This window comes from Aquarana catesbeiana, linkage group LG01, assembly GCF_042186555.1.
Source record: "Aquarana catesbeiana isolate 2022-GZ linkage group LG01, ASM4218655v1, whole genome shotgun sequence".
NCBI lineage: Eukaryota > Metazoa > Chordata > Amphibia > Anura > Ranidae > Aquarana > Aquarana catesbeiana.
In genome coordinates, this window is record NC_133324.1 from 967,773,126 (window position 1) to 967,917,304 (window position 144,179).

The following is a 144,179-nucleotide window of genomic DNA, read 5'->3' on the forward strand; positions in this document are numbered from 1 at the left end:
TGAATTCCAGGGGATCCGATAGGTGGTAGAAATGCCATGTAGCTATAGAGTATACATCTAATTTAAAGTATTATTAAAGGCAAAACTTTTTTTAATTTTTGGATAGAATGGAGAGGGATTAGAACACCAAGTGTTTATTGCTTTCTGCGCACCAGTTAAGGAGATATGCCCTTTCTATTTGTCACATTTACCATTATCAACAATAAAAGTGGGGACACTATTCATTTTAGACAACAGTTTTGGGAAGATGTTTTTCTGTTCCAGCATGACTGTACCCCTGTATAAAAAGCCAGCTCCATAAAGAAATGGTTTGAGGAGTTTGTTTGCGGAGAAACTTGCGTGTCCTGTACAGAGCCCTGACCTCATCCCTACTGAACCATTTTGGGATGAATTGGAATGGCATTTGTGAGCCAGTTCTTCTCGTCCAACATCAGTACCAGTCCTCAGAAATGAGCACCAATTCCCACAAACACCCCAAAATCTTATGGAAAGTGTTCCCAGAGGGGTAGAGGATGTTATAGCCACAAAGGGTTGGCAACTCTATTTTAATGGCCATGGTTTTGGAATAGGATGTCAATCAAACTCATATACGAGGTGTGTCTATTAAATAAGGAGACTGTGATTCCACCTAGTAAACAAAGCAGTCAGAACCGGTTCTAACTGCATGCGTTGGTGACCTTGAACATGTTTGAACCTGCATGACAAGCAGCAACACTCTATGAGTTGATTGTGAGTCGCCATTTAGTTTGGTTGTGTTTTCTGTAGTGTGCTGAAAAAAAATGCTAAGTTTAAAAGTTTGAACAACGTGTCAATTTGACATTTTTAGTAAAATTGCACAAAACACCAACAGAATGTTTTCAAATACTTACCACAGTTTATGGGAATGACGGCCTGTCTCGTGCACGTGTGTTTGAGTGGCACAAAAGCTTCAGCGAGGGATGTGAGAATGAATTCCCAAAATCAGTGCTTAATAGGGACACTTTTTGAGTCAGTTGATGCTGTAAAGAAGAAAACGGTGGCTGTGTTGAAATGTATTTTCTCTCTAGATTTGGCAGGAGGCGGAGCCTAGCGGAGCAGACATGCATTGTTAGAGCTCCACACCACTGAGGAGAGAAGGACAAAGCGGAGCCTGCAGACTCAAAAGGTATCCATTTGAACCTTTTTGCCCCTGGGAACAAACTGTGAAAGTTTGGGCAGGAAATATGGTACTGGGAGGAAACCGTGGCAGAAATAAAAATCACCTCACAAAGAGCTCACAGGCACTCACTGCAGCTGAAGCAGCTCCAGTCACCTCACAAGATACAGCATCAGGGCGCTCTCACAGGCAGAAAATGTCACAGCAAGACTCTCCATTTGAGTCAGATACAGAACAAATCCTCTCACAAACTTCTCCACAAGCCTCCTCAGTATCCCCAGTAATATTATTACAATTTGAAAAGATGCTTCATAAGGCTTTAAAACAAACCTCAGACCAAATAACAAAAAGCCTAACCAAAGAAATAAGAGAGCTGGGAAACCGCACCGCAGCCTTAGAAATAAAAATGGATGAAATTGAAATTACAACCCAAGAAAATATTACAGAATTGGAACAATTAAAAAAAGAGAATTTAATACTTCAAACTAAGCTCGAAGATTACGAAAATAGAGCCAGACGTTCAAACTTGCGCATAAGGGGAATACCTGAAACTGTGACAGACCTGCAATCTACTATTACTGCTCTATTACAAGAACTAAAGCCAGATATCCCTATTGAACGTTTAGAACTGGACAGAGTACACAGAGCCCTCACAGCCAAAAATAAAGATGGACCCCCACGTGATATAATCACAAAATTTCATTATTACAGAACGAAAGAACAAATACTAATTGCTGCAAGAGAAAAAAAGGAACTTAATTTTCATGGACACAATTATCAAATTTTTGCTGACCTATCCCAACTTACTATTACTAAAAGACGATCCATGAAACCCCAACTAATGGAACTGCAACGCCACAACATTATGTATCAATGGGGCTTCCCCTTTTCAGTCAGATTTAACTACCAAGGTACAATTTACAGAAGCAGATCAGCAGATGAACTACAACAAACCCTTTTAAAATTAAATCTGACAGAACCCACAAGCAGCAACACTTCCACACGCAGAAAAATGGCATCATCTTCACCTTCAGGCAGCACCCAGAAAATTTCAGAACAAAATGGGAATCATCATTCTCACAAAAGAGGCCGTTATGCCACATCATCCATGGACCAAGAAGATTCAATGGACTGACATCCTAATTCCTGATATCTCTTCATTTATTATACTAAGAGATGTTCTCTATAAAAAAACTGTATTTATAACTGAATGTAACTGCATTCTGATAGTCACACACTGTGTGGGATCATGTTACATTCCAGTTATATTTCTTATTACTTCTGATTCATATAGCCTTTGAATATATAAGTGAAATAAGGAAATTCTTGTTCAGTTATATATTATCAGGTAATAATAATAGATTTATTACTTTTTAGGACAAATATGTTCAATAATCCAGAAGTAATGGAAGCTTTTTCTTTCTTTTCTTAAAACAAATATATTATTACCTAACTAGTTCCTAGAATTATGTTTTTGTTTATTCTAATCTGAAGCAATACAACCTCAATTTTATGAGTTAACATATCTAAACAGTTACATATGAATAAAATATGTAATTATTTACTCTAAAAGGGTTAAAATCCCAAAATAATTCAAACTATCTTCATCAATACCAAAGTTATTAACAGTACCTTTCTAACTGAATTATTTAGCCTAGGGCAAGACTAACCATATACAACCACCCTGGAATAAATAATTTCAACAAAAACTATATTCTGCACTCCAATTAATGAAACATCATTTTGATGTCTTTTGACATAGCACTTCTCTCCTGTAAGCGGAAGATCCGTGTACCCCCATTAGCCCTCCTCATTCTCCCAACCATATTATGTGGGAGTGTGACGAAGGCACTTATTCCCCTGAGAGAGATATTTATTCTCTTTCACGGGTAAATTGTGATTACTTGCAAAAAATAATTTATACAATGTATCATCTAATCTCATATGTTTTTTGTTTACTCTTTACTCCAGAATTCACTGGTTTCTTTTCTATCTATTCATCTCTTCAGTCCACACAGGTTGATCTGGGCAGTCAGCTCTGCATAACAAAAAGTAAGTCAAAACTATTTGATCTATTGCCATGGCACCACTGAATATACTTTCCCTGAATGTTCAGGGAATAAATGTCCCTCAAAAAAGGACCAAAGCCTTCCGTACTTTCCATAACAAGAAGGCTCACATAGTATGCCTCCAAGAAACACACTTCACCAAAGATTCTACTCCAAAATATATTTCTCCTTTTTATCAACAAATTTACACGGCTTCTGCCTGTACCAAGCAAAGGGGAACTCTAATTGCATTTCACCGATCCACACCATTCACCTTATCATCAGAAATTAAAGACCCAGAAGGTAGATACCTGATACTCATGGGTTATATAATGGATACAGCAATCACGGTGATTTCCTACTACGCTCCTAACAAACAACCTACACCATTCCTCTCACATATATTACAAGTGATTAATACACACAAAATAGGAACAGTGATAATGTGTGGGGATTCGAACCAGGTCCTCCTCCCATTTCTAGATAAATCACCTTTTACACCATCCAAAATAACCTCTAGATTACCTTTTTCTCAACTTCTTTCCAAATACAATCTGGTAGATTCATGGAGAGAAAGTAACCCAATGAAAAAGAAATTCACTTATTTCTCGCACCCTCATCAAACCTTCACCAGAATAGATCATATTTTTCTAACAATAGGAATGATACCAGAAATTATTGCATCAGATATAATTCCGATTCCGTGGTCTGACCATAATGCAGTATACACTACTATAGCCTCAGCCATACCAAAAGCGCATGACCCAACGTGGTACTTACCGGACATAATGCTCAAACACCCACTACATCAGATGGCCATTGAACAAGCTTTAAAGGAATACATATCAATTAATAATACAACAGACATCTCCCCAATAACACTGTGGGAAGCTCATAAGCCTGTCTTGCGTGGTACAATACAAAGACAAATGGCACTATTTAAACGGGAACGCAAAAATCTAGCAAAAAAACTAGAACTCAATTTTAATGCAGCCTACATATCATTTCAAGATAATCCATCTCAGAGTACAAAATCTCATCTGGAAAAATCTAGATTGGAATACGATCTATTTCTCACTGAGTCAGTTGATAAATCCCTCAAACGCTCCAAACACAATTTCTACATGAATACAAACAAACCAGGTACATATTTGGCTCGGGCATTAAATTCAACTAACAAATCTTTCAAACCAATACGTTTGAAATTATCAAAAAATGTTTACACTTGTAATCCAGTTAAAATAGTCCATAAATTTCACTCACATCTCGCAACTTTATACAAGACAAACAATGAATTTAATCCTACAGAGGCTGAATCCTTCTTCTCAAAAATAACCTTACCTGAGTTATCTCAAAATCAAAAAAGCAGTTTGGATGAGCCTATAACTATAGATGAAGTTGCTAACGCCATAAAAGACCTAAAACTTAACAAAAGACCAGGCCCAGACGGCTACTCGGCTTTATACTATAAAACATTCTCAGAAATACTCTCTCCCATTCTCACTAAAACTTTTAACAAACTTCTAGATGGACATTCTTTTCGGCAAGAAACACTAATGGCAATTGTTTGTATGATCCCAAAACCCCTTTCTGATGATACTTCCTGTGTGAATTATCAGCCTATCTCTCTGTTAAACCTCGATATTAAATTATTAGCAAAAATAATAGCAAAACACCTCAATAGCATTATAGGAAAATTAATACATAGAGATCAAGTAGGCTTCATGCCAAATAGACAGGCAGGCGATAATATACGCAGGGCAGTGTTATTGGCACATATTGCTAAAAAACGGAAAATCCCTTTATGTTTTCTATCTCTCGATATTAAGAGGGCATTTGACACAGTATCCTGGCAATATATGCAATATTCATTACAAAAATGGGGTTTTGGACCCCACTTTTTAACATGGATCAAAGCATTATATAATAAACCCAAAGCCTATATAAAATATGCTGGATACAAATCTGAAGCCTTTAACATCGAAAGAGGTACCCGACAGGGTTGCCCATTATCTCCCTTATTATTTGCCCTTATACTCGAACCCATGGCCCAATACATCAGAACAAACCAAACTATAACTGGCATTGAAGTAGGAGGTATTACACACAAATTATGTATATTTGCAGACGATATATTACTTTTTCTATCATCACCACAGGTCTCTGGTCCTAACTTAATACCAGCTCTTGATGGATTTGCAGCCCTATCCGGCCTTATGATTAATCCTAAGAAATGCCTAGTGCTTAATATTTCACTCACAAACATGGAATTGATCCCGGCTAGGGCTGCACTCCCATTCACATGGGCAGAAAAATCAATCCCATATCTTGGAATTCATTTAACAGCATCTCATTCTGACTTATTCTCAACCAATTATCCTTCTGTATTAAGACAGATCACAAATCTAATAAAACAATGGTCGCAACTTCCTTTATCCTGGATGGGGAAGATTAATGCAATCAAAATGACTATTCTACCCAAATTGCTTTATCTATTCAGAGTCCTCCCTATTCCAATTCCTTCCTATTTTTTGAGAATAGTACAAAAAAGAGCAACTTCGTTTATATGGGGCTCTTCTAAACCACGTATACCTATACACACACTACATCTTCCCAAAAATAAAGGAGGCCTGGGATACCCTAATTTTACTAACTACTACAGAGCAGCACATTTGGCCAGTCTGTCCAAATACCATGCAAAACAGGAAATCCCATTATGGGTATTTATAGAGGCTTCAGAAAATGACCCTCTATTAATATCAAATTTATTATGGCTTGATCCTAAAGACCGCTTTAAAATTCATAATCCCATAACTAAACACTTCTTATCTCTCTGGGATAAACTAAAAACCAAATATCAGTTACAATCTTCACACAATCCTCTCCTTTCTTTTATCAGAAATCCGGCCTTTTATCCGGCATGGATCTACCCAAATTCTTTTAAAGCTTGGACAACATCTGGCATTCAGACACTAAATGACTTCATAGCATCTAAATCATTCCTTTCATTCCCATCGCTTAGAGAAAAATATGATCTACCAAACTCTGAGATATTTAGATATCTCCAAATCAAAAATTTCTATACACCATTCCTAAAGGGGGATACACCATTATCCCAATTATCCATTTTTGAATCAATCTGTACAAAAGATCCATTTGCTAAAGGTACAATTTCATCACTTTATAATCAATTATATGGAGTAGCAAATCTTAATAGACCCTCTTACGTTCAGAGGTGGGAGGAGGACCTGGGACGAACTTTAGAAGACACGGACTGGTCTAACATATGGCTCACATCTAAGTCATCTTCACCCAACATCTTAGCACTGGAGACAAATTATAAAGTCCTAACTCGCTGGTACCTTGTACCCGCTAGAGTGGCAAAATATTCACCTAATACCTCAGCTCTTTGTTTTCGAGGATGCTCAGAAATAGGCACATATTTACACATATGGTGGACGTGCCCAGTAATCCAAACCTTCTGGAAGGAAGTCTTCGTGATTGCATCTAAAATATTTCAAAAAATAATACAACCAGATCCATATTTAACTTTACTTAATCTAAAACCGGAATGGTTAACACTCTCTCAATTCAAACTTATGATCCAACTAATAACGGCTGCAAAACAAACAGTGGCCAAGGCATGGAAATCTCCTACATTGGTACTAGCAGAAACAATTCACAGAATGAATAATACAATGTCCCATGCTAAGATGGTAGCCATCGATCAAAATCAAATTCCAAAATTTGAAAAACTTTGGCATCCTTGGATAAAACAACAGTTCCTGTCAAACTTCAATGACTCTGTCCTGTTGCCATGGTAACAGATTAAATGACTTACAGAGACACCCATTCTAAGGCTTCAAAGAGAACTAAAAAGAATAATAAACTGACGACTGGGACAACCTTGTGGACCATACCTCTACCTTTCAACCCTTTTTCTTCTTTCTCTTTCCTTTTCTCCACCTTACGATTAAAGCTCATTATCAGAATTTATTTGACCTATATACACTCTACTTGTAAACAATATGTATAGTAGGTATAAATCATTTAAATACCTACAAAAGTAACTAAGGAAATTATATATATCTTTAATTTAGGTTTACGTGAACCCAATGTTTAATATTTGAAATTTCATGATATTTACCTATATAAACCCTACTGTAAAACAATGAGCTTACTTTATAGATCCTTGTAAACTTACTTTATGTATCTTTATAACATTGTATACTCAATAAACTTCTTTTGACAAGGAAATGTATTTTCTCCATGTCTTCAAACAGTGGAAAACAAGACTGCAGCAATGTATTAGTGCAAATGGGGAATATATTGAAGGGGACAAGAATTACATTTGTAATACATATTGTATAAATAAAGGCGAGTTATTTAAACAGTCTCATTATTTAATAGACACACCTCGTAGGTGTGATGGGTGGAGGAACTTGAGTATCCTACACAGGGCTCTGACCTCAACCTTACTGAAAGCCTTTAGGATGAACTGGAATGCTAATTGTTAATCAAATCTTATCATCCAACATCAGTACCCGACATTACAAATGGGCACAAATTCCCACAGACACCCCAAAATCTTGTGGTAATCCTTCCCAGAAGAGTGAAGGATGTTATAGCAACAAAGGGGGCAATTCCATATTAATGGTCATGGGGGGGGGGGGTTAAGTTCATATTTATGGCCATAGTTTTGCAATGGGATGTCAAGCAAACTCATATAAGTGTAATGGGTGGAGGAACTCGTGTGTCCTGAACAGAGCCCTGACCTCAACCCAACTGAATACTTTTAGGATGATTTGGAATGCCAATTGTGAGCCAGGTTATCTAGTCCAGCATCAGTACCTGACCTCACAAATGAGCACAAATTCCCACAGACGCCCCAAAATCTTGGGGAAGGTGTTCCTGGAAGAGTAGAGGATGTTATAGCCACAAAGGGTTGGTAGCTCCATAATAATGGCCAAGGTTTTGGAATAGAATGTCAAACAAATTCATATGATGGTGATGGGTGGAGGAACGTGAGTGTCCTGCATAGGGCCCTGACCTCAACCCTACTGAATACCTTTAGGATGAATTGGAAATGGCAATTGTGAGCCAGGTCTTCTCAACCGACATCAGTACCTGACCTCACAAATGAGCACAAATTTCCACAGACGCTCCAAAATTTTGTGGAAAGTGTTCCCAGAAGAATAGATAGTGTTATAGCCACAAAGGGTTGGTAGCTCCATATTAATGGCCAAGGTTTTGGAATAGGATGTCAAACAAACTCATATGATGGTGATGGGTGGAGGAACGCGAGTGTCCTGCAAAGAGCCCTGTCCTCAACCCTACTGAATACCTTTTAGATGAATTGGAATGCCAATTATGAGCCCGGTCTTCTCAACCGACATCAGTACCTGACCTCACAAATAAGCACAAATTCCCACAGACACCCCAAAATCTGGTGGAAGGTGTTCCCGGAAGAGTAGAGGATGTTAAAGCCACAAAGGGTTGGTAGCTCCATATTAATGGCCAATTTTTTGGAATAGGATGTCAAGCAAACTCATATGATGGTGATGGGTGGAGGATCTCAACCGACATCAGTACCTGACCTCACAAATGAGCACAAATTTCCACACACACCCCAAAATCTTGCAGAAAGTCAGCTCAATAATAATGGCCATTGATTTGGAATAAACAACAAGCTCATATAGGTATAATGTCCGGGTTTCTGCAAATGTTCATATTTTTTTCTTTGTTTTAGATAATTCCATGCAGAAAATTTCCCAATCTGCAAGGATGAGAGCTGTTCCAGCATGAAGAACACCATTTCCAGACTTTGAAAGATTACAGCCACAGAATCATCTATATGGACCTAAAGCCACCTCCGTTCACATGTCCTGCTCAGACTGTCTTTGTCCTTGGCCTACTCCAAATCACCCAGGTGGACATATGGACAATATTTGTCAATGTAACACCCCTAGACCCTATATTAATGCGGACGGCACAGTGGTAAAGGGGTAGCACTCTCGCCTAGCAGGGTTGCTGGTTCGAATCCCAACCATGACACTACCTGCCTGGAGTTTGCATGTTCTCCCTGTGCCTGCGTGGGTTTCCTCCAGGTACTCCGGTTTCCTCCTACACTCCAAAAGACATGGTAGGTTAATTGGCTTCTGTCTAAATTGGTCCTAGTATATGAATGTGAGTTAGGGACCTTAGATTGTAATCTCCTTGAGGGTAGGGACTGATGTGAATGTACAATGTATATGTAAAGAGCTGTGTAAAATTGACAGTGCTATATAAGCATAAATAAATAAACAATATACACAGTACTGTACCTTGAAATATCTAAATCCCAATTCCATGATTCAATTTTTATCTTTACTGAGGGAATCAAAGGTTTGGTTTACTTATTCCCAGCAGGATAAAATACTAATATTGGGGAGAGGCTTTTTTAAATGTATTCTTTTTTTATTGAGTAATATATCTTATAGAGTATTATTTAAAGATTTTACTGCTACTGATAAAAATAAAAGATATTACAACAATTAAAAAAAAAAAAAAAAAAAAAAAGGAAAAATGCACAAAGAAGATCATTACTGTATATAATCTGGAACAATGTGTTCAATCTGGAACAATGTGTTCCTTCCAATAGGAAGGGAGAGGAAGAAAAATACATTCTGGAACATTGGGGAAGTTATTACATAATATTGAGCAAATCTTTTGCATCGTCGACTAAATCGTCTCCAGAGGAATTGGGTAATACTGCGTAAAAAATGCAATGTGTCTGCTATTCTCATTTCTCCTGTGTGGTACATCTAGGTTTGTTTGTTCTCTAATCAGTGCAATTGGGGGGGTAACCCCTAGACTGCAGTTTATTTGACAATTCATCCAACCTTTTTTTGTAATAATATTAGAATTGTGTTCTTTTTTCATACATCATACTGGACACAGAGCATCATCCAATGCCTAATGAAAGGGTTATGCTGCCACCTCCAGATGGGACACTAGCAAAAATAGACAGGAAGCCCCGCCCCAGATATAACCTCTCGCCATTAGGTCATTTTTTTTTTTTTTTGGCTATTGTCTTAGGTGATGTCATTAAATATTTAGCTTCTCAAAGGTTCCAGCTGGGATTAGGAGACTGGCATTATCCAAATTCATGTCCTATGGCCTTTCTTGGCTCAGAGGAACGGTACTCAAATCCCATAGTGGACACATCGGGACAGCCTGCAATGTTGCCAGTCGGCTCTGGACCCTGTAAAATGGGACCTTGTGCAATGAGGACCGGTAGGGAGCTATACAGGTCCAGGGCAGTAGTCCTCTGTAGGGGAGGTGAGTCCCTGATGGCTCCGGTGGAAAAGTCCATGGTGATGAGTGAAGATTGAGCCCCCTTAGGGTGAGTCCTGCAGCAGGGAGGGTGAGTGCCTTTGAATTGCTGTCACGAGGGCCACATACCTGATGTGAGACCGAAGTAGTGGGGAGGCCTCCCTTGCACCTTGGGTCCTTAAAGCCTCTGGAGATGGAGACAGAGACTTGGTGGACACCGAGTGGCAGGGTTGCGGAGCACCGTGCAAGCCTTAGTCCAAGATCCGAGCCGAAGTCAAGTCCAGTTGGGCAACGAAGCATAAAAGGGTTAATCCGAAGAAGAATGGTCGAGATGCAGGCCGGGGTCGGTTCCAATCTGAGTACAAAAAAGGGCAAAGAAGTAGAATGGTCAAAGTACAAATCCGAGGTCAATGGCAAGCAGCAATCAAGAGTAGTCAAATAGGTTTCCAGGTCACAACAGGTTCAGACAGATCACACACTAGCACAAGAACAAGGGGGGACTGAAGATAATCCAGCAATTTGGCAGTGTCTGGGCTGGGCTTATATAGGGAAGTTTGAGGTCACTTCCTGTGTGCCTCCTGGGTATTTTCCCACCTTTTTCCATCTGGTTGAGGTCACTTCCTGTGCACGTCCTGGGCATTTTCCTGCCCTTTTCCATCAAGTGTTCTGTGCAAGTGCAGGTTGGCGCCCTGAGGGGGTCTTTAGCACATGCTCAGTTGATTTCCTCTTGCGGCAACGCACCATTGGTGCATGGGTAGTAAGCCCTGGGCTCTTACAATAGCCCTATAGTGGTACCTGTGCCTTGGCTAGTGTCCTTTTGTGGATGCTGGCAGTAGTGTTACTTACCGTTCTTGGGCTGCTCGGAGAGCTCCACTGGGTTGGTGGAGCTTAGACGCTACCCTGGTAATTTGGCTGCCATGTTGGAGGTAGAGAAGTTCTTTCCTGCTCCCTTTGCACCTCAGTGTTGAGACCTGTGCAGGGAGGGTGGAGCCAAAGCTGGATGTAGGGAGGAGTTTGGGAAAAAGTGGACGAAATCTAGAATAATGGAGCAAGTGAATCTGGTCTGTGGATTTAACATACAAATCACTCATTCGTTCTCCATTAAAGCGGAGTTCCACCCAAAAAAAAAAAAAACTTCTCTCTTCTTAATGCCCCCTTGGTGTACATTCCTAAATGGATAGGGATTTTTATTTTTATATTTTGGGGTGTGGTTCTAAATACCTTATTTTAGGAGATCTGGGTGGCACTTCCGGTCCAGGCCACCTAGGCGACGATGTCATTAGGCTTATCCCATGGGCTCCAGGCATATTGGCGTCATCTATCCCAGGAGTCCACAGGAAGCAGGGCTTGCTGCTTTCCCCGACCGCACTTGCCTATCCAGGTTGTTGTTTGATTGATTGCCATAACAACAGGGCGGGACTTTACTGGGCCATTCTAACACATAAATATGCTTTGATCTAAACCATTCCATTGTAGCTCTGGCTGTATGTTTAGGGTCGTTGTCCTGCTGGAAGGTGAACCTCCATCCCAGTCTCAAGTCTTTTGTAGACTCTAACAGGTTTTCTTCTAAGATTGTCCTGTATTTGGCTCCATCCATCTTCCCATCAACTCTGACCAGCTTCCCTGTCCCAGCTGAAGAAAAGCATCCCCACCACATGATGCTGCCACCACCATGTTTCACGGTGGGGATGGTGTGTTCAGGGTGATGTGCAAAAAGTAAATTTTTGGTCTCATCTGACCAGAGCACATTCTTCCACATGTTTGCTGTGTCCCTTACATGGCTTCTCACAAACTGTAAACGGGACTTCTTATGGCTTTCTTTCAACAATGGCTTTCTTCTTGCCACTCTTCCATAAAGGCCAGATTTGTGGAGAGCACGACTAATGCCCGTACACACGAGTGGAAATTCCGCCAGCAAAAGTCCGATGAGAGCTTTCGGTCCGAAAATTTGACCTTGTGTATGCTCCATCAGACTTTTTCTGGCAGAATTCCAGCCAGCAAAAGATTGCGAGCATATTCTCAATCTTTCGGTCGGAAAAAGTTTCGATCTGAAATTCCGATCGTCTGTACCAATTCTGCTGCGCAAAATTCCTACGCATGCTCGGAAACAATTTGACACATGCTCGGAAGCATTGAACTTCATTTTCTCGGCTCGTCGTAGTGTTCTACGTCACCGCGTTCTTGACGGTCGAAAGTTCACCGAACTTTTGTGTGACCGTGTGTGTGCAAGCCAAGCTTGAGCGGAATTCCGTCGGAAAAACCATCCAAGATTTTTCCGATGGAAATTCCGCTCTTGTGTACGCAGCAGGATAGTTGTCCTGTGGACAGATTCTCCCACCTGAGCTTTGGATCTCTGCAGCTCCTCCAGAGTTACCATGGGCCTCTTGGCTAACATGGATGAGTGAGTTTGGGGTGGAGGAACTTGACTGGCCTGCACAGAGTCCTGACCTCAACCCGATTGAACACCTTTGGGGTGAATTCGAGCGGAGACTGTGAGCCAGGCCTTCTCATCCAACATCAGTGCCTGACCTCACAAATGCACTTCTGGAAGAATGGTCAAACATTCCCATAGACACACTCCTAAACCTTGTGGACAGCCTTCCCAGAAGAGTTGAAGCTTTTATAGCTGCAAAGGGTGGGCCAACTCAATATTGAACCCTACGGACTAAGACTGGGATGCCATTAAAGTCTGTGTAAAGGCAGAGGTCCCAATACTTTTGGTAATATATTTTTTCACACAGCATATGAAGTGCGCCCATGTGTCCCGGATTGCGCAGGACAATCCCGCAACTAGCAGGTCTGTCCTGGGTACCTTCACCAACACTGTATTGTCCCAGAATCAAATTTACAGAGAGAGCAAACCCCGCCATAGTGCTGGCACTCACTCCGCCTCCAGGTCCACCTGAGACTCTGGCCACCGGTTGCTAGAGCCGCCTGGTGGCTAGCAACCAGTGACCTTTCAGCAGCGAATCTGCCCAGCATGCAAAGCGGAGAAGTTAACTTTCTCCTCCACCAGGCCTAACGATCTCCACCATGCCGGACGCGGCTGTCAGCGGGGGCAGCCACAAAGACACCAATCCACCGGCACTGCAGTCTGAGATAGGATCTCCGTGACTCTGCCCCTGGCTGTATCCCTGCCACTGTCATGAAAAGGTTCACCCGTTGGTGGCGCTATCGGTCTCCTGGATCGCAGTACCAGTGTCCACCAGGGGGTGTCTTCCAACACCTAAGACCTGTAATAAGGAGGACTCACCTGCTGGTGGCACTATTGCATCCTTGGGCCGTAGTACGGGTGTCCACTAGTGGGTGTATTCCGGCAGTGTGGAGCAGACAGCACCCTCTGCGCTCAGGTGTAACGTGAGGTCAAATCACTGCAGTCTGATAAATACCTGGCAAGCCCTCACATCCTTGCCTTGGTATCTCTCTCCCTGCATTCTGACCTTGCTGCCTGTTATTTTGACCTTGAGCCTGCATCTGCCCTGTCCTGACCTGACCTGATCTGATCTGATCCAATCCCTATCCTGAGCCCTTCCTGATCCTGTCCCTTCTGTTCCTGGTTACCTTGGATCCCTGCCCTGTATCCCATCCATCCTTCCTCTCCCTGTCCTGTTGGTTTTCTGCTGATCTCCCGGTGTATGACCTTGGCCTGGCTTCTGTTTACGCTTCCGGTATCTCCCATTTTATTGTATATACTGTTTTGTTGTTTGTGGGTCTTGTGGTTGGTTGTGCACTGTTATATTCACTTATCTGTCACTTATGTAAATAAACACCATTTTTTTTTGTGGAGGGGAGTCCGTACTGAGGGAGGGGGTCTATAGTTAGTGGAGAGGGATCCATACTGAGGGAGGGGTGTCTGTACATAGTGGAGAGGGGAGTCCGTACTGAGGGAAGGAGTCTATAGTTAGTGGAGTGGGATCCGTACTGAGGGAGGGGGTCTATAGTTAGTGGAGGGGGGTCCGTACTGAGGGAGGGGGTCTATACTTAGTGGAGAGGGGGGTCCGTACTGAGGGAGGGGGTCTATAGTTAGTGGAAGGGGGATCCGTACTGAGGGAGGGGGTCTATAGTTAGTGGAGGGGGATCTGTACTGAGGGAGGGGGTCTATAGTTAGGGGAGGGGGTCTATACTTAGTGGAGAGGGGGGTCCGTACTGAGGGAGGGGGTCTATAGTTAGTGGAGGGGGGGTCCGTACTGAGGGAGGGGGATCTGTACTAAGGAAGGGGGGTCTATAGTTCGTGAAGGGGAGATCCGTACTGAGGGAGGGGGGTCTATAGTTAGTCGAAGGGGGATTCGTACTGAGGGAGGGGGTCTATAGTTAGTGGAGAGGGGGGTCCGTACTTAGGGAGGGCGTCTATAGTTAGTGGAGGGGATATCCATATTGATGGAGGGGGGTCTGTACATAGTGGAGAGGGGGGTCCATACTGAGGGAGGGGGTCTATAGTTAATGGAGGGGAATCCGTACTGAGGGAGGGGGTCTATAGTTCGTGAAGGGGAGATCCGTACTGAGGGAGGGGGTCTATAGTTAGTCGAAGGGGGATCTGTACTGAGGGAGGGGGTCTATAGTTAGTGGAGAGGGGGGTCCGTACTTAGGGAGGGCGTCTATAGTTAGTGGAGGGGATATCTGTACTAATATAGGGGGGTCTGTACATAGTGGAGAGGGGGGTCCGTACTGAGGGAGGGGGTCTATAGTTAGTGGAGGGGAATCCGTACTGAGGGAGGGGGTCTATAGTTAGTGAAGGGGAATCTGTACTGAGGGAGGGGGTCTATAGTTAGTGGAGGGGGATCCGTACTGAGGGAGGGGGTCTAAAGTTAGTGGAGGGGGGATCCGTACTGAGGGAGGGGGTCTATAGTTAGTGGAGGGGGATCTGTACTGAGGTAGGGGGTCTTTAGTTAGTGGAGGGGGGTCCATACTGAGGGAGGGGGTCTATAGTTAGTGGAGGGGGGTCCGTACTGAGGGAGGGGGTCTATAGTTAGTGGAGGGGGGTCTGTACTGATGGAGGGGGGTCTGTATTGAGGGAGGGGGTCTTTACTTAGTGAGGGGGGTGCATACTGAGGGAGGGGGTCTTTAGTTAGTGGAGGTTGATCCGTACTGAGGGAGGGGGGTCTATAGTTAGTGGAGTGGGGGTCCATACTGAGTGAGGGGGGTCTGTACTAAGGGAGGGGTGTCTATTATTACAATGTAATAAAAAAAATACATTTCAAGTCTGGTGTTGGGATGATATACCGTAATTGAGGATATAAGCAGGGTGTTGGTGTTGGGATGATATAAGTGCTAAAACCAACAATTCACCCGACAAATCACTCGCCGCCGAAATCCCGTCAACCCCGAGATTACATTCAACACACCCCCCCTCCCCCCGGTCAAAATTGTCCCTGAATGGCAGTTTGGAAATGTGGTCACCCTAATATATGTATATCCTGTATGTCCACACAAATACAGTACATTCTGTACATTCTGTATGTCCCTTTGTTGGGAACTCTGAGGCAAGAGCTGACCAGAAGCCAGGACACTTCTGGTTTTACTACAAAACAGGAAGAATGGTTTCCTAAGATGTGCGGTTTAACGTAATCTCTGGGTTTCCTCTCTATTGGCCCTGCACAGGATATATAATCAGTGATAAGACTGAGCACTGAGCACACTGAGTGTAGCTGGAGGTCCGTCTGCCATGTCTGCACTGTGGTCCTATCTGCTGATCACCGCCTGTCTCCTCTATGGACTGGGGGCCGACGAAACCTCTGAAACTACTCGAGGTAGGATGATATTCTTACTATTATAGGTTGAGCTCCCAATTCTTTATATATTCAGGATGTTTTCTTGTTCATCTCATACATTTTATAGTAAGAAATGGCAGCTTTAATTACCGGGAGTGTGTCCTGGATGGCAGGCACATTTCCCTGATATTTGAGTTGTGGTCTCTTTAAGGAGCCCAGTTGTGGAGACATTGCTGTACTCAGGGGTTCCCACCCATGCAGGGTGTTCCAGGGGGGCGTTCGGCTAGAGAGAGAGGGCTGATTTCCAGCACTCTCTGGTTTGAAAGTCCATATTAGGGGGACCCAGAATTTCAGAGATTCTAATGCGGCGTTCACACGATGTTGGATGTGAGCTTGTTGGCTGAAAGTCCGACCGTGTGTACGCTCCATCGGACATTTGTTGTTGGACTTTCCGCCAACAAATATTGGCTAGCAGGTTCTCAAATTTTCCGCCAAGAAAACTTTGTTGTCAGAATTTCCGATCGTGTGTACACAAGACCGACCGCACAAAAGTTCACGCATGTTTGGAATCAAGCAGAAGGAGCCGCACTGGCTATTGAACTTCCTTTTTCTCGGCTCGACGTACGTCTTGTACGTCACCGCGTTCCCACGTTCGTAATTGTTGGCCAACATTTGTGTGGCCGTGTGTATGCAAGACAAGTTGGAGCCAACAACCTTCGAACAAAATTTTGCGGTTTTGTTGTCGGAAAGTCCGATCGTGTGTACGGGGCAGAGTTTTGGGTGGGAAGAACCTCCAAACCCTGACTACCAGGACTGGGTTAAAGCGGACCTTCACCCTCCCGAGGACGATCCCACCTCTCCACCCCTCCTCCTTTCCTCTGCTGGAATAGGGCATCATTTTTTTTCTTCTTTTGTTCAGGTCTTTTTTTTATGTTAAGTCCACCCCGTCTCCCCATGCGTGTCACTTGCCTTGGGGCGAAAGATGTGAACACTGCCCGCTATGCCTCCCGCAATATGTACATCACATATCTCAGGAGGCATAGCCTTCCATTCATGAACAGGAGAAGGGGCCAGCCTATCGGCACGTCATTTAGAGGCCCACCCGCTTTAACCCGGAAGAGCCGGCGGGTCTCTCAATAACGTCTGAGAAAACATGGTGGCGCGGGATGGAGCTGTAGCTGTGCATGAGATGATCGACATTAGATCCAGTGAATGGGTGAGTATCTGAAATGTCCAGATATCGCCATCAGGTAAGCAGGGCAAAAAAAATTAAAAAATGGGGAGGTCGGCCGGAGTTCCACTTTAAAACCACTTCCAGCCCAAGCCAATTCTGGCACTACTCTCCTACATACAAAAATCATAATTTTTTTTTTGTTAAAAAATTACTCAGAACCACAAACATTATATATGTTTTTTTAGTAGAGACCCTGGTGAATTAAATGGCAGTTGTTGAAATCTTTTATGTCACATTGTATTTGCGCAGCAATTTTTCAATTGCAATTTTTTTGAAAGAAAAAACTTTTTGTGCATAAAAAAAAAAAACGCACTGAAGTTAGCCCAATTTTTTGTATAATGTGAAAGATGATGTTACACCGAGTAAATAGATACCTCTAACATGTCAATGGAATGGAGCCACACTTCGATACTTAAACATCTCCATAGGCTACGCTTTAAAAATGTTTACAGGTTACCGGTTTAGAGTTACAGAATTATTGCTCTTACGATTGCAGCGACACCTCACATGTGTGGTTTGATGGCTGTTTACATATGCGGGCGCGTTCGCTTCAGCGTGAAAGCACGCGGGGATGGGGGGGGGCACTTTAAATTTTTATTTTATTTATTGTTTTTTTTAAATTTTTATCCTTCCACTTTCCCTTTAAACTTTTTTTTTGTCACCTTTATTCTTATTCCAAGGAATGTAAACATCCCTTGGAATAGGAATAGGGCATGACAGGTCCTCTTTAGGGAGAGATTGGGGGGCCTTACATCTCTCCTCTAGGCTGGAAAAAAAAACGATATCGGTCTCTCCAGCTAAAAAAAAAAACGAGTGTTTACATCTGCCGACGCTGGAAGTGATGTCATGACGTTGCTCCCGGCCTCCAAAGGTCATAGATATGGACCAACTGGTCCTCGGTCAGCTCTATGGTAAACGGCCGCCTGTAAAAACAATCAAGCCGCTATGATTGTTTTTATATTAAAGGGAATCGTCCAGGAAAAAAAAAAAATATCTGCATGATTCCTGCAGCTGCACCTGTTATTCAGATTTAACCACTTAAAGTCCAGGAAAAATGATGATGTCCACCTAAGGAGAAGTGGTTAAGCTCCAGGCAGGAGGAGGCTGGCAGGAGGCCAAGAGGTTTGAAGGGCAGCAGAGGGAAATCAGCACATGTATCACAGGAAGTAGAGTGGAGAGAGAGGCTGTGAGTAAAGAGGGATACACACTATAAGAATAATCGGAAGAAAATTCCATACGAGGTACGATCGTTCGATTTTGGTCTAGAGTGTACACAACTTTCCAAATCCGATTCAGACTTTCCAAACAAGAGATTTCCGAAGGGACAAACTCCATAGTTCTTCTCATACTAACGTTTTAATGTGTACTGTTTTTGTGCAAGAAAAATCAGAGACGAAAGGCTGTGCATGATCAGAAACAATAAACATCAACAAAAAAATAAATAAAGACTTTGTCGTATGAGAATTTTCGTATATTATTGCCATCCTCGGTTTTGACCTGCTGTGAAACATCGGGGGAAAACCAGACGACCAGCTAAGATGGTTGCTGGCCCCCTTGTGGTATGTCTAGCACCCCTGCCACAGAGGAGCCCTAACCCCAGTGTGGGACCAATAGATTGGCGGTGAGCCTGCTGTAGAGAGAGGTTGTTGTACCAGGACTTTGAACTATTCACTTGTTTTGGCTGAAGAAAGCTGTTTTTGGTTGCTTTTACCAATCTGGCTGGCTGTAATTCCAGAGCCACCTCAGATCAAACAGTGCAAGCAAGAAATCTGCGATGGATTGAGGGCCCATTCACACTTATCTGGTCTGCTGGGGTATGTTCATTAAAAATCAAATACACTCTAATTCAGTTGTTATCAACCAGGTTTCCGTGGAACCCTGGGGTTCTTCCATAAGTTGCTAGGGGTTCCTTGAGCTGTGGCTGACTACTATTGATGATGCCTACAGAGTTCAAGGTTCAGCACCACTTAGCAAAGCCAACAGCATGACACCAAATATCTTTTAGCTGTCTTTAAGGGTGGCAATCTGAACACCACTTTAAGGGGGACATTCTTCCTATTGACCACCAACAGGGCAGTTTTTTAAGGCAGGGCAAAAGGAGCAGCTGCCCTGGGCCCTGTCATTGTTGTGGGACCCAAAGAAGCTGCCTCATACTTGCCAAGTATCCCAGTTTAAATTCCCTTGCCCCTTGACGTTTTAGTTCCGTGCTGTGTCCTGATATCTCAGTGTGAAGTGCTGCTACTAGTGCTGCCCAGCTCTGCCCTATTGTTTTGTGCAAATGACTCACCTGCAGACCCTGTGTTTATATGTAAATAACTGGCAATCATACGTAAATAAAGACGGCATTCATATGTATATCATGCCCCCTACAGTGAGGAGATGATGTGCTGTAACCTCTAGCAACCAATCAGTGAGCAGTATTACTGTACAGTAATCTCTAGCAACCAATCAACAAGCAGAAATCATGTGCTGTAACATCTAGCAACTAATCAGTGAGCCGTAATGTGTACTGTAACCTGTAGCAAATAATCAGTGAGCCGTAATGTGTACTGTAACCTCTAGAAAATAATCAGTGAGCCGTAATGTGTACTGTAGCCTCTAGCAACCAGTCATTAAGCGGTAATGATACACTGTAACCTCTGGCAACCAAACGCAATCGCTGCCTAATCTGATACAGTAAACTGATTTTAAGTCTAGATGCTATTTATTGTATGTCTCAGAGCAGATGGAGAGCAAAATTGTATGGGGGGCCCAAGAAAACGTTTGCCCAGGGTCCAATCAATATTAAAGACAGCCCTGACCACCAATATAAGGAGCATTGTTCCTATTGAGCCCTGATGATTTAGTTTTAGGAAGGGTTCCTCGAGAAATGAAAATTATTTTTGGGGTTCCTCTAGGGTTTAAAGGTTGAGAAAGCCTGATCCAATTCCTCTAATGGGTGGTGGGACTTTGCAGAGTAAACAATGTATAGGCAACTACAATCTTGAAAATTAACTCATCCTTTATTCACATAATTAGTAAAATTTTTTAATAAAAACTTGACATAAATTAAGATACACTATATTATTAAAAGTATTGGGACCTCTGCCTTTACACAGACTTTAATGGCATCCCAGTCTTAGTCCGTAGGGTTCAATATTGAGTTGGCCCACCCTTTGCCGCTATAAAAGCTTCAACTCTTCTAGGAAGGCCATCCACAAGGTTTAGGAGTGTGTCTATGGGAATGTTTGACCATTCTTCCAGAAGCGCATTTGTGAGGCCAGGCACTGATGTTGGATGAGAAGGCCTGGCTCGCAGTCTCCACTGTAAATCATCCCAAAGGTGTTCTATTGGGTTGAGGTCAGGACTCTGTGCAGACCAGTCAAGTTCCTCCACCCCAAACTCGCTCATCCATGTCTTTATGGACCTTGCTGTGTGTACTGGTGCGCAGTCATGATGGAACAGGAATCCCCAAACTGTTCTTACAAAGTTGGGAGCATGAAATTGTCCAAAATGTCTTGGTATGCTGACGCCTTAAGAGTTCCCTTCACTGGAACTAAAGGGCCAAGCCCAACCCCTGAAAGACAACCCCCACATCATAATCCCCCCTCCACCAAATGATTAGGACCAGTACACAAAGCAAGGTCCATAAAGACATGGATGAGCGAGTTTGGGGTGGAGGAACTTGACTGGCCTGCACAGAGTCCTGACCTCAACCCGATAGAACACCTTTGGGATGAATTAGAGCAGAGACTGCAAGCCAGGCCCTTCCGTCCACATCAGTGCCTGACCTCACAAATGCTCTTCTGGAAAAATGGTCAAACATTCCCATAGACACACTCCTAAACCTTGTGGACAGCCTTCCCAGAAGAGGAGAAGCTGTTATAGCTGCAAAGGGTGGGCCAACTCAATATCGAACCCTACGGACTAAGACCGGGATGCCATTAAAGTTCATGTGCGTGTAAAGGCAGGCATCCCAATACTTTTGGTAATATATTGTATGTAGGAGAAAATATAAATCCCATCGGATTAATAATTTAAATCTTCCCCACACTTGATAACATCACAAATGATATGAAGAAAGAATGGGAAAGTAAACTAAATGAATGCTCTAATACTGATACTATTACAGGAGGAATATCAACGACAACTAAAAAAACCTTGATAAGGACATTGGTTCCCTATTTGTTCAACTGGACCCCATTGAAGGCCTGTAAAACAATATAATGAACTTGAAAAAAAAGGTGATGGACTGGCCAAGTATGTCTCCAGACCTAAACCCTATTGAGCATCTGTGGGGCATCCTCAAACGGAAGGTGGAGGAGCACAAGGTTTCTATCATCCACCAGCTCCGTGATGTCGTCAGGGAGGAGTGGAAGAGGACTCCGGTGACAACCTGTGAAGCTCTGGTGAACTCCATGCCCAAGAGGGTTAAGGCAGTGCTGGAAAATAATGGTGGCCACACAAAATATTGACACTTTGGGCCCAATTTGGAGATTTTCACTTAGGGGTGTACTCACTTTTGTTAGATACTGTATAAATAAAGCCCTTCCCTTCTATAAAGCCACATTTACTAGTATGGGAATACCCAATATATTTTGACTAAGTGTGGGGTGGGTGGACGAATAGTGTATCTACAGGGTCTGAAAACGTTGGTATTCTATAGTGGCTCCTAGTAGTCGCCATATTGTATATACTGTATGTAGAGTTTGATATTGATATTTTGGGACTCTTCCCTTAATTTGGGTTAGGTACTTATGTACTATCTCCAGGGTCTTTTGTTTATGCCTATAGATCCGTAGACTGTTATCAGAATTGGTAGTCAACATTATACAATTTTAATTTTGGGCTAAAGGTGTAGTGGAATTACTGATATCACAGCTGTATATTAGCCTTGGAGCTATACTGTTGGCCTCGTGGTGAGGTCTTCTTTGTAATGTGTCGCCTGGTTGTCAGGCTGTTCTTAAATGTGCATGTGTTTTATGTTTTTATATGGCTATGAAAACTCAAAAAACAAAAAAAAATACCGGTAATAATAATACGAATTACCTATCTGACTCACCCTCTATTTCCTCTTCATCATTTTCTTCGTGCATAGGGCGTCCATTTCGGAGGAGAAAGGGTCCTTTTCACAGACGCTATGGGGAAGGGGAAGAGGAACAAGCCGAGACGAAAGGTACAGTGGAGACCCATCAGAAAGAATCATCACTTGGTGGTAAAGGTGGTGGGCATAGCTCCCAACTGTCCCTGATTTGGAGCAATGTCCCTCTGTCCCTCATTCCTCCTCATTTGTCCCTCATTTTGGTCTGATCTATATAGTTGTATGTAAAATGCACTTTTTATCTATCAAAAAGTGTTTTCCAGCGCTAAACCTTTCATCTGATTTCTAAATTTGCTGCATTTGTAAATTCTATAAGCCAATATAAAGGAATAGTAGTGGTAAAAAAAAAGCACATATGGGTTTAACCAATCTTGTTTTTTGTACAATTCTCCTTTAAGGGGACGTGGCAAGGGGGTGTGTCCTATGCCTGCATACTTTTGCTGATAGGTGTCCCTCATTCCCATCTCAAAAGGTTGGAAGGTGTGGTGGTGGGGTCAAAATAATGGCACTAAAATGGGTGGTGCACAGGGTGGAGAAGACACAATAGTCACTAATGCCGCGTACACGCGAGCGTAATATGTCCGACAGAAAAAGTCAGACGGAAGCTTTTCATCGTCTATTCCAATCGTGTGTAGGCCTCATCAGACTTTTTTCTCAAATTCTGATGGACCTAGAAATGGAACATGTTCTAAATATTTCCGACGGGACCAATTCCTATCGGGAAACCCGCTCGTCTGTATGCTGTTCTGACGGACCAAAAAAGACGCATGCTCTGAAGCAAAGTACGAGATGGAAGCTATTGGCTACTGGCTATTGAACTTCCTTTTTCTAGAGGTCTGGACGGTCGGACTTTGGTGTGACCGTGTGTAGGCAAGACCGCTTGACCAGAATTCTGTTGGAGTTCCGCCGGAGAAACCTTCAAAGTTTATTCCGACGGCAAAATCGGTTGTGTGTACAGGGCATTAGAATCCAAATAGATCTAATGAGAAGAACTGAAAAAAAGATGTGGGCACCGCACCCAAAATACAGAAGGATACTTTTTTTTAGAGAAGAAGAACACAAACCAGCCACAAACACAAACACAAGGGAATAGAACCTTATATAGTGAAGACCGTACAGAAGGGGGACCAACCATCATCAACCTCTCATCCCACCAATTACCAGAGGAGGAGACACAAGTGCTCCCATTGGGGCTTTCATTTTCTCCAAGTAAAGAAGTATAGACAAATTTAAATTTGACATAAATTTATTCACCAGAAAATTTCATGAAAAAGTATGTATATTAACCACTTCTATACCGGACACTCCCCCCCCCCCCCCTTCCTGCCCAGGCCAATTTTCAGCTTTCAGAGCTGTCACACTTTGAATCACAACTGCTCGGTCGTGCTACACTGTACCCAAAATACATTTTTTTTCATTTTCTTCCCACAAATAGAGCTTTATTTTAGTGGTATTTGATCACCTCTGTGGTTTTCAACCACTTGCCAACCGCCGCACGCCGATATACGTCGGCACAATGGCAGCGGTGGGCAAATGGGCGTACCTGTACGTCCCCTTTAATCGGCAGGGCTAGCGGTCTAGTGGGCACGCGCGCCCGCCGCGTACAGCGTGAACTTGCCCGCGGTCTCCTGGCGGTCGTGTCACAGAGCCGCAGAACGGGGGGAAGTGCCCTTCCCTGTTCTGCCTTGTGATATGACAGAGATCACTGCTCCCTGTCATCGGGAGCAGTGATCGCTGTCATGTCAGTGGTAGCCCATCCCCCTCACAGTTAGAATCACTCCCTAGGACACGCTTAACCCCTTGATCGTCCCCTAGTGTTTAACCCCTTACCTGCCAGTGTCTTTTACACAGTAATCAGTGCTTTTTTATAGCACTGATCGCTGTATAAATGACCCAAAATGGTGTCAAAAGTGTTCGATGTGTCCGACATAAAGTAACGATAAAAATCGCAGATCGCCGCCATTACTAATAAAAAAAAAATTATAATAAAAATGCCATAAATCGTTCCCCTATTTTGTAGACGCTATAACTTTTGAGCAAACCAATAAGTGCTTATTGCAATTTTTTTTTTACCAAAATTATGTAGAAGAATACGTATCGGCCTAAACTGAGGAAAAAAAAAAAAATTTATATATTTTTTGGGGGATATTTATTATAGCAAAAAGTAAAAAAATATTGCTTTTTTTTTCAAAATTATCGCTCTTTTTTTGTTTATAGCGCAAAAAATAAAAACCGCAGAGGTGATCAAATACCACCAAAAGAAAGCTCTATTTGTGGGAAAAAAAGGACGTCAATTTTGTTTGGGTGCAATGTCACATGACTGCACAATTGTCAGTTAAAGCGATGCAGTGCCGAATCGCAAAAAGTGCTCTGGTCAGGAAGGGGGTAAAATCTTCCGGGGCTGAAGTGGTTAATTTTTGCACTATAAACGAAAAAAGACCGACAATTAAAAAGAAAAACTGATGGGCACTGATAAGTGGCACTGATAGGCAACACTGATGGCACTGATGGGCACTGATAGGCGGCACTGATGGGCGGCACTGATAGGCGGCACTGATGGGCACTGATAGGCGGCACTGATAGGCGGCACTGATGGGCACTGATAGGCGGCACTGATGGGCACTGATAGGCGGCACTGATGGGCGGCACTGATAGGCGGCACTAATGGGCACTGATAGGTGGCACTGATAGGCGGCACTGATGGGCACTGATAGGCGGCACTGATGGGCACTGATAGGCGGCACTGATGGGCAGCACTGATGAGGAGCTACTGACAGGCATTACTGAGTGTCACTTTGATGGGGCACTGACAGGCAATACTTTTTTTACCTTTCAATACTGATGGGGCACTGATGGGCACTTTTTGGGCACTGATCAGCACTGTTGTGGGCACTGACAGGCGTTTATTATGGGGACAGGCTGGCAGGTTTTGGGCACTGATTGGCAGCTGATGGGTACCTTTTGATGGGGGCTGTGCTGATAATCATTGTGCTGATTATCAGCACAGACCCCTCCTCTGACAGGGAGACCCAACGATCTGCTCTCCCTGTCAACGTGGACCGAGGAAAGCCGTTTACCGGCACTTCCTGGTTCACACGATGATCAGCTGTGATTGGTCACAGCTGATCACGTGGTAAGAAACCTCCGTCAGAGGCTCCATACCACGATCAGATTTGCGGTGTGTCAGACTGGTGGTTAAACTAGACATGTGCAGAACAAAAAAAAATTGTTTCGATTTGGTATTCACATAAATTTGTTTAGTTTAATTTGTTTCACTTATTTAATTCATTTTCTGATTCTGTTTTGTTGGGATCGATTCGAATTGCATTCAAATTCAAAACAAATACCATTCGAATCAAATTTAATTCAAAATCAATTTTATTCTATTCAAAATTCGAATTTTGGAGGATGGTTATTTTCTATTCTATTGTCTTTTTTCTATTCTATTCTTTTATTTCTTGTTCTTTTCTTTTCTATTATATTCTATTCTTTTCTATTATATTCAAATTAAATTTTCGTAAAACAGTTATATTGTTTCTTTCTAGTCTATTCTATTATTTTCTGTTTCTGTTTGTTCTATTCTATTTTATTTTCTGTTCTATTCAAATCTGAATTTATTCTATTTGAAATTCGAATTTCGAAAAAAGGTTATATTTTTTATTTTATTCTATTCTATTCTGTTCTTGTTTTTTCTATTTCCTTTTTTTTTCTATTCTATTCTTTTTTATTGCATTCACATTTATTCTAGTTCCACAGTGGACTGTAGATTACCATTCCCTCAGCATAGGGGACTTTGGAAAAGTAATCTACAGTAATCCTCTCTCTGCATATAATATCTCTTTTATCTTATTCTACAGCTCAGTGTAAAAAGCCGACCATAGAACACGTGGAGAGGTTCTCTGAAGACAAGGAGTTTTATGATTCATATGAAGGTATAAAAGTGCACTGTAAATCCGGATATTACCCGTCATCGGACACAATGATGTGTTACAGCCCCGGAGCCCCCCAGGAGTGGATGCCATCCACTGTTACCTGTCTGCGTGAGTACAACAGCACAACAACAACACCATGTTCACTTTTTTTGTTATGCTTGTAGGCAGGTGCAGTCTCTTTTCTCCAATGCAGGTGGCGCTCAACCACAGCGGCACTGCAGAGGGTAAAAGAAGTCAAGAGGAACATATTCCTCTATGGTTTCCTGGGTCACTGGGGAAGCGATCCGTTTGGATGTTGCCACTTCATCTGACTGGCGGCCATCTTGGGTCAGGCAGAGTCTATTTAAGACCCTGGCTCCCAGATTGGGTGCGCAAGTGGACAGGGTAGGGACAGGTTACCCGTCTGTCAGGGAAAGTAAATAGCGGTAGGTAAAGGTTCCGGACGAGTAGGGACAGGATAGTGACACACCATCCTTCCTAGGAATCCTTCCCCATTGGGCTCAGACTGGCCAGGCCACATTCCGCCCTCGGTGACAGATGCTGTCGGTGCATCAGAACCTGCTCCACTCTACATTTTGCACAGGACTGTGAGTGTTCCCAGCCAGGAGCCTTCCCGCTTAGCTGTTGTATCTTTGAGCCTTTCCTTCAAAAGAAGTTTCTTAAATTCCAACTGTACTTAGTATGTTTACGCTGCACCCAGCCACATCCTTGTGGGTGGGGCTTAACCAGTGTACTCCTACTCATTCACAAAAAAAAATAAAAATAACAGTAAATAAGGACACACAGACAAGACAGAATGAAAAATTCCCCAAAATTAATCTTGTTATCATAAATCACCTCATCCAGCGATGTAGATCCTTGTCAATGGCAATGAAAAAAGAAAACCCGATGGCCCGAACGTGATGATGACGACCACTTGTTGAATGACAGCTTCCGGAGCTGGCATTAGCAAAATAAAGGAAGGGGCGGGGTATTGGTGACACCATTGTCCAAATATGGCCATGTGACCATATTTAACTAATCCTGTCACCCCCCCTATCCCTGATCCTTTGCTTACGTGCTGGGGACTCCCAGCCATGTCGTCATGAGTCACAACCTCCAGCCACATAGATTCTTATCCATGACGATGAATGACATCCACCAAAAGAAAAAACCCAATGCCCCAAACTTGAGGACTCTCTAAGCGGTCATCATCAATATAATGGAAGGGGCAGGGGAGGTGGTGACATCATGGCCATATTTGGTTAATACTATTGCGAACCAATGAAAAGCAAGGCGCTAACACATATGTGATAATTGCATGTGAACAAAGGATAAAAAAACAATCCAAATATACTTGAGAGTCCAGAGGTGAAAAAAACGTTATAAGAATTATTAATAAATATTGCACAGTCCAAAAAAATCCTAAATATTGCTAAAGAAAGCTCCAATCACCGTGCTCCTGGTCTTAAAGGTGCCTCAGATACTCCTCATATAAGTGCTCCACCACAAAGTGTACAAAATGCGAGCTTACCAAAAGCATCTATGATGTGCGCCTTTGGTGTCATAGGGTACCACGTTTTTTGCACGTTGTTTTCACAATGTCCCACCTCAGGCCCCATTTACACCTGAGCGTTTTGTAGCTTGAAGCCTGAAGCTACAAAATGCTTGAGGGGAAAAAAAATCCATTATTCTCCATTGAGATGGTTCACATCTCCACTCCAAGTCGCCTGAAGCTCAAGCAAATTCTGGACCCTTTTTTGTTGCTTGAATCGGGCAGATTTGGGCGTTTTTGGAGCATATTCACCCAGGAAGCAGATGAAAAAATCTAAAAACATAGCAACAAATGATGAAACAGATGATCATTTTTCCTATTGGTTAATAAAAAAAAACCGGCAAAGCTTAAAAACACCGGAAAACGCTGCATGGAAACGCGCAAATACACGCGCGTCAAAGCACCTGAAAAATGCTGAAAACCGCTATGCTCAGGTGTGAATGGGGCCTAAGAATGGTATATTGGAAACTACTACCAGCTGATCTCCTCAAACATCAATAACCAACACCCAGGGAAAGATAATAATCCAGGATTGTGTGATATCTTTTTTTAATTAAAAGTCAAAACAAGGTGCGTTGGTGTGTCAGCACCAACTAGGCATGTGCAATTCGTTTCGTTCCGAATTAGTTTTTTAACGAATTTCGACAAATTCGTTAATTCGGGAATATCCGAATTAACGAAAACCCGTTTAACGAATTTTTTCCGAATATTCGTAAATTCGATAAAATTGGACATTTGTAAATTTGGGCATTAGTAAATTAATGAATTCGTAAATTTGTAAATTCGAAAATTCGGAAATCTGAAATAATAGTTAACTAATAATAACTTCACTATTAGTAATTACTAGTAACTTTTAAATTATAGGTATTGTAATTTCCTTTCAAATTTGTCTGTTAGTGAACGTAACACATACGAATTTATCCGAAGTTATGAATGATCCGAAAAAACGGAATGGAACGTAATGAATTAATAATAATAAATAACAATAATAATAATAACAACGTTTTATTATTATTATTATTATTTATTATTAATTTGTTCCGTTCCATTTGTTTAGATGCAGCATTCGTTTTGGATAATTCGTAACTTCGGATAAATTCGTATTTGTTACGTTCACTGACAGTCAAATTTGAAAGGAAATTACAATACCTATAATTTAATAGTTAGTTACTATTTCAGATTTTTGAATTTTCGGGTTTTTGGATTCTCAAACTTCGAATTTACAAATTTCCGAATTTGCTAATTTACAAATGTACGATTTTTCGAATTTACGAATGTACAAATGTAAAAATGTACGAATGTACGAATGAACGAATGTTCGAATTTACGAATGTACGAATGAACGCATTTACGAATTTACGAATTAATGAATTTACGAATCGCGATCATAACGAATGACCCGAAAAACGAAAAAAAAAAAAACTAATGAAACGAAAACAAAAATGAACGAATTTTTTGGCTGTGCACATGTCTAGCACCAACACAACCAGCCTGTTTGATATGTCCTGCACACAGCCGGCGTGCGTTCCAAACGGCCAAATGTTCAAATCAGATCAAAAAACGGAAAGTAAGGCGTAGAGGTAAAATGACCTGATTAGAGCTCTAAGTCTCAAAAATGATCCAAAGCTAGGACTTCTTCAAACACTTTTTGACTTTGCCCTGCACAATGTGTATAAATATGATAACGACGTTCTTCAATCATCTCATTCCACAGCTCAGTGTAGCAGGCCAGCCATTGAAAACATGGAACGTATCTCTGAAGATAAGGAGTATTATGAAAAATACGACTCGGCGGAAGTATGGTGTAAGCCGGGATTTGATCCGGAATCTTTCACAATGACGTGTATGAAACCACAAACCAGCAAGGAGTGGACGAACATTGGAACCTGTAAAGGTGAATATAGCAACCCAAATCTGGGTTACACCAGTCATTGGCTGGAGAACTGATTCCACCGTGAAATATCGCTAAGGCCCTATTCTTACTTGTGATGAGCAATCGATTACATGTGAGTGGCCACGATTAGCTGGAGGAGCTTTCAGCCTTCCATTTATTTCATTGGGACTGTCCCCTGCAGCCAATCACCAGGAACCAACACTAGGGTGGTCACACACAGCCCCATTCACAAGTGTGAATGGAGCCTTCAGCAGAAATTTTCAAAAATTTGCTTTAAATATAAATGTGCTTATTTTTTTATATGCATTTGATAGGTATTTGTGTTCTCTTTACATTCTCTATTTTTTTGCCATCTCTTTTTTTCAAACAATACAATAATTAAACTAATGAGGAACCATTTTTTTTAGCACAAGAAGAGGTCTAGGATAGCATAGAAGGATAGAAATTTCTCAGAAGTTTTGAGGGAAATATAAACCCTGAATTTGATTATTGAAAATTATATAAAACCCCCCCAAAAATTTTAGATTTTCTGAAAGCAGACACCCTAGAGAATATAATAATGGTAGTTCCAATTTTTTTTGAATATGAGGTTGTGCCGACTAAATAGATACCCAACATGTTCAACCGTAAAACTGCGCATGACCGTGAAATGGAGGCAAGCTTCAATACATACACTATACTTTCCATGGGTGATGCTTTAAAAGCCTCTACAGGTCATCAGTTTAGAGTTAACCATGAATTATGGGCCTAGAATTATTGCTCTCACTCGAGCGTGTGTGGTGATATGTAACATGTGTAGTGAAATTAACATTTTTGTGTGTAAGTGCCCCCAACACATGAATTTCCACTCGTATATGTGTGTGTGTGTGTAGGGGCTCATTAATTATAAGATTTTAAGTCCTTGGTTGGAACTTTATTTTTTTTCCCAATCCTTAAATGTTTTTTTTCATACTTAATTTTTTTTCATTACATAGGACAGCGGTTCCCAACATTTTTGACACCAGGAACCAGTTTCATGGCAGCCAATTTTTCCAGGGAGCGGGGAAAGGGATGATATTCATGGAGTCTGTCCTCAGCCCTCTTCACACCGTAACCCTTCCCCTGTACAGCACAGTCCCCCCTTTATATCAGTGTCCACCAGTGGCGGTGCGTCCATTAAGGGCGCACGGGCGCCACCCCCTCTGTCACGCCACCCCCTATATGACTAATGGATAGATTCATGCATAGCATGAATCTATCCATGGCCGCCGCTACCACCCCCTATTCAGGCGCCCCCTTTTTGGACGCCGGGCGTAGCGGGGGGTGTTTTTTTGAAGCACCTGATCAGAGCCATTGGCTCGTGGCGCAGAGCATTGTGCTAGGAGCCCACCCAGGTGTGTTAGAAAAGTGAATGAATATTTGCTTTTCTAACACTGAACCGCCTTCTCACAAATCAGGAAGCGCAGAGTCTAATACCTGTCACCTGATTGGCTGAAGGCACAGGCGCCCCTATTAGATGCCTAGCAGAATGAGAAGAGATGCATGGAGGACAGCATGCAGGACACAGGAGCCATCCCACAGCTCGCCGCTGTCACCCACTGCCTGACCCACCACCAAGATGGGTTAGTGCCAGGCAGACAGCGGGCGGGGGTCAAAGTGGTTGCATATGATGAGACAAGTGGCTGCATTTGATGGGGCACAGTGGCTGCATATGATGGGTACAAGTGGCTGCATTTGATGGGGCACAGCGGCTGCATATGATGGGCACAAGTGGCTGCAATTGATGGGGCACAGTGGCTGCATATGATGGGCACAAGTGGCTGCATTTGATGGGGCACAGTGGCTGCATTTGATGGGGCGCAGTGGCTGCATATGATGGGCACAAGTGGCTGCATTTGATGGGCACAAGTGGCTGCATTTGATGGGCACAAGTTTCTGCATTTGATGGGCACAAGTGGCTGCATATGATGGGCATGAGTGGCTGCATATGATGGGGCACAGTGGCTGCATATGATGGGGCACAGTGGCTGCATATGATGGGCACAGTGGCTGTATATGATGGGCATGAGTGGCTGCATATGATGGGCACAGTGGCTGTATTTGATGGGCACAAATGGCTGCATTTGATGGCACAAGTGGCTGCATATGATGGGGCACAGTGGCTGCATATGATGGGCATGAGTGGCTGCATATGATGGGCACAAGTGGCTGCATTTGATGGGGCACTGTGGCTGCATATGATGGGGCACAGTGGCTGAATTTGATGGGCACAAGTGGCTGCTTATGATGGGCACAAGTGGCTGCATATGATGGGGCACAAGTGGCTGCATATGATGGGGCACAGTGGCTGTATATGATGGGCATGAGTGGCTGCATATGATGGGCACAAGTGGCTGCATATGATAGGGCACAGTGGCTGCATTTGATGGGGCACAGTGGCTGCATTTGATGGGCACAAGTGGCTGCATTTGATGGGCACAAGTGGCTGCATATGATGGGGCACAGTGGCTGCATATGATGGGCATGAGTGGCTGCATTTGATGGGGCACTGTGTCTGCATATGATGGGGCACAGTGGCTGACTTTGATGGGCACAAGTGGCTGCATATGATGGGCATGAGTGGCTGCATATGATGGGGCACAGTGCCTGCATATGATGGGGCACAGTGGCTGAACTTGATGGGCACAAGTGGCTGCATTTGATGGGCACAAGTGGCTGCATATGATGGGCATGAGTGGCTGCATATGATGGGGCACAGTGCCTGCATATGATGGGGCACAGTGGCTGAATTTGATGGGCACAAGTGGCTGCATTTGATGGGCACAAGTGGCTGCATATGATGGGCATGATTGGCTGCATATGATGGGCACAAGTGGCTGCATTTGATAGCACAGTGTGGCTGCAATTGATGTTTTTTTTCAGTATTTTTCCGTTTGTTTTCACCCCTCGAAAAGATTTTGAGCACCACCCACCACTTGTGTCCACAGTCCCCCTTTACATCACATTTCCCCCTTTAAAGCAGTCGCACAGTGTCCTCAGTTCCCCTTACACATCACAGCCCCCCTTTACATCACAGTGCCCCTTTTGCATTGATGGGTCTGCACTGTAAAGGGGCACTGTGATGTAAAGGGGATTGCACTGTAACGGTGCACTGTAATGATTACATTGCCCCTTTACAGTGCAGTCTTCTTTACATCACAGTGCCCCTTTATATTACATTGCCCCTAGCAATCTCAGCCCCCCCCCCCTTCCATCACAGTACCCCCTTCAATCATGCCCCTTTCCCCTCTAACATCACACTCCCCCATTTCAATCTCTGCCTCCCCCGCACAGACCTACTTTTGGCGGGGTAGAGGCAGTTATCAGCCTGTGTGTCCTTTCCCGGGTCTCCCACCAAGCCCAACGATGTCATCCTATCAGCAGGGCAGGGGGTGGGAGGAGCTGCAGATTTGGACAGAGAGTGGGAGCTGCCCAACTTGTTAAGCTCCTCCTCCCCCTGCCCTGCTCATAGGATGACTTTTTTTTGGGAGATCCAGGAGAGGACACACAGGCTGCACACCAGGAGTTGTGCGGCAGTCACAGCTCACCTCCTACTGTGCAGGCTCGGTCATCAACAGGCTACAAGCCAGTAGGGATGGGCTCGGGCGTGTTTGCAGCTCCACGTGCACGAGCCCGCCAGGAAGCCGACACTGTGCAATGCTAATCACAGGCAGTGAGACATTTCCTAGCCTGTGCAGCTGCAGATATCGGGAAACGTCTCACTGCCTGTGATTAGCGCTGCGCAGTGTTGGCTTCCTGGCGGGCGCGGGCACGTGGAGCTGCAAACACGCCCAAGCTCATCCTTACAAGCCAGTACAAATAGTCCCTTATGTGGTGATTTCTTTTGGTGACAGGCGTTATTTAATGAGACAACAGGGGTCTAAAAGAGGCTTTTTGAAAACCTGACACTGCCTAATCCTTACGACGTTCACTATATTGTGAAAAGTATTGGGACGCCTGCCTTTACACGCACATGAACTTTAATAGCATCCCAGTCTTATTCCGGAGTGTTCAATATTGAGTTGGCCCACCCTTTGCAGCTATAACAGCTTCAACTCTTCTGGAAAGGCTGTCCATAATGTTTAGGAGTGTGTCTATGGGAATGTTTGACCATTCTTCCAGAAGCGCATTTGTGAGGTCAGGCACTGATGTTGGACGAGAAGGCCTGGCTCACATTCTCGCTCTAATTCATCCCAAAGATGTTCTATCGGGTTGAGGTCAGGACTGTGTGCAGGCCAGTCAAGTTCCGCCACACCAAACTTGCTCATCCATGTCTTTATGGACCTTGCTTTGTTCACTGGTGTGCAGTCAAGTTAGAACAGGAAGGGGCCATCCCCAAACTATTCCCACAAAGTTGGGAGCATGAAATTGTCCAAAATGTCTTGGTATGCTGACACCTTAAGAGTTCCCTTCACTGGAACTAAGGGGCCAAGCCCAACCCCTGAAAAACAACCCCACATCATAATCCCCCCCACCAAATGATTTAAACCAGAGCACAAAACAAGGTCCATAAAGACATGGATGAGTGATTTTGGGGAGGAGGAACTTGATTGACCTGCACAGAGTCCTGACCTCAACCAGACAGAACACCTTTGGGATGAATTATAGCGGAGACTACGGGCCAGGCCTTCTCGTCCAACATCAGTCCCTGACCTCACAAATGCACTTCTGGAAGAATGGTCAAACATTCCCATAGACACACTCCTAAACCTTGTGGACGGCCTTCCAGAAGAGTTGAAGCTGTAATAGCGGCAAAGGGTGGGCCAACTCGATACTGAACCCTACGGACTAAGACTGGGATGCCATTAAAGTTCATGTGCGTGTAAAGGCAGGGTGTCCCAATACTTTTGATAATAAAGTGTACTACATTGGCAGGATTAAAAGTTTGCAACATCTCAAGGCACCCCAGTCTAAAATTTAAAAAAAAAAAAAATACCAATGGTCTACTCCAGCCTGGGGCAATGCACACAACCACCTTGATGAAATTAACATCAGAAGTCCTCCACATAAGAGTCTCCCCATCTTATAAGAGACCTCCCTATTAGGGATGAGCCGAACACCCCCCTGTTCGGTTCGCACCAGAACATGCGAACAGGAAAAAAGTTCGTTCGAACACGCGAACACCGTTAAAGTCTATGGGACACATAGAAGAACATGAATAATCAAAAGTGCTAATTTTAAAGGCTTATATGCAAGTTATTGTCATAAAAAGTGTTTGGGGACCCGGGTCCTGCCCCAGGGGACATGGATCAATGCAAAAAAAAGTTTTAAAAATGGACGTTTTTTCAGGAGCAGTGATTTTAATAATGCTTAAAGTCAAACAATAAAAGTGTAATATCGCTTTAAATTTCGTAGCTGGGGGGGTGTCTATAGTATGCCTGTAAAGGGGCGCATGTTTCCCGTGTTTAGAACAGTCTGACAGCAAAATGACATTTCGAAGGAAAAAACCCATTTAAAACTACCTGCGGCTATTGCATTGCCGACAATACACATAGAAGTTCATTGATAAAAACGGCATGGGAATTCCCCACAGGGGAACCCCGAACCAAAATTTGAAAAAAAAAATGACGTGGGAGTCCCCCTAAATTCCATACCAGACCTGAAGGGTCTGGTATGGATTTTAAGGGGAACCCCGCTCCAAAAAAAAAAAAAAAAACGGTGTGGGGTCCCCCCATTAATCCATACCAGACCCTTATCCGAGCACGCAACCTGGCAGGCCGCAGGAAAAGAGGGGGGGGCGAGAGTGCGCCCCCCCTCCTGAACCGTACCAGGCCACATGCCCTCAACATTGGGAGGGTGCTTTGGGGTAGCCCCCCAAAACACCTTGTCCCCATGTTGATGAGGACAAGGGCCTCATCCCCACAACCCTGGCCGGTGGTTGTGGGGGTCTGCGGGCGGGGGGCTTATTGGAATCTGGAAGCCCCCTTTAACAAGGGAACCCCCAGATCCCGGCCCCCCCCTGTGTGAAATGGTAAAGGGTTGCTTACCCCTACCATTTCACTAAAAAACTGTCAAAAATGTTAAAAATGACAAGAGACAGTTTTTGACAATTCCTTTATTTAAATGCTTCTTCTTTCTTCTATCTTCCTTCATCTTCTTCTTCTGGTTCTTCTGGCTCTTCTGGTTCTTCCTCCGGCGTTCTCGTCCAGCATCTCCTCCGCGGCGTCTTCTATCTTCTTCTCCCCAGCTCGCTCCGCACCCATGGCATTGGGGGAGGCTCCCGCTCTTCTCTTCATCTTCATCTTCTTCTTCTCTTCTTCTTTTCTTCTCTTCTTCTCTTCTTCATTTTCTTCTCCGGGCTGCTCCGCATCCATGCTGGCATGGAGGGAGGCTCCCGCTGTGTGACGGCGTCTCCTCGTTTGACGGTTCTTAAAAAACGGGGGGATTTATTGTTTGACTTTAAGCATTATTAAAATCACTGCTCCTGAAAAAACGGCCGTTTTTAAAACTTTTTTTTGCATTGATCCATGTCCCCTGGGGCAGGACCCAGGTCCCCAAACACTTTTTATGACAATAACTTGCATATTAGCCTTTAAAATTAGCACTTTTGATTTCTCCCATAGACTTTTAAAGGGTGTTCCGCGGCATTCGAATTTGCCGCGAACACCCCAAATTGTTCGCTGTTGCGAACAGCCAATGTTCGAGTCGAACATGAGTTCGACTTGAACTCGAAGCTCATCCCTACTCCCTATACATTAAAGCCTTCCCTATACAAGAAAACCCCTCACTTCTCAATAAGAGTCCCCCTACCCTAGAGTTCTCTCATCACATCAGAGGCCCTCCAATTACAAAGCCCCCCCTAATTACACAGTCTCCCCATCACAGAGCCCCCCAAACACACAGCCCCTTCCCCCTAATCACACAGCCCCCTCTTCACATCAGAGCCCTTTCTGCTCCAGCAGTGCAGCAGAGGGTGGGAGGTGCAGAAGGTCTGGAGGAGGGTGACTTTCCATTCTCTCTTAAATGCCATGGTGCGGGAAGGCCAGCCACCAATACCACATCAATGAATGATGCATCACGGCTCTAGAGCAGGGGTCTCCAAAAGTTCTAACCAGAAGGCCAGTTTTCTGTGCCTCAGACTTTAGGAGGGCTGGACCATGGCCAGTGGGAGTAGAAAATGTCCTGACATCAGTGGAAGTAAACAATGTCCCATCTTTGGTATTAGGGGAATTATTATTGCCCCGTTGTTAGAGTCAGTGGAGGGGAATAGTGCTCCATCATTGGTGTCAGTGGGAGGAATAGTGCCCCATCATTGAAGTCAGTGGGGGAGTATAGTTCTACATCATTGGTGTCATTGGGAGGAATAGTGCCCCATCATTTGTGTCATTGGGAGGAATAGTGTCTCATTGTTGGTGCCAGTGGAAGGAATAGTGCCCTAAGGGCCAAACAAAGGCAACCAAAGCACCACATTAAGCCCCAAGGCCACAGTTTGGAGACTACTGCCCACAGAGTGTCACTGGCGGCTGGCCCACCATAGCAGCTCTTCGATGCTAATCCAAAGAGAACTGGGTCCCGTGGTCACAACACCCCTGGGGGAGCACAAACGGCTGAGAAACACTGTTCTATGGCAGGGTTTCTCAACCAGGGTTCCTCCAGAGGTTGCTAGGGGTTCCTTGAGAAATTAGAAATTTCTGCCTCTCAGATAGGTTCCCACCAACACCATTGCTCTTTTTAGCTATCTGTAAGGGGGTAATTCTTCTCAGTGACCGCAAGTGTAAGGAGCATTCTTCCCACTGACCATCACACTCAAGTATTATGAGTTGTAGATAAAATATTTTTTAGCAGGGGTTCCCTGAGACCGGAAAGTTATATCAAGGGTTCCTCCATGTTGAAAAGGTTGAGAAAGGCTGTTCTATGGTATAGCTCCAATTACATGCAGCCCCATCCTAACATACCGACAGAAATGGGCAAGAACACCACCTCCTACAAGATCGGCACACTTTTCTTGAAATACTTTGCACTGAGATTCAAATATGCAGTGCTCCAATCAACAATGCTGCTTAGGGAACATGAACATTGTTGAATGCAGCAATGTGCAGAGACGTGTTGGACTGCTGAAGACCCGGAACCCAGTGCTCTGTGTGAAAGCAGCGGCCGGCTCTTCAGTGTGTTGCCGACACACGATCGCTTAGTACAGAACCATGGTGCTGCACTCAACAATACTGCCCAGGGATCATGACCGTTGTTGATTTGAGCAGTGTAAGGGGGGGATGGACTGCAGGAGACCAAAAAAAGGCGCTCTGTGTGAATGCAGCGGTTCGGCTCTTGAGTGTGCTGCAGAAACAGGACCGCTTAGTACCGATGAACAGTGATTCAAACAACAATACTGCTCAGTACTGCTCAGTACTGCTCCAATCATTGTTGATTGGAGCAGTGGAGCAGTGTGCGGGGGGGGAAGTGGTGTTGGACGGCAGGAGACCCAGAATACAGCACTCTCTGTTAGAGTAGGCGTTCGTCTCTTCAGTGTGCTGCCGACACAGGACAGCTTAGTCCAGTTGAACACCAAAATATAGTAAAAATTAAGAAAAAAAAATGCTAATTCGCATTGATATTTCTGCGATTAGGTGACACATTTCGTACAAGTACAATGTAAGTTTGTACCGTTGACAAGAGGGGGTGGTTCCTTTGACTGTGCATCAAGGTTGGTCCTCGCATGTTCCTCATAGTATATAATGGCACATTACAGAAGAAGAGAGGGCAGAATTGGTGTCAAGTTAGCTCATCATAAACATTGGCCAGCCTGACATAGACCCCACCCCCTTCTCCTCCCCCAAGGTTACATTTCTCACCCCTTATCCACACTTCATAATGGGTTACAGGTGGTGGTGGCCATGGACTGACCCTCAGAATCATTTGGCCACCATTACTAGTACATATTATATTTATATGTATAACTTATCAGCATATCAGATGCCTTTTGAGCCAAGAGTATTCTGAAAAATGTACAGTTATGCTTCAATGGCCAGAAATGGACTAAATCACACACATCTATTGTATAACCACCAGTGACCATGTCTCATCACCTTATTCTGCAGCACAATGTAAACAACCAACCATCAAAAACGTGGGCAGACTTCTTCCACGCCAGGCATATTATAATGAGAAAGAAGTGCTTAGTATACTGTGTAAACCAGGATATTCTCCGACATCCGACACAATGAGATGTGAAAACCCCAACACCCCCCAAGAGTGGAAACCTCCCATCGTTTCCTGCAAAGGTGAGTAGAAGAACTCAACAACTTTGTATAAGTACTGCTCCTCTCCGCATATTAATAACTCCCCTCTCCTGAAATACTCTGCTCTGCTGGAGGACTCTGCTCCTTCCTCTATAACTCGCCTCTTCTCCTCTCCTGAAATACTCTGCTCTGCTGAAGGACTCTTCTTCCTTTATGTGTATGCATGAATAGGAGGGCGGTGGCATATGGAGGAACCAATCCCTCCATGTAGCCCCTGAATTCCTTCCCCTCCTCTCTCTCTAACAGATATTCAGCAGCTGCAGGAAGGATATGGAGGGCATAGGTTCCTCCACATGTCCCCCCCCCCCCCGTGGCCTCCCTATCCCTGTCCTGCTGCCCCAGGTACCTGTGTGCTTCCCTGACCCCCCTGCAGCACTGCCGGGTTTACCTCCCCTACCTCTCCCGGGCTGCTCTGGGGGAACTTTCAGCATGGAGAGCGGGGAAGGGCCCCTTCCTTGTCTTAATGACTAGAGTCAGCCATCGTTACCGATCACTGACTCTGTTTTCTTTTTTATAGTCATTCATAGCTGAGGCATAGTAAACTGTGTTTACTATGATTCAGTTTATGAATGAACGGGAAGCCTCTGTACATAGCTATTCCTGTTCATTCATTCTGTGCAGCTGAGGCTGCAGAGAAAAGGACTGATGAATGTCTCTTTCTCTGTCTCAAAAGTGAGACATCAGGATTCTGTTTAGACCCTTGATATTTCACTCCCATAGGGGTCCTAATAAAAATATGTAAAAAATAGTAAAAAAAAAAAATTGTAGAAAAAAAAAAAAAATAAGATGGTAAAAAATGAAAAAATAACGACTGATACCAGTGGCGGAACTACCAGGGTCCCAGTTGCGACTGGGCTCTGGCATTCTGCCACCATGGGGGGACCCCAAGAAGACAGGAAGGTGGCCCGCTGCAAGACTGTAATAAAGGGTTCCATGATGGGAGTAAAGGGCCCCAGAATCAGTGGGAAAGGCCCCGGTCGGGGGCCAGGGGGGCCCTTCATGGTTTCTTGCACTGGGGCCCTGAAGGTTCTAGTTATGCCTCTGCTCTAATAATATTGTTTTGTCATCTTACTTCACAGCACGATGTAAAAGGCCAGTTATAGAACACATGCTCAATCCTTACCCTTACAAGATGTCCTACGATGAGGAAGAGGAGGTGAGAGTGGACTGTAAATCTAGACATTATCCATCCTATGACACAACGAGGTGTGTCCACCCCCTGACCCCCCAGGAATGGATACCTGCTGTTACCTGTATAGGTGAGTGCAAGAAAGCACCAATTGTGCCTTTACCTCCATAACATTATTCATTGGTTAAACCAGCCTGCATCAACCAGGGTTCCATGGAAGCCCATGGTTCCTCCAGAGGTTTACCTACCTGTAAGACTGGGATTATTCCTACTGACCACAAATATAAGGGACATTCTCCTCCTTGACAATCTTATTAATGTACATTGACCTGCAGGTGAAGTCATTTTTAGCTACTGGAAAATTATTTCAAGGGTTCCTTCATATTAAAAAAGGTTAAACTTTGGACCCGCAAGGTGAACCCTGGAAAACTTCACCTGAGCACCAAGAGCAAAATTTGTATCCCCCACCACACCCATATTGGTTGCCATTATCAGGAACATGTCTTTTAATTTTCCAACCTGGCCACTGTGCAGTGGAGCTCTGGAAGTGACTCCTATTGGAATAGACTGTGGAACAGCCATTAGGGCTCTTTCACACGGACGGACTCCGCCAGCAGATCCTCCTGCTCAGCTGACTCTTGCTGGGCAAGATACAATTCATGAGGAGATCACCAATGCGCAAAAACCTCCCCCATGCAACACCCCATGTCCACAGATACAATCATTACTTCCCTCATTCAACCCTGTTACTATTACTGAGGTTGCTAAACTTTTATCTAGCACCCATCTAACCACTTGCCCCCTGGATCCTGTTCCCTCGCAAATGCTACGCTCACCCTCTGACTTGATTCTACACTCTCTAACTCACATTTTCAACCTCTCCCTCTCCTGTGGCATCTTCCCAAACTCTCTAAAACATGCGCTAGTCATCCCCATTCTAAAAAAGCCCTCACTGGATCCCACCAATCTCAACAACTTACGTCCAATCTCCTTACTCTCCTTCTCCAAACTTCTTGAAAGACTGGTCCACAACCGACTAAGCGACCATCTGACCATGAATAAACTTCTAGATCCCCTCCAGTCCGGTTTTCGCCCTCAACACTCCACTGAAACTGCTCTCCTTAAACTCTCAAATGACCTACTAATGGCTAAAGCCAATGGACACTATTCTGTACTACTTCTCCTGGATCTCTCTGCTGCCTTTGACACAGTGGACCACCCCCTCCTCCTCAAAAAACTCCACTCCTTTGGTCTCCGTGACTGTACTCTTCGCTGGTTCTCATCCTACCTATCACACCGCTCCTTCAGTGTCACTTACAACTCTACTTCCTCCTCTCCTCTTCCTTTTTCCGTTGGGGTCCCCCAAGGTTCTGTTCTTGGACCTCTCCTTTTCTCAATCAACACCACCTCCTTGGGTCAGTTGATTGCCTCCCATGGCTTTCAATATCTTCTCTACGCTGATGACACCCAAATCTATCTTTCCACCCCCCAGCTCTCTCCATCTGTCTCCTCATGCATTACCAACTTACTAGCAGACATATCAGCCTGGATGTCACAACACTTCCTCAAACTCAACCTATCCAAAACCAAGCTCATGATATTTCCTCCCTCAGGTGCCACTTCCCCTGCTTTCCCTATCAATATCAACGGCTCAACTATCAACCCGCCCCCCCACACCAGGGTCCTAGGTGTAATCCAGGACTCTGAACTAACCTTTCGACCCCACATTCTATCACTATCCAAAGCTTGCCGCCTCAATCTCCACAACATCTCCAAGATACGCCCCTTCCTAACCAATGTCACCACAAAGCTTCTAATCCACTCCCTGGTCATCTCCCGCCTCGACTACTGCAACTCCCTCCTCATTGGTTTACCTCTAAATAGGCTATCCCCACTTCAGTCCATCATGAACGCTGCTGCCAGGCTCATCCACCACACAAACCACTCAACGTCTGCTACACCCCTCTGCCAATCCCTCCATTGGCTGCCACTCAGTCACCAAATTAAATTCAAGATACTAACTATAACTTACAAAGCCATCCACAACCTGGCCCCCAGCTACATCTCTAACCTAGTCACAAAATACCAACCTAATCGTTCTCTTCGCTCCTCCCAAGACCTCCTGCTCTCAAACTCCCTTGTCACCTCGTCCCATGCTCGCCTTCAGGACTTCTCCAGAGCCTCCCCCATCCTCTGGAATGCTCTACCCCAATCCGTCCGATTTTCTCCTACTTTATCCACTTTCAGACGATCCCCGAAAACTCATCTCTTCAGAGAAGCCTATCTGGCCCCCACCTAACAACTGTACATTTATTTTCTCAATCAGCACATCACCCACAGTTATTACCTCTTGTATCTTTTGACCTTCCCTCTTAGATTGTAAGCTCTAAGGACCTGGGCCCTCTGATTCCTACTGTATCAAAGTTTATTGTATTTGTACTGTCTACCCTCAAGTTGTAAAGCGCTACGTAAACTGTTGGCGCTATATAAATCCTGTATAATAATAATAATAATAATAATAATGACAGCAGCCCGCTTTCCTCTACATGGGCGGCAGGATGTACACAGACTGCCTGTTCGTTTACATCTGACTGTCACCCGATCTGCCAGACAAATGGGGAACTGATCCCCATCCATCTGTTTTTAGTGGATTGGGTCGGATCGGATGTCAGCAGGATTAAACGGACACATGTCCATTTACATCTGCCGCTCCATAGAGGGCAATGAAAAAATGGCAATGAAAAACTGACAGAGCCGCCCGTGGGAAAGGGGCCTTAACCTAAATGCATGGTTACATTATTGTTACATTGTATTTTGTTGTAGCCCTTGTGTGCAGATTAAAAACTTGATCTTCACATAATGATGCCAATTCCAGCTCTCCAGAAGTTGAGATGAGAGAACCTGTCTAGGTTTTACGAAGTCTAGAAGTCTAGATTAAAAACATGAACTTCACATAATGATGCCAATTCTAGCTCCCCAGAATTTAAGGTGAGAGAACCTGTCTAGATTAAGGAAGTCTAGAAGCCTTCATCGAAAAAACATGAAAATTCACATAATGATGCCAACTCTAGCTCCCCAGAAGTTGAGATGAGAGAATCTGTCTAGGTTTTAGGAAGTCTAGAAGTCTATAGTAGATTGAAAACGTGATCTTCACATAATGATGCCAATTCTAGTTCCCCAGAAGTTGAGATGAGAGAACCTGTCTAGGTTTTAGGAAGTCTAGAAGTCTATAGTAGTAGATCGAAAACTTGAACTTCACATAATGATGCCAATTCTAGCTCCCCGGAAGTTGAGATGAGAGAATCCGTCTAGAATCAGAAAGTCTAGAAGTCTATATCAAAAACATCATCTTTACAAAATGATGCCAATTCTAGCTCCCCAGGAGCCGAAATGAACAATGAAAGTCCAGGATGTCATATGGCGTCCTACAGGTGGAAAGTGGTTGAATAGACCCTTGAATCAAAAGGTCATACAGGAGCATGTCCTCTTTAAAGCCAGGACAGGGCTAGCACCATAGGCAGATTTAGCCCACCATCTCCCTGTTCTCCCCAACTAGTTTTATCATTGGTGACGTCATCTGGGGCACAGATCAAGGAGATATTCTTATGTATTTCTACACCCCAATGCATGAAGGCTTCTTTCTCATTGGCTAAATACACCAATACATTAATGCAGCATTATAGATGAAGTGGACAGGTGACTGTAGACAGGTCCTGACCAAAATAAAGCATGTATAACTTATGTGTAAATAATAAGTAAAAATATGTAAATATATATTAAACATAAAAATTATGCACTGACTGTACCTACCCATAGACAGATATGGCACCAACACCAAGATGACTTTAGCTTTTCAATGTTGTCAGGTATGACAGTGATGGAGAAAGTAGCCTCTACCAGTGTCAGCGTCTGGATGTCCTGCGCCCCTTCTGAATGTCCCGATCACTGGAGGTTGGAGGTAGAGTTGTGCGACGTTCACTATGGATTATGTAAAACCTTGGATACCAAAGGTAACGCGACATTCACCGATCTACAGCCGTCCTATGATTATACTATCAGCATCACTCATCACAATAATCGGACACAAACCAAGATGGTGCCAAGACTCATCAAGACGAATCAACCAGGTGAGAGGATTTTCAGTACTGTATACAAATTTCCTAGGCGTTGATTATTCAGTCTTTTAAAAAAAAAAGCACTGGCATTGTAATGCAACAGAATTTATGGTTATTTATTTTTGTTTTGCATGAAAATTCTTTAATGGTGATCTACAACCACCAATAAGGTTCAAAGCTGCCTTGGACATAGACAGCTGGATTGTGAAAATCTGAATTAGTGGGTTGAGGGTGACAACTCTTATTGAGGACAGAAGAATAACATCAATTCTAAGGTTCAATTTGCCTCCTGTGTAAAAATATAGAAAACATAGTGCTAAGCATAAATTAAAACAATACCATCCTAAAAAAACAAAAAACAAAAAAACAAAAAAAAAAACATTTTAATGACTGATTCTTTAAAAAAAAAAAAAAAAAAAAAGCATCTCTGGAGAGACCTAAAAATGGCCGTCCACCAATGTTTACCATCCAACCTGACAGAACTGGAGAGGATCTGCAAGGAGGAATGGCAGAGGATCCCCAAATCCAGGTGTGAAAAACTTGTTGCATCTTTCCCAAAAAGACTCATGGCTGTATTAGATCAAAAGGGGGCTTCTACTAAATACTGAGCAAAGGGTCTGAATACTTAGGACCATGTGAGATTTCAGTTTTTCTTTTTTTAAAAATCTGCAAAAATGTCAACAATTCTGTGTTTTTCTGTCACTATGGGGGGCTGTGTGTACAATATGGGGTGATGTGTGTATAATATGAGGTGCTGTGTGTACAATATTGGGGGCTGTGTGTACAATATGGGGGGCTGTGTGTACAATATGGGGGGCTGTGTATACAATATAGGGTGCTGTGTGTACAATATGGGGTGCTGTGTGTACAATATGGGGTGCTGTGTGTACAATATGGGGGGCTGTGTATACAATATGAGGTGCTGTGTGTACAATATGGGGGGCTGTGTGTACAATATCGGGGGGGGCTGTGTGTATAATATGGGGCGCTGTGTTTACATTAATGAGGGAAAAAATGAACTTCAATGATTTTAGCAAATGGCTAAAAAAAATGTAAGGGGGTCTGAATACTTTCCGTCCCCACTGTATATAGATATATATATAATTTTAAAACTATAAAATGTTACCGTATATATACAGAGTTATCTGTATTCATATATATATATATATATATATATATATATATATATATATATATATATATATATATATTGGGCCTTTTGTTAATGTTTGCGGCTCCATTCACACCATGGCATCCTGTTTTGCGGGCAGAATCGCCGCGATCGCGGGACACCCTTGCGATCCCCGCTATTTTGAACGGCACGATTTTGCCGCGATTGTCGCCCGACAAAAAAATTGCGCAAACAGAATCGCAGAGCGCCTGACGACCAAAAGAAGTACAAGAACTTCTCTTGGACAGTAGGCGTTCCGCGATTCTGGTTGCACAATTTTAACCGCGATTTTGTTGGGCAGCAAAACGGAACGCCATGGTGTGAATGGAGCCTGAAGGATCGAAATACCATAATGACATAACGAATGATCCGAATGGATTTGGATTCATTTGTTTTTATTCTAGTGATCATAGTGTAAATACTCTAATAAGATTATTTTTTGTATTGGGATTACATTTGAGAGACCATTTCTTTAATTTGAATGCGCTGGTTAGGAATGGGGGCAATTAATTCAACTTAAAGTGTTCCTAAACCCAGGACCCTGCATTCACTGTATCTGGTCTTCCACAGTACACAGAACATGGAAATGCACTAATTTTAGTAAATATAAACCGCTAAATGCCTTTTCTCATCAGCGGTATATAGCAATCTTGTGACTTCTATCAGTGTCTGATTAAAGCTTGTAGGAGAAATTTTTATTCTCCTCTGACTGTCCTATGAGGCTGAAAGACCCCTGACCCTCTGTCTGGAGACTGCTGATTGGCCCTATGCTGATCACATGGACCCTGCATATACAGACTGATTTTACTGTTGTGGGTTTAGTAACACTTTAACATAATGAATGTATTAATTCGGATTCATTTGTTTTATTCGGATGAGAGCGGTGCGGTATTCTTTGACTATTGGATAATCAGCCGATTCTTTTTGCTTTAGCATTTTTCATTATTATAAAAAATGCGCTACGTATGAAATGGAAACATATTGCAATATATACAGGAAGATATAAAAGAGAAATCTGATGATTCCTACTTATTGCTGTTGTGTTGGATGGAGGTGGATCCATCAGAATCTCCTTAATTATAACATAACAAATGAACAGTGGCGGTGCATCCATAAGAGTGCACGGGTGCCGCCCCCTCTCTCCTGCCACTCCCCTCTATCACCAATAGATCGATATATGCATTGTATGAATCTATCTATCTATGGCCACCGCCCCCACCCCTAGTCAGGCGCCCGCCCCTTTTCGGGCACAGGGCACCTGAATTACATCAGTGGGGGATGGTTTTTAAGCACCTGATTGGAGCCATAGGCTCTAATAGGTGTCAAAAAAGGTGACCTGCGAGCGCCATGCTGGGCGCTCGCAGGTCACTCAGCTGTGTGTTAGGAAAGCGAATGAATATTCGCTTTCCTAACACTAAACTGCCTCTCTGCCAATCAGTTGCTCGGATCTGTTACCTGTCACCTGATTGAAACGACAGGTGCTGTGATTGGACTCCAGGCGTCCAATCATAGCAGAGGACGGGAAGAGAAGTCAGGAGAAGACATTGAGGAGCTGTCCCACCGAGACAGGTAAGTGCAGACGGCGGGCCGGCGGGGGTACACTGGTAGCATTTGATATGGCACAGTGGCTGTGTTTGATGGGGCACAGTAGGAGCAATTGATGGGCACAATGGCTGCGTTTGATGGGGCACAGTGGGAGCAATTGATGGGCACAGTGGTTGCGTTTGATGGCGCAGTGGCGGCAATTGATGGGCACAGTGGCTGTGTTTGATGGCACAGTAGTGGCAATTGATTGGCACAGTGGCTGCGTTTGATGGCACAGTAGTGGCAATTGATGGGCACAGTGGCTGTGTTTGATGGTACAGTAGTGGCAATTGATGGGCACAGTGGTGGCAATTGATGGGCACAGTGGCTGCGTTTGATGGCACAGTAGTGGCAATCGATGGGCACAGTGGCTGCGTTTGATGGCACAGTAGTGGCAATTGATGGGCACAGTGGCTGCGTTTGATGGAACAGTAGTGGCAATTGATGGGCACAGTGGCTGCATTTGATGGCACAGTAGTGGCAATTGATGGGCACAGTGGTGGCAATTGATGGGCACAGTGGCTGCATTTGATGGCACAGTAGTGGCAATTTATGGGCACAGTGGCGGTAATTGATGGGCACAGTGGCTGTGTTTGATGGCACAGTAGCGGAAATTGATGGGCACAGTGGTGGCAATTGATGGGTACAGTGGCGGCAATTGATGGGCACAGTGGCTGCGTTTGATGGCACAGTAGTGGCAATTGATGGGTACAGTGGCTGTGTTTGATAGGCACAGTGGCGGCAATTGATTGGCACAGTGGCTGTGTTTGATGGCACAGTAGTGGCAATCGATGGGCACAGTGGCTGCGTTTGATGGCACAGTAGTGGCAATTGATGGGAACAGTGGCTGTGTTTGATGGCACAGTAGTGGCAATTGATGGGCACAGTGGCTGCATTTGATGGCACAGTAGTGGCAATCGATGGGCACAGTGGCTGCGTTTGATGGCACAGTAGTGGCAATTGATGGGCACAGTGGCTGCGTTTGATGGCACAGTAGTGGCAATTGATGGGCACAGTGGTGGCAATTGATGGGCACAGTGGCTGCATTTGATGGCACAGTAGTGGCAATTTATGGGCACAGTGGCGGTAATTGATGGGCACAGTGGCTGCGTTTGATGGCACAGTAGTGGCAATCGATGGGCACAGTGGCTGCGTTTGATGGCACAGTAGTGGCAATTGATGGGCACAGTGGCTGCGTTTGATGGAACAGTAGTGGCAATTGATGGGCACAGTGGCTGCATTTGATGGCACAGTAGTGGCAATCGATGGGCACAGTGGCTCCGTTTGATGGCACAGTAGTGGCAATTGATGGGCACAGTGGCTGCGTTTGATGGCACAGTAGTGGCAATTGATGGGCACAGTGGTGGCAATTGATGGGCACAGTGGCTGCATTTGATGGCACAGTAGTGGCAATTTATGGGCACAGTGGCGGTAATTGATGGGCACAGTGGCTGTGTTTGATGGCACAGTAGCGGAAATTGATGGGCACAGTGGTGGCAATTGATGGGTACAGTGGCGGCAATTGATGGGCACAGTGGCTGCGTTTGATGGCACAGTAGTGGCAATTGATGGGCACAGTGGCTGTGTTTGATAGGCACAGTGGCGGCAATTGATTGGCACAGTGGCTGTGTTTGATGGCACAGTAGTGGCAATCGATGGGCACAGTGGCTGCGTTTGATGGCACAGTAGTGGCAATTGATGGGAACAGTGGCTGTGTTTGATGGCACAGTAGTGGCAATTGATGGGCACAGTGGCTGCATTTGATGGCACAGTAGTGGCAATCGATGGGCACAGTGGCTGCGTTTGATGGCACAGTAGTGGCAATTGATGGGCACAGTGGCTGCGTTTGATGGCACAGTAGTGGCAATTGATGGGCACAGTGGTGGCAATTGATGGGCACAGTGGCTGCATTTGATGGCACAGTAGTGGCAATTTATGGGCACAGTGGCGGTAATTGATGGGCACAGTGGCTGTGTTTGATGGCACAGTAGTGGAAATTGATGGGCACAGTGGTGGCAATTGATGGGCACAGTGGCTGCGTTTAATGGCACAGTGGTGGCAATTGATGGGCACAGTGGCTGCGTTTGATGGCACAGTAGTGGCAATTGATGGGCACAGTGGCTGCGTTTGATGGCACAGTAGTGGCAATTGATGGGCACAGTGGTGGCAAATGATGGGCACAGTGGCTGCATTTGATGGCACAGTAGTGGCAATTTATGGGCACAGTGGCGGTAATTGATGGGCACAGTGGCTGTGTTTGATGGCACAGTAGTGGAAATTGATGGGCACAGTGGTGGCAATTGATGGGCACAGTGGCTGCGTTTAATGGCACAGTGGTGGCAATTGATGGGCACAGTGGCTGTGTTTGATAGGCACAGTGGCGGCAATTGATTGGTACAGTGGCTGTGTTTGATGGCACAGTAGTGGCAATCGATGGGCACAGTGGCTGCGTTTGATAGCACAGTAGTGGCAATTGATGGGCACAGTGGCTGCGTTTGATGGCATGGTATTGGCCATTGATGGGCACAGTGGCGGCAATTGATGGGCACAGTGGCTGCGTTTGATGGCACAGTAGTGGCAATTTATGGGCACAGTGGCGGCAATTGATGGGCACAGTGGCTGTGTTTGATGGCACAATAGCGGAAATTGATGGGCACAGTGGTGGCAATTGATGGGCACAGTGGCGGCAATTGATGGGCACAGTGGCGGCAATTGATGGGCACAGAGGCTGCGTTTGATGGCACAGTAGTGGCAATTGATGGGCACAGTGGCTGTGTTTGATAGGCACAGTGGCGACAATTGATTGGCACAGTGGCTGTGTTTGATGGCACAGTGGCAGCAATTGATGGGCACAGTGGCTGCATTTGATGGCACAGTAGTGGCTGCGTTTGATGGGCACAGTGGCTGCATTTGATGGCACAGTAGTGGCTGCATTTGGTGGCACAGTGACTGCGTTTGATGGGCACAGTGGCTGCCTTTGATGGCACAGTGGCTGCCTTTGATGGCATGGTAGTGGCAATTGATGGGCACAGTGGCGGAAATTGATGGGCACAGTGGCTGCGTTTGATGGCACAGTAGTGGCAATTTATGGGCACAGTGGTGGCAATTGATGGGCACAGTGGCTGTGTTTGATGGCACAGTAGCGGAAATTGATGGGCACAGTGGCTGCGTTTGATAGCACAGTAGTGGCAATTGATGGGCACAGTGGCTGCGTTTGATGGCACAGTAGTGGCAATTGATGGGCACAGTGGCTGCGTTTGATGGCACAGTAGTGGCAATCGATGGGCACAGTGGCTGCGTTTGATGGCACAGTAGTGGCAATTGATGGGCACAGTGACTGTGTTTGATGGCACAGTAGTGGCAATTGATGGGCACAGTGGTGGCAATTGATGGGCACAGTGGCTGCGTTTGATGGCACAGTAGTGGCAATTTATGGGCACAGTGGCGGTAATTGATGGGCACAGTGGCTGTGTTTGATGGCACAGTAGTGGAAATTGATGGGCACAGTGGTGGCAATTGATGGGCACAGTGTCGGCAATTGATGGGCACAGTGGCTGTGTTTGATAGGCACAGTGGTGGCAATTGATTGGCACAGTGGCTGTGTTTGATGGCACAGTAGTGGCAATTGATGGGTACAGTGGCTGCGTTTGATGGCACAGTAGTGGCAATTGATGGGCACAGTGGCGGCAATTGATGGGCACAGTGGCTGTGTTTGATGGCACAGTAGCGGAAATTGATGGGCACAGTGGTGGCAATTGATGGGCACAGTGGCGGCAATTGATGGCACAGTAGTGGCTGAACAAAATGATTTACAAAACAAATGTTTCCATCGTGCACATCTCTAGAGGACAGAATAAATAAATAAGTCACTTATTAAATCCCGTTGTGTATAAAATGCTTTTAATAAAAAAAAAAAACAAAACACTTAAATGACCCCAAACCATTAAAGAGTCAAAGATATTTTTTTAATAAAATAAATAATTTTTTTGTAATTTTATTAAAAACTTTTTTTTAATTAGAGAGAAGGAATTTTCTTGTAATAATCTTATCCTGGATAACTTACAATTTAGGTCAATACCAACTGCAACAACTCTCGGTGCTCAGAGTGATCAACCAAAGCAGAATTTGTTGTCTTTGATTTCCTATTCTACTGGACAGATACAATTAGAAATTAAAGCCCCCCTTGAATATTGCTCAATGGAGAGTGGGAGGCAGCTTAGTGCTGAATGGAGGGCGGGAGGCAGCTTAGTGCTGAATGGAGGGCGGGAGGCAGCTTAGTGCTGAATGGAGAGTGGGAGGCAGCTTAGTGCTGAATGGAGGGCGGGAGGCAGCTTAGTGCTGAATGGAGGGCGGGAGGCAGCTTAGTGCTGAATGGAGGGCGGGAGGCAGCTTAGTGCTGAATGGAGAGTGGGAGGCAGCTTAGTGCTGAATGGAGGGTGGGAGGCAGCTTAGTGCTGAATGGAGGGCGGGAGGCAGCTTAGTGCTGAATGGAGAGTGGGAGGCAGCTTAGTGCTGAATGGAGGGCAGGAGGCAGCTTAGTGCTGAATGGAGAGTGGGAGGCAGCTTAGTGCTGAATGGAGAGTGGGAGGCAGCTTAGTGCTGAATGGAGAGTGGGAGGCAGCTTAGTGCTGAATGGAGGGTGGGAGGCAGCTTAGAGCTGAATGGAGAGCGGGAGGCAGCTTAGTGCTGAATGGAGGGCGGGAGGCAGCTTAGTGCTGAATGGAGGGCGGGAGGCAGCTTAGTGCTGTATGGAGAGTGGGAGGCAGCTTAGTGCTGAATGGAGGGTGGGAGGTAGCTTAGTGCTGAATGGAGAGTGGGAGGCAGCTTAGTGCTGAATGGAGAGTGGGAGGCAGCTTAGTGCTGAATGGAGGGCGGGAGGCAGCTTAGTGCTGAATGGAGAGTGGGAGGCAGCTTAGTGCTGAATGGAGGGCGGGAGGCAGCTTAGTGCTCAATGGAGAGTGGGAGGCAGCTTAGTGCTGAATGGAGGGCGGGAGGCAGCTTAGTGCTCAATGGAGAGTGGGGGGCAGCTTAGTGCTGAATGGAGGGCGGGAGGCAGCTTAGTGCTGAATGGAGAGTGGGAGGCAGCTTAGTGCTGAATGGAGAGCGGGAGGCAGCTTAGTGCTGAATGGAGGGTGGGAGGCAGCTTAGTGCTGAATGGAGAGCGGGAGGCAGCTTAGTGCTGAATGGAGGGTGGGAGGCAGCTTAGTGCTGAATGGAGAGCGGGAGGCAGCTTAGTGCTGAATGGAGGGCGGGAGGCAGCTTAGTGCTGAATGGAGAGCGGGAGGCAGCTTAGTGCTCAATGGAGAGTGGGAGGCAGCTTAGTGCTGAATGGAGGGCGGGAGACAGCTTAGTGCTGAATGGAGAGCGGGAGGCAGCTTAGTGCTGAATGGAGGGCGGGAGGCAGCTTAGTGTTGAATGGAGGGCGGGAGGCAGCTTAGTGCTGAATGGAGAGCGGGAGGCAGCTTAGTGCTGAATGGAGGGCGGGAGGCAGCTTAGTGCTAAATGGAGAGCGGGAGGCAGCTTAGTGCTCAATGGAGAGCAGGAGGCAGCTTAGTGCTGAATGGATGGCAGGAGGCAGCTTAGTGGTGAATGGAGGGCGAGAGGCAGCTTAGTGCTGAATGGAGGGCGGGAGGCAGCTTAATGCTGAATGGAGAGCGGGAGGCAGCTTAGTGCTCAATGGAGAGTGGGAGGCAGCTTAGTGCTGAATTGAGGGCGGGAGGCAGCTTAGTGCTGAATGGAGGGTGGGAGGCAGCTTAGTTCTGAATGGAGGGTGAGAGGCAGCTTAGTGCTGAATGGAGGGCAGGAGGCAGCTTAGTGCTGAATGGAGGGTGGGAGCTGCTCAGGGATTGTTTGCTAGGCAGTCCTAGCAACCAATCACCAGCTTATGAAATGTTAACTCCCGCAGCTCCTGCTCCCACATTCCACCCAGCACTATGCTGTCTCCTCACCTCCACCCTGCTGCACACACTGGCAGGTAGGAAGCGCCCCCTACACAGTCTGCGTGCATATGGGGGAGGAGACACTGTTGGAGGGGGGACAGAGAACACTACAATGAAGGGGTGAGGGATCTCAGTATACTGCATTGGGTTATGGGGAGGTAGAGAACACTTTGTGTTGGGGGGCAGAGGACACTACAGTGGGGGGTGGTAATGTGAAGGGGGCAGAGGGCACTGCATTTGGGGGTACAGGACACTACTGTGGAAGGGGGTGTGATGTGAAGGGGCAGAGAATGCTGATTTGGAGGGGCACTACTGTGGGGGAGGATGGCAGAGAACACTGCTATGGGGTCAAAGGACACTACAGTGGGGGGTGATGTGAAGGGGCAGAGGACACTGCATTGGGGGGGTACAGGACACTACAGTGGGGGAGGGTGATGTGAAAGAGGGCAGAGGATTCAGTATTTGGGGGTACAGGACACTATAGTGGGGAGATTATGTGCAGGGGCTGAGCATGCTACTTTTGGGGTGGGGGACACTACTGTGGGGGGAAGGTGGCAGAGAACACTGCTATGAGGGGCAGAGGACAATACAGTGGGGGGGGGTGGTGTATAGGGGGGCAGAAGACACTTTTTTGGGGGGGTTCAGGGCACTACAGTGGGGAGGGTGATGTGAAGGGGACAGAGCATGCTTTTTTGGGGGGGCACTACTGTGGGGGGAGGGTGGCAGAGAATACTGCTATGGGGGGCATAGGACACTACAGTGGGTGGGTGGTAATGTGAAAGGGGCAGAGGACACTGCATTTGGGGGTACAGGACACTACTGTGGGAGGGTGTGTGATGTGAAGGGGGCAGAGAATGCTGACTTGGGGGGCACTACTGCGGGGGGAGGGTGGCAGAGAACACTGCTATGGGGGTAAAAGGACAGTACAGTGCAAGGGGGTGATGTGAAGGGGCAGAGGACACTGCATTGGGGGGGTGCAGGACACTACAGTGGGGGAGGGTGATGTGAAGGGGGCAGAGAATTCAGTATTTGGGGTACAGGTCACTATGTGAAGGGGGCAGAGGATTCTGTTTTTTTTGGGGGGGGGGCACTACTGTGGGGGGAGGGTGGCAGAGAATACTGCTATGGGGGGGCAGAGGACACTACAGTGGGGGGGGTGGTGTGAAGGGGGCAGAAGACACAAGTTTTTTTGGGGGGTACAGTACACTACAGTGGGGAGGGTGATGTGAAGGGGGCAGAGGATGCTGTTTTTGGGGTTACAGGACAGTACAGTGGGGTGATGTGAATTTGTGGGTGGGGCACTACTGTGGGGGGAGGGTGGTAGAGAACACTGTGGGGGGGGTTGGGGTGATGTGAAAGGGGCAGAGGACACTGCATTGGGGGGTAAAGGACACTACTTTTGGGGGATGGGAGGCAGAGGACACTGCAGTGGGGAGAGTTGGGGTGATGTGAAAGGGGCAGAGGACACTGCATTAACGGGGGACAGAACACTACATCTACGTCTTTTTATTGGGAGCTTGATAGATTTTTTTCTTTGCTTTCTTCCATCTTGTCCAGGTAGATCTCAACCCCTGCTCTATTGGTAAAATGAGTACCATGTTTGTATCTGTATCTGAATCTTGGCTTTGTTGTCTCTCCAGTCTCCGGTCAGTTTAACATCATGAAATTTCCCACCATGGAAGACAGCACCATGAGATGGTCCGTTCCTTACAAGTGGGAGAACATCACCGGCTTTAATGTAAGTATTAATTTATTAGCCGTACCCCATCATGGCTAGGTCATAATTGATGGGGAACCATGTTCCTTCAAACCTCCACTGCCTCCCGCAATGAAAACTGGATGTTCAGCAATCACAATGTGACCTGTGACCGGTAAGAGTAGCCGATCTGGAGGATTTCCATTAAGAATAGTATCAGTAGATGCTCTTCTTTTATTCTGTTTGTTCAGTAGATGAACGTTTCTTTTATTATATTGTATCCCTGGACTATTATTTCCTCTCATATCCAAAATTAGAGCACACATACAAGATTTTTACATTTTTTTTCTAACCCCTTCGCGCCTAAGGGTAAAACAAATGTTAATGCCTAAGCACAATTTTGCAACTTTGACATGTGTAAGTAAAACCGTACGTATCATCACAACTACTTTGTGCATCCAGGTGGATTATACCTCATTTTTTCAGGACAAACTGGGCTTTTATTTGTTGGTAAATAGTAATGGATATCTCCTGATTTTTTTTTTTTAAATATCAAAGGAAAACTGGCTCAAAATAGTAAAAAAAAAATATATATATATATATATTTTTAAATGTAGCTGTCTATTTATTGCTGCTACCATAATTCACTGCCAAGGAACAAACCAAAATAAATTGTCCTGCTCCTGACGATCGCAGTGATACCACACATGTGTATGTTAGTTGATGTTTGTACCCGTAGTACAGTCCAGAAACAATAGTGCGCATTTTGCTTTTCTTTTATCCTACCTAAAACACACCGACACCAGTGGCGGCCCGTGCATTGTGGGCGCACAGGCGCTGCCCCCCCTATCCCTGCTGCCGCCTTCCTATCCCTGTGCCCGGCCCCTTTCAGGACGCCGGATGCATGGACTCCTAAGGCGGGGGTGGGTATTTTTTTGAAGCACCTGATTAGAGTCAGAGGCTCTAATAGGCTTCAAAAAAGGGTGGGCTTGGGGCGCTTAGAGTGCGCCCTGATCCCATCCACTTGTGTGACCATAGCGAATGAATATTCACTATTTTCACACCGCATTGCCTCCCTGCCAATCTGGAGGCAGGTCAGTGAGACCTGTTTCCTGATTGGCCAAAGAGCCAGGTGTCCCTATTGGATGCTCAGCACTTTGACAGGAGTGGGACAGAGCCAAGGAAGCTGACTGGAGAGGATACGCTGGAGAAGAGGACACCTGGTAAGCGCCGGTCCTCCCGCGGGGGCGGTGTAAGTGGGGTGTTCCACGATCCATCTTCAGGGGGTGAGCATTTGATGGGCACACTGACATCATATGATGGGCACACTGGCAGCATTTGATGGCACAGTGGCAGCGTTTGAGGACACACTGGCAGCGTTTGATGGCACAGTGGCAGCATTTGATGGGTACAGTGGCAGCGTTTGATGGGCACAGTGGCTGCAATTGATGGCACAGTGGCAGTGTTTGATGAGCACAGTGGCAGCGTTTGATGGACACACTGGCAGAGTTTGGCACAGTGGCAGCGTTTGAGGGCACAGTGGCAGCATTTGATGGCACAGTGGCAGCGTTTGATGGGCACAGTGGCAGCGTTTGAGGGCACAGTAGCAGCATTTGATGGCACAGTGGCAGCGTTTGATGGGCACAGTGGCAGCGTTTGATGGGCACAGTGGCAGCATTTGAGGGCACAGTGGCAGCATTTGATGGCACAGTGGCAGTGTTTGATTGCACAGTGGCTGCAATTGATGGCACAGTGGCAGCGTTTGATGAGCACAGTGGCAGCGTTTGATGAGCACAGTAACAGCGTTTGATGACACGGTGGCTGCGTTTGATGGGCACAGTGGCAGCATTTGAGGGCACAGTGGCAGTGTTTGATGGCACAGTGGCTGCAATTGATTTTTTTTCAACATTTTTTTGTGCCCCCCAAAAAAATTTTGAGCACCAGCGGCCACTGATACTAATCTTAAAAAAATCCTGTCCAAAAAATATTGACCCTGACCTTGACCCAAACACTAACCCTGACACTGACCTAAATCAAATCTTGATCTAGGTTTTTTATTATTATTCTTTTCTTTTATTTTTTTTGCACACACTTTTTTTTTCTATTTGCAAGGAAAGAGAGAGATACAATGTATCTCTCCCCTCCATTCACAGAGAGAGAGAAAACATGGGGGCGGGCCTCAAAGTGACTGATCACTGTGGTAGCCAATTAGAGGCTATCACAGCAATCAGGTGACCTGGAATCGGGTGTTCCTGGTCCCGATCGTTAGTACGGGGCCCGGGGCTCTTGGTGAGACCCCAGTATCTGTGCTGTAGGGATACGCAAATATGTAGCCCCATAAAAAAAAAGCCCAGTCCCGCATATTTGTGTGAGATCGTCATCAAGGGGTTAATTTGGTTTCTCGAATTCTATTATTAATTCGATTTTTATTTTTCATCTCTTCTTATAGCTGACTGTCTCAGCCAGGAGGGACTACGATCGGTCCTTTGCTTTGGATGACTCCATCTGGTTCCCCCCCAGTGTAACAGAACATAAAATCCCCTTCCAGTACGGGGCCACCTACACCATCTCCCTCCGAGCATTCACATCAGCCGGAGCCGAAAGGATCCGAGAATGGATTACCGAAACTGATATTGGAGGTAATCTTATCCAAGTTATTGATTGGCTAAAAAACAAATTAATAATGATGGTAGACATGTGCGGTTTGTACCATTCTGAATAAAAAATTCAGACAAATATTTGGTTATTTGGAAATCCAGATGTATCCGAATTTCCGCATTACAATAGTAACAAATTTAAACAAATCCGAAATAATGAAACGAAAAAAAAAAAAAGAATTCCAAATTGAATTAAAAATGGAATTAGAAAACAAAAATGGAATGAAATAGAATAGAAAAGTGTTCAGAAATTTTAAATAGAATATATTAGAATAGAATAGAAAAGAAAAGAACAGAATAGAAAAAATAGAATAGAATAAAATAGAAAGAATGTAGTCGTCTTCTGAAATTTGAATTTCGAATAGAATAAATATGATTGCGAATTCGATTAGAATTTTCTAAATTTGAAAATGAGTAAACGAAACAAATTCTGACAACGAATTAAAAAAAAAAAAATAGGATAGAATTCAATAGAATAGAATAAAATAGAAAGAATATAACCATCTTTTGAAATTTTGAATTTTGAATAGAATAAATTTGAATAGAATATATAAGAATAGCATAGAAAAGAATTGAAATAAGAGAATAGTATAGAAAAGAATAGAATAGAAAAAACATACAGGGATATACAATGTAATACTGACATATAATCACACACATAGGTTGGACTTGTGTCTTTTTTCGAACTCACCTACTATCTAACTATATGTAACAATAGAATAGAATAAAATTGAAAGAAAATACTGTAGTTGTCTTCTGAAATTCAAATTAGAATAGAATAAATTTAATTGCAAATTTGATTTGAATTTTCTAAATTTGAAAATGAATAAACAAAATAAAACAAATTCTAACAACAAATTAAAAAAAATAGAATTCAGTAGAATAGAATGCAATAAAATAGAAAGAATATAACCATCTTCTGAAATTCGAATTTTGAATAGAAGAAATTTGAATAGCATATATTAGATTAAAACAGAATAGAAAATAAGATACTTATAATACTGTAGTTGTCTTCTGAAATTCAGATTTCGAATAGAATAAATTTGATTGCAAATTCAATTTGAATTTTCTAAATTCGAAAACGAATAAACTAAATGTTAACAATGAATTAAAAAAAAATAGAATTCAGTAGAATAGAATAGAATAAAATAGAAAGAATATAACCATCTTCTGAAATTCAAATTTCGAATAGCATAAATTTGATTGCAAATTCAATTAGAATTTTACGAACTTGAAAACGAATAAACGAAATAAAACAAATTCTGACAACGAATAAAAAAAAAAAATCAAATTCAATAGACTATAGTCGTCTTTCGAAATTCGAATTTTGAATAGAATAAATTTGAATGCTAATTAGATTTGAATTTCACAAATTCGAAAATGAATGAGCGAAACAAATTCTGAAAACGAATTAAACTAATTTATCGAAACAAATTATCGTAAATAACAAATCGAAACGAAACTAAATGAAACGAATTCTTACGTTCTGCACATGTCTAAATGACGGGCCTTTGATGTTCTTGTTACCATTACCACCAAGGAAAATGTCATCTGACGGCATTTATTCCCATTCAAAGCTTCTGTAGCCATCCTGGTCAGGGGTCAGGCTTGAAGACCAGTAACTCTAGCAGTAGAGAGGCTCCCACAACCAGCTGGATAAGTACAGAAGCAGGACACTCTGTTTGGATGACACGGGCCCATCTGAGGTGCGGGGTCTAAGTACTAACTGGTACTTACCAGAGCTCCTGATGGTGGAGATGGGTTTTCGCTGCATGTTAGTACCAGATAGCGGCCCTCAGGGTTGCCCCACCAAGAAGTAAGGTCCAGTAGCAGATATAGCAGGTAGGGATAAGCAGAAGTGTAGAGCTGGGAGATTGATGTTTTTGGTTCTCCTCTCCTCCTGTAGCTACCACACAGCCAATCGCTTACATCACATCCAGGCAGCGGGGTTTTCTGGTGACGTTATCTCCGGTTCTTACGTTCTTTTAGCGTAGCCGTTTTGTTGGATCCTACAGCAGCATTGTGTCTATGGAGTCCCGTGGCTTCCATGCTTGTTTATTTTTTGTTTCCCTGGGTTTGATGGTCATTTTTTTTTATCCTCTTACCTTGAACTTTTGGTTGTCCACAAAAAACATACCCGTCTGGTGTAATCCCGTGGTATGTATGTGAGCCGCTCAGGGTGCTAGGAAGTGTAATCCTGTGACCTAGGAGATGTGTGTGTGCCGTTGAGGCTTGGTGGTAAGGGGTATGTGATCAATGCTTCCACAGAGTGCTGACAGGGGATGGAACCCGTCTTGGTTCCTGCCAGGCTTCAGAGAACAATGGGGTGGCCCCTAAAGGTCGCACATCTAGGTGTCTTGGAGTGGTGTGTAGAGTGGTAACATCAGCCTGGAGTCCAACCAGGCCACGCCCCCAACACGTTTTACTCCGCAGCCGGAGGTAAGTCATGGGGGTGGAGTGAAACACATTGGGGGTGTGGCCTGGTTGGAGTTAACACTCTACACACCACTCCAGGACACCTACATGTCTCTGAAGTGTAGTCCTGTGCCTTCCACTGTGAGGAGCCCACCCATGCTCCAGACAATGAGCAGAAGATCCCAGGAGCCTCACATCAGAACAAGACCTGCTGTGTGTAGACAAGTGGCAGTCATAGCCGGGACCCCCTCCAGGCCACGCCCCCAATGCTTCTATCCCCATGGGTAAGCTCCAGTGGGCAGAGTGAAACACGTTGGGGGAGTGGCCTGGTTGGAGTCCAGGCTGACATTACCACTCTACATACCACTCCAGCACACCTACATGTACACTGAAGTGTAGTCCTGTGCCTGCCACTGTGAGGAGTCCACCCATGCTCCAGACAATGACATATAAGAGCAGAAGATCTCAGGAGCCTCACATCAGAACAAGACCTGCTGTGTGTAGACAAGTGGCAGTCTCAGCCTGGACACCCACCAGGCCATGCCCCCAATGCATTTATCCCCATGAGTAAGCTCCAGTGGGCGGAGTGAAATGTATTGGGGATGTGGCCTAGTGGGGGTCCAGGCTGAGACTACCACTTGTCTACACACAGCAGCTCTTGCTCTGATGTGCGGCTCCTGGGTTCTTCTGCTCTTAACTGGTGTAAGCTACTGCTCTATCTCAGCACGCTAGGTCTCCTGCCACCATTTTCTTGTATGATGTCACGAGGATTCCAGCTGTTTCTTCCGAGTTCTTTGAGCCAGCCCCCCTTGATGACATGCAAATAATTGTGTACAGTGCCGCAGAGAGTTCCCGGAACCTGCACGGTGAGACACAGTTTGCCATGAAGCCTCCTGGATGTGTGACCTCAGTATTCCAGGAGGCAGCAGGCGGTGGGGTGACATCATTCCCACCTAGGGCAAAAAAGCAGGAAGTGTAGGGTTTGGGACTCCCGAAAAAATAGTTTTCAGTTGTGTAAAGTGTGAGGGAGGGGTTGGGAAGGAGAAAATAAATTGCAAGTTATAAGAGAAGGTGAAGGTCCACCATAAGCTCTCTGGTCTTCTCCTATCCCTTATAAATGTTATTGTGTATCCATAACTCCGACAGTCGGCTCTGTATCGAGGTCCAGATCTCCTGTGGAGACAGGTGATTGGTTTTGTGGTTTTCATTGACGATACAACTGGAGTTATAAGTGGGGAAGAAATTTAACGTCATGTCCGGATTTCTTTCAGATCCTCCTCAACATCCAAAGGATACCCTCAGAGGAAACACGCTACAGCTGAACCCGGTCCCTGCAACGAATGGACCAATCAGGTTAGAGAGTCATATTTATTTATACACTACAGATGCTTTGTTTCGGATTTGTTTGTTAAGTTAATCATTTTGGTTTTGTCATATTTGTTATGTTAGAATGATTCATTTTCGGAAATAGCTTCGTATTGACCTGGGAATTTATAGATCGGCAACTCCTATCCTCATATTGATTAGTGGTTCCAAATTAATAATAACTACTGCAGTAGGGAACAGACACAAAAGATACACTCCGTATCTTTCCAAATAACTGTTCTGCTTTATTATGACGCAATTGAAGGTTTTTATACACATGATTACGTAGGTATCACATTACTATTACAATTGTACTTTTATAGTAACAAGGGGCGTAACATAGGCAGGCTAATTCTAATCAGGACTTGAAAGAATGTAATGAAAACATTATTAGTGCCGTGTGCACAGTGTGGCCAGTGTGCAATACATACAAAATACAATACAATTATATACAGAACTTACACATTTCCTTTACAATCTATTCGGATTAGTTTTGTAAATTCGTTATTTTCAAATCGATCCTAAATTGAAATTCTAATTTGGAAGACAGCTATATTCATTCTGTTCTATGCAAATCTATTTAATTGTTTTATATTCTAATCTTTTCTATTTGACTACATTCTGTTCTTTTATTTTCGATTCTATTCTATTCCTATCTCTTCTATTCTATTTGATTCTATTCAATTTTATTATTTTCTATTCTGTTCGTTTATATTCAATTATATGCCTTTATTTTCTATTCCATTCTTCCATATTCGATTCCATTCCCTCATTTTCTATTCTATTCTTTTTGTTTTCTATTCTATTGTTCTTTTATTCTTTTTTTATGTTCTCTTATATTTTATTCTATTCTGTTTAATTCTATTTGACATGACCTCAAACTAACTGGAGGAAAGTTCAAAACTAATCTTAGAAAGTATTACTTTACCAAAAGGGTGGTTGATGATTGGAATAAACTACCAACAGATGTAGTCAGACAGTCAACAGTAAATGGCTTCAAACATGCTTGGGACAAACATAGATCTATCAGACAATGAGGTTAATTATAAAAAATAAAAAATAAAAAAATAAATAAAATTAGCAGATTCAATGGAGTACTCAGTCTTTTTCTGCTGTGATTTTTCTATGTTTCTATTCCTTTCTTTTCTATTCTATGATGTTCCTTTATATTCTATTTTATTTTATCATATTCCTTTATTTTCTATTCTGTTCTATTCTGTTTTATTCTATTCTATTTTCTATTGTATTCTATATAGCACCCTAAGTAGGAATCATCATTGTATTTCACTTTTATATCTTTCTGTATTTATTGCAATATGTTTCCATTTCAAATTCAAATTCATTTTTGATTTCAGATAATTCAATTTGGTATAATTTATTTCAGATTCGCAGAAATTTGTTACTTCAATTCTATTCTATCCTGTTCTATCCTTTTGTATTCTTTCTATTCTATTATATTCTACTCTTCTCTATTCTATTCAGCAGTCTAAGTAGGAATCATCATCTTATTTCACTTTTATATCTTACTGTATTTATTGCAGTATGTTACCATTTCAAATTCAAATTCAGTTTCGATTTTGGATAATTCGATTAGTTATAATTTATTTCAGCGTCGCGGAAATGTGTTACTTCTATTATATCTTATTCTGTTCTGTTCTATTGTATTCTTTCTATTCTATTCTGTTCTATTCTACTCTATTCTATTCAGCAGCCCAAGTAGGCATCATCATCTTAATTTACTTTTATATCTTACTGTATTTATTGCAATATGTTTCCATTTCAAATTCAAATTTATTTTTGTTTGGGATAATTCGATTCCTTATAATTTATTTCAGATTCGCAGAAATTTGTTACTTCTATTCTATTCTATCCTATTGTGTTCTTTCTGTTATTTTCTATTATATTCTACTCTTCTCTATTCTATTGAGCAGTCTAAATAGGAATTAACGTCTTATTTCACTTTTATATCTTACTGTATTTATTGCCATATGTTTCCATTTCAAATATAAATTCATTTTCTATTTCAGATAAATCGATTTGTTATAATTTATTTCAGACTCACAGAGATGTGTTTTTTCTATAGTGTTCTATTCTATCCTGTTCTATCCTTATGTATTCTTTCTATTCTATTCTATTCTACTCTATTCTATTCAGCAGCCCAAGTAGGCATCATCATCTTATTTCACTTTTATATCTTACTGTATTTATTGCAATATGTTTCCATTTCGACTTTGAATTAATTTTTGATTTCAGATAATTAGACTCGTTATAATTTATTTCAGATTGACAGAAATTTGTTACTTCTATTCTATTCTATTCTATCCTAGTCTGTTCTACCCCTTTGTATTCTTTCTATTCTATTTTATTCTATTTGTATTCTACTCTTCTCTATTCTATAAAGCAACCTAAGTAGGAATCATCATCTTATTTCACTTTTATATCTTACTGTATTTATTGAAGTATGTTTCCATTTTAAATTCAGTTTCGATTTGTTTTAATTTATTTCAGCCTCGCGGAAATGTGTTATTTCTGTTCTATCCTATTCTGTTCTGTTCTATCATATTGTATTCTTTGTATTTTATTCTACTCTATTCTATTGAGCAGTAGGGATTATCTTCTTTCTTCACTATTATACCTTACTGTATTTATTGCAATATGTTTCCATTTCAAATTCAAACTCATTTTCAATTTGGGATAATTCGATTAGTTATAATTTATTTCAGCGTCATGGAAATTTGTTACTTCTATTCTATTCTATCCTATTCTGTTCTATCCTGTTGTATTCATTCTATTATAATCTTTTCTATTCTACTCTTCTCTATTCAGCAGCCTACGTAGGAATTATCTTGTTTCACTTTTATACTTTACTGTATTTATTGCCATTTGTTTCCATTTTGACTTTGAATTAATTTTTGGATAATTAGGTTCGTTATAATTTATTTCGGATTTGTCATGTACCTTTTAGCAGAGCCTGTGGGAGGCCTCAGTTATAGATATGGGCATGGATGGCATGCAGAGAATGGTCAGGATACAGGCAAAGGTCAGCAACAGACGGTCAGATATGGGCATGGATGGCATGCAGAGAATGGTCATGATACAGGCAAAGGTCAGCAACAGACGGTCAGATATAGGCATGGACGGCATGCAGAGAATGGTCAGGATACAGGCAAAGGTCAGCAACAGACGGTCAGATATGGGCATGGATGGCATGCAGAGAATGGTCAGGATACAGGCAAAGGTCAGCAACAGACAGTCAGATATGGGCATGGACAGCATGCAGAGGATGGTCAGGATACAGGCAAAGGTCAGCAACAGACGGTCAGATATGGGCATGGATGGCATGCAGAGAATGGTCAGGATACAGGCAAAGGTCAGCAACAGACGGTCAGATATGGGCATGGACGGCATGAAGAGAATGGTCAGGATACAGGCAAAGGTCAGCAACAGGCGGTCAGATATGGACATGGACGGCATGCAGAGAATGGTCAGGATACAGGCAAAGGTCAGCAACAGACGGTCAGATATGGGCATGGATGGCATGCAGAGAATGGTCAGGATACAGGCAAAGGTCAGCAACAGACGGTCAGATATGGGCATGGACGGCATGCAGAGAATGGTCAGGATACAGGCAAAGGTCAGCAACAGACGGTCAGATATGGGCATGGACGGCATGCAGAGTATGGTCAGGATACAGGCAAAGGTCAGCAACAGGCGGTCAGATATGGGCATGGATGGTATGCAGAGAATGGTCAGGATACAGGCAAAGGTCAGCAACAGACGGTCAGATATGGGCATGGACGGCATGCAGAGAATGGTCAGGATACAGGCAAAGGTCAGCAACAGGCGGTCAGATATGGACATGGACGGCATGCAGAGAATGGTTATGATTCAGGCAAAGGTCGGCAACAGACGGTCAGATATGGGCATGGACGGCATGCAGAGATTGGTCAGGATACAGGCAAAGGTCTGCAACAGGCGGTCAGATATGGGCATGGACGGCATGCAGAGAATGGTCAGGATACAGGCAAAGGTCAGCAAAATTTTAAGCAGGCAGATGAGCAGGAGGCAGAGCAGAAACCAGAGACAAGCCAAGGTCAGGGCAGGTGGCGTTTGCGCGTGGTCAAGACGAGCTAGGTCAATCACAGGATTCAAGCAAAGGAACAGATACAGGAATATGGGAATACCTAAAGATCAGCACCGACCGCAGTTTAAATTGCCCTGTTGGAATCAATATTAGCGCATATGCGCAGTCTATGCACAGCCAAGCGAGCACCCGCAAGTCTGCACCTGTGCATTTATGTGCGCATTGAGCCTTGACCTGTACTATGGCTAGTGCATTCCTGACAGGATTCCTTCAAATTCTATACTATTGTATAGAAATGTGCAATTTGTTTTGTTCCAAATGCCTTTTCTGACAAAATTTAACAAATTCTCTAATTCGGAAATATTCGAATTAACGAAAACCCGTTTAACAAATTTTTCCGAAAATTTGAAAGAACAAAAATCCGAAATTTGAAAATCCGAAATTCAAAAATCCGGAAATTCAAAAATCGGAAAATTTGAAAATTCAAAAATAAGAACGAAAATCCAGAAAATTCAAAAGAAGGAAAATTTGAAAACCCAAAATAATAACTAACTAACTAACTAATAATAACTATTACTACTATTAAATTATAGGTATTGTAATTTCCTTTCAAATTTGTCTGTTAGTGAACGTAACGAATACAAATTTATCCGAAGTTACGAATTATCTGAACTAAAGAATGCTGCATCTAAGAGAATGGAATGTAACAAATTAATAATAATAAATAATAATAATTTTATTATTATTATTTATTATTATTAATTTGTTATGTTCCATTTGTTTAGATGCGGCATTCGGTATTTTGGATAATTCATAACTTCGGATAAATTTGTATTCGTTACGTTCACTAACAGACAAATTTGAAAGGAAATTACAATACCTATAATTTAATAGTTAGTTATTATTAGTTATCATTTCTGATTTTTGAGTTTTCGGCTTTTCGTTCTTTTGGATTTTCATTCTTATTTTCCAATTTTTGGATTTTCTGATTTTTGCCAATTATCGAAATAACGAATACCGTATCTTAACGAATGGAACGTAAGGAATTTTAGTTTTTCGTTACGAATTTTGATTCTAACGAATAACCCGAATGAAAAATGAATGAAATGAACACAAACAAATTTTTCGGCTAGTATTGTCATTTGGAATTTCGGATACATCCAAAATCTCTGAATAACGAAAATTTCATCCAAATTTTGATTTGTAACAAAACGAGTTGTACATCTCTAAAAATGATACTTATTACTGGTGGGTTTGTAGGACCAGTACCAATAGTAATACATTTTTGAATAGATACAAAAACTACAAATGTCAGATCTTTGCTGAACTCTTACTTCTCTACCCACAGCTCTTATGAAGTGATTGTCTATCCGGCCCAGGATCGGAATTTAAGTATGGACTGTCTGGGATTCATCAACACCCCGTACAACTCCAGCTTGACTCTAAGTGGCTATACAGCGGCTGTCCTTCCCGCAGAGACCTTCACCGAACCCAGAACCTTCACCCTTGGGGATAACCACCATTATAATGGGTTCCTCAATGCTCCTCTAATCCCCAACCACAAATACACCATCTACATTCGGGTCACCAGCCGCTGGAGGAAGGTGAGTTATTTGACTTTATTATCCAAGAAACTGTAAGAAATTCTTTGCTTTTCTAAGCACACAGTTCCAAAAAACTACTACCTTTGCCAATTATATGTTTACTGAACAGTGGAAGAAAGCTAAATATTCTATAATCTAGCTAACAGGATAAGATTAGCTGTCATACTTTAATGACGCTCACACTTATGTAGTCAGGGAAGTCTATTGCGAGGCCAACAAGGCGTTTTTCAGGTGGCATTTTTCAGGAGGGTGGTGCCACTCCCAGACAGAAGGGACACTATGACCAGTGGCATTACTACGGGGGTGCAGACCGCACCTGGGTGACCCCCGCCACAGGGGTGACACCAGGGGCAGCCGCAGACTGATTGTTCAGTGACAGGGGAGCAAAGTGTAAGCAGGAGGCGGCGGTGGCTGCAGCCTTCGATCATGGAAGCAAGTAGCTCATTTGGCAGAGCAGGTCGTAGTCCTGGGCTGTGATCGTGCCTCCGCAGCCTTGCTACACACAGCTGGTGAAAAGGATCCGGTGGGCTGTGGGAAGGTGAGGGTCTGGTGTAATTTTTTTGAGGAGGGATGGTGTAGAATGGGGGGGATAGGGGACCCCCCTCTCTCACTCCCCTCCCCCTCTAACCCCCCACCTCTCTCTCACCCCTTTCTCTCAATCCCCTCCCTCTCTCACCACCCATCTCTCTCTATCTCACCCCATGTCTCTCAACCCCCTCTCTCTCACCCCATATTTCTCACAACCCCCTCCCCCTCTCACCCCCCACCTCTCTCTCACCCCTTTTTCTCACTCCCCTCCCTCTACTGCCCACTCTAAAGATGGCCGCAGAGGTCACCTAGAGCAGAAGCTTCCAATCGGACAGATAAGACCTACAGAGGCCTCAGAGGAATACAGATTCCCCCTATCCCTTGCTCTCCCTGCACAGCGGCTGCTGAACTGTACCACCCTTGCAGGGAGGCCAAACTACACCTGCCTACATTCAGCCAGGTGTATGGTCCTCCACTATTAATCTCAGCATGAGTACATCCGGGAAAAATCCCAGTAGCACACTGCACTGCTCCAGTTGCTGCCAGAGCATTGTGCTTCAGATGAGGTGGCCCTGAATCTCCAGCCACCATCTGTGTTGCCAGCAGTGTACACCTGGAACCACTTAACTGTGGTTCCAGTCTAGAGATCCCTTCAGTTGTTCGCCTGTGAACCCAGACCTACCCTGGTCTTCAGTCAGAGCAGCATCCAATCAGACAGCTGCTTCCCTGATGACACCTACGGAGGCATCAGAGGAATATGGGTCCCCCCTAACCCTACTCTCCCTGCACGGTGGCCACTGAACAGCGCCACCTTTACAGGGAGGCCAAACTACACCTGCCTACATGCAGCCAGGTGTATGGTCCTCCACTATTAATCTCAGCATGAGTACATCTAGGCAAAATCCCAGCAAGCCACACAACAATGATGTCATCACTTTATTGTACCACAACCAGTACACAGCATATCCCTGCCATTAAAACTGGCCTTTTTCTGACGCGTTTCACCACAATAGTCCTAGTCAAGCAGCCAATCTACAAAGCTGATGGGCTAAGGCATGTCCCAATGTACAAGCATAGGATATAGCTGCAGGTGCCAATCTGAATGTTGTACAGGGAGAAGAAATAATAGTCATGTGACAGCAAGTGACAGTCTATAGCAGGGGTCTCAAACTGGCGGCCCTCCAGCTGTTGTGAAACTACAAGTCCCATGAGGCATTGCAAGACTCACAGTTACAAGCATGACTCCCACAGGCAGAGGCATGATGGGACTTGTAGTTTTGCAACAGCTGGAGGGCCACCAGTTTGAGACCCCAGGTCTATAGTATTCCCCTTCACTCCTCACCTGACAGCTACATAAAAGGTTATGTAGGAAGGGAAGGGGTGGAGGAGCTGGGCCGGCTTAGACAGTATTAGACGCTTTCAGAAAAGGAGAGGTATATGACCTGCCAGGAGGGAGGAGGCTGTGCTGGGGAATTTACTCTTCCCGGAGTTGTCACATTTTCAATCAACAGAAAATTGCATGTGAATAAAAAATCTTTTCTGGAAAGGAAAAACATAAACAGCTACAGATACTTGATTTTTTTTCTTGCTTTGACCTGCAATTGTTTCAGTTGGTAGCAGGGCCTCTTTTGGAATTTCAGTGGCTGTTATCTCAACACAAGAAACCTATCTTCATGTAGAATCAATCGTTGTGCATAACACGGTTAATGTTCTACTGCTTTCCTCGGCAGGTGAAGAAGTCGTCCTGTGCGTTTGCTGGAGTCACTCAAGGTCAGTTGGCTTATAATGTTCTGCACTATATATCGCAATATTACCCTATGGATAATATGGGTCTGAGCTACAGGGGTGAATCATCATCTTATCTATGGGACTTTGGGACTAGGGAATATAAGACTATGTACTACGGTACTATGAAATATGGGACTAGATACTATGGTAGTATGTACTATGGTACTATGTACTATGGCACTATGGACTATGTACTATGGCACTATGGTACTATGGACTATGTACTATGGCACTATGGACTATGTACTATGGCACTATGGACTATGTACTATGCCACTATGTACTATTGTACTATGTACTATGGGACTATGCACTCTGGTACTATGGACTATGTACTATGGCACTATGGACTATGGACTAAGCACCCCGCCACAATCAGTACACATTCTTCTATACAACCTTTTATTCATTTATGTTTCTTGGGAATTTCATAAGTAGCAGTCGCTCCATAAGGGGCGCAGTGGCACCACCCCTCCATCCATGCGTCCGGCCCCTTGATCTACATACAGGGCACTGGACTGTGGATTTCAATGGGGGGGGGTGTTTTTTTGAAGCACATGATTAGAGCCAGAGGCATTGCGTCCCGAGTACACAGTGAATGAATATTCACTATTGACACACTGATCCTCCTCCCCCCGGCCAATCAGGAAGCCCCTATTGTGTCTCAGGACACACTTCCTGCTCCTGTGTGGCCGGGGTGTGCTCGCTGGAGCTGCCTTGCTCTTCCTTCACACTAAGGCATGCAGGGAGGGGGCGGGCTACCAGCGCCGTTCGTCTCCTGTGGCGGGGGGTGGTTGGGTGGTGGGTAAACCCCCGCCACTTTGCTCCCGTGGCAGGGGGGTGTGATGTTAGTTTGTGCTTCTCCCAAAATTTTGAGCACCAGCCGCCACTGAATTGCACCACAGGTGTGGGATACTACCCAAAGGTGGTGGTCCCACCTTTGGGGCACTAAAAGCATGGTTTCTTGTAAGCCAGTCCCTCGATTGGATCCTGCTTTGGGAGCAATGAGCACAGTCCATGGAATGATTTGGATCAACTTTTAACAAGTCTCTGGTTACAAGACTACTTTCCATCCACTAGCAGTAAAAATACCTAATATGTCCACATGGACAGTTATATATTGTGATATGTTACAATTCTAAGTTTTTGATGTATCTTTTTAGATAAAATAATCCCCCCGAAGAAGACCACGACTGTATTGGGTCGAAACTCGTCTGGGTTTAAGTCCTTGGCTGGAATACTGTATTGTTTGAGTATTTCCACCCTACTTTTTCACTGCTGCTACGTTTGATGAATTATGTCTTACAAATTTGCAACCAGAGCTCATATTTTGTAAAATAAAAAGACTTTTACACATAACTTATCGCAATTGACAAATTATTTTGCTGCTAAAGAAACCCTGGGAGAACTATCTTGTTTGTTTGAGATGATGGACTATGGGACGATGGACTATGGGACGATGGATTATGGGACGATGGACAATGAGACTATGAACTATGGGACCATGGACTTTGGGACGATGGATTATGGGATGATGGACAATGAGACTATGGATTATGGGACGATGGACAATGAGACTATGGACTATGGGATGATGGACAATGAGACTATGGATTATGGGACGATGGACAATAAGACTATGGACTATGGGATGATGGACAATGAGACTATGGATTATGGGACGATGGACAATGAGACTATGGATTATGGGACGATGGACAATGGTACTATGAACTGTGGAACTGGGGACTACGAGACTATATACTATGGACTATTATCTTATGTACTATGGGACTATGGACTAGGATCCTATGTACTATGGTCCTATGTACTATGGACTATGACTCTATGTACTATGACTCTATGTACTATGACTCTATGTACTATGATCTTATGTACTACGGGACTATGATATTATGTACTATGATCCTATGAACTATGGAACTATGATCCTATGGACTATGGGACTATGATCCTATGGACTATGGGACTATGATCCTATGGACTATGATCCTATGTACTATGGGACTATGATCCTATGGGACTATGATTCTATGGACTATTTACTATGATCCTATGTACTATGGGATTATGATCCTATGTTCTATGGACTATGATCCTATGTACTATGGACTATGATCCTATGTACTATGGGACTATGATCCTATGTACTATGGACTATGATCCTATGTACTATGGACTATGATCCTGTGTACTATGGGACTATGATCCTATGAACTATGGACTATGATCCTATGTACTATGGGACTATGATCCTATGTACTATGGACTATGATCCTGTGTAGTATGGGATTATGATCCTATGTTCTATGGACTATGATCCTATGTACTATGGGACTATGATCCTATGTACTATGGGACTATGATCCTATGTACTATGGACTATGATCCTGTGTACTATGGGACTATGATCCTATGGACTATGGGACTATGATCCTATGGACTATGATCCTATGTACTATGGGACTATGATCCTATGGACTATGGGACTATGATCCTATGGGACTATGATCCTATGGACTATGATCCTATGTACTAGGGACTATGGTCCTATGTACTATGGACTATGATCCTATGTACTATGGGACTATGATCCTATGGGACTATGATCCTATGGACTATGATCCTATGTACTATGATCCTATGTACTATGGGACTATGATCCTATGTACTATGGGACTATGATCCTCTGGACTATGGGGCTATGATCCTATGTACTATGGGGCTATGATCCTATGTACTATGGGGCTATGATCCTATGTACTATGGGGCTATGATCCTATGTACTATGGGACTATGATCCTCTGGACTATGGGACTATGATCCTATGTACTATGGACTGTGATCCTCAGAACTATGTACAATGGGACTAGGGCTATTCACCTGGACTGAGCTGTGATTTCCATGTATTTCTGTGAATATAAATAAAGTTTGATGTCTCATACCTGATTCTTGTATTCTCAGGGCTGATTGGCACATGAAGCGTCCGGCTGCACTGCATTATACTTCCAGAGAAGGATTATATTCCTACAATATATCAGAGAACTCATCCTTCCATCCATGGAATGGAGGGAACATATGCTGTATACCTGATCTGTGATAGCTGAATGATTTGTGATTTTTTTTTTGTCCATCCATTCCTGAGATTTACACAGCACAGCCCTTTCTGACAGGGCAGGGACAGTTGAGTTGCAGTTCAGTAACACTTACAAGTCTTGTCCCTTCCGAAGCCTGTGATTGGACAGTGAAAGGAGAAGCAGCAGACTGATGAGCTCACCTCTTCTCTCCTCCTATAGACACGCTTTTTTTTCAGGTGTTTGCTGGTCTGACCCAAACCTACGTATCTATACATTAATAAATGGAATGACGTATTCATGAAGACAGAGCCGTGTTGTGTCTTTCTATATCTACCCGGAGCTCCGCTTTATTCATTCACTTCCCTCTATAGATCTGAGGTCACTGTACATTATAGCTGAATTGTGACTTTTCATTTTACCGAGTAAAACTGGATATTGACATTATAGGTAAAGTTGATCCAGGGAACATCTGATTGCCTCTCGGGGGATCAGGAAGGAATTTTTTTTCCCCTACTGTAGCAAATTGGATCATGCTTTGTTGGGGTTTTTCGCCTTCCTCTGGATCAACTGTGGGTGAAGGATTGTGTATATTGGATTGTATGATTTTATTTTATTTTTTTATTGGTTGAACTAATGGGGTGGGCGACTACATGGCAAATGAGGTTCAATGTAGAAAAATGTAAAATAATGCATTTGGGTGGCAAAAATATGAATGCAATCTATACACTGGGGGGAGAACCTCTGGGGGAATCTAGGATGGAAAAGGACCTGGGGGTCCTAGTAGATGATAGGCTCAGCAATGGCATGCAATGCCAAGCCGCTGCTAATAAAGCAAACAGAATATTGGCATTAAAAGGGGGATCAACTCCAGAGATAAAACGATAATTCTCCCGCTCTACAAGACTCTGGTCCGGCCGCACCTGGAGTATGCTGTCCAGTTCTGGGCACCAGTCCTCAGGAAGGATGTACTGGAAATGGAGCGAGTACAAAGAAGGGCAACAAAGCTAATAAAGGGTCTGGAGGATCTTAGTTATGAGGAAAGGTTGCAAGCACTGAACTTATTCTCTCTGGAGAAGAGACGCTTGAGAGGGGATATGATTTCAATATACAAATACCGTACTGGTGACCCCACAATAGGGATAAAACTTTTTTGCAGAAGAGAGTTTAACAAGACTCGTGGCCACTCATTAAAATTAGAAGAAAAGAGGTTTAACCTTAAACTACGTAGAGGGTTCTTTACTGTAAGAGCGGCAAGGATGTGGAATTCCCTTCCACAGGCGGTGGTCTCAGCGGGGAGCATTGATAGCTTCAAGAAACTATTAGATAAGCACCTGAATGACCACAACATACAGGGATATACAATGTATACTGACATATAATCACACACACAGGTTGGACTTGATGGACTTGTGTCTTTTTTCAACCTCACCTACTATGTAACTATGTAACTATGTAACTAGATGGACTTGTTCCTTTTTTTTTTTTTAACCTGTCGAACTACAGTGGGGGAAAAATAATGATTTGCTCCCATGCAGATTGTGTAAGTTTGCCCACTTACAAAGAAATGAAGGGTCTATCATTTTTATCACAGGTGTATTTTATATGCTACAGACCGAATATCAACCAAAAATCCAGAAAAAACACATGATACAGTTGCAGTTCAGTGAGTAAAACAAGTATTTGATCCCCAAGCAGAACATGACTTAGTAGTTGGTGGAGAAACCCTCCTTGGCAAGCACAGAGGTCAGACGTTTCTTGTAGTTGGTGACCAGGTTTGCACACATCTCCGGAGGGATTTTGGTCCACTCTTCTTTATAGATCTTCTCTAAATCCTTAAAGTTTCATGGCTGTCTCTTGGCAACTCGAAGTTTCAGCTCCCTCCATAAATTTTCTAAAGGATTAAGGTCTGGAGACTGGCTAGGCCATTCCATGACCTTTATGTGCTTCTTCTTGAGCCACTCCTTTGGCGGTATGTTTTGGGTCATTGTCAAGCTGGAAGACCCATCCATGACCCATCTTCAGTGTTCTGCCTGAGGGAAGAAGTTCCTCATCCAAGATGTTACAATACATGGCCCTGTCCATTGTCCCCTCAATGCGGCAAAGTTGGTCTGTATCTTTAGCAGAGAAATGGCCCCAAAGCCTCATGTTTCCACCTCCATGCTTGACTTTAGGGATGGTGTTCTTAGGGTCATAGTCAGCATTTCTCTTCCTCCAAACACGACGAGTCCCCCTCCTCAGGAAGGCACATGTACAGTTATGCCAATGAACATCTAAATGATTCAGAGGAGTATTGGGGAAAAAGTGCTGTGGTCAGATGAGAGCAAAATTTAGCTCCTTGGCATCAACTCGACTCGTCGTGTTTGGAGGAAGGAAAATACTGACTATGACACTAAGATCACCATCCCTACAGTCAAGCATGGAGGTGGAAACATGATGATTTGGGGCTTTTACTTTGCTAAAGGTACAGACCAACTTTGCTGAATTGAGGGGCCAATGGACGGGGCCATGTATTGTACAATCTTGGAGAAGAACCTTCTTCCCTCAGTCAGAACACTGAAGATGGGTCATGGATGGGTCTTCCAGCATGACAATGACCCAAAGCATACCGCCAAGGCAAAAAAGGATTGGCTCAAAAAGAAGCGCATTAAGGTCATGGGGTGGCCTAGCCAGTCTCCAGACCTTAATCCTATAGAAAATCTATGGAGGGAGCTGAAACTTCGAGTTGCCAAGAAACAGCCAAGAAACCTTAAGGATTTGGAGAAAATCTGTAAAGAAGAGTGGACCAAAATCACTCCTGAGATGTGTGCAAACCTGGGTTTTCGAATTTCTGAATTCCAAATTTTCCAAATTTCCGAATTTCGAAAAATTTGAAATTTGAAATTCGGAAATTCGGAATTTCGGTAATTCGGAATTTCAGAAATGGAAGAATTCGGAAATTAACGAATTTGTCAAAATTCGTTAAATAATGAATTCGGAATATATAAACATAAATAGTGTAGCGCTAAAATGTAAACCTCTGTATAAAAATTGATGTTCAAAAGGGGAAAAAATTATTCCACACTGAAGTGAAGAGTAATCTTATCTTATCTCTGGATTACATGTTTGTGAAAAATATCAAATGTGCAGTGTAACAACATATAAAGGAACACTCATATATCAGTGAGGATAAGAGAAATATAAAATGAAAAAATACAAAAAATAACGTGATAAGCTTAAAGTGTCCACATTCCAAAGGAATATAAATAAAACCTTAGGGGATGATATTATTAGAAAAATGTCCAAAATTAAGAGGTGTGGCCACCAAATAGGTCTGAAAGTATTGTAATCCCAGTGATATATCATGCGAATAAGGCGGATTCCATGCAATGCAAATGATCCATAAATGTCTCCTCCATAGTGATCTGATCAACACAAAAGATAAGGTACTCTTACCAACTTTGGTGGACTCACAGGCCGTTGGCGGTGAGTCAGAAAGGCTTGCACTGTCTCAGAATGGAGGACAGTATGGGAGCAGGTCATGTGCTGGTAAACCTCTTCCTCCAAATGGGGTGCCAGGATCCTACCCGAATGGTCCGCACGATCTCCGTTTTGGTCAGAAGTGGTAACCATGTATGAAGAAAGAAAAAAGGAACCTCCACATGGTGTAAATCCAACAATTCGATTGGCATTTATTTGATGAATCATAACCATTGACAGTCCATAAAAATATAAAAAGGTATAATAGAATCGATTCCAGTATTAAAAAAGGCAAGCGTGGTGTGGGTGGCTGGGTATAGCAAGGAGACCCGACGCGTTTCGTCTGAAGAGACTTCTGCTGGGGTAGCCCAGCAGAAACGCGTTTTTCATTTTATATTTCTCTTATCCTCACTGATATATGAGTGTTCCTTTATATGTTGTTACACTTCACATTTGATATTTTTCACAAACATGTAATCCAGAGATAAGATAAGATTACTCTTCACTTCACTGTGGAATAATTTTTTCCCCTTTTGAACATCAATTTTTATACAGAGGTTTACATTTTAGCGCTACACTATTTATGTTTATATATTTTGCACAATTTGGTCTTATTGGAGTGTTGGCTGCTATTTTACGTTTCTGATTGGCGCGGTATTCCCTACCCTTTTCTTTTCAATGAATTCGGAACTAAACAAATTGCACATGTCTATTGACCAGCATGACAGGTGGTAATGGATGATGCGGGTGCCATGGATGGAAGCAGCTGTATGCCCAGTGCTAGCAACATTACTGGTGCCCCTCCCTTCACACCAGCATGCGACCCAGGCCCACCGGGCAAATGCCTGGTGTGCCCAATGGCCAGTGCGGGCCTGATAAGGAGAATAAGAAAAACAACGCATTTTGGGGTTTCAGACCCTCCCCCTTCATCAGGGCTTCAATTCCAGTAAAAAAATAAGTAAGTTCATACAAAAAAATTCATGCTCTTAAGCAGGGTTCTCCAAACTGTGGCCCGTGGGCCAGATGTGGCCCTTTTGCTTGCCTTCCTCCGGCCCTTGGGGCACTATTCCTTCCAATGACACCAACAATGGGGCGCTATTTCTTCCACTAAAGCCAATGTTGGGGCCTTATCCCTCTTCCTACTGACCACCAACACTGAGGCCGTGTTTATTCTCACTGATGCCTGGCCCCGGGGCATTTTCTACCCTCACTGGTCAGAATCCGGCCCCCCTGAAGTCTGAAGGACAGTAAACTGGCCCTTTGCTTTAAAAGTTTGGAGACCCCTGTTCTAAAGTATAAAGAAAATTGATTTTGAAAAGGAGGAAAGGGAAGAAGTCTGTTTGTAAAAGACGATTGTTGTAATACTTCCTCTATACAAATAATTCTTCCTAGAAGGAACTATTACAACATTCGTGTTTTTACAAACAGACTTTCTCTTCCCTTCCTCTCTTTTCAAAATCAATTTATTTTTTATAGATCCCGTATAATATGAATTTTATACAACGAGCTCTTAAATTTAACTACTCGACCTCCGGAAGCTTTTACCCCTCCTTCATGACCAGGCCGATTTTTTGCTATTCAGCACTGCGTTACTTTAACTGACAATTGTGCGGTCATGCAACAATGTATACAATTTAAAATTTATATTATTTTTTTTTCACTCAATTAGAGCTTTTTCTTTTACTGTTTTTTTTTTTTTTTTTGCGATATAAATGGAAAAAAGACCAACTTTTTTTTTTTATTTCTGCTACAAGGCTCCGTGCACACTAAAAGCTAAAAAAAGAAAATGCCAGAAAAACACTGGATGAAAAATGCTGATTATAGCATTTTCGTGCCAGCTTCTTGTAGCATTTTAGTAGCTTTTAAGCTTTAACCACTTAAGGAACGAGCCTCTTTCTGAGATTTGTTGTTTACAAGTTAAAAACATTTTTTTTACTAGAAAATTACTTAGAACCCCCAAACATTATATATTTTTTTTTCTAACACCCTAGAGAATAAAATGGCGGTCGTTGCAATACTTTCTGTCACACCGCATTTGCGCAGCGGTCTTACAAGCACTATTTTTGGGAAAAATACACTTTTTTGAATTAAAAAATAAGACAACAGTAAAGTTAGCCCAATTTTTTTTATATTGTGAAAGATAATGTTACACCGAGTAAAATGATACCCAACATGTCACGCTTTAAAATTGTGCTCGCTCGTGGAATGGCAACAAACTTTTACCCTTAAAAATCTCCATAGGCTACATTTAAAAAAATTCTACAGGTTGAATGTTTTGTGTTACAGAGGAGGTCTAGGGCTAGAATTATTGCTCTCATTGTACCGATCGCGGCCATACCTCACATGTGTGGTTTGAACACCGTTTTCATATGCGGGCGCTACTCACGTATGCGCTCGCTTCTGCGCGCGAGCTCGGCGGGACGGGGCGCGTTTAATTTTTTTATTATTATTTATTTTACCTTTTATTTTTTATTTTTACACTGTTTTTTTTTTTAAAGATGGTGTCACTTTTATTCCTATTACAAGGAATGTAAACATCCCTTGTAATAGAATAAAAACATGACAGGTCCTCTTAAATATGAGATCTGGGGTCAAAAAGTCCTCACATCTCATATTTGGAATTAAATGCAATAAAATAAAAAAAATGAAATTTGGCATTCGAAAAAAATAGAAATAAACAAATGGCCCTTTAAGAGCTATGGGCAGAAGTGATGTTTTGATGTCGCTTCTGCCCTGCAATGGTATGGAGACCGGTGGGGGCCACCTTCCCCTCCACTCATCTATATACCCAGCAAGGACAAGGATCCACTGCCGACGGCTCCGGTAAGCGGTGGAGGGCACCGTAGCGCGGAGGGAGGGGGGACCCTCTCCCGCCGCCCATAAAAGTGATCTTGCGGCGGATCCGCCGCAGAGACCACTATTATTGGAAACCGGACCGCCAGCCGAAGAAGAGGATACCGGGGTTACGGAACCTAGCTGCTGCCATAACAAAGATATCCCTATTCAGAGTAAGGACGTATATCGGCGTGCGGCGGTCCGGAAGTGGTTAAGGAGCATTTAGGAGCATTGGCATTTTATTGGGGTTTTTGCAGTACATGCTGCTCATAGACGCCGAAGCTCAAAAAATGCCAATAGCCTAAAGTAGTGTGCGTGGACACATAGGATAACACTATTTAGCTTCTGACCCCTTTCATACAACAGTGCCGCTAAAACAGCGCTAAAGTGCCGCTCGTTTTTGCCGTGCTTTAGCGGCGCTTTTCGGCCATCTTTTTTTCTGTTTCAATGGTTTTTATTACGTGTTTTAGTAACACAGTAGAGGATAGTTAGGTAGAGCTGCAAACAATCCTCGCTTAATCCAAATGAGTCAGGTTAACAAATAAACAAATAAACAGATAAATGTGGGGCTTTAACATTGAACGATGAAGACCCAGAGCGCAGGCCGTGGGCTGTTTTTTTTTTTTTTTTTAAGGTCATGTGACAATGTGACCTTAAAAGAAAAAATCAGAGAAAGACCTGTTTGCCGTGCTTTCAAAAGTCCAAAATACAAACACGCATGCTCGGAAGCAAGGACGACCTGGAAGCGGTCGGTCTTGTAAACTAGCGTTTGTAATGGAGAATTAACATTCGTGACGCGGCAAATTATGAAATCTGGAAATGCAGCGCACAATTCTCTTCTTCTTTAATGGGATAATAATGAAGCTGCTTTGCTGGTGATACTGATGGAGTTATTGCAAACTAATTTTCAAAGGCATTTTTTTTTTTCTTTTTTTTCTAGTGATATCAAGAATAATATTATTATGTTTTGGGTTTTTTTAGGGCAAGTTACCACAACACCATTATCCCGCAGTTTATAAGATCGGGATCAAAGATACAACTATGTTGGTGTCCCTTGTTAATTTTACATTGTATTTTATAAAATGTAACTGCCGACTCCCAAACTGTCATTTGAAGTAAAACACATAGCCAAGTATTATTCTACACAATTTTTTTTTATTGTGCATTAAAAAAAGAAAACAAATAAAATTAGACATGTTATCTGCCAATAGAACTTAACCAAAAAGTGCATTCTATGCATCCAAAAATATAGAAAATATACCAAATCAAATCATTATTGTTCAACCAAAAAATAAAATAAAAGCCTCATGCATGTGTTCTGCTTCTTAATATAGGGGGTCAGCAATGCCAAGAGTTCATGAAAGCAGGGGTCCGTCATCCGGAGATAATTCCGAAAATCATTCGGATTATTCTCCTGGAGCTCCCGCAGCAAAGGCATATGACATAATTGGCCACGATTAATAAAGCAACCAATTTTTGGTCCAAGAAATCCTCCTGTTTCTGGACTGGATTTGGGTCAAAGCAATAACCCCAAAGCCAGTAATAAATAACACGTTATCTCCTCTGATTCCGCAACATGTCTGGCTGACGAGCGCCCGTTCAGAAACTAAATGAAAAGCGCGAAATGAAAAGTGCGAACTGGAAAGCGCGAAATGAAAAGTGCTAAATGAAAAGCGCAAAATGAAAAGCACGAATCAACACTCAAAGTTCTACTAACACGAAATTAGCAGAAGGAGCCCAAAGGGTGGCGCTAAAGAGCTGAAAAACCACGTAGTACGTCACTACGTTTGTGATTGTTGGCCGACAATTGTGTGGCCGTGTGTATGCAAGACAAGTTTGGGCCCTTCGGACAAAAGTCCACGGTTTTGTTGGCCAACAATCCGATGGTGTGTACGAGGCTATAGGCATGTATTCATTTTTTGGGAGACTTTTTTTTTTTCTTTTTGAATGATTTTCAAGAGTTGCTTCTACTTATTGAGAAAGAAAAATCCACTATGTGTATATTGTGATGCTTTTTTTTTTTATATAAAAGAGCCTTCAAGAAATGGTTACTGAGGGAGATGGACATTTGTTAGGGGTTTATGTGAGATTTGCACATGTTCTGGGATTCTTCTTTTTTACTTTTTATTATTATTTTTCTTCTTTTTTTTACTTCTTATTTTTCTTTTTTATTTATGGTGGTTTTGTTTTATTTTATTTATTTTTCTTTTATATAGATTTGCTATAAGCGCTTGTCAGATAGCTAAAATGAATATAGAAATTTTCTATGTACAAAGAAGGGACTTTTTTCCTTTATTAGGAAGGATTATTTGACTTGATGTTAAATGTAATGCTAGTCCTAGTATCTTGGAATATTAGGGGGATTAGTGACCCAGTAAAGAGACGAGCAATGTTTACTACATTAAAACGTTTTTCTCCACCCATTATCTGCCTACAGGGGACTCATTTAAATATACATAAATCATATTTTTTGAAGCGCACACAATATAGTAGGCAATATCATTCTACTTACCGTATATACTCGAGTATAAGTCGAATTTTTCAGCACATTTTTTAGTGCTGAAAATGCCCCCCTCGACTTATACTCGAGTCAAGCACTTTTCTGCAGCAAAAAATTTCATTTTTCCGAACCGACTTTGGGGCCCCGTATCTCAGGGCCACTTGGTGCTAAGAGCTCCAATTTGGTGTGCAACCCCAGTGGACCTGGTACCACAACATATCCAAAGCTGAAGTTCCTAGCACTAAGTGGCCCCGAGATACGGGGCCCCAAAATCGGTTCGGAAAATGTCATTCTCTGCTGCAGAAAAGTGCTTGACATTTTCTGAACCAAATTTGGGGCCCCATATCTCAGGGCCACTTAATGCTAGGAACCCCAAATTTGGTGTGCAAACCCAGTGGAACTGGTACCACAACATATCCAAAGATGAAGTTCCTAGCACTAAGTAGCCCCGAGATACTGGGCCCCAAAATCGGTTTGGAAAATGTCATTCTCTGCTGCAGAAAAGTGCTTGACATTTTCTGAACTGATTTTTGGGGCCCTGTATCTCGGGGCCACTTGGTGCTAGAAACCCCAGCTTTGGAAATTGTATGGTGCTAGTTCCACTGGGTTTGCACACAAAATTTGGGGTTCTTAGCTCTAAGTGGCCCTGAGATACGGGGCCCCAAATTCGGTCAACTGTGTCCATCTGCAGCAATGTCATTTCGGGACCCTTTGGGTTCAGAGACCCCAAATTTTGGCTGCAGCTAGGGGGCATCTAGGAACCCTTAACTACCGAGTTTGAAGTTCAGGGGACCTATGGCTGAAAATGGGCACAGTGAGGCATGCAAATGGGCATTGTTGACCCTCTTTTCCACTTACAGTAGCTGTGCATTTCTCACCCTCGTCTTATACTCGGGTCAATACGTTTTTCCCATTTTTTGTGGTAAATTAGGGCCTCGACTTATACTCGGAACGACTTATACTCGAGTATATACGGTATACTACATACTCTAGAGGTGTGTCTATATTGATGTTGATTTCTCCTCTAGCTAGTATATATATATATATATATATATATATATATATATATATATACCACCCCCATATTCCCATATTCCTCAGAGATACTCAAATAACTGTTGAATTTTACTTCTGATAAAACTGTCCCTTGGTTAGTAGTAGTAGGTTTTTGTTTTTACATTTTTATTTATTTATTTATTTGTGTGTATTTGGGGGGGGGGGGGGGGGGCTTATGTAGGAATAATCTTTGTGTGTTTCTTTGTATTGTTGTATTATGAAAAATTTAATAAAAAAGTACTTGTAAGGGTCAGGTATATGTAATGTGCTCAGTGTAGGTGTCAGGTGTATGTAATGTACTCAGTGTAGGGGTCAGGTGTATGTAATGTACTCAGTGTAGGGGTCAGGTGTATGTAATGTACTCAGTGTAGGGGTCAGGTGTATGTAATGTACTCAGTGTAGGGGTCAGGTGTATGTAATGTACTCAGTGTAGGGGTCAGGTGTATGTAATGTACTCAGTGTAGGGGTCAGGTGTATGTAATGTACTCAGTGTAGGGGTCAGGTGTATGTACTGTACTCAGTGTAGGGGTCAGGTGTATGTAATGTACTCAGTGTAGGGGTCAGGTGTATGTAATGTACTCAGTGTAGGGGTCAGGTGTATGTAATGTACTCAGTGTAGGGGTCAGGTGTATGTAATGTACTCAGTGTAGGGGTCAGGTGTATGTACTGTACTCAGTGTAGGTGTCAGGTATATGTAATGTACTCAGTGTAGGGGTCAGGTGTATGTAATGTACTCAGTGTAGGGGTCAGGTGTATGTACTGTACTCAGTATAGGGGTCAGGTGTATGTAATGTACTCGGTGTAGGGGTCAGGTGTATGTAATGGACTCAGTGTAGGGGTCAGGTGTATGTAATGTACTCAGTGTAGGGGTCAGGTGTATGTAATGTACTCAGTGTAGGGGTCAGGTGTATGTAATGTACTCAGTGTAGGTGTCAGGTGTATGTAATGTACTCAGTGTAGGGGTCAGGTGTATGTAATGTACTCAGTGTAGGGGTCAGGTGTATGTAATGTACTCAGTGTAGGGGTCAGGTGTATGTAATGTACTCTGTGTAGGGATCAGGTGTATGTAATGTACTCAGTGTAGGGGTCAGGTGTATGTAATGTGCTCAGTGTAGGGGTCAGGTCTATGTAATGTACTGAGTGTAGGGGTCAGGTGTATGTAATTGTTCTATCAATCTATCCAATCAAGAGCCGATAACCCCAGGCAGAGGAAGAGCGTGTCTCCGTCGGGTGAGATTCCAGGGCTCAGGTAAGTAAAACGGGGGGCTGGGGGGCTGGTCACTGCCAGGTGTTTTTTCACCAAAACAAATCACAAGGTTTTACAACCCCTTTAAGTGAAACTGAACCCAGGACCTCAATACTGCCATCCAATCATCTCCCACCATACAGTGATCCATCATACAGAACATGGGAGCTCTGCACAAAGATGATCAAAGTGATCTCCAAAGCCTTCCATCAGATAGAAGTCTCTAATATATATGTCTTGGTGGTCAAGGCTTTCTGTATTGTCTGACTGATGATCAGTGAAAACTTGCATGGTGTTCTCAGAGAATGGAATGTGGAATATGTGTAATATAGTATATAATAGTTTATTTCTAGATTCCATTCTCAGCTTCTTCCAGGACCTCATATGCTTCATCACCATCAACATCTTCTGTAGAAATATTTGTTCTTTTCTTTTTTCTCTTCTCCTGAAATAGAAATAAAAAAAACATCAAAAATAACAAAATCAACATAAATGATACCATTGCTGACTTGTACAGTCTCCATCACCATGGGTTATAGGCAGCTACCTTCAAGTGATTGGACTCCGGCAGAAAAGAAAGCTAAGTCCCCAATATTTACATTCCCACTCTTGGCTAGCTTCAGTTTTGTAGCAAGCAACAGGGAGATCATACAGAACAGAGGGGATGATCCTGTGTTCTATATTGTACTCCAATTTTCTTTACCATGGGATGTCCATAAACAGTCTAACTGCAGGGTGGGCAACACAGCAAACAAATGCCAACAAGTCCCTATAACAAAAGGTTCAAGAAGGGTTCAGCAGGAGAGCAGCTTGTAGCACTTTATACCCAATCCTGCCATCAGAGGAGGCCTCAACATCCACCTAGTATAACTTAAAGGGGTTGTAAAGGTAATTTTTTTTTTTTTTAAAATAACAAACATGTTATACTTACCTTCACTGTGCAGCTCGTTTTGCACAGAGTGGCCCAGAACCTGGTCTTCTGGGGTCCCTCGGCGGCTGTTTCAGCTCCTCGCCGCAAGGACTCACCACCTTAATGCGAGCTCCCTTGCATGGTGGTTAGTTCTTGCGGGCGCGCTCCCGTGATACAGCAGGCGGCTATAGCCGCTCACTGTATCACTCGGCCCCGCCCCCCGGCGCGCCGCGTCATTGGATGTGATTGACAGCAGCGCAAGCCAATGTCTGCGCTGCTTTCAATCAATCCATTGTAGCCAATCAGCGGCCAGGCTGAGTGGCGAAATGGATGTCAGGAGCGAGCGTGGGACTTTCGAGGGGTCAGGGAAGTAAAACGGGGGGGGCTGGGGGCAGCGGTATTGTCAGAAGTTTTTTCACCTTAATGCATTCCATGCATTAAGGTGAAAAAACTTTTACCTTAACAATCCCTTTAACAAACATATGAAGAGAAGACCAAGTGTAGCTTTGCACATCTGAGAAACAGAGTGTGCATTAACAAGAAATGGGAGAACCTTTTCCTTCAGACCATAGGGTTGAATGATAACTTATCTAGTCCACCTAGTAATGGTGGAATATAAAAGCAAGGAGCCACTTTCAGGAGAGCAAGCTGGACTATGGACTTATGGACAGTAGCTGTTGTGTCTGAGGAGAGCAACCCTTTTGTGTGTACCCAAGCAGGGGGCAGTGTGACTGGTGGGGGGCAGTGGGGCAGGAGGGAGGCCGTGAGACAGGTGAGGGGCAGCATGAAAGATGGGACAGTGATACAGGTAGGGGCAGTGTGACATGTAGGGGGCAACGTCCCAGGAGGGGGGGCATTTCGACAGGAGGGGGGCAGTGTCACAGAAAGGGGGCAGTAAGACATGCCGGGGGCAGTGGCATAGGAGGGCAGAACTGTCACTTGAGGATAAAAAACCTCCTGAGCACATGGGAAGGAGAGCAAGCTGGGCAATGGACCGATGTAGTTGTCATCTCTGAGGAGAGCAACCCTTTTGTGGGTACCCAAGCGGGGTCCCACCAAAGATCAAGTGGATTGTCTAAGCAATGGACTTTATAACATTGAGAGGTATGGACTAGCAGCCTGGGGCTAGAGAGTAAAGGGTTATGCTGCAAAATATCTGAGAGACTGTATGAGCTGTCTGTCTTTGCAAGAATTCTTTAGTGAAAGTTCTGTTAACTGTTGAATTGCCTGGTCTGAAGTACTTTCTACAAAGGGGGGGTCCATGTAGGGCATATCTCGAATAGGCTTGTACAAAGAGGATGAAGAGGCGATGTAAGAGGGCCCCCATACAAGAGTTAAACATGCAGAGAAGCTGGTGGGAGATGAGGCCATATTGCCATTGCCACAGGTAACCAGCGCAGGGGTGCAGAATGTGTTAGCAACCAGTCAGCAGGAGGTTGGTACCTGGCATGGGAGATGGTCACCCAGGTAGTGAGAGGGTTGGTGAGCTTAACCCCCTCCATTTGGTATCACACATACAGGACTGAAATCGTGGCTCAGGAGACCTAGGGACCTAGCCTGGAGGTATGGAAAACAAGAGGCATTAGGAAATAGATCCAAGAGTTCTAGGCAAAGAGTCCCGCACTGTCACTGGGAGTAAGGAGACAAGCTATAACTGTGCGAGACACAGGCTCCACGGTGTCCCCTTGGAAACTGCTGCATTCATGGAAGGAAGTGTACAGTGACATGGGAAAAGGGCTTAACTGTTAAGTGTCTAAGTCTACCAAAAGGACATGTGCAAAGGCGAATGGCTCGCTTCTGAGTTGGGGTGCTGCTTTAATGCTGACTTTGCATGACCGCAGCCCCTGTGCCTGGGTTTACAGGGCATTGGTGAACATGTTTGCGAGGGTCCCTGTATCGGGCACTAAGTCCCGCCCACAGACTTAACTAAGAAATCAGAGACAAACAGTCTCTGAAATAGAGCAACCAAGGACAAAACCTGTCCAATGATAGCACTCAAAGCCAGACGGTGATCCAGACCAGACTGGAGGAAAGGCAGGATGAAACCCAAGGAGCACTTCCTAGGTGGGAATTTCCTAGCCACACACCTTGCAAGTAGGCCTTCCAGGTGTGTTGGTAGTCTTTTTGAGAAACCTACTTCCTAGCCTAGATTGTAGGGATGACCAAATCTAATAGGCCTCTGACCCCTTAGGACCTGGACTACAGTAGCGATGGCATCAAAGCCAGTGTCTGAGAAGCAGGATGATGTACTGGCCCTTGTGACTCATGGTCTGGAGAATTCAAAAAGGCCCCCCCATGAGGATCCAGCCAAAGCTCCACAGAGTCTGTTGACCAACAGACATATGTGTACAAGCCTTACTTTACTATAGGCTGTGAGTACAGGACAACAAATGACAGCAAAAAACTACATGATCAGTCTACATCTTATGAAGGTAAAAAACACAAGGTGCAGGTAGGAAGGTTTTTTACGCCTTTAAGATGGCCATACACTAGAAGAACTTTGATTTGAAAACCTTAATTTCAGGAACATTGTTCAAATGTCTAATGCGGGGTTACTCAACCAGGGTTCCACGGATCCCTAGGGATCCTCAAGAGGTTACTAAGCGTCCCTTGATCAATAAGCAAGTTCTGCCTCTCAGATAAGTTCCCACTGACACCAGTGATCCTTTTAACTATCTGTAAGGGGTAATTCTTCCCAATGACTATGACACTAATATGTCATGAGTTGTAGATATAATCATTTTTATCAGGGGTTTCCTGAGACCAGACAGTTATTTTGAGGGTACCTTTGTGATGAAAAGGATGAGAAAGGCTGATCTATTGGTTAGTGGGGTCAAATCAACGTTTGTATTCAATTGCAGTGACAAGAATATTTGAAGGAGGGGTGGAAAACTTTACTCGAGAGAACAGATTTCTAACAGTGTACATTTATTTATTTTATTTTATTTTTTCAGAAAATTACATTTACTTCAAAATTGAATGTTAAATAGAATGTTAAAAGCAAATTACATTTTGAAGTATTTTTAAAATGATATTTGTTAAATCAATGAATGTACCGATTAAAATTTTTGTAAAAATGTTCGTTGGTATGACCAGCTGTATGTTTTTCCATGTTAGCAGCTCCCAATTTCCCGAACATTAAGAGAAGATATATAGAATGACCTCCTTAAATATTTATACATGGAGCTCATATCCCCCTTATGTATTTATACATGGAGATCATATCCCCCCTTATATATTTATACATGGTGATCATATCCCCCCTTATATATTTATACATGGTGATCATATCCCCCCTTATATATTTATACATGGTGATCATATCCTCCCTTAATCTCCTCTTCTCAAGAGAGAATAAATTCAGGTCCTCTTATCTTTCCTCATAGCTGAGCTCCTCCATGCCTCTTATTTTTATTATTATTATTATTATTATTATTCACGATTTATATAGCCCCAACAGTTTATGCAGTGCTTTACAATGTAGAGGGGGGACAGCAGAATTACAGTACAGTTCAATACAGAAGGGACAGGAGGGCTCATAGAGCTTACATTCTAAAGGGAGGGGGTGGTGGTACAAAAGGTAATAGATGCGGGGAATGATTTGATGGGGTTGTTAGGTGGGTGTGGGATAGGCTTCCCTGAATAAGTGAGTTTTCAGGGATCTCCTAAAGGTGGACAGGTTAGGGGCTGATCGGATATACCGGGGCAGGGGGTTCCAGAGCATGGGAGAGGCTCTGGAGAAGTCCTGAAGGCAAGCATGGGAGGATGCAACAAGGGAGCTAGAGAGTAGGAGGTCCTGGGAGGAGCGGAGGGGACGATTGTGGCGATATCTGCAGATGAGGTTGGTGATGTAGCTGGGGGCGATGTTGTGGATGGCCTTGTATGTTGTGGTTAGCATTTTGAATTTTATACGGTGGGGTAGGGGAAGCTAGTGAAGGGATTGGCAGAGAGGAGCAGCAGTCACAGATCGGTTAGTATTAGTATTAGTCTAGCAGCAGCATTCATAATGGATTGAAGGGGAGATAGCCTGCGTAAGGGTAGGCCATTAAGGAGAGGGTTGCAGAAGTCAAGGCGGGAACTAATCAAGGAGTGAATAAGTTGCTTTGTGGTGTCATTAGTCAGGAAGGGTCGAATTCTGGAGATGTTGCGGAGGTTAAGGCGGCAGAATTTAGCCAGTGATTGGATGTGGGGGCTGAAGGAGAGGTCAGAGTCAAGGATGGCACCCAGCACCCTGGCATGTGTGGAGGGACCAATGGTTGTGCTGTTGATATTAATGGTAAAGTCACAGGAAGGGGACCGTGAAGGAGGAAATATAACAAGCTCAGTTTTAGAAAGATTGAGTTTGAGGACGTGGTGTGACATCCATACCGATATGTCTTTCAGTAAGTTTGAGATCAGTGAGGAGATCGAGGGGGTGAACTGAGGAGTGGAGAGATAGATCTGGGTGTCATCGGCGTAGAGGTGGTATTGGAAGCCATGGGAGGTTATCAACTGGCCCAGGGAAGAGGTATAGAGTGAGAATAGGAGGGGCCCAAGGACGGAGCCTTGGGGTACCCCAGCAGAGAGAGGAAGAGGAGCGGAGGAGATGGAGTTGTGAGTGACACTGAAAGTGCGCTGAGATAGGTAGGAGGAGAACCAGGATAAAGCAGACTCACGGAGGCCAAGGGAGTGTAGATTGCTGAGGGGGGGCAGGTGGTCAACTGTGTCGAAGGCAACAGAGAGGTCTAAGAGTATGAGTATGGAGTAATGGCCATTGGTTTTAGGAGTTAGTAGGTCATTGGTGAGTATTAGTAGGGCAGTTTCAGTGGAATGTTGTGGACAGAAGCTGGACTGTAGGGGGTCGAGAAGGTTGTTGTCCGTGAGGTAGCGACTCATTTGGTCATAGACAAGGTGTTCGATGAGCTTGGAGGCAAAATGGAAGCAGGGAGATGGGTCTTAAGTTATTCAAACAGGTGGGGTCTAGTGAGGGTTTTTTTAAGTATGGGGGTAACCAGTGCATGTTTGAGCGGGGAAGGAAAGGTGCCAGAGGAGAGGAAGAGGTTGAAGATGTGGGTTTGGGAGTTTAGGATAGAGTGGGAAGGTGGTCACAGTAATTGTGAGGGGACAGGTGGTGAGGTGGGCCATGGAGAGGAGTTTATCAACTTCTTTGGTGGTAACTGGGCAGAAGGAGGAGAGTATTGAGTGTGGTGTTGGACCTGATGTGTTGGGTATGGGAGGAAGTTGAATGCTGGATATCTCCTTGCGAGTTGTGTCGATTTTGCTTTTGAAATTGTTGGCAATCTGTTGAGCGATAAGCAAGTTGGTGGGTGGGGCAGTGGGGGGTGAAGTAAGGAATTAAGGGTAGAAAAGAGTTGACGAGGTTTGGATGAGAGGGTTTTGATGAGAGTGTTGTAGTAGGGATTTGTAAACTCTTATCAGTTTGATCTCCCTTCTCTGCACTTTCTCCAGTTCCCCGATATCCTTTTTGAGAACTGGTGCCCAAAACGGAACTGCATATTCCAGATGAGGTCTTACTAATGATTTGTACAGATGATATCTCTCCCTCTGGAGTCCATACCTCTCTTAATACAAGAAAGGACTTTACTCGCTTTGGAGACCGCAGCTTGGCATTGCATACTATTATTAAGATTATGATCTACTAGAACCCCCAGATCCTTCTCCACTATGGATTCCTCCAGTTGTACTCCCCCTAGTATGTATGATGCATGCATATTCTTAGCCCCCAAGTGCAGAACTTTACATTTATCAACATTAAACCTCATTTGCCACATAGTTGCCCAATTAGACAGTGCATTGAGGTCGGCTTGTAAATTGGAGACATCCTGTAAGGACGATATTTCACTGCATAGCTTGGTGTCATCTGCAAAGACCGAAATCTTAGACACTATATCATTTATAAATAGATTAAAAAGTAAGGGTCCCAACACTGAACCTTGAGGTACACCACTAATATTCTTAGACTATTCAGAGTATGAATCATTAACCACTACTACTCTACTGATCTATGTGTTACTTTGTATAAAGTGAGATAAGTCAGATACTCACCGCCGGATTTCCCATCCAGGGGGTCAGAGGGATCACAGCGAGACCCACCAGAACCAGAAATTTCAGACTCAGCATGGTGATAATGAACCCCAGAGAAGGAAGTGACAAGACACTGGAATGAGGGGACACAAAGAAGAAACAGAACAACGTTAGAGGATGTCCAAAAAATATGTTTCCCCAACATTTCATATTCCTGATATGTGTCTGCTGTACCGCGTACTTGTATTAAAACGTTTCCTGTTCTCTTTGCATTGCTTCCTTTGTGTGAAATACCTGGTGACCCTGCCAGTTCCCTTGCTCCCCTATTTCAAACTGACCACACCAGGCATAGAAGCACATCCTTCCCAGTGTGGTCAGTTTTCTGGCCATGCTAGGAAAACAGTCTGCCTGTCCTCCAAAGATCAGATATGTTTGGACAACCCTCCTGCACAGCCATTCACTGGGAAGATCAGTGTACTGCTGCTTCTCCACCCCTCCACATCTCCAAGTCTCTTATAAAGCTGAGAACAGAGGTCATCTGATCCCCTAACCACTTAAGGACCGGGCCTATTTTTCAGACTCAGTGTTTACAAGTTAAAATCTTTTTTTTTTTTTTTTTGCTAGAAAATTACTTAGAACCCCCGAACATTATATATATATTTTTTCAGACACCCTAGAGAATAAAATGACGTTTGTTGCAATACTTTATGTCACACCGTATTTGCGCAGCAGTCTTACAAGCGCACTTTTTTGGAAACATAGACTTTTTTTAATTAAAAAATAACATAACATTCATATTGTGAAAGATAATGTTACGCCGAGTAAATTGATACCCAACATGTCACGTTTCAAAATCGTGCTCGCTCGTGGAATGGTGACAAACTTTTACCCTTAAAAATCTCCATAGGCGACGTTTAGAAATTTCTACAGGTTTCCTGTTATGAGTTACAGAGGAGGTCTAGGGCAAGAATTATTGCTCTCGCTCGAACAATTGCGGCGATACCTCACATGTGTAGTTTGAACACCGTTTTCATATGTGGGCGCTACTCGCACGCGGGCTTGGCGGGATGGGGCGCATTTAAAAATTGTTGGGTTTTTTTCTTATTTATTTTACCTTTTATTTTTTATTTTTACACTGTTCTTTAACCGCTTGCCGACCGCCGGCCGTCAATTGACGGCCAGGCGGCGCAGCTCTCGTTGCGGGAGGGCGTCATATGACGTCCTCCCATTTAAACAGGGAATGTGCGCGATCGTGCGCGCGCATCCCTGTTCCTTCGGTGGCAGCATGTCACGGAGACACCGCTCGCCACCGAGGGGGGTGAACAGCCATTGGACATGGCTGTTTACCACGTGATCGGCCGTGATGAAGTCACGGCCGATCACAGATAGGTCCACCCCATTGTGCACGGCGCATGCGCGCGATCGCGAGCGCGCTGCGCGTGCACGTCAGTGACGGAGTGTTCCCGGGAACATTACTCGTCACCGGCGCCAGTAAACAGCCATTGGCTGGCTGTTTACCCCCGTGATCGGCTGTGATCCATTCGCAGCCGATCATAAATGTAAACACAGAGCGGTAACTTTGTATGTGGCCACGCTGTGTAAAAGTCTCACATATGTGGTATCGCTATACTCAGGAGGAGTAGCAGAATGTATTTTGGGGTGTCATCTTTGCTACGTACATGCTATGTGTTGGAAATATCTGATAAATAGACAACTTTGTGTAAAAAAAAATGCGTTTTCATTTTTTTCCACATTTTCCAAAAACTTCTGGAAAAAAATGAACCGTTCAAAAGACTCATTATGCCTCATAGATTATATGTTGGGGTGTTTGCTTTCCAAAATGGGGTCATTTTGGGGGCAATTCCATTGTCCTGGTGCTCCAGGGCCTTCAAAAGTGTAATAGGTGGTTGAGAACTGAGATGTGTCATTTATGCTCGTAGAACGCATGGAGATGCTACTTCAATGTGGGGCCTTTGTATGTGGCCAGGCTGTGTAAAAGTCTCACACATGTGGTATCGCCATACTCAGGAGGAGTAACAGAATGTATTTTGGGGTGTCATCTTTGCTACGTACATGCTATGTGTTGAAAATATCTGATAAATGGACAACTTTGTGTAAAAAAAAATGCGTTTTCGTTTTCTTCCACATTTTCCAAAAACTTCTGGAAAAAAATGAACCGTTCAAAAGACTCATTATGCCTCATAGATTATACGTTGGGGTGTTTGCTTTCCAAAATGGGGTCAGTTTGGGGGCAATTCTATTGTCCTGGTGCTCCAGGGCCTTCAAAAGTGTAAATGGTGGTTGAGAAATGAGATGTGTCATTTAGGCTCATAGAACGCATGAAGATGCTACTTCAATGTTCTGCGATTGCACGTAGGTCTGTGAGTACCTGTGTATTGTCTTGTGTACCTGTGTATTGTCTTGAGTATTAGTGCCAGGAAGCTAGCTGTTAGGTAATTTGGACAGGGTAAAATCCCCAATCCTCACAAAATTTAATAGGTACGATGCCCGGCGGGTGTGGAGAGGCGACTCTTTGTACATCTTGCCGCATGTATGCGTTCCTTGATCATCCGATCGAGGGCGAATACTGCTGTGCAAAATGTAAGCACATTGTTTCCCTGGAAGCCCAGGTTCTGAATCTGGGGAAGCAACTGTCAGCACTGAGAAGTCCCTCCATACTAAAGGAGAGCCAGGAACGTACACGGCAGGTGTCGACAGGGGCCAGCACAGAGGCGGGTGGAGACAAAGAGGTTCTGGCACTAGCAAAGAGTAGATGGGTGACAGTCAGGAGAGGTAGAGGGGGAAGTGCCAGGGAGGCCGATCCAGGACTGGAGCATCCCAATAAGTACGCTGCTTTGAGTGACATTAGTGAAACCAGTCAGGGACCAGCACTGCTGGAGCTGAGGGAATCTCCTAGCTGCCAGGGGAAGAACTCCTCCAGTGAGAGTGGGGGGGCAGCAAAGGGAAAGGAAAGACAGATTCTGGTGGTAGGGGACTCAATTCTCAGAAGGACAGAGAGGGCAATCTGTAACCAAGACCTGAAGCGCCGAACAGTATGTTGTCTACCGGGCGCTCGGGTTCGGCACATCACGGATCTTGTGGACAGATTACTGGGAGGGGCTGGGGAAGACCCGGCTGTCATGGTGCACGTTGGCACCAATGACAAAGTCAGAGACAGATGGAGTGTCCTAAAGAACGATTTTAGGGACTTAGGAGCTAAATTGAGGAAAAGGACCTCCAAGGTAGTATTCTCAGGAATACTACCGGTACATCGAACCACACCAGAAAGGAAGAGGGAGATTAGGGAAGTAAACAAGTGGCTGAAGAGCTGGTGTAGTAAGGAGGGGTTTGGGTTCCTGGAGGACTGGGCCGACTTCTCAGTCGGCAACCGGTACTATAGAAGGGACGGACTGCACCTAAATGAGGAGGGTGCAGATCTGTTGGGAAGGAAGATGGCCAAGAAGTTAGAGGGGTTTTTAAACTAGGCGATGGGGGGAAGGGTCCAGAGGCAGAGATAGCCAGCGCTGAAGATATTCCAGAGGGTAGTATTGGGGGCATTAGTGGTAGGTTGACCAAAGCACAAAAACACAAGGTGAGTATAGTAGCAAGTCCTAGTTGCAATCTCGAAACACCCAATACGAAGACAATATTCGACCGGTATAAACTATGTGGCATGTTCACCAATGCCAGGAGCATGGCGGACAAGATGGGTGAACTAGAGATACTGTTGTACGAGGAGGATTTGGATTTTGTGGGAATTTCAGAGACCTGGTTCAACAGCTCTCATGATTGGCTGGCAAACATTCAAGGGTATACCCTATACCGCAAGGATAGAGAGGGTAAAAAAGGGGGAGGGGTATGCCTATATATCAAGAATAATGTACAAGTGAATGTGAGAGATGACATCACTGAGGGAGCTAGAGAGGAGGTGGAATCCTTATGGGTAGAGCTCCAAAGGGATGAAGCTAAGGGGAAAATAATACTGGGAGTATGCTATAGGCCCCATAACCTGAGGGAGGAAGTGGAGACGGATCTCCTATCACAAATTGGAGTAGCAGCAAGGATGGGAAGTGTTATCATAATGGGGGATTTTAATTATCCAGACATAGACTGGGCGGAGGGAACCGCACATTCATTTAAGGCTTGCCAGTTCCTTAATGTCTTGCAGGACAATTTTATGGGTCAGATGGTAGATGCACCAACTAGAAATAATACATTACTGGATCTACTGATTACCAACAATACAGACCTGATCACGGATGTGGAAATTCGGGGCAATTTAGGTAACAGCGATCACAGGTCAATTAGTTTTAGTATAAATCACACAAATAGGAAACATAAAGGGAATACAAAGACACTGAATTTCAAAAGAGCCAACTTCCCTAAACTACAAACCTTGCTAAAAGGCATAAACTGGGATAAAATATTAGGAACAAAGAATACGGAGGAGAGATGGGTTTGCTTTAAGAGCATATTAAATAAGGGCATTAGCCAATGTATCCCATTGGGTAATAAATTTAAAAGAGCGAACAAAAGTCCTGGATGGCTTAACTCCAATGTAAAAATTCATATAAAAGCAAAGGAGAAGGCCTTCAAAAAATACAAGGTTGAGGGATCATCCTCAGCATTCAGACTTTATAAAGAATGCAACAGGAAATGTAAGGGTGCAATTAGGACAGCTAAGATAGAACATGAAAGACACATAGCGGAGGAGAGCAAAAAAAATCCCAAGAAATTCTTTAAGTATGTAAACAGTAAAAAAGGGAGGACAGACCATATTGGCCCCATAAAGAATGAGGAAGGACATCTGGTTACAAAGGATGGGGAGATGGCGAAGGTATTGAATTTATTCTTCTCCTCAGTCTTCACGAGTGAATCGGGGGGCTTCAGTAACCAAAACTGCAGTGTTTATCCTCATGACACAACACAGGAAGCACCTCCATGGTTAACAGAGGACAGAATTAAAATTAGACTTGAGAAACTTAACATTAATAAATCACCGGGACCAGATGGCTTGCATCCGAGGGTACTTAGGGAACTCAGTCAAGTGATTGCTAGACCGTTGTTCCTAATTTTTACAGATAGTCTACTGACTGGAATGGTACCAGCTGATTGGAGAAAAGCCAATGTAGCACCTATATTTAAAAAGGTCCCAAATTACATCCCTGGGAATTACAGACCAGTTAGCCTAACATCGATAGTATGTAAACTCTTGGAGGGGATGATAAGGGACTATATACAGGATTTTAGTAATACGAACGATATCATTAGCAGTAATCAGCATGGATTCATGAAGAATCGTTCTTGCCAAACCAATCTATTAACCTTCTATGAGGAGGTGAGTTGCCATCTAGATAAAGGAAGCCCTGTAGAAGTGGTGTATCTGGATTTTGCAAAAGCATTTGACACAGTTCCCCATAAACGTTTACTGTACTTTACAAAATAAGGTCCGTTGGCATGGACCATAGGGTGAGTACATGGATTGAAAACTGGCTACAAGGGCGTGTTCAGAGGGTGGTGATAAATGGGGAGTACTCACAATGGTCAGGGGTGGGTAGTGGGGTTCCCCAGGGTTCTGTGCTGGGACCAATCCTATTTAATTTGTTCATAAACGATCTGGAGGATGGGATAAACAGTTCAATCTCTGTATTTGCAGACGATACTAAGCTAAGCAGGGCAATAACTTCTCCGCAGGACGTGGAAACCTTGCAAAAAGACCTGAACAAATTAATGGGGTGGGCGACTACATGGCAAATGAGGTTCAATGTAGAAAAATGTAAAATAATGCATTTGGGTGGCAAAAATATGAATGCAATCTATACACTGGGGGAGAACCTCTGGGGGAATCTAGGATGGAAAAGGACCTGGGGGTCCTAGTAGATGATAGACTCAGCAATGGCATGCAATGCCAAGCTGCTGCTAATAAAGCAAACAGAATATTGGCATGCATTAAAAGGGGGATCAACTCCAGAGATAAAACGATAATTCTCCCGCTCTACAAGACTCTGGTCCGGCCGCACCTGGAGTATGTGGTCCAGTTCTGGGCACCAGTCCTCAGGAAGGATGTACTGGAAATGAAGCGAGTACAAAGAAGGGCAACAAAGCTAATAAAGGGTCTGGAGGATCTTAGTTATGAGGAAAGGTTGCGAGCACTGAACTTATTCTCTCTGGAGAAGAGACGCTTGAGAGGGGATATGATTTCAATTTACAAATACCGGACTGGTGACCCCACAATAGGGATAAAACTTTTTCGCAGAAGAGAGTTTAACAAGACTAGTGGCCACTCATTAAAATTAGAAGAAAAGAGGTTTAACCTTAAACTACGTAGAGGGTTCTTTACTGTAAGAGCAGCAAGGATGTGGAATTCCCTTCCACAGGCGGTGGTCTCAGCGGGGAGCATTGATAGCTTCAAGAAACTATTAGATAAGCACCTGAATGACCACAACATACAGGGATATACAATGTAATACTGACACATAATCACACACATGGGTTGGACTTGATGGACTTGTGTCTTTTTTCAACCTCACCTACTATATAACTATGTAATGTTCGGCCTTTGTATGTGGCCAGGCTGTGTAAAAGTCTCACACTTGTGGTATCGCCATACTCAGGAAGAGTAGCAGAATGTATTTTGGGGTGGAATTTGTTGTATGCATATGCTCTGAGAGAGAAATAACCTGTTAACCACTTGAGCCCCGGACCATTATGCTGCCTAAGGACCAGAGGACTTTTTCCAATTTGGCACTGCGTCGCTTTAACTGCTAATTGCGCGGTTATGCAATGCTGTACCCAAACGAAATTTGCGTCCTTTTCTTCCCACAAATAGAGCTTTCTTTTGATGGTATTTGATCACCTCTGCAGTTTTTATTTTTTGCGCTATAAACGGAAAAAGACCGAAAATTTTGAAAAAAAATGATATTTTCTAGTTTTTGTTATAAAAAAATCCAATAAACTCAATTTTAGTCATACATTTAGGCCAAAATGTATTCGGCCACATGTCTTTGGTAAAAAAAATGTCAATAAGCGTATATTTATTGGTTTGCGCAAAAGTTATAGCGTCTACAAACTAGGGTACATTTTCTGGAATTTACACAGCTTTTAGTTTATGACTGCCTATGTCATTTCTTGAGGTGCTAAAATGGCAGGGCAGTACAAAACCCCCACAAATGACCCCATTTTGGAAAGTAGACACCCCAAGGAAATTGCTGATAGGCATGTTGAACCCATTGAATATTTATTTTTTTTGTCCCAAGTGATTGAATAATGACAAAAAAAAAAAAAAAAAAAAAATATTTACAAAAAGTTGTCACTAAATGATATATTGCTCACACAGGCCATGGGCCTATGTGGAATTGCACCCCAAAATATATTCAGCTACTTCTCCTGAGTACGGGGATACCACATGTGTGGGACTTTTTGGGAGCCTAGCCGCGTATGGGACCCCGAAAACCAATCACCGCCTTCAGGATTTCTAAGGGTGTAACTTTTTGATTTCACTCTTCACTGCCTATCACAGTTTCGGAGGCCATGGAATGCCCAGGTGGCACAACCCCCCCCCCAAATGACCCCATTTTGGAAAGTAGACACCCCAAGCTATTTGCTGAGAGGCATATTGAGTCCATGGAATATTTTATATTTTGACACAAGTTGCGGGAATGTGACACTTTTTTTTTTTTTTTGCACAAAGTTGTCACTAAATGATATATTGCTCACACAGGCCATGGGCATATGTGGAATTGCACCCCAAAATACATTCTGCTGCTTCTCCTGAGTATGGGGATACCACATGTGTGGGACTTTTTGGGAGCCTAGCCGCGTACGGGGCCCCGAAAACCAATCACCGCCTTCAGCGTTTTTAAGGGCGTGAATTTTTGATTTTACTCTTCACTGCCTATCACCGTTTCGGAGGCCATGGAATGCCCAGGTGGCACAAAACCCCCCAAATGACCCCATTTTGGAAAGTAGACACCCCAAGCTATTTGCTGAGAGGCATGGTGAGTATTTTGCAGCTCTCATTTGTTTTTGAAAATGAAGAAAGACAAGAAAAAACTTTTTTTTTTTTTCTTTTTTCAAATTTCAAAACTTTGTGACAAAAAGTGAGGTCTGCAAAATACTCACTATACCTCTCAGCAAATAGCTTGGGGTGTCTACTTTCCAAAATGGGGTCATTTGGGGGGGTTTTGTGCCACCTGGGCATTCCATGGCCTCCGAAACTGTGATAGGCAGTGAAGAGTGAAATCAAAAATTCACGCCCTTAGAAAGCCTGAAGGCGGTGCTTGGTTTTCGGGGTCCCGTACGCGGCTAGGCTCCCAAAAAGTCCCACACATGTGGTATCCCCGTACTCAGGAGAAGCAGCAGAATGTATTTTGGGGTGTAATTTCACATATTCCCATGGCATGTTTGAGCAATATATCATTTAGTGACAACTTTGTGCAAAAAAAAAAAAAAAAAAAAAAAATTTGTCTCTTTCCCGCAACTTGTGTCGCAATATAAAATATTCCATGGACTCGACATGCCTCTCAGCAAATAGCTTGGGGTGTCTACTTTCCAAAATGGGGTCATTTGGGGGGGTTTGAACTGTCCTGGCATTTTATGCACAACATTTAGAAGCTTATGTCACACATTACCCACTCTTCTAACCACTTGAAGACAAAGCCCTTTCTGACACTTATTTTTTACATGAAAAAGTTTTTTTTTTTTGCAAGAAAATTACTTTGAACCCCCAAACATTTATATATTTTTTTAAAGCAAATGCCCTACAGATTAAAATGGTGGGTGTTTCATTTTTTTTTTCCACACAGTATTTGCGCAGCGATTTTTCAAACGCATTTTTTGGGGAAAAAACACACTTTTTTAAATTTTAATGCACTAAAACACACTATATTGCCCAAATGTTTGATGAAATAAAAAAGATGATCTTAGGCCGAGTACATGGATACCAAACATGACATGCTTTACAATTGCGCACAAACGTGCAGTGGCAACAAAATAAATACATTTTTAAAAGCCTTTAAAAGCCTTTACAGGTTACCACTTTAGATTTGCAGAGGAGGTCTACTGCAAAAATTACTGCCCTCGATCTGACCTTCGCGGTGATACCTCACATGCATGGTGCAATTGCTGTTTACGTTTGACGACAGACCGCCGCTTGCGTTCGCCTTAGCGCAAGAGCAGGGGGCGACAGGGGTGCTTTTTTTTTTTTTTTTTTTTTCTTTATTATTTTTTTGCTTTTTTATCTTATTTTTAAACTGTTCCTTTCATTTTTTTTTTTAAATCATTTTTATTGTTATCTCGGGGAATGTAAATATCCCCTATGATAGCAATAGGTAGTGACAGGTACTCTTTTTTGAAAAAATTGGGGTCTATTAGACCCTAGATCTCTCCTCTGCCCTCAAAGCATCTGACCACACCAAGATCGGTGTGATAAAATGCTTCCCCAATTTCCCAATGGCGCTATTTACATCCGGCGAAATCTAAGTCATAAAATGCTCGTAGCTTCCGGTTTCTTAGGCCATAGAGATGTTTGGAGCCACTCTTGTCTCTGATCAGCTCTATGGTCAGCTGGCTGAATCACCGGCTGCATTCTCAGGTTCCCTGTTGAGACAGGAGAGCCAGAGAAAAACACGGAAGACGGTGGGGGGGGGCATTCCCTCCCACGGCTTGTAAAGGCAGTCTAGAGGCTAATTAGCCGCTAGGATTGCTTTTACATGAAAGCCGACCGCTGGCTGAAAAGAATGATACCAAGATGATACCTAAACCTGCAGGCATCATTCTGGTATAACCACTCAAAGTCGTGAATGGCGTACCTGAAGACAAAAAAATGGTTAACAATAAAGCACAGTAAACAGTAAAGTATAAATAATTACATACCTGAAAAACAAACATGATAAAACATAATAACAATAACAATAACAATAAAACACTGCAGAATAGAATACAGTAAAAAAAGAGCAGAACAATAGAGAGAGAGAATAGAGAGAGAGAACAATAAAACGACAACTATTTTTTTTTATTTTATATATATATTTTTTTTTTTACACTTTTTTTGTAACTAACTTTTGTAACTGTAACCGGTTCCAGGTTCGGGTCTCTCAAAATGCGATGGCATCTTGGGAGACCCTGTGAAAGTGTGCCTAGTCTGTGCAATGCTGTACCCTACGCTAATACTCAACTAGTGCATGGTAGCGTTCAAAACATTCACCAATGCAAAGACCAGGATTGTCAGGACAGGAGGGACAATAATAGCGGGTGTCACGCCTATATCCGCGCTTGCTGCAGACACAACATCTTTTTTGGGGGGGTTCGTTGGGTAGGGGTACTCGGGAGCACATAAAAATGCCTCTCATGCAGCTGACTGCATTTGGTTGGGGATGTGAATGGGGGAAGTACGGGCGCTGCAGAAGCGGTGTGTTCCCAATTAGGATTGGCGAATGCAGCAGGAAGGGCACTATGGGCATGACGGGCCTGTGTTTGTCTTTTTGGTGGCAGCGGGACACTACTTGTGCTTGCCACCTCACCAGCTTGAACTGCACTTATGGGACTCGCCACGTCACCAAGTGTTACTGCAGTGCTGGTTTGACTACGACCGGGGTGTACTAGGCCGCTGGCGCTTGCCAATTCAATAAAAAGCTTCCAAAAAAACTGTTAGCGATCGCAGGGATCAGGCCTGACTCTGCAAACGCTGCAGTTATGCGTTTAGTGTTTTGTAAGTGACAGTGATCGATCGATACTGCACTTGGGTGGGCTGGGCTGGGCCGGGCGGAGGGCAAAACGCAGGTGCTAGCAGGTATCTGGGCTGATCCCGCTAACACTGCGTTTTTGGGAACCCTAAACTGCTGGGGACGCTAGTATAGATCTGATCGGATCAAATATTGATCCGTTCAGATACTATACCACTAAAGGAGGCGTATGCTGCGTGCGTGGGTGTTAGTGGTACTGGCGCTAATCTGACGCTGCCTGGGGACGGTGCTTGCTAGTTCACCAAAATGCTACCAAAAAAACTGTTAGCGATCGCAGGGATCAGGCCTGACTCTGCGAACGCTGCAGTTATGCGTTTAGTGTTTTGTAAGTGACAGTGATCGATCGATACTGCACTTGGGTGGGCTGGGCTGGGCCGGGCGGAGGGGCACAACGCAGGTGCTAGCAGGTATCTGGGCTGATCCCGCTAACACTGCGTTTTTGGGAACCCTAAACTGCTGGGGACGCTAGTATAGATCTGATCGGACCAGATATTGATCCGATCAGATACTATACCACTAAGGGAGGTGTATGGTACGTGCGTGGGTGTCAGTGGTACTGGCGCTAACCTGACGCTGCCTGGGGCTGGTGCTTCCCAGTTCACCAAAATGCTACCAAAAAAACTGTTAGCGATCGCAGGGATCAGGCCTGAGTCTGCGAACGCTGCAGTTATGCGTTTAGTGTTTTGTAAGTGACAGTGATCAATCGATACTGCACTTGGGTGGGCCGGGCGGAGGGACAAAACGCAGGTGCTAGCAGGTATCTGGGCTGATCCCGCTAACACTGCGTTTTTGGGAACCCTAAACTGCTGGGGACGCTAGTATAGATCTGATCGGATCAGATATTGATCTGTACAGATACTATACCACTAAGGGAGGCGTATGCTGCGTGCGTGGGTGTTAGCGGTACTGGCGCTAATCTGACGCTGCCTGGGGCGACGCATATCACCGCCGGGCGACCGGGGGGCTAAACCTTTATTCGGTAATAAACGGCGGGTGCCCTGACACTATAAAAAATAAACAAACTAACCAGCGTCACCCGTAACAGTTATACGGTGATCAGTGGTGAAAGGGTTAACTAGGGGGCAATCAAGGGGTTAAAACATTTATTAGGTAGTATATGGGGGTCCCTGTCGCTATAAAACGCTGACGGCGAACCTAAATATTTACCTCACTAACTAGCGTCACCAGCGACACTAATACAGCGATCAGAAAAATGATCGCTTAGTGACACTGGTGACAGGGGGTGATCAAGGGGTTAAAACTTTATTAGGGGGGGTTAGGGGGGTATCCTAGACCTAAAGGGGGGTAATACTAACTGTCCCAACACTGTAACTGTCACAAACTGACACCAATGCAGTAATCAGAAAAAAAATCAAAAAAAAAACTGCTGGTGTCAGTTTGTGACAGGGAGGGGGGGGGTGATTGGGGGGGGATCGGGGGGCGATCGGGGGGGGGGGGATCGGGGTGTTTTGTGTGCCTGGCATGTTCTACTGTGTTGTGTAGTGTTGGTGCACTTACATTGATGTCTTCTCTCCTCGGCGCTGCAACGGAATACCGAGCCGAGGAGAGATGACATCATTTCCTTTGCTGCTGTTTAGCATACAGCAGCAAAGGAAGTAATCTGATTGGCCGGCGGCGATCGCGAGGGGGGGGGCACGAACGGATGGCCTCCCCCTCACCTCCGATCGCCGTGGGACAAAACGGGACCGCCTCGGGCACCGGGGGGGGTCCGATCGGACCCCCCACCCGGGGGAGGCAATTCACGTACATGTACGTGATTTTGCCTGCCCGTGCCGCCTTGCCGACGTAAATCGGCGTTAGGCGGTCCTTAAGTGGTTAATATGACAATTTTGTAAAAAAAAAAAAAAAAAAAAAAAAAAAAAAAAATCTTCATTTTGCAAAGAATTGTGGGAAAAAATTACAACTTAAAAAAATTCACCATGCTACTTTCTTAATACCTTGGAATGTCTACTTTCTAAAAAGGGTCATTTAGGTGGTATTTGTACTTTTCTGACTTGTTAGTGTACCAAGAAATGAGATAGACCATCAGTACATCTGTGTGATCAATTTTCATGTGATTGGCACCATAGTTTGTAGACTCTATAACTTTCACAAAGATCAAATAATTTACACTAATTTGGGTTATTTTTACCAAAGATATGTAGCAGTATAAATTTTGGCCAAAATTTATGAAGAAAAATTACTATTTTGCAAAATTTTATGACAGAAACAAAGAAAAAGGCATTTTTTCACAAAATTTACGGGCTTTTTTATTTATAGCACAAAAAATAAAAAACCCACTAGTGATTAAATACCACCAAAAGAAAGCTCTATTTGTGTGAAAAAAAGGACGCAAATTTCATATGGTTACAGTGTTGCACAACTGAGTAATTGTTATTCAAAGTGTGAGAGCGCTGAAAGCTGAAAATTGGTCTGGGCAGGAAGGGGGTGTAAGTGCACTGTATTGAGGTGGTTAAAAGAAGAAAAAACTGTGCCACTTTTATTCCTATTACAAGGAATGTAAACATCCCTTGTAGAAGAAAAATAGCATGACAGGTTCTCTTAAATATGAGATCTGGGGTCAAAAAGATCTCACATCTCATATTTACACTAAAATGCAAAGAAAAAATAAAAAATGTAATAAAATGTCATTTGAAAAAAAAAAAATTTTCTTCCCCTTTAAGAGCAGTGGGCGGAAGTAACGTTTGACATCGCTTCCGTCATCCAACACCGTTTTTAAAAATACCGGGGTTATGGCAGCTAGCTATATTAAAAGTATTTAACGTCAAAGTAGCAACGTGTAACGACGTCTGGTCCTTAAGTAGTTAAAAAAAAAGAAAAATATGTATTTATATATTTTTTTACATATATGCACAAAGGTTTTACCTTTTATTTCTATTTTAACCACTTTCCCTCCGGAAAAGTTTACCCCCTTCATGACCAGGCCATTTATTGCTATTTGACACTGCGTTACTTTAACTTGTAATTGCTCGGTCATGCAGCCCTGTACCCAAATGAAATGTATATAATTTTTTTCGCACAAATAGAATTTTTTTTGGGGAGTATTTGATCACCACTCGTTTTTTTATTTTATTAACGAAAAAGAACAATGTAAAAAAACAAAACAAAAAAAAAACAATATTTTCTGCTTTCTGTTATAAATCATATCCAATAAAATCAAATTTCTTCATTAATTTAGGCCAAAATGAATTCTGCTACGTGTCTTTGGTGAAAAAAAGCCCAAAAAACTGTATATTAATTTGTTTGTGTGAAAGTTATAGCGTCTACAAACTATGGTATATATACTGGAATTTATGCAGTTACTGGAAATTACGAAACTATGGCGCTATACTGGTGATTAGCAATTTATAGTGTGACTGATAGTGTGCCGGCCAAACCGGACCATTAGTACTGAAAAAGTAACCTCTAAGAGGAGTAATCAAATGAACGTGTATATATAAGATTCTAAATTGATTTTTGATGTGATTATTATTTATAAAAATTCTCTTTAATAGGAGGCTTGTACCTCCAAGGATCAACATCCCCTGAAGAAGCCCAGAATATGAGCGAAACATGTTGGAAACTGCATTCTGAAGTGCTGTATCTATAAAACTGTATTGTATCGTACTCGTCATAATTGTTTTTTAACAATTTTTAAAATTGTTTTTAAATAAAACCTTTTATACTATATCTTGAGATCACTATTTCTCATATTTATATATATTTTCTTGCACCTTAAAAATCCCACAAAATCCTTCTATGCACACGTAGGTAAGAATCATCCTGTACTGAAAAAATAACCTCTAAGAGGAGTAATCAAATGAATACGTATATATATGATTCTAAATTGATTTTTGATGTGATTATTATTTATAAAAATTCTCTTTAATAGAAGGCTTGTAACTCTAATGGTCAGCATCCCCTGAAGAAGCCCGGAATATGGGCGAAACATGTTGGGAACTCCATTCTGAAGTGCTGTATCCATAAAACTGTATTGTACAGTACTCGCCATAATTGTTTAACAATTTTTAAAATTGTTTTTAAATAAAACCTTTTATACTTTATCTTGAGATCACTATTTCTTATATATATATATTTTCTTGCACCTTAAAAATACCACAAAATCCTTCTATGCACATGTATGTAAGAATCATCCTGTACTGAAAAAATAACCTCTAAGAGGAGTAATCAAATGAATGTGTATATCTATATATGTATATATATATAATTCTAAATAGATTTTTGATGTGATTATCAAATTCACTTTAATAGAAGGCTTATACCTCTAATGGACAGCATCCCCTGAAGTAGCCCGGAATATGGGCGAAACATGTTGGGAACTCCATTCTAAAGTGCTGTATCCATAAAACTTTATTGTATGGTACTAGCCATAATTGTTTTTTAACAATTTTTTAAATTGTTTTTACATAAAACTTTTTATACTATATCTTGAGATCACCATTTCTTATACAGTATATATATATATATATATATATATATATATATATATATATATATATTTACTTGCACCTTAAAAATCCCACAAAATCCTTCTATATCTATTCAACTAAGGGATGTGGGGCTAACAACATGTTGGTATGCCCGTGGTTATAAAGTCCTTTGTATATTAATTTGTTTGTGTGAAAGTTATAGCATCTACAAACTATGGTATATATACTGGAATTTATGCAGCTATGGCACTATACTGGAAATTACGCAGCTATGGCGCTATACTGGTGATTAGCGATTTATAGTGTGACTGTGATAGTGTGGCGGCCAAACTGGTGCTAACAGACACTGGCTGTGAGGGACACTGACACTGACGTCGCTAGTGACACTAATACAGCGATCAGTGATAATACTGTACACCAGTGGTTCTCAACTCCAGTCCTCAGGACCCACCAACAGGCCAGATTTTAAGTATTACCTTGGGGAGATGCAGACAAGAATACTGCAATCACTGAGCAGCAAATGATATCACCTGTAGGGATGAGCTTCGTGTTCGAGTCGAACCCATGTTCGACTCGAACATCGGCTGTTCGATCGTTCGCCGAATTGCGAACGTTATGGGCCGTTCGCGCTAAATTCGTGTGGCGCGTCACGGCCCATAATTCACTGCGGCATCGCAGTGCATTGCTGGCTGATGAATGGCCAAGCATGCACTATGACCCGCATGCTTGGCCAATCACAGCGCCCTCAGTAGAGAGAGCTGTAATTGGCCAAAGCCAGGGTGGCTTTGGCCAATTATGGCTCAGGGGATTTAGTACACACCCCACACTATATAAGGCCGCCTGCATGGCGGCCCTGTGTAGTGTGTGTTCCGGTGTGCTGAGAGATAGAGAGAGAGAGAGACAGTGTCATTTGATTTGAGTTAGATAGATTAGGCAGAACAGTCAGTCAGTTAGCTGCACTTACAGTGTATTGTGTATATATATGCATCCCAGGTGTTGCATATATATATATATACACTGTATTCAGTTTAGCTAGATCCGTTCCTGTTATCTTCTATCTAGACTATTTACATTTAATGCAGTGCGTCCTGCTCACAGTGTTCAGCTAGATCCGTTCCTGCTATTTACATTTAGTGCAGTGCGTCCTGCTCACAGTGTTCAGCTAGATCCGTTCCTGTTATCTTCTAGACTATTTACATTTAGTGCAGTGCGTCCTGCTCACAGTGTTCAGCTAGATCCGTTCCTGCAATTTACATTTAGTGCAGTGCGTCCTGCTCACAGTGTTCAGCTAGATCCGTTCCTGCTATTTACATTTAGTGCAGTGCGTCCTGCTCACAGTGTTCAGCTAGATCCGTTCCTGCTATTTACATTTAGTGCAGTGCGTCCTGCTCACAGTGTTCAGCTAGATCCGTTCCTGCTATTTACATTTAGTGCAGTGCGTCCTGCTCACAGTGTTCAGCTAGATCCGTTCCTGCTATTTACATTTAGTGCAGTGCGTCCTGTCACAGTGTTCAGCTAGATCCGTTCCTGTTATCTTCTAGACTATTTACATTTAGTGCAGTGCGTCCTGCTCACAGTGTTCAGCTAGATCCGTTCCTGCTATTTACATTTAGTGCAGTGCGTCCTGCTCACAGTGTTCAGCTAGAGCCGTTCCTGCTATTTACATTTAGTGCAGTGCGTCCTGCTCACAGTGTTCAGCTAGATCCGTTCCTGTTATCTTCTAGACTATTTACATTTAGTGCAGTGCGTCCTGCTCACAGTGTTCAGCTAGATCCGTTCCTGTTATCTTCTAGACTATTTACATTTAGTGCAGTGCGTCCTGCTCACAGTGTTCAGCTAGATCCGTTCCTGTTATCTTCTAGACTATTTACATTTAGTGCAGTGCGTCCTGCTCACAGTGTTCAGCTAGATCCGTTCCTGTTATCTTCCTACTGACAGGCAGGCTTGTCTGGTTACAGTATATAAAGCTACCTGAAGAAAATTACAGGTGTTCTATTTGATCCTATTAGTACCACGGTCAGGCAGCTAGACTATTTACATTTAGTACAGTGCGTCCTGCTCACAGTGTTCAGCTAGATCCGTTCCTGTTATCTTCCTACTGACAGGCAGGCTTGTCTGGTTACAGTATATAAAGCTACCTGAAGAAAATTACAGGTGTTCTATTTGATCCTATTAGTACCACGGTCAGGCAGCTAGACTATTTACATTTAGTACAGTGCGTCCTGCTCACAGTGTTCAGCTAGATCCGTTCCTGTTATCTTCCTACTGACAGGCAGGCTTGTCTGGTTACAGTATATAAAGCTACCTGAAGAAAATTACAGGTGTTCTATTTGATCCTATTAGTACCACGGTCAGGCAGCTAGACTATTTACATTTAGTACAGTGCGTCCTGCTCACAGTGTTCAGCTAGATCCGTTCCTGTTATCTTCCTACTGACAGGCAGGCTTGTCTGGTTACAGTATATAAAGCTACTTGAAGAAAATTACAGGTGTTCTATCCCAGCTTAGTGCAGCTACAGGCCATTAGTATGTCTGGAAGGCCAAGAAGGAGAGGCAGACAGTCACAAGCCAATAAGAGAGGGCAAGCAGGCTCTGTGTCTAGTGCTGGTCGTGGAGACGGTGCATCCTCATCAGCACGTGGCCATGGGACACGCTTGGCCTTTTTTTCGGCAGCTGGCCGTGTTGAGCCGCAACATGCGGAAGACTTGGTCGAGTGGATGACCAAGCCGTCCTCATCCTCCTCATCCTCTCTCACCCATGCCCAGGGTGCTTTGTCTGGCAAAGCAGCGGCCTCTTCCCTCAGCTCAATGTCATCAGTGACTCCTTCCCTAGCTCCACCATGTCCTCATGAGGATTCCCTCGAACTGTTTGACCACAGTGTTGGGTACATGCTCCAGGAGGATGCCCAGCGTTTGGAAGGCTCTGATGACGATACTGAGCTCGATGAAGGCAGTAACATGAGGACGGACAGAGGGGGTGCCCAAGAAGGACAGCAATCTGGCAGTCATGCTCCCCCTGCTGCAGCATACTGCCAGGTTTGCTCCAGTGATGAGGAGGGAGGGGATGATGAGGTCACTGACTCAACGTGGGTGCCTGATAGGAGAGAGGAGGAGGAGGAGGAGGAGGAGGAGGAGGCGGCGGCACATCACCAACGAGGCAGGATGCCCTCCAGGGGCCAGCCTAAGGGCAGCACATTGACTGCATCACACCCCAAAGCTCCACATGTGCAGGGCGCTGCAGTCTCTGCGCGTTATTCAAAAAGTTCTTTGGTGTGGGCCTTTTTTGAGACGAGTGCATCAGATCGCACCGCTGCTATTTGCAACATATGTCTCAAGCGTATCTCGCGTGGCCAAAACATCTCCCGCTTGGGTACCACATGCTTGACCAGACATATGTTGACCTGCCATGCAGTTCGTTGGCAAGCGTATCTAAAAGACCCACACCAAAGAACAAAGAGGATCTCTCCTTGCTCCTCATCAGCTGAGATTTCCAACCCCACTAGACCTTCAGTCCTCTCTGAGACCTGCAGTGAGAGGAATGAAGGTGTAGAATTAGGTGTGTCACAGCCAAGTACTTGTGGGCAATCTGCTTTTGGTACACCGACGTCAGATTGTACCAGGCAAATTTCCCTGCCCCAGCTGCTGCACCGCCAAAAGAAGTTTGCTCCCAGCCATCCACATGCCCAGCGGTTGAATGCTAGCTTGGCAAAATTGCTAGCACTTCAACTGCTGCCTTTTCAGTTGGTAGACTCTGCCCCCTTCCGTGAGTTTGTGGAATGTGCGGTTCCTCAGTGGCAGGTACCCAAACGCCACTTTTTCTCACGGAAGGCGATTCCGGCTCTCTACCGGCATGTGGAAGGCAATGTCCATGCCTCGCTGGACAGGGCGGTCAGCGGTAAGGTGCATATTACCGCTGACTCATGGTCCAGCAGGCATGGACAGGGACGTTACCTAAGTTTCACGGCGCATTGGGTGACTCTGCTGGCAGCTGGGAAGGATGCAGGACAAGGTGCAGTAGTGTTGGAGGTTGTTCCGCCACCACGCCTCCAAAATGCTGATTGTGACACACCTCTCTCCTCCACCCCCTCCTCTTCTTCTTCCTCCATGGCCTCTTCCTCGGAACCAGCGGTGCTCCGTAGGCGTTCAAGGGGCTACGCAAGTACGCAGGCCAAAAGATGCCATGCGGTGCTTGAGCTGGTGTGCTTGGGGGACAGGAGCCACACTGGGGCAGAGGTTCTGTCAGCTCTGCAGGGGCAGGTTCAGAGGTGGTTGACGCCACGCCAACTTAAGGCAGGAATGGTGGTTTGCGACAATGGCACCAACCTCCTCTCTGCCCTCCGACAGGGACAAATGACCCATGTGCCCTGTTTGGCTCACGTCCTTAACTTGGTGGTGCAGCGGTTCTTGGGCAGGTACCCGGGCTTACAGGATGTCCTGAGGCAGGCCAGGAAAGTCTGTGTGCATTTCCGCCGGTCATATAATGCCAGTGCTTGGCTGACGGACCTCCAAAAGGAGTTTAACCTGCCCAAGAACCGCCTAATCTGTGACATGCCCACCAGGTGGAACTCAACGTTGGCCATGCTGCAGCGGCTGCACACGCAGCAGAGGGCCATCAATGAGTACCTGTGCGACTATGGCACCAGGACAGGGTCAGGGGAGCTTGTTTTTTTTTCCCCACGCCAGTGGGCCATGATCAGGGATGCATGCACTGTCCTGTCACCATTCGAGGAGGCCACGAGGATGGTGAGCAGTGACAGTGCATGCATCAGTGACACTGTCCCCCTTGTCCACCTGTTGGAGCACACACTGCGTGGAATAATGGACAGGGCACTTGAGGCAGAACAGAGGCAGGAAGAGGAGGACTTCCTTAGCTCTCAAGGCCCCCTTTATCCAGACAGTGTTCCTGCGTGCCCGCCGATCACACAGGAAGAGGACGAGGAGGAAGAGGAGGAGGAGGAAGATTGTGTCAGTATGGAGGTGGAGCCTGGCACTCAGCATCAGCAGCAGTCTTTAAGGGATCAGTCCCAAGAAACACATGGACTTGTACGTGGCTGGGAGGAGGTGGCTGCGGACCATGTCGTTCTTAGTGACCCAGAGGACTCCGGACCGAATGCCTCAGCAAACCTACGCTGCATGGCCTCCCTGATCCTGCAAAGCCTGCGTAAGGATCCTCGTATTCGTGGTATCAAGGAGAAGGACCAATACTGGCTGGCAACCCTCCTTGATCCACGTTACAAGGGTAAGGTTGCGGACCTTATCTTGCCATCGCAGAGGGAGCAGAGGATGAAACATCTTCGGGAGGCCTTGCAGAAAGGTCTGTGCAACGCGTTCCCAGAGACTGGGAGGTTACAAACTCCTGTTTCTGGACAACGTGTTGCTGAGGCTTCGGTCAGTCAAAGAAGGAGCGGTGGAGAAGGTGGCCGTCTGACCGATGCGTTCAGACAATTTTTTGGTCCGCAGCCCCAAGGTATGATCGGTTCCAGCAACCATCGCCAGCGTCTGTTTTACATGGTGCAGGAATACCTAGGGGCAAGATCAGACTTGGACACCTTTCCCACCGAAAATCCTCTGGGTTACTGGGTCTTGAGGATGGATCACTGGCCAGAGCTTGCACAGTATGCAATTGAGCTACTGGCCTGTCCTGCATCCAGCGTTCTTTCGGAACGCACATTCAGTGCTGCTGGAGGCGTGGTAACCGATCACAGGGTGCGTCTGTCCACCGACTCGGTCGATCGGCTGACCTTCATAAAAATGAATGAGTCTTGGATCACCACCAGCTACCAAGCACCTGATGCTGATGTAACCGAATAATTTTTTTTGAAATCTCAGATCCCTTCAAAGACTGCCTATGCTGATGCTGAGTGACTATCCCTGAGTAATTATCCTCTTCCTCCTCAATCATCACGCTGATAGCTTGTAAGAACATTTTTGGTTCTGGGCGCCACCACCAGTGCCTAAGGCACAATTTTTCAGCCCCTGTTTAACAGGGGCATGTAATTACAATTTTTGATGTAATACTTTGCAGCAGGGCTCGTTCCTGCATTCCAACTAGAGTGTCTGTGAGGGGTTGCAGTGTTGTGGCACCAGCACCAGTGCCTAAGGCCCAATTTTTCTGCCCCTGTCTAACAGGGGCGTGTAATTACAATTTTTGATGCAATACTTTGCAGCAGGGCTCGTTCCTGCGTTCCAACTAGAGTGTCTGTGAGGGGTTGCAGTGTTGTGGCACCAGCACCAGTGCCTAAGGCCCAATTTTTCTGCCCCTGTCTAACAGGGGCGTGTAATTACAATTTTTGATGCAATACTTTGCAGCAGGGCTCGTTCCTGCGTTCCAACTAGAGTGTCTGTGAGGGGTTGCAGTGTTGTGGCACCAGCACCAGTGCCTAAGGCCCAATTTTTCTGCCCCTGTCTAACAGGGGCGTGTAATTACAATTTTTGAAGCAATACTTTGCAGCAGGGCTCGTTCCTGCGTTCCAACTAGAGTGTCTGTGAGGGGTTGCAGTGTTGTGGCACCAGCACCAGTGCCTAAGGCCTAATTTTTCAGCTCCTGTTCAACAGGGGCATGTAATTACAATTCTTGATCTAATATTTCACAGCAGGGCCCTGTGAGGGCTTACAGTGTTGTGGCCACAGCAACACCTAAGGCCCAAATTTCTGCTGAGTATATAGGGCAGGACCCTACTTTCAAACATCTAACTTACAAACGACTCCTACTTGCAAACGGAAGGAGACAACAGGAAGTGAGATGAAATCTACCCCTAGGAAGGGAAATTCTCTCCTGTAAGAGTTAATATGGGAAAACAATTTCTCCTTTCCACTGATGCTTTCCAATCCTTGTTCCACAAAAAAACCCAAATTTTCAAAAAACATTTTTCATTGGGACAAAAAAGTGAGGTGAAATCTTCTGAAGAGGAGGAAAGACAGCAAAACAAATGTCACAGGGGTGATAACCCTTCCCTATGTTTTCCAAAAAGCTTAGAAAAGATTTTTTGGCTGGAGCTAAACACGTTAAAAATGTTCAAAATTACAAACAGATTCTACTTAACAACAAACCTACAGTCCCTGTCTTGTTTGCACCGCCTGTATACTGCTGTTCAGAGTATATAGGGCCTGGTGGCCCCACACCTTTCCTTATTTTAATTTGGGTGCGGGGTTCCCCTTAATATCCATACAAGACCCAAAGGGCCTGGTAATGGACTGGGGGGTACCCATGCCGTTTGTCTCACTGATTTTCATCCATATTGCCATGACCCGACATGACATTAAACCCGCAAGCAGTTTTAAATGAGATTTTTTCCTTTAAAAATGACATTTGGTGCAGGGACTGTTCTAAACATGGGAAACACGCCTCACTTTACAGGCATACTATAGACACCCCCCAGGTACGATATTTAAAGGAATATTTCACTTTTTTTTTTTTTACTTTAAGCATCATTAAAATCACTGCTCCCGAAAAAACGGCCGTTTTTAAAAGTTTTTTTTGCATTGATACATGTCCCCTGGGGTAGGACCCGGGTCTCCAAACCCTTTTTAGGACAATACCATGCAAATTAGCCTTTAAAATGAGCACTTTTGATTTCGAACGTTCGAGTCTCATAGACGTCAATGGGGTTCTAACGTTCGTGCGAACTTTCGGTCCGTTCGCGGGTTCTGGTGCGAACCGAACCGGGGGGTGTTCGGCTCATCCCTAATCACCTGTGATATATTTCAGTTATCCTGCAAACCTGGCCTGTTAGTGGGTCCTGAGGACCGGAGTTGAGAACCACTGCTGTATACTGTCACTGTACTAATGACACTGTCTGGAAAAGTATTAACATAAAGAGACAATCAAGGGGTTGATTGTGTGCCTAACAATGTGTAATGTGTGCTGCTTTTACTAAGAGGTTTGGCAGTTTTTTCTCCCTGCTTTACAGGGAGAAGAAACAGCCAGATCAGTGCTCTGTGTACATCCTGTGTGTTTTGTAAACACAGGGCTCTGTGCTGTGATTGAATGCAGCCAATCAGCAGGTCGCAGCTATAAATCATTGACATCTGCTGACAAAATTGCTCTGTGTCCAACCAAAGCACAGGCAGCAGGGGGCGCCTGCACATGTGCCCTAAACCCGGAAGCAAGCTCGCAATGCTTATTTACGTTGCCGAGCGTGCAGCTGCCGTCCGGCCACTTTAAATCAACCGTGACCGAGCGGCAAGTGGTTAAACCGAATGGGTTGTTGTACAAGGTGAGGGTTGACATATACTTTAACCAAGTACAACATAAAAGTAAAGTGTATGTAAAGCCAATATCATTTTCTAAGTGAATTTTATGGCACACAAATGCAATATACTGTACTGCATAACCCAATTTTTTGGTAAAAACGTGAAAAAGATGTTGTACCGAGTAAAGCGATACCCAACATGTAAAGCCCTAAAATTGTGTGAAATGGTGAAAGACTTTTGTACCCTGTATTTTCCATAAGTGACACTTCAAAAGCCCCCACAGCTCAACAGTTTAGAGTTAATTGTAACTAATGAGCCTAGAATTACTGATCTCACTCCGGCGTGTGAGGCGACATGTAACATATGTAGCAACATTTTCACGTGTAGGCGTCCACAATGTATCTATTTATATTCATGCCTGTATCTGGGGGCTTAACATTTTTTATCGGGGTTTAAGTAGTTGGGTGTAACTCCCTCTTCATCCTCCTTCTTTCTGCTGGGCTTCTGGAACAGACTAGAGTGATTCTAATTGGTTACATCGATCATGTGACTGCCGCAAAAGTCAATCAGAAACCCCGCCTCCCAGCATCTAAAAACCCCTTAAAGGGCCGGGAGGCGCCAAGAGGTTAACAAAGGGACCTGCATTCCGAAGGATCTGCTCTTTTTTCTTAGAATAGGATTAACATCTGCACCCCACTTTGTTATTGCCCCCCCCCAATGTGTGCAATCTGTCATCAAATTCCCCCAATAAAGGTTATTATTTCCGGTTACTGAAGTCGAGATTTTTGGACTTACATTGCGAAGGAGCCGTCTGTCCTCTCTGGGGTCAGAGCTGGAAAATAGAAAGGACATTTGTTCATCCATCAGATACATTATGAAGAAGTTGGGGTCAGCTTTCTTGATAAAGGGGACTTCAAGTTACATAGTAGGTAAGGTCAAAAAAAGACACAAGTCCATCAAGTCCAACCTATGTGTGTGATTATATCTCCAAAAGTAAGCATTACATTCTATGAAGTTAATGCTGCAGTAAGCTGTCGGAAACTTCAAACATGCAACGGGATATGACCAGAGATTACGGGTTTGCTACAAGAGATGGTCAGAGGCCACCATGCTAAAGGAGCTGTTGGAGACTGGAGACATGCTTCAGAAGACCTAGACTGGAGACACGTTACATGAGACTGCTAGAAATCACTGCTGTTACATGGCAAACATGGTTTAATGTATGTAGGTGTGACGAAGGCCTTACAAAAAATGCTAAGTGTTACTTAGCAGGTCTGCACAACCTGATGTAAATCTATATTAAACTGCTGATGACTGTAATAAGTAGGGCATCGATAGCCAAAGACCTGTCAAGGGGCCAGATCCAAAATGACTAATTGGAGGCCAAAAAATTCATTACCAGGATGCTTCCTAATCCAGGCCTGCTAATGGGGATCATAAATGCCTGCCAGGTATGTGATTCCACAATAGACAGTGCCTTGAAAAAGTATTCATACCCCCTGCCATTTTCTACATTTTGTCATGTTGCAACCAAAAACGTAAATGTATTTTATTGGGATTTTATGTGATAGACCAACACAAAGTGGCACGTAATTGTGAAGTGGAAGAAAAATGATAAATGTTTTTTAACATTTTTTACAAATAAATATGTGAAAAGTGTGTGTGTGGGGGGGGGGGGGTTGTGGAAATTTTATGAAGATGTATTTTAATATGTATTGTCATAGTGTCTCCCAGTGTTAGTTCTCCCGCAACCCACTCTAAAGAGCTGTTTGGGGCAGACTGACGCTGGTTGAGATCCATTTGGTAGTGGAAAACTTCCTGAGGTTGGAGAGAAGTGTTTGCGGAGTGAGGATATGTCTGCCAGTGAAGGGCCCCTGTGTGGTGCACAGAACGATCGTCTGCGGGGGGATGTGTTCACTCTGCAAAGACATTATCTGTTTAGCGGATGTGTGCTCGTGTCACCCCTGTATACCTGATCAACAGATTTGGGGTGCCATGGCGTACACCTGCAGATAATCTCCCATCAGCAGGAACGGTAGTACAATCTGAGTATGCGTTGTTCTCTGAACGACGCAGAATAAGGATTCACGAAAAACAGTAAAAACAGGAGCCTTTGAGTTGTTATGGTCAGGAACAGTGTTCATGTTTGTTAGCCATGCAGCTTCCTTTGTTTAGTTAAAGAGCATGGCTTCCAGGTAAAACATACACACTGTCCCTACCCAGACACGCCCATAAGACTCCCCTAGTCATTATTCATTGGTTGTTGTCTAAACTCATCCTGTTGGAAGGATTTCCTGTGTTGACATTCATATCCTGTGAGGTCATATCCTGTGAGGTCATTTCCCATGGAGGAAGTGATTGGCTGTTGGGGCCAGGACTTCCTGTTGGTCATTGCTTTTGTTGTCTTTGAATAAAAGAGCCAGCGCGATGCTCAGAGGAGGGCATTTGTGCTGAGATGAGGACGTAAGCTGTGGTCATGTCTGTTTATTGGGAAATGCAGGAAATAGAGTGATAGGTAAGATGGATTATACCATTAGACGAAATGTGCGCTTATTAGCGCAAAAGAGTATGGTGGGTTTTTCCACGACAGGGGGGGGGCATTTGTTTTTAGCCCCCCTGAGTCTTGAGTCTACAATACTTTGTAGAACCAACTTTCGCTGCAATTGCAGCTGCAAGTCTTTTTTTCGGGGGTGTCTCTACCAGCTTTGCACATCTAGAGAGCAGGGACGTGCAGTCAGGGGAGGCAGGGCCATTAAAAAAAATTAAAAATCTGTCTTCGAGGGTCTTAACTCAGTGACCTGGGGTCACAGAGACCCCAAATGTGGGGAGTATGTAGCCTAAGTCCTACCCCACCACTGGCTCCTATGACCAATTTTTCTGGAGATACGAGGCTCCTTGTCCAGCCTGTCAGAAGCTACATACAGAGCGGCCACTTTAAATGCAAGCTGGCACACTCTGTTTGCAGCAGACTGATGCCGCGTACACACGAGCGGACTTTTCGACCGGACTGGTCCGACGGACCAAGACCGGTGGACAATTCGACTGCGTGTGGGCTTCATCGGACCTGCAGCGGACTTTTTCGGTTGAAAATCTGACGGACTTTAGATTTGGAACATGCTTCAAATCTTTCTGACGGACTCGAGTCCGGTTAAAAAATTTGCTCGTCTGTATGCTAGTCCGACGGACAAAAACCGACGCAAGGGCAGCTACTGGCTATCAACTTCCTTATTTTAGTCCGGTCGTACGTCATCACGTACGAATCCGTCGGACTTTGGTGTGATCGTGTGTAGGCAAGTCCGGTCGTTAGAATGTCCGTCGAAAGTCCGTCGTAACTCAGTCGAAACTACGTCCTCTAGACGTAAAGAGTGCCCCCCTTGTCCTCTGTTTTGACCGTAAAGAGAATAACTCAACACCAAGTTCACTATATGGACCCCTTATGTATTTGAACATGTTGATCATATCCCCCCTTATTCTCCTCTTCTCAAGAGAGAATAAATTCAGTTCCTCTAATCTTTCTAATGTGACAGATGATGTTACACTGAGTAAATAGAAACCTAACATGTCACACTTTAAAAATGCGCACACTTGTGGAATGGCGCCAAACTTCAGTACTTATAAATCTCCATAGGTGACGCTTTAAAAATTTTTTCCAGGTTACATGTTTAGAATTACAGAGGAGGTCTAGTGCTAGAATTATTGCTCTCACTCTAACGATCGTGGCGTATGTAACCTGTGTGTATCTGACTCTGATACTAGCCAGTGCCTCACCAGCCACCCACCTCACTGCACCTCCCTGCTAGAGAGGGACATTTTTGCCCATTCTTCTTTGCAAAATATCTCAAGCTCTGTCAGATTGAATGGAGAGCATCTGTGATCAGCAATTTTCAAGTCTTGTCACAGATTCTCAATTGGATTTAGGTCTTGACTGTGACTGGATCATTCTAACACATGAATATGCTCTAAACTAAACTATTCCATTGTAGCTCTGGCTGTATGTTTAGGGTCGTTGTTACATAGTTACATAGTAGGCGAGGTTGAAAAAAAGACACAAGTCCATCAAGTCCAACCTATGAGTGTGATTATATGTCAGTATTACATTGTATATCCCTGTATGATGCGGTTGTTCAGGTGCTTATCTAATAGTTTCTTGAAACTATCGATGCTCCCCGCTGAGACCACTTCCTGTGGAAGGGAATTCCACATCCTTGCCGCTCTTACAGTAAGGAACCCTCTACGTAGTTTAAGGTTAAACCTCTTTTCTTCTAATTTTAATGAGTGGCCACGAGTCTTGTTAAATTCCCTTCTGCGAAAAAGTTTTATCCCTGTTGTGGGGTCACCAGTACGGTATTTGTATATTGAAATCATATCACCTCTCAAGCTTCTCTTCTCCAGAGAGAATAAGTTCAGTGCTCGCAACCTTTCCTCATAAATAATATCCTCCAGACCCTTTATTAGCTTTGTTGTCCTTCTTTGTACTCGCTCCATTTCCAGTACATCCTTCCTGAGGACTGGTGCCCAGAACTGGACAGCATACTCCAGGTGCGGCCGGACCAGAGTCTTGTAGAGCAGGAGAATTATCGTTTTATCTCTGGAGTTGATCCCCTTTTTAATGCCAATATTCTGTTTGCTTTGTTAGCAGCAGCTTGGCATTGCATGCCATTGCTGAGCCTATCATCTACTAGGACCCCCAGGTCCTTTTCCATCCTAGATTCCCCCAGAGGTTCTCCCCCCAGTGTATTCATATTTTTGCCACCCAAATGCATTATTTTACATTTTTCTACATTGATCCTCATTTGCCATGTAGTTGCCCACCCCATTAATTTTTTCAGATCTTCTTGCAGAGAAGTTATTGCCCTGCTTAGCTTAGTATTGTCCACAAATACAGAGATTGAACTGTTTACCCCATCCTCCAGGTTGAACAAATTAAATAGGATTGGTCCCAGCACAGAACGCTGGGGGACCCCACTACCCACCCCTGACCATTCCGAGTACTCCCCATTTATCACCACCCTCTGAACTCGCCCTTGTAGCCAGTTTTCAGTCCATGTATTCACCCTATGGTCCATGCCAACGGACCTTACTTTGTACAGTAAATGTTTATGGAGAACTGTATCAAATGCTTTTGAAAAGTCTAGATAACACCACGTCTACGGGCCTTCCTTTATCTAGATGGCAACTCACCTCCTCATAGAAGGTTAATAGATTGGTTTGGCAAGAACGATTCTTCATGAATCCATGCTGATTACTGCTAATGATACTGTTTTCATTACTGAAATCTTGTATATAGTCCCTTATCATCCCCTCCAAGAGCTTGCATACTATTGATGTTAGGCTAACTGGTCTGTAACTCCCAGGGATGTATTTTGGCCCTTTTTTAAATATTGGTACTACATTGGCTTTTCTCCAATCAGCTGGTACCATTCCAGTCAGTAGACTGTCAGTAAAAATTAGCAACAATGGTCTGGCAATTACCTAACTGAGTTCCCTAAGGACCCTCGGGTGCAAGCCATTTGGTCCCGGTGAATTATTAATGTTAAGTTTCCCAAACCTATTTCTAATTCTGTATTCTATTAGCCATGATGGTGCTTCCTGTGATGTGTCATGAGGATAAACACTGCAGTTTTTGTTACTGAAGCCCCCCGATTCCCTCGTGAAGACTGAGGAGAAGAATAAATTCAATACTTTCGCCATCTCACCATCCTTTGTAACCATATTCCCTTCCTCATTCTTCATGGGGCCAATATGGTATGTCCACTCTTTTTTACTATTTATATATTTAAAGAATTTCTTGGGATTTTTTTGCTCTCCTCTGCTATGTGTCTTTCATGTTCTATCTTAGCCACCCTGATTGCACCCTTACATTTCTTGTTGTATTCTTTGTAATGTTTGAATGCTGATGATGATCCTTCAGCCTTGTATTTCTTGAAGGCATTCTCCTTTGCTTTTATATGTATTTTTACATTGAAGTTAAACCACCCAGGACTTTTATTCTCTCTTTTAAATTTATTTCCCAATGGGATGCACTGGCTAACGCCCTTATTTAATATGCTCTTAAAGCAAACTCATCTCTCCTCCGTGTTCTTTGTTCCTAAGATTTTATCCCCCTATTGAAATTCAGTGTCTTTGTATTTCCGTTATGTGTCCTATTTGTGTGATTTATACTGAAGCTAATTGACCTGTGATCGCTGTTTCCTAAATTGCCCCGTATTTCCACATCCGTGATCAGGTCTGTATTGTTGGTAATCAATAGGTCTAGTAACGCTTTATTTCTAGTTAATGCATCTACCATCTGACCCATAAAATTGTCCTGCAAGACATTTAGGAACTGGCGAGCCTTAGACAAATGCTCGGTTCATTCTGCACCGTCTGTCTGGATAATTAAAATCCCCCATTGTGATGACACTTCCCATCCTTGCCACTAATCCAAATTGTGATAATAAGTCCATCTCCCCTCCTCCCTCAGGTTAGGAGGCCTGTAGCCTACTCCCAGTATTACTTTCCCCTTAGTTTCCTCCCTTTGGAGCTCTACCCATAAGGATTCCACCTCCTTCCTAGGTCTCTTAGTGATATCATCTCTCACATTCACTTGTACATTATCCTTGATATACAGGCATATCCCTCCCCCTTTTTTACCCTCTCTATCCTTGCTATACAGGGAATAACCTTGAATGGTTGCCAGCCAATCATGAGAGCTGTTGAACCAAGTCTCTGAAATTCCCACAAAATTGAAATCCTCCTTGTACAACAGTATCTCTAGCTCTCCCATCTTGTCCGCCACTCTCCTGGTATTGGTGAACATGCCACGTAGTTTATACTGGTCACATACTGTCTTCTAATTGGGTGTTCCGAGGTTGGAAATAGGACTTGTTACTATAGTTACCTCGGGTTTATGTGCTTTAGTCAACACTACCCTCTAGAAAATGTTCCGCTCTGAATATCTTCACCTCTGGACCCTCCCCCCATCACCTAGTTTAAAAGCCCTGTTAGAAAGTGAACCTCCTTTGCAGTCTCAAGTCTTTTGCAGACTAACAGGTTTTCTTCTAAGATTGTCCTGTATGTGGCTCCATCCATCTTCCCATCAACTCTGACCAGCTTCCCTGTCCCTGCTGAAGAAAAGCACAACATTATGCTGCCACCACCATGTTTCACAGTGGGGATGGTGTGTTCAGGGTGATGTGCAGTGTTAGTTATCCACCACACATAGTCTTTTGCCTTTAGGCCAAAAAGTTCAATTTTGGTCTCATCTGACCAGAGCACCTTCTTCCACATGTTTGCTGTGTCCCCCACATGGCTTCTCGCAAACTACAAACAGAACTTCTTATGGCTTTCCTTTAAAAATGGCCTTCTTCTTGCCACTCTTCCATAAAGGCCAGATTTGTGGAGAACACGACTAATAGTTATCCTGTGGACAGATTCTCCCACCTGAGCTGTGGATCTCTGCAGCTCCTCCAGAGTTACCATGGGCCTCTTGGCTGCTTCTCTGATGAATGCTCTCCTTGCCCGGCCGGTCAGTTTAGGTGGACGGCCATGTCTTGGTAGGTTTGCAGTTGTGCCATACTCTTTCCATTTTCAGATGATGGATTGAACAGAGCTCCGTGAGATGTTCAAAGCTTTGTTTTGTTTTTTTATAACCTAACACTGCTTTAAACTTCTCCACACCTTTATCCCTGACCTGTCTGGTGTGTTCCTTGGCCTTCATGATGCTGTTTGTTCATTAAGGTTCTCTAAAAAAACCTCTGAGGGCTTCACAGAACAGCTGTATTTATACTGAGATTAAATGACACACAGGTGGACTTTTTTTACTAATTAGGTGACTTCTGAAGGCAATTGGGTCCACTAGATTTTAGTTAGGTGTATCAGACTAAAAGGGGCTGAATACAAATGCACGTCACGTCATTCTAATATATATATATAAATGCACTGTTGGTTTATGTAATCATCATTATTGTTGTTTGTATATTAGAGTAATATTGTATGTATTTTATCATGGTTTATGCACATCAGTAATGGTTTGTTATCATCAGACTAAATGGGGCTAAATACAAATGCACGCCACAATTTTCACATATTTATTTGTAAAAAATGTTGAAAACCATTTAACATTTTCCTTTCACTTCACAATTTTGTGCCACTTTGTGTTGGTCTATCACATAAAATCCCAATAAACATTTACATTTAGTAGTACATTTACGTTTTTGGTTCTAACATGATAAAATGTGGAAAGTTTCAAGGGGTGTGAATACTTTTTCAAGGCACTGCACATCTGCAGTCTAGGTTTTAAAATTCACAAATTGTTATTTTGCTACAAATTTCTGCAATATTCATTATATATGTATAAAATGCATCTACAATAATATACACTATTGTATAGAGAAATAATGCTCATTTTAAGACTAAACACCCCCATATTGGGAAGTGCAACAAGCTGATGGGACAATTTAATCCTTCTGAGGAAGCCATAACTAATGGATACCTCATGATTGATCTCCAGGTGTGGCTCACCCCTCTAACACAGATATCTCCAGCAGTGTAAGGGAGCCATTGTATACAATGAGTAATGTTACAATATTTCCTAGAGGATCTGTGAACCAACCTACCAATGAAGCCAGCAAAAGCACAGGATGACTTCTCCACCTGCAGAAGAAGAGGAAGAAGAATACTTTTTGGTTATTTCATTTGTTAGGATTAAGGCAATACCACTGTCACATATTACATGCTTATATTTCAGCAGCAGCCAGTGATGTTCCTTCCATCTTCCTCCATGCAATGAAGAGTTATTTGAGGGAAAGAATAGATCACCATAAAACACATTCTCATTCTTTCCTTTGCCCTTTATATCGGCCACAAGTTTGTTATGTACTAAGGGTGAGAATAGGGTGTACAGTTAGAAATGGTAGGAACAGAGTTAGGAGATTTAGGGAAGGGTCGCCCTTTCATGTGCTTCTTGCTGTTAAGTCCAGTTATAGGTTGGGGCAGTTGCCATTTGTTTGTACCATTGGTTATTTGGTGGAGGGGGTCACATTGGACACCTTCACTGCCCGTGTGCTTTTTGCTGGGTGTCCAGTGCGACCCTGTGCCTTTCAGGAGTGGGCTCCCTTAAGGCGAACCTGCCCTCTATCTATCCATTATTATACTGTATATGTACTCCTAATATGGGGGCTCTCAAAATGTATATACCGTATATACTCGAGTATAAGTCGAATTTTTCAGCACATTTTTTTGTGCTGAAATACCCCCCCTCGACTTATACTCGAGTCAAGCACTTTTTCTGCAGCAAAAAATTTCATTTTTCGAACCGACTTTGGGGATCAGGGCCACTTGGTGCTAGGAACCCCAAATTTGGTGTGCTAACCCAGTGGTCCACTGGGTCCACAACATATCCAAAGCTGGAGTTCCTAGCACCAAGTAGCCCAGAGATACGGGGCCCCAAAGTAGGTTAGGAAAATGTCATTCTCTGCTGCAGAAAAGTGCTTGACATTTTCTGAACCAATTTTGGGGCCCCGTATCTCAGGGCCACTTGGGGCTAGGAACCCCAAATTTGGTGTGCAAACCCAGTGGAACTGGTACCATAACATATCTTGACATTTTCTGAACCGATATTTTGGGCCCTGTATCTCGGGGCCACTTGTTGCTAGAAACCCCAGCTTTGGGTATTTTATGGTGCTAGTTCCACTGGGTTTGCACACCAAATTTGGGTTTCCTAGCACTAGGTGGCCCGGAGATACGGGGTCCCAAAATCGGTCAACTGTGTCCATCTGCAGCAATGTCATTCCGGGACCCTTTGGGTTCAGAGACCCCAAATTTTGGCTGCAGCTAGGGGGCATCTAGGAACCCTTAACTACCAAGTTTGAAGTTCGGGGGACCTATGGCTGCAAATGGGCACAGTGAGGCTGCAAATGGGCATTGTTGACCCTCTTTTCCACTTACAGTAGCTGTGCATTTCTCACCCTCGTCTTATATTCGGGTCAATATGTTTTTCCCATTTTTTTGTGGTAAATTTTTTTTGTGGTAAATTAGGGCCTCGATTTATACTCGGAACGACTTATACTCGAGTATATACGGTAGTTAGGACTTCAGATAATACTGGAGTGTCTTGTCTTGGCCTCGGCAGCTTACGCGTGTATTTGCAAATGTGTGCAAACTAAACCCCTGTTTTTAACGTGAACTATGACATGAGAATTCAGTTTGTTGCAGGCTGGCTGGTAAGTTGAGCTGGGAATGTTTCTTTGTTGTTGTTGTTTGACAGTTAATCCTGCTTGTCTTCTGTGTGTGATGTAGATGTATGGTTTTCACCACTTCCCATCCATATGTAATATAATCTCTAACCCTTATATAAAACATGGGCTCAGACTGAGAAAGTGTTCTAAACTTCTTAACTGCTGCAAACAGGTAAGTAAGGGACAGATATCATGACACAGGTGAATGCTGTAGAATAGCTCTAGGTGCCATCACCATACAGAAGTGTCATACAATGCAAAAAAAAAATCTTACAATTGTTGATGACATTTAGCAACCCTTCTTAGAATGTCTTCAAGTTTCTTTGAGTTAAGGTGACAGGCCACCGTACTGTTCAGAAACTACTGCAGGTTTCAGTTTCTTAAACAAAGACAGGCATCAGACACAAGTTATTGTTAACATACTACTTTGGATTACTCCAAGAAAGATTAAACAGTGCTGATTTGGTGGTGGTTTGGTTGTGGTCTCCCTACAACCCCTTAGGCTAGCCACACAAATCAAAAAGGGCATTTGGTCTAATGAAGAATGAAAAGCATTTATTAGCAATAAATGAAAGCCAAATAGATGCACGAAGATCAAGGGCATTTAGTTGCATATATATATACAGAGACCACAGATTTCTTCTCACTAGATCACACATGGTTCCATATGAAACCTCCTTCTACAGTCAGTGAGACTGTGCCAAGGCCCGGATCTGAACCTACAAGCACTCTTGCGTCTAGCTATGTCTCTTCTTGCTGAGCCACCTGGCATGCTGGGCATGAAATGCTGGACAGCTCCCTGGACAATTGAATAATCCTGTCTTGAACCCTTTTGCTCCTCTGATGAATGCCCTATTTAAGCCAGGCCTTTGCACTTCCTGTTTGCCAGATTCTTGTGCTACCTCCAGCCAAAACCTTGCTCTGGTCTCTCCTGCTGCCTTCCATATCTTCACTACTACTCGTTACCGACCTTTGGCTTGTTCCTCAACTATGATTCTGTTTGTTACCAACCTGCAAGCACTTGTTACCAACGTTTGGCTTCTTTACTGACCACACTTCTGCTTGATCCCTCCCTGCTATATCCACTACTGGATCCTGGCTTGCTTACTTCCTGGTGGGGCAATCTTGAGGCCCACGACCTGGTACTAACAGGCAGCAAAACCCATCTCCACCATCAGGAGCTCTGGTGAATCCTGCTTAGTACTTAGACTCTGCACCTTGGGTGAGCTCACGTCATCTGCCAGCATGACCTGCTTCTGTACTTATCCAGCTGGTAGGTGGGAGCTTCTCTACTGCTATAGCGCCTTGAGGCGATTCAGTTCGCATTTGTTGCGCTATACAAATTCTTAATTCATTCTTCATTCATTCATAGCTACTGACTCCAGGTCATGACTAATGCATTTCTGGGACCAAAATGCCCCTTTCCTCAGTGCTGCAAACCCAGTAATTTAAAGATCTGAAGTAGTAAAAGGAGCATTGTGGAACCCATATTAACTTCTTGGTGCCGGCTGCATGCATATATGTGGCCACGTGGCCCTGGAAAAACAATTTACCGCACTGAGAGTGCCCTCCCTACAGGCTCCCAGCACAATAGCCAGCAGGGATCGGTAAGCTCCTGATGCATATTCACGATCGGGAGCTGTCTGATCATGTGACTGCTCTGACAACCAATCACAGTGGTCACATGACCCAAATGCCCACCTTTGCCTCCCGGCTTTTAGAACTCTTTTGCCCTGTACACACGATAGGATTTTCCGACAACAAATGTTGGATGTGAGCTTGTTGTCGGAAAGTCCGACCGTGTGTATGCTCCAAAGAACATTTGTTGGCGGAATTTCCGCCAACAAATGTTTGAGAGCAGGTTCTCAAATTTTCCGACAACAAAACTTGTTGTCAGAAATTCCAAGCGTGTGTACACAAGTCCGGTGCACAAAAGTCCACGCATGCTCGGAATCAAGCAGAAGAGCCGCACTGGCTATTGAACTTCATTTTTCTCGGCTCATCGTACGTGTTATACATCACCACGTTCTTGACGTTCGGAATTTCGGACAACATTTGTGTGACCGTGTGTATGCAAGACAAGTTTGAGCAAACATCCTTCGGAAAAAAATCCACGTTTTTTTGTCGGAAAATCCTATCGTGTGTCTAGGGCATAAAAGGGCTGAGAGGTGTCGGCGCAAAAGGGTTAATGTTGGTTTATGTGGCTATGTGACTCTTTGTCCCCAGAAACATGCCAGTTTCTCTGTGATGCAATACTGACTGTTGCTGTGTTGTTTGAGTGCCTGAACAACCACTTACAGAGATGAGTGATGTCACCAGTGTATAGCCTCTCATTTTGTGTCAGCGCATCTTCACAGAGCAAAGTCAGGCTCCTTAGCTTGGCTCACAATTGGCAAGTGAGGGCTTGGAGAAATGGCCCACCAAGTGTGAAAAGTGTTCCATTTGCAAGGTAAAAGCTGCCCAGATATGGCCACCATTATACCAGCTGATCATTTATGGCAAGAGAGATGCTTATCTTTCTTGTGCTTTACGTAAATGTTATGATATCACATACTGTACATCTCATATGTGGATGATTTTGGTACTGCAAGGACAATGCCAGAAATTCATGGCATGATAATGTCAGAAAGCATCTTACCTTCTCCCAGCGGCTGGTGACCCAAATGTAGACGGTATAGTTGTGGTTGGGGATAAGAGGAGCATTGTGGAACCCATTATAATGGTGGTTGTCCCCCAGGAAGAAGGTTCTGGGTTCGTTGAGGGTGTCTGCTGGTAGAACAGCTGCTGTATAATGACTCAGATTCCAGTTGGAGTTGTACGGGGTGTTACTGTACTGTATACAATTACAGCTTAAATTCCCATCCTGGCCCATGTAGACAATGATTTCATAGGAACTGTAGATTAAATAAGGTTATTCAAAGATCTGACATTTGTGACATGGTCTTATAAATATTTATAAATGTATTGCAATTAACTGAAAGCTCAATGCTAGTCACATCCACTGACCAATATTTTCTTGGACTAAGACCCAATCAGAATGTTAGAGGTTATAATGTACTTGGGTGTATAGCAATACTTTTATCATTTCATGTATCTGTAAAGGTGTACATATGTCAAAGGAAACAAGTGGGGACAGAACGAACAACAATCAAAGATTGGGTCTTTGGGAACGGCTCTATCCTGTGGATGGGTACAGATGTTGGGAAGGGTGTACATTCATGTCTACAAGTGACACAAAGCCATTGACTTCCATGTTGGATGGATTGGATCTTTGAAGGAGATGAGTCAATGCTTGTTGTACAGATGGGGTTTGGAGCTCCAGAAAATGTGTAAGGGGATCCAAAGGTATCTAAACCCAAGAACAAAACTGTCATATATTACAGCCTACCAGTCCTTAGATGCGGTGCCTACAATCATTTTCTTTTTTCTGGCTAAGAAAATACCTGTTGATTTGTCCGCCTGTTTTCCTTTATTTTCACCTGTTGATCCTGCAGTATCACTGAAATCTCAAACAATCTTATCTTCCTTCCTAGTTATCTTCTGTAACCGGTCAGTTCCCTGACTACCCCATGTAATGGAGATGGAGAGAAACAACTTTCGTAGTCCAGGATAGAAAGCATAGGCGTGCGCAAGGGGTGTGCCAGGTGTGCCTGGGCACACCCTAATCCTGGGGTTGGCAACCTGTCAATGGTGGGCAGGTGACAGGTAAACCACAACCCTTCCTTGCCGACCCTCAGAACCTGGACAGGAGAAGTGGGGTGGGTGGAATTTAGTGGAACCAATCTGTATTTTCCTCCTGCAGCAGCTGAAAGTAGGCTTCTCCTCTCCCTTTTGTCAACATTCTGCTGCCACAGGAGGAAAATATAGGGGATTGGTACTAATATATGCCACCCCCGCCACCCCTCATTTCCCTGATCCTCTTACTTCTGTTGCCTGGGTCTCCCATGTGCTCCCTTGCTCCCCCTTCCTCCCATTGTTTCAGGATGGAGAGCGGGGAAGAGGCCGGTAAATATGTCAAACGCATATGTGTTGGAGCTTTGAGGTGCACACCCTAATGCAATAGGCTGCGCACACCTATGATAGAAAGGCAGCCTGGATGACAATCCTGCTCCTCCATAGATGCGGTACAGAGATTAAATATTGTCATCCTCAGACAGGATGTGTGTTACTGGCAGGATCACCAGCTCAAAATAAAGGGAAAAAAGGCCAAAAAACAAATGTCGCCATCAAATCCATCAATGGGTAAGCTGCAATATGTTACGTATTCTTTCTTGGATTTAGATTCTTTAAATGTTGAGCACAAAATTGAGTTCAGCTGGGGACCTGAGCAGATGTAGCCATGAGTAAGGCACGGCAAGCTCCCACTGGGCATAAGCGAAAAGATGTTGCTCAGACTGTCGAATTATAGAAATAATCTGTGCCTGATGCATTCACAAGCTGTGCCTAAGCTTAAACAGGGTGCATCTTGACAATTCAGCATTGATGGAGAAATCTGCAGTCATCCAGATCAGAGGGAACCCTGTCCTTGGACTTGGAGGGAACCCCGCTGCGATCAGTGAGTCGGAGAAAGGATCCGCCTGCAACTACAGAGCTTTTATTGTTCTTTGACTCTGAAATATGCCATCCATCGACTGCTCTCAGACTTTGAGCAGTTATGTACATCTCTGGTGCCACCAACACATACTATATCTAAGATCTTTATGTTACTATCTATTCTCAATTCACCAGGTCTACCATTATATACAGCCAAATGGGCGATGGAGCTCGGCCGTCCAATACAAGAGGAAGATTGGGATCAAATTTTTATTAATACCCATACATTTTCAATTTTCAATTTTGTGATACCCAAGAGCGCAATTTTAAATTGCTATCAAGATGGTATCGTACTCCAGTTAATTTGAACCGAATCTTTCCATCACAATCAGATCGATGTTGGCATTGTAATGCTTCTATAGGTAATCTTTCTCATCTTTGGAGGGCTTGTCCTTCCATTTATAAACTTTGGGATCAAGTAATCAGTTTATATAATATTGTTGCGGATGAGTCAATCCGCAATTCTGTTGATTTAGCTCCTTTTTCTTTTTTTACCTCGATCACTGCCTAAAACCAAAAAATCTCTCCTCTGTTTCTTTCTTTCAGCAGTTAGACAATTGATACCAAGATATTGGAAATCTCTTATTGGAGCTTCAATTCCGGAGTGGATTGAGGCTCTTAATGGTATTATGCATATGGAGGAATTGGTAGCTGAAAACAATGATACTATTCAGAAGTTTAAAGGGGTGTAGCAGACCTGGATAACATTTAAAGACTCATCGAAGTTCTTAGAACATTTTAATTTCTAAGTTCATTGACGCCTGGCGCATATATTCTATTCTGTTTTATCCACTTAAACCCCCCTCCTATCCAGACCAATTTTCAGCTTTCAGCGTTGTCGCATTTTGAATGACAATTGCGCAGTCATACAACACTGTACCCATATGAAATTTTTATCATCTTTTCCCCACAAATAGAGCTTTCTTTTGGCGGTATTTGATCACCTCTGCGATTTTTATTTTTTGTTAAAAAAATTTAAAAAGACAGAATCTAAAAAAAAAAAACTATTTTTTTTATATTTTGTTATAATACTTTGCAAACAGGTAATTTTTTTTTTTTTAATATTTTATTGAGTTTTTACAAATATTTAACATTCAGTACATTAGCAATTGGTACAGAAGAATGTATGTAAAACTAAATCAACAGGTATCTTGAAGATTGAACAAGACTATATATCACAAAAGTAAAGAAATGTTCTGGAACAGAAAATAAGCATCCTCGAGGATAGAAGTACACGTAGGATATGTATATATCTTGTCGATAGCCATGGAAGTCAGTGAAATATCCTTTAGGTATTAGCAGGAATTACTTCGTGTGCCAAGCGGATTATGATAACGTTAATATTGTAGCCAACATATAGAAGATGTGATTCTTATTCTAAGTGGGAGAATCAAACAGGTAGTTTTTCTCCGTCATTGATGTACACTGATGAGGCTGCACTGATGGGCAATAATAGGCTGCACTGATGGGCACCGATGGGCTGCACTGATGGGCACCGATGGGCTGCACTGATGGGCACTGATAAGGCGGCACTGGTGGGCACTGATAGGCAGCACTGGTGGGCACTGAGAGGTGACAATGAGAGGTCGCACTGATGGGTGGTACTGAAGGGCATTGATAGGTGGCACTGGTGGGCACTGAGAAGTGGCACTAATAGGTGGCACTGATAGGTGGCAGTGATGGGCACTGATAGGTGGCTGTGATGGGCACTGATGCGTGGCAATAATGGGCACTGATCGGCACTGGTAGGTTACACTGATAGGCAGCACTGCTGGGTGGCACTGATGAGGCACTGATTGGCATCACTGGTGGGCATTGATAGGTGGCACTTGTGGGCATTGATAGGTGGCACTCATGGGCATTGATAGGTGGTACTGGTGGGCACTATGGGCACTGGCAGATGGCAATGGCAGGTGGCACTGGCAGGGGGTAATCATTGGCACAGATGGGGCAGAGGTGCTTCCTTCCTCTTCGGGACCGATGTCCCTTACACATAAGCCGGTGATTGGCTTTTTTTTCTTCTCACGCTGTCAGCGTGAGGAGAAAAAAAAAAAGATTGCTGAGCTTTTGTTTACACAAGTGATCAGCTGTTCATGTGGTAAGGGGCCGGGATCAGCCCCTTACTTGGATCTGTGATCACCAGAGTCTCTGTGACTCGGTGATCACAGCACACGCTGCGCGCGCCCTGTAGGGGGCACGCGGGGAGCATGCAAAGGGGAGGCCATCATATGACGACCTCCCAGAAATTCAGGTCCGCGCTGTAGCCATCATTCAGCTATAGCGCAGAAGCCAAGAGGTTAAATTAGTAAATATTGAAGAAGAAAGATTCTATACTTTATTTAGTATATATTTGTGTGAGACATCCCTGTGTGTGTGTCCCCCTTTTTGTTATTGTTGTTTTCCTGAGTATAGAAGGTTCTTGTAGAGATGTATTATTATGCAATTTAGTTGTTTTGTAAAGTATTTAGAATTATAATGGACATGTCAGTTATTGGTATGCGTTCAGGTCAGTTGTATTTGTTTGTGTGTGGTTTTTCTTTTTTTCGTTATTTTGTGTTTTTTTTTTAATTTTGAAAATCAATAAATATATGTTGGAATAAAAATCCAGCAAGGATTGCTGGACACTGCTACTAATCAACAAAATACATTCCAGGGGCATGAAAACAAAAAAAGGCATGCAAAGCCTTACACTACATTTTCTTTAGAAAGTAGCCACACCCTAAGTAGAAAAGTTTGTCCCCTACCTGCATGCTGCAGAGAAGGACTCTCTTGCTTTAATTCTGCAATGTGCAAAGTTCATGCTCTCTGCTGATTGGAGATCTCTGGCTTTGATTCAGCAAAGTGGGTGTGTCAATCCTCTAAAGAGAGACCACTGCTTCCTTACAGAGAGCAAGGGTCCTTCTCTGCAGCATGCTGGTAGGGGATGGGCTTTTCTACTTAGGCTGTGACTGTTTTTAAAGAAGAGTAACTAAGTCTCATACACAAGGCAGAAGGTAACACTTCTAGACAAGCACTGTGAAGAAGAGTGCCTCAATCTATATAGGTAAATAGAAATAGGGGCTAGTACCATCATCCTTGAATTGACAGTGATAAGGTATGAACGCAGGCGGCACCCGGGGACATCACTCCACCCAGCACCTGAAAGGTTACCGCTTGCAGGGGAACTGTTAAGTGGCATTGCTCTTAGTGTTGGACCTGCCTGGGGCACACTCCCCTTATTATCACTGCAGTGGCTTTGGGTTGGACATCATTCCTGATCCCCGGGTTGTACCTATTATACGCCATTTACTGGCTACCGCATTTTTCCAGTGCCTCCTGTGTTTGCAGCGGGGGGGGGGGATTACCCAAATCTTGGGTGCCTCACACATTGTCACGCGTGACCCCGAATTGGGTTTCCATCAATGTATAAGGTCAATTCCTCCTGAAGATGCAAGATAATACGCGAAACATGTAGAGGATCACACTTTGTACAGATGAAAGTCAGTTATCATCCAATGGATCACCCATTGGATCACCCAGAAAAAAAATAACATACAAAGAACATACAAACTCAACATGTGTGAGGTCCCTAATGGGGTTTGCACACAGCCCAGAAAAACTACCCAAGAACAGCACTTAACCACTTAGTCATGGTACTGTCCAATAAATAATATTTCTATGATAATTTTTCCCCATCCTTATAGATATTCGGTGAGGTGTAATAGAGGTCGTAGACATTCTGATGGTCACAGGTACAGCCGCCATGACACACCACCATGTACAGATCGGAGCAGTGTAGATTCAGCTCTTTGCTATCTCTCTCTACTCTCCATATCTCTATATTAGCAGGAAGTCAGGGATGGGGATCAGCCAATGCACTGACCTAATCACATGTGTGTAAGTTTCAATTTGAATTGAGTTTCCATCGATGTATAAGGTCAATTCCTCCTGAAGAAGCAAATTAATACGCAAAACATGTAGAGGATCACACTTTGGACCTACATCTCCAGAGGCTCCACTATTCTGTGGGGTTCTCACTGTTTAAGTCGGTATAATCTTGCTCTTGTATGCAATCATGTTTTTATATATTGTTTGTATCAATGTGTAACAAGTTGTTTTTCTACAATAAAATATATTTTTTATATACAACTGTCCAATCCCTGGGTACCGAGATAGTCCATTAATTTTTTTTTGTCGTCGGGCATTTCTTTGGAGTAGCTCCTGACATCCCTCATACCTTATCTAGACAAGCACTAACTTCTAACCTGATTGGTCCATTCACATCAAGGACCGGATACAGCTGTAAAGTGGAACCCTCTCTCAGTGTATTCTCCGGATGACGAGGAGGATCTGAAGAGGAAAACATAATATTAAATCTATAGTAGATGCGACCTAACACAACATAATTCTAGCAATGGCAAGCCTCCATCCCTAATATGTATACAACAAAAAGAAGGAGAGAGGAAATGGGACTTTGTATGAGGCAAGTCATTGGATTGTTCACTTTATTAGGAAATAGCAGATTACATTAAGGAAAGTGTCAATCTGTAATACAGGACACAATCCAGTGTAATACATTTGCATAAATATAAATATAAAACAATTATACAGAAGAAAGTACAGAATATTAGGTAAACATATTAATTACAAAAGGACACTCATCCATTCATAAAAGTTCAATGAACATGATCGATTTTACATGGTAGACCAAAATTGTTTAAAGCATCAGTTTGATATAACTCGACGCACGTTTCATGGCTCTTGCCAATCATGAGGAGTAAGATGCTCTGAAAATAAATCAGTAATATTTATGAGTAGGGATATCCTTTAAACGGAGAAACAATCTCTCAAAATAAAGGTGTGTAACTTACAGTGCGGCCAAATGGTGGCGCCCAACCTAGAATCCAAAGGAAGAAGAGGGACAAGGATGATCATCTCACCCGGGGCTGAGGTGAGGAATCCCATCCAAGCCAGAAACAGCAGCCAGGTGAAGACCAGGTGACCATGTCACAACCATGTGGTTCTGATGTGTGCTTATCAGTCCAAACTGCTCTGCAATGGTAAGAAATTGAAATCATGTGTGTAAGTAATGAGTGGAGCCTATATCAGTAGATGAGTGAAGTGATGAATGGTGTGATAAAAAAAATGAACTAAAAAACAAAGAAAAAAACCCTCAAAAACAAAATAAGAAAGTGAGTGATTGTATCCAAATCAAAAGTGAATGATGGGCTGTGTAATGTGAAAGCTAAGAATAAACCCAAAAGAATGTGGTGATAAGTATGAAGCAAATAAAATTACCTTGTGTGTGGGACTGTGACTGGAGACATAACTGCTGTCCTGCTTGTGTGAAAGGTTGATGTGAAATGGTCAGCTGGCCAGCCTGAGCAGCTTATATCAGGCATAGGGTGGATCCCAACCAACACCATGAGCCCCAATAGGATGGAGAGAAGGAGTATGCTCAATGCCCAGGCAAGTGAATGCACCAAGCAGAGCATTAACTCATGATGCCAATGCATAGGAGGCAAGGCCCCAGCCCCCCAACCTGTATAAGGAATAAGTGGGGAGGAAGGGAAAAGACTGCCATGCATCGCAACCCCGGGATCAGACAAAGCACCCCATCACCCCCACTCCCCCCGATAAGGGGGCCCATCCATGGCCGAACAAGGAAGTACACTATATTGTATCCCATAGAGTGTCAAATTGCTGGCAAGGAAAACCAGAATATGAAATTATAAATGTATATGATGATATGAAGGCATTTGAAAAGAAATGTGTGTCCTGTATTACAGATTGACACTTTCCTTAATGTAATCTGCTATTTTTTAATAAACTGAACAATCCAATGACTTGCCTCAAACAAAGTCCCATTTCTCTCTCCTTCTTTTTGTTGTATAATATTAAATCTATTTTGTTAATTCAGTTTTCTACTAGAAATGACCAGTTCATTATCACTCAAACTGGGGAACCGAAACTTACATATAATGATACAGAGATAAGATTCCAGTCATAAACATAAAGAGATTTGGTCAACTGTAATAACTTCAATCAGACACAAATTCTCAGAATTGCTCAATAGTTTAGCACCATCCAAATAGTAGGTAAGAGCCAAAGGTTCACACTGAACTTTGGTTGTTCTGGTATTTGGATGAATGCCTACATTTTTTCCTATTTGAACTTCTCTTAGGTGGAAGTCCAGCATCATATAAAGAAAAGGTACTTCTTCCGCTTCTATATATGACAGCTTTCTCTGTCAAAGGTTCCTAAGGAAGCATTGGGTGCTGGTACCTACAGGGGTCAACCCGACCACATACCCCAGGGGGCCCATACAGATCTCCTATACACCTGGATAGGAGGGGCAGTAGCATATAGAGGAACCAATCCCCTCCCTCCCACAGCTGCTGAATGCCCAATTCTCATCCTTTCATTCCTACATTCAGCAGCTGCAAGAGGGAGGGGATTGGTTCCTCTATATGCTGCTGTCCCTCCTGTCCAGCTTCTTAATGCTCCCCCTGGGCCTCTGTCCTCTCCCCTGCCCCCCCCGGTGCTCTCCTAGTTTCCCTCGCATTCCCCACAGCTCTGACAGTTTTACCCACTCCCCTCCCCCACCGGTTTCTGTGACTGTACAGATGGAAGTCAGTTATCATCCAATGGATCACCCAGAAAAAATAACATACAAAGAACATACAAACTCATGTGTGAGGTCCTTAATGGGGTTTGCACACTGCCCAGAAGAACTATCCAAGAACAGCACTTAACCACTTAGTCATGGTACTGACCTATATATAAGACACTGGATTTCTGTGATAATTTTCCCCATCCTTATAGATATTCGGTAAGGGGTAATAGAGGTCGTAGACATCCTGATGGTCACAGGTACAGCTGCCATGACATACCACCATGTACAGATTTGAGCAGTGTAGATTCAGATCTTTGCCTTCTCTCTCTACTCTCCATATCTCTATATTAGCAGGAAGTCAGGGATGGGGATCAGCCAATGCTCTGACCTAATCACATGTGTGCAAGTTTCAATTTGAGCTATTGAGCTCTGTATACAACGTTTTGTTTCAACGGAGTTGCTGAAAAAGAGCCTAAAGCTCCACCTGCTGGCTGAAAAAGAAAAAAAAGTTCATCCTCACATGACTACAAAATAAAATCTTGTTTTTATTTTAAAGGCTGAGTTCACCAATAATAAATGCATATCTTTTTGCAGGTAATTTTTTTTTTCATTTATTATTATTATTTTTATTAGGAGCCTGTAAAGCATTGCACCTGTGATCAGCAGATTGTGGGTTCAATGCAAGGCTTCTGCAGACTATCATGCCCCGTACACATGAGCGGAATTTCCGTCAGAAAAATCTTGGATGATTTTTCCGACGGAATTCCGCTCAAGCTTGGCTTGCATACACACGGTCACACAAAAGTTCTCTGAACTTTCGACCTTCAAGAATGCGGTGACGTACAACACTACGACGAGCCGAGAAAATTAAGTTCAATGCTTCCGAGCATGCATCAAATTGTTTCCGAGCATGCGTAGAAATTTTGCCTGTTGGAATTGCTACAGACGAATGCATTTTCGGATAGGAACTTTTTCCGTCTGAAAAATAGAGAACCTGCTCTCAATCTTTTGCTGGCGGAATTTCCGATCGTGTGTACGGGGCATCAGTGTAGCTGTCTACCCATACCTCGTACGGGCAGGCAGTTGCTGAATGACAGAAAGAATCAATGGACTACTAGAGCGCTCACCAGCGTCCTTGTAGTTCATTGAGAACTACAAGGCGATAGCCGCAACGGCTGACAGTAGTTGAAGTCCATTAATTCATTGCACCTTATGAATGAATGACGCTGCTGGGTGAGCAGAGCCCTGCACGGGCATTTTTTTTTAAATTGTGACAGCAGGTGTGGGGGGAAGATCCCCAGACTGCTGTCACACTGGAGGCTGGGGGGGGGGGATGGAGATCACAGGGGCTGCTGCATCCTGGATAAGGATTTAATATGTCATAAATTATGAACTTATTCTTTAAAGCCTGCCAATAACAATGAAGGAAAATGTCTACAATCTCTTTAAAAAAAAGTCACCTCCAATATCAGTTTCAGTGGTCCATGCTGTGATCTGCTCAGCTCCATCTGATGTCAGTCCTCGGAGGGTGATGGTGTAGTTGGTTCCACATTGGACGCGGATTTGATATTCTCTCAGATTGGGTGGGAACTGCATAGATTCATTCACACTGAAGGAATGATTGTAATCTCTCCTGGCTGAGATATTCATCTAGAAGGAATAATTTCAGATTCATGTAATCCTGTATTTGCAAAAATCTATAAGACTAAGCTGATTATACTACGATCGACATTCTGCATCCAGTATACTGTATACCCAGAGAAAAATCTGAAAAGCCTCCTAGGAGTCCATGTGTTCCCAAGTTTGTGAAGCAGCTTTACCATTTTCTGTTATATGAAGAACTCCCCCCTTCCCTCCCCGCCATGTACTGCCATATTTACTATAGATGATAGGTGCTACATTGCAATGTGGCATGTGGTTTGGTACTAAAATACAGGGGCATTTCCAGGGATTTTATTGCTGAGCTGGGGGTCTTGAATCAGAGACATTTTGAAGGGACAAAACAAATATGTAAAACATGATATATTTATCTTAATTACATTAGTACCCCGTAATCACAATAGATTAAATGCACTCAGTCCACTTACATTTGTAGCTGCAATGTCAGTGTGTGTTACAGTTAGGATAGACACCCGGGGCACAACATTTTCAGGAAAGTATAGTTACTGCTATACAATACTATATACAGAACTATATAGTACTGCATGTGACAGACCAAACTGAGACAGAGGCTTTTGGAGGGGACTGCAGGGTAGTCGCTTGCCTACTGACTATGGCAGTGGCTTTTGAGGGGGCTCTATTCTTTGGGAGGTGTGTGCCTGGGGTAACTTTGGAGTGGTTTTGCTTGAGATTCGGGTCCATGTCACCCCAAAAACACACAGATTCTGGGAACTTAGGACTTGGATACAGATTTGGGGCCTCTGTGCCCAAACCAGCATTGACTGCTTCAACACCCCTTCTAGACTCAGAGACTCTAAGCAGAAGATTGTAATGAGCTTCAAACAACCTGATGCTGGTGTCTCCTGCTGCTGTGTGTAATCTGTTTATTAAGGTGTTTTTCTCTCATTGTATAATTCCATGTTGTGTGCCTCCTAGGTGTGAATCCCCATTGTTAATTGAGTCACCTATTGTTTCTGTATGTCTGCTAGTATCTTGGCCACTTCACCTCATTACCAAACTATTGTGGGATGTTTATATGTTTATGTTAATTAGATTACTGTTTGATTAGATCACTGTTAGCTGCTAGCTGTTGATTAGCATAGCAGTTTATGCATTGTTTAGGATAATGTGATCAAGCTCTTACCTGATTTTGTGTGGTATATATATATATATATATATATATATATATATATATATATATATATATATATATATGCAAGGCCCTCCTCATTGGATTACCTATACATAAACTATCCCCCCCTTCAGTCCATAATGAATGCGGCTGGAAGACTCATCCACCTTTCCAACCATTCAGTGTCCTCCAACCCTCCCTGCCAATCCCTCCACTGGCTTCCACTGGCTTCCACTCACCCAACAAACAAAATTCAAAGTACTAACAATAAATTACAAATCCATCTATTACTCTGCCCCTAGCTGTTCCACCACTTTGGGGGGGGGGGGGGGGGGCAAAGACCTAGCATCTCCTCCTGCACCCCTGGCTGGCAGTTCACTATGCAGTAGAAGGGGAAGGGAGGGGATGATCAGCAGCTCTGTGGTGCCCATGGCATCTCCCTCCAGCTAGCAGTTTACTTCACTCTATACAATGGAGGAGGGTGGTGCCTCTGACCCGGGCAGGTATTGGCTTCAGTGTACAAACAGAGCAACTCACTTGTGTACTGAAGCCGATATCTGCCTGGGTGAGGGGCCCCTTCACTCTATTGTATGGAGTGAAGTAAACTACTAGCCGGAGGGAGATGCCGCGGGGACCACAGCGCTGCTGATCCCCCCCCTCTCCAGGAGATATGGCAGGCACATCAGATATCCCAGGAGGGTAGGGATAGGGTGAGATGTCAAAGCTTTCACTCTAAGCGCTGCTGATCGTGGAATCCTCACTGAGAACTGCTGCAGATGGGAGACAGCCGTGCGGTAAACAGTCCATAATGAAGCTTGGAGTGCATGGGGCAGCGTGGCATCGGGCAATGACATCACAAAGGTGGGACGCATTTCTCAGCATGCACGCTGCATATGTAGTGGCAGCCAAGCTCCTTTATCAAGCATGCTTTGACAGCTCACTACCCCTACACTCCTGGGATATCTGATATGCCTGCCATATCTCCCACAGAACCAGTGATAAAGTGGAGAAACCATCATCTGGTCATCCATCTTGCTCCTGGACAATTATGGGTGATCACTCAGGTTGAACTGGATGGACTGGTGTCTTTATTCAACCTTACTAACTATGTAACTATGTAACTATGGACGTTTCTCAGCTCACATATGTGCTTTTCCTTGTTTTCTCCCATGTGAGTTGATTATTGCTTTTACTATTAAAGTGTTTTAATCTCTACACTTAGAGGTGCCCCTCACCTTGTTTTTCTCAGCTTTACTGGAATTTTGGCTTCTGGTCTCAACCTTCGCTCTAAGCACTGCTGATCGTGGAATCTTCACTGAGAACTGCCGCAGATGGGAGAAGGCCGTGCGACGAACGGTCCAAAATGAGGCTTGGAGTGCATGGGGCAGCATGGTGTGGGGCAATGATGTCAAAAAGGTGCGACAGGTTTCTGAGCGTGCGAATTGCGTATGTAGTGGCAGCTAGGGACGGCTTTATGTTCGGGTCGAACGTGAGTTCGACTCAAACATTGGCTGTTCGCCAGTTCGCCGAACAGCGAACAATTTGGGGTGTTCGCGGCAAATTTGAAAGCCGCGGAACACCCTTTAAAAGTCTATGGGAGAAATCAAAAGTACTAATTTTAAAGGCTTATATGCATGGTATTGTCATAAAAAGTGTTTGGGGACCTGGGTCCTGCCCCAGGGGACATGTATCAATGCACAAAGAAGTTTTAAAATCTGACTTTTTTTCGGGAGCAGTGATTTTAATAATGCTTAAAGTCAAACAATAAAAGTGTAATATTCCTTTAAATTTCATACCGGGGAGTTGTCTATAGTATGCCTGTAAAGGGGCGCATGTTTCCCGTGTTTAGAACAGTCTGACAGCAAAATGACATTTCAAAGGAAAAAAAGTCATTTAAAACTACTCGCGGCTATAATGAATTGTCGGTCCGGCAATACACATAAAAGTTTGTTGATAAAAATGGCATGGGATTTCACCACAGGGGAACCCCGAACCAAAATAATAAAAAAAAAATGCGTTGAGGTCCCCCTAAATTCCATACCAGACCCTTCAATTCTGGTATGGATTTTAAGGGGAACCCCGCGCCAAAATTTAAAAAAATGGCGTGGGGTCCCCCCAAAAATCTGTACCAGAACCTTATCCGAGTATGCAACCTGGCAGGCCCCGCCCTCCGTTATATAAGTAATGTCAGAAGAACCGAAGCGTCACACGGCGGAAGACTCCCACTGAGGCAAATTGTGCGGACGGAGCGGAGAAGATGCTTGGAGGAAGATGCAGGACGAGAAGAGCGGAGGAAGAAGAAGATGAAGAAGAAGAAGATGAAAGAAGAAGAAATGAATAAAGGACTTGTCAAAAACCATCTCTTGTGTTTTTTAAACTCTTTGACACTTTTTTTGTGAAATGGTAGGGGTACATTTGTACCCCATTACCAATTCACACAGGGGGGGCAGGATCTGGGGGTCCCCTTGTTAAATGGGGCTTCCAGATTCTGATAAGCCCCCCGCCCGCAGACCCCCACAACCACCGGCCAAGGGTTGTGGGGATGAGGCCTGTAACTAGCCCCTGCTCGCTCGGTTCCACTCTCCCGACACTCCTCTGCGGCTATAGAATCAGACTGCAGATCGCAACATCTGATGGTTCGGTCATCCGATGCTCCGGGACTAGAACTACAGCTATGTGCCGTTCTAATCCAGTTATGTAGCTCAGAACAAACACCAGGCAGGCTGTATGTAAGTTCAACCAGGAATCTTTTATTGAAAGGAATACAGGCTCTTTTATACAGTAAAAGAGGAGGTGCATACCTCCTGCTCATATTACTCTGAACATACACCTGTGACCAGAAACCTAATTAACATGGGCTAATTAACTAATCCCTTTAGACAGCCTAGATGACTCAGACATGACCTTTAGGCCAGACTGGCCGTCTTGTAGCTCAGAAAACCCAATCAACATTATCACAAATCAACACCGAACTCTTCTTCACACAATAGCAGAGTTAATTAACACAAACAATGGGGATCTAATGACTCTTAGATCCCATACTAGACTTATTTACAATACACATTTTAGCAGGCAACAGACAGACAGGTGGCTGGAATTGACATCAGCATCTCCTAACAGTATTTGTCCCAACATTATGAATCAGCCACTATTTCTAATATGGCAAATCCAGGGTCCCCAGAGTCTGTGTGTCCTGGGGGACCAGGACCTGAATCCACAGTAATACCACCTCAAGGGTCCCCAGGCATGCAGCTCACAAAGGGCACCGTTCCCCCAAATGCCAGGGCCCATGATCGATCGGCAAGAGGCTAGCATTCAGTCCCCTCCAAAAGTCTCTCTCCTGGCTAGGTCTGTCACATTTCTCCCCTTTCGGCAGGAGACTAACACAGGAGGAGACCCCAGACGGGTTGACTCCGAAGTTAGTCAGTAGTTCCAGTCCTCTAATGCCTGTACCCACACAGTACCCCAAACAAATTGTTCCAAACAAAGCATTACTCACCCAGCCAACCTCTGCCTCTCTCAGAGAACATATCTGCCGCTGGGGAGAAGATAGGGTGTCTGGGCTCACTCCCTCATGCTGTTGGGGATCTGGGCCGACTACCCAGCATCCCTGGGGTATACAGGTGGAGACTGAAGTCCCATCCACCTTCACAGGAAATCCATCCTCTGTTAGTTGAGGGCAGAGTCCAGCAGTACTCGGCTCTGTTGCCAGCCCTTCTGCTGGAATCCCCACACGATCTGTTCTGGCTAACTGTTGGGGAGGGACTGCCCCACCTCCCTGGAACTCTGTAGTTGTTGCTGGTGCTGGGCAGAGGTTGGTAGCACTCTGCCCTGTTGCCAGCACTTCTGCTGGGGACTCCGCATCCTCCGCTCCAGCTAACCGTTGGGGCAGGAGGCTGGCTTCCTCCAATCCCAAACTGTGTAGCTGCCATTGGGGAGGTGAGCTGGCTGCTTCCTTTTCCATTCCCTCATCTGGATGTTGGGACGATATGTCTGTGGTACTATCTCCCAGGTGCACGGATCTTTGCTGGGGAGGAAAGACCACTTACTCCACCCTGTTGGGGAGGGACGACGAACACCTCCTCTCCCTTCTCCAATTGTATCCTGATCTGCTGCTGGGAAGTGACCACCTCCTTTTCACCCCGAGCCTCCGGAACCACCGCAGGTGTAGGGCAGAGATCTTGGACCCTCTGTCCTGTTGCCAGCGCTTCAGCTGGGGAAGTTCCTTGTAACTTCACAGATATTTCTGTTGGTGCTGGGCAGAGCACAGTGAAGTTTGGCCCTAATAACAGCTCTTCTTCTGCTGGAGGCTCACCAGGTTGTTCTTCCTCAGCAGAAAAGTCTATCAAATCCACTGTCTCTGCAACTGGTGTCTGGGGATAAAGGTTCACAATCTCCTCTCCGTGGAACCCGGAAGATGCTATCAGTGCTGGGCAGAGGTTAGCAGAGCTCTGCCCTGTTGTCAGCACTTCAGATTTGGGGACGGCAATCTTCAGATTTTCCACTGCCGATTCTCTGGCATGCTGCTGGACAGGCACATTCCTCCATCCAAGATCATCCAATGCAGAAACAGGATCATCAAGGTCAGTCAGCACTTGCTGCATCCGCCATAAGACCTCCACCTCCCTAGCTGTGGGGGCAGGTTGGCAAAGCACACTGTTACTCTGCCACATTGTCAACTCTTCAGCCAGGATTTCAGAGTTGTCAACTGGTATTTCCTGATAGTCCCATTCAAAGGGAGCCCCACCCTGCTGCTGAGCAGAGTCTAGCAGCTGTCTGTAGGCCATCTCAAGCTCCCATTCCTGAACGGCCAGAAACTCCAAATCTTCCTGTGCCCAGTGCACTTCCGAGACATTCAGTCTTCGCTCTCTGTGCTCCATTTTTTCCTCCAAATGCCACTCCCGATCACTCCCAAAGTCATGGTCCCTGGACAGCTTCCAGTACAACAATCTCAGGCCATCGTAGTCAAAGCCTTCCGTGGGGCTGTCATCCGCTGTCCACAGGCACACTTGGGCTACATACCACTGGAGGGCGCTGTAGCTCTCGTCCAACCGCATTTCTGCCCGGATCAGCCTGCTTAACTCAGCTGTCCACTCCTGGTTCGGCTGTTCCCCCAATAACAGCATTTGCACTTCATACTGCGACCAGTACCTTACATGGATGGAGGGGAGAACTTTTCCCTGGTTTCGCTGCTCACGGGCTAGCGCTTCCTTCCAGAGTTTACAGCGGATAGAATCAAACCATCCCAGCAGGACCTGCTCTGATACTGGTCCTCTATGCTGTATCCGCATCTCTCGCCACCTCCTTCTGAATTCCTCTTCCATGGTGGCTGGTATCTGTACCTCTCCTCTCCTGCTATCTGGACCTTGGATCCAGGTGATGGTTTGGATGTGTTCACGGCAAGGAAGCACGATCCCACCGGTCCCTCCCAGCTCACAAGTAAGTCTTTCAGTGTGGCTCTCCTGCAGGCTGGTTTGGAGTGTCCCAGTAACTGGAGAGCAAATCCCACTGCTGCCACCAATGTAACGAGTCCCTGCTCGCTCGGTTCCACTCTCCTGACACTCCTCTGCGGCTATAGAATCAGACTGCAGATCGCAACATCTGATGGTTTGGTCATCAGATGCTCCGGGACTAGAACTACAGCTATGTGCCGTTCTAATCCAGTTGTGTAGCTCAGAACAAACACCAGGCAGGCTGTATGTAAGTTCAACCAGGAATCTCTTTTATTAAAAGGAATACAGGCTCTTTTATACAGTAAAAGAGGAGGTACATACCTCCTGCTCATATTACTCTGAACATACACCTGTGACCAGAAACCTAATTAACATGGGCTAATTAACTAATCCCTTTAGACAGCCTAGATGATTCAGACATAACCTTTAGGCCAGACTGGCCGTCTTGTAGCTCAGAAAACCCAATCAACATTATCACAAATCAACACCGAACTCTTCTTCACACAATAGCAGAGTTAATTAACACAGACAACAATGGGGATCTAATGACTCTTAGATCCCATACTAGACTTATTTACAATACACATTCTAGCAGGCAACAGACAGACAGGTGGCTGGAATTGACATCAGCATCTCCTAACAGTATTTGTCCCAACATTATGAATCAGCCACTATTTCTAATATGGCAAATCCAGGGTCCCCAGAGTCTGTGTGTCCTGGGGGAGCAGGACCTGAATCCACAGTAATACCACCTCAAGAGTCCCCATTCATACAGCTCACAAAGAGCACCATTTCCCCAAATGCCAGGGCCCA

At 43.9% G+C, this 144,179-nt stretch overlaps 1 protein-coding gene across 2 annotated transcripts; it reads left to right on the forward strand.

The window, feature by feature from the left end:
* The first annotated feature begins 16,087 nt into the window (after positions 1 to 16,087).
* On the forward strand, positions 16,088 to 72,608 carry LOC141122360 (uncharacterized). Of its 2 annotated transcripts, none has more exons than XM_073611969.1 (13): positions 16,088 to 16,244; positions 22,517 to 22,594; positions 26,377 to 26,559; positions 29,700 to 29,879; positions 38,933 to 39,115; positions 40,213 to 40,392; positions 44,129 to 44,389; positions 54,712 to 54,809; positions 57,217 to 57,406; positions 61,111 to 61,192; positions 66,637 to 66,892; positions 69,151 to 69,190; positions 72,194 to 72,608. In XM_073611969.1, the coding sequence occupies exons 1-13, from the start codon at positions 16,160 to 16,162 to the stop codon at positions 72,208 to 72,210; spliced, it is 1,833 nt and encodes a 610-aa protein (XP_073468070.1). In that variant the 5' UTR covers positions 16,088 to 16,159; the 3' UTR covers positions 72,211 to 72,608. The 2 variants fall into 2 exon arrangements, with proteins under 2 accessions (XP_073468070.1, XP_073468069.1); XM_073611968.1 differs by lacking the exon at positions 72,194 to 72,608 and adding an exon at positions 70,372 to 72,172.
* Positions 72,609 to 144,179: the final 71,571 nt, after the last annotated feature.

Coding starts and splice junctions, on each gene's coding strand:
- LOC141122360 (XM_073611968.1), top strand. CDS start 16,160: ATGTCTGCACTGTGGTCCTATCTGCTGATCACCGCCTGTCTCCTCTAT. Junction 44,390..54,711: donor CATCAAGACGAATCAACCAG/GTGAGAGGATTT, acceptor TTGTCTCTCCAG/TCTCCGGTCAGTTTAACATC. Junction 69,191..70,371: donor GTTTGCTGGAGTCACTCAAG/GTCAGTTGGCTT, acceptor GTATCTTTTTAG/ATAAAATAATCCCCCCGAAG.